At 37.9% G+C, this 134,757-nt stretch overlaps 4 protein-coding genes across 8 annotated transcripts; 1 reads left to right on the top strand and 3 right to left on the bottom strand.

The window, feature by feature from the left end:
* Positions 1 to 764: 764 nt before the first annotated feature.
* Positions 765 to 4,170, bottom strand: klf1 (Kruppel like factor 1 (erythroid)). 2 transcript variants are annotated; one of them, XM_079840200.1, is made up of 3 exons: positions 3,849 to 4,170; positions 2,647 to 3,523; positions 765 to 1,773 (listed from the first exon to the last, which is right to left on the bottom strand). In XM_079840200.1, the coding sequence occupies exons 1-3, from the start codon at positions 3,912 to 3,914 to the stop codon at positions 1,598 to 1,600; spliced, it is 1,119 nt and encodes a 372-aa protein (XP_079696326.1). In that variant the 5' UTR covers positions 3,915 to 4,170; the 3' UTR covers positions 765 to 1,597. The 2 variants fall into 2 exon arrangements, with proteins under 2 accessions (XP_079696326.1, XP_079696327.1); XM_079840201.1 differs by having other exon boundaries at positions 2,647 to 3,505; positions 3,849 to 4,161.
* A 4,243-nt stretch (positions 4,171 to 8,413) lies between these two features.
* On the top strand, positions 8,414 to 21,786 carry LOC307140593 (alpha-1B-glycoprotein). Of its 2 annotated transcripts, none has more exons than XM_079840202.1 (10): positions 8,414 to 8,767; positions 9,157 to 9,420; positions 11,425 to 11,766; positions 15,912 to 16,196; positions 16,272 to 16,301; positions 16,403 to 16,498; positions 16,701 to 16,731; positions 19,587 to 19,636; positions 20,973 to 21,007; positions 21,277 to 21,786. In XM_079840202.1, exons 1-10 carry the CDS (start codon positions 8,710 to 8,712, stop codon positions 21,367 to 21,369), a joined length of 1,284 nt encoding a protein of 427 aa, XP_079696328.1. In that variant the 5' UTR covers positions 8,414 to 8,709; the 3' UTR covers positions 21,370 to 21,786. The 2 variants fall into 2 exon arrangements, with proteins under 2 accessions (XP_079696328.1, XP_079696329.1); XM_079840203.1 differs by having other exon boundaries at positions 8,679 to 8,767; positions 11,428 to 11,766.
* An 851-nt stretch (positions 21,787 to 22,637) lies between these two features.
* Positions 22,638 to 32,453, bottom strand: misp3 (MISP family member 3). 2 transcript variants are annotated; one of them, XM_079841748.1, is made up of 4 exons: positions 32,200 to 32,453; positions 28,489 to 30,892; positions 26,582 to 26,658; positions 22,638 to 23,322 (listed from the first exon to the last, which is right to left on the bottom strand). In XM_079841748.1, the coding sequence occupies exons 2-4, from the start codon at positions 30,878 to 30,880 to the stop codon at positions 23,218 to 23,220; spliced, it is 2,574 nt and encodes an 857-aa protein (XP_079697874.1). In that variant the 5' UTR covers positions 30,881 to 30,892; positions 32,200 to 32,453; the 3' UTR covers positions 22,638 to 23,217. The 2 variants fall into 2 exon arrangements, with proteins under 2 accessions (XP_079697874.1, XP_079697875.1); XM_079841749.1 differs by having other exon boundaries at positions 32,289 to 32,438.
* A 154-nt stretch (positions 32,454 to 32,607) lies between these two features.
* Positions 32,608 to 93,162, bottom strand: palm3 (paralemmin 3). 2 transcript variants are annotated; one of them, XM_079841750.1, is made up of 8 exons: positions 92,585 to 93,162; positions 52,208 to 52,262; positions 50,540 to 50,620; positions 46,774 to 46,892; positions 39,605 to 39,710; positions 37,407 to 37,437; positions 36,669 to 36,728; positions 32,608 to 35,307 (listed from the first exon to the last, which is right to left on the bottom strand). In XM_079841750.1, the coding sequence occupies exons 2-8, from the start codon at positions 52,253 to 52,255 to the stop codon at positions 34,391 to 34,393; spliced, it is 1,362 nt and encodes a 453-aa protein (XP_079697876.1). In that variant the 5' UTR covers positions 52,256 to 52,262; positions 92,585 to 93,162; the 3' UTR covers positions 32,608 to 34,390. The 2 variants fall into 2 exon arrangements, with proteins under 2 accessions (XP_079697876.1, XP_079697877.1); XM_079841751.1 differs by having other exon boundaries at positions 36,669 to 36,725; positions 92,585 to 92,961.
* Between the last annotated feature and the right edge of the window lie 41,595 nt (positions 93,163 to 134,757).

Consider the following 134,757-nt stretch of genomic DNA (forward strand, 5'->3'; position numbering starts at 1 on the left):
ATCATTTGACACAATGCACTTATTGTGTACAGAAATGTTTTTACATTGTACTTACATTTAAAAAAATACCTGCATGTAATTACATCTCTAATTAATTTCTGTAGTTACATTTGTAATTACACAGTTGACACTTCCCTTACACCTAACCCTACCCTTAAACTTACCCATACCACCACACCTGTCCCTAACCCTACCCGTATCCCACCTCAATATCAGCAAAAGTATTTTGCAATACAATTTGAACACAGTAAGTACATTCATTGTACTTATTTTTTGATGTAAGTACATAGTACTTAAGGCCACCTAATTTAAAGTGGGGCCAAAAACCTTAATGTGTCCAAACTTTTGACTGGTATGTGATGTGTTCTAATTAGCTCAGCTAAATTGATATTTGGTTTCTCTTTGCCTCTCAAACAGGTTTACAATTCAGCCCCACAATGCATTGTGTCCTCAGATGCTCCCTTAGTGATCACATAAGTGCATGTGTGACGTGTGTCTGACGCTCAAAACATAACCCAGGCTAATTCCAGGCTACTTAATCTCAGTTGTATCCCCCCAGACAGGTTTAACAGTGTAAACCAACTATGGCCTTACTATGGCCAACAGATCTTTTAAACCTTGCTTGCCTGTGTTTATGGTGTGCATGGTTTGTGGTAACTGTGGGTTTACTTATATACGTTATGATTCACATTTATCCAGTGCATTGGAGCAGTATCTGCATGGGCGCCATGCCATCTGTTGGTTGGAAAGAGACTTACCGAAAGGACAGAATTGTAGTTGCTTTATTATTGAATAAGATCACAAATAGATCATATATTCAGTAAAACACTAAATGCTTCACAAAACACTAACATTATTATAAAAAGCAAAATATATTTGTTTTTGTCTTGATAGTATTTTGTTATATAAATAGCGATATTACCATTACACATGAAGACTTTTCTGACTTTTGATAACAGAACTTCCGCACAGTAAGGACTATAGACAATAAATAGGAAAGTAGATGAAAATATTAAATCAAAATTATAAAGAATACTCATGGCTCATGGCTGAACAGCAACACATATATATATTTTTTTATATAATTTTATGTAAAAATCACACTTTAAGCTACATACATTTCTGCATATTTATGTACATGAACTCATTCCAATTTATATTTGTCAGGAATTTCCTTTATGGAACATTACAGCAATGTCCTGCCAGTTAACTATTTTACTTTCAATAATATAATTTTTCCACTTTTCTCAGTAAACTATTTTTGATAGGTGGATTTCAATTAATTCTTTACCGTTTCCGAATTCATACAGTTTAGCTAAAGGGTCCAGATTGGAAATAAGTCTGATGTTTTTAAATCTGTTTATGATTACGATTTAATTTGAAAAAAAAAAAAAAAAAAAATCACCAACTCATCTCCTTTATCACATAATGTACAGTATGTACATGTCAGTTGTATGGTCATGTCATAGTGCTAGTATACTTTTATGTATAAACAATGGCCAGTTGAACACAGGTCCTCTCATATTCTCTGAAATGCCCTCATGGACTAACCTCTGTGTGTATGCATTTAGTATTTTTCTGTTTTGTTTGTTTGCCCTCACACATGTCTCTTCATGTGTAATGCCAGGTGGTCGGAGCGGCTGAAGGCTCTGTGGCAGAGCATACACTCATATGGCTTCTGTCCCGTGTGTTTTCGAAAGTGTCTTGTCAGCTCGTCCGAACGGGCGAACTTCCACCCGCAACCATCCCATGTGCAGTGGTACGGTTTTTCACCTGAGGACATAAAAAAGGTAAAGAAATGGGCTAAATTTCTCATGTCTCATGTATATTTTGCTTTGTTTTGTTTGTCTATGAAATTCTGATCCCAATGTCTTTACACATTTTTCTGTGCAATCATTTGCAGAGACCTTATTTAATAAAATGTTTTAGTGGTATTGTCTACTTCAGAAAACTCCGCCCCTGAAAGGCTGTAATTGGATGCTTTACAGGTCAGTCATATGTTCTTTTTCTCTCTAAAGGTGCAGTCAAACTATAGGCTTTAAACACATCAAATAAATTCGGACACCACAATGAATACCAGCAACAGGATATGATGTCACACTAGGGTTTGCACATGTTTGAATGGAAGCAAATGAAGAGCCAAATCTCTTGCAGTGTTGTTATTGTTGAAATAAAACTTAAACATTGTTTGCGATAATTGAAATATAGTGGAAATAAAAAATATATATTCTTTTAAAATTAGAAATCAAAAATGAAAACTGCTGCCTTGGCAACTAACTACGGTACAAAATGACAAAAACTGAAATAAATTAAAGCTACATAGAACTAACCTATAACCTACACATACATACCATATTAACATATAAATAATACTAAAATAATATTGATCTCATGTGGCCTGGGTGGTTCTTGGCCAGAACTAGCAGCAGTGAAGCCGTAGTCAAAAGTCTGAAAATGCAATTTTCTACTGAAATGAATTTGTTTTTGCAGATTTGTAGTTAAAAACATGCCATGTGCTTTTGTTGTTGACAGTGCAGTCTAAAAATGCTGGGTTGTTTCAACGTTACATTTTTTACCCAACGGTTGGATTTGTTCATATTTGACCCGAATTTGGGTTGAAACAAACAGGTGTTAAAATCACATTACCTGTGTGTGTACGGAGGTGTGCTTTGAGATGAGAGCTCTTGGTGTAAGTCTTATGGCAGCCTGGGTATTCACAACTGTGTACCGTGGCTTTCCTCTTCACCATCCCTCTCCGAATGCGCTTCCCCTCCAAACCTGCAGGTGGCACTGTGGAGTCAGGCACCATGGTCTGTGTGGACAGATAGTGGTTGGTTGGCTGTCTGTGGACGTAGTTCACTTGTTGTTGGTAGAGTCTGGGGTGCGAGTAGTTTTGGATGAAGTTATAGTGTTGGTGTGGAGGAAAGACCAGTGTGTCCATGGCGATCCCAGACGCTTGGACATATTTGGATTCGGGGAAGGGTATCAGAGGTGCAGGCTGAGGGTAGTGTCCAAAATCCCACGACTTCATCTTCCCCATGCTGCTTCTCTCATTTTCTCTGTCCATGTCATTAGCAACAGGGAAACTACTAAAATGATGGGGGGTTTCTGGTTGTGAGAAGGATTTCCCGGTTTGCTGATGCTGTTCCAAGTATCCTCCGTTAAAGAGGTCAGGCAGTGAGGAACTTAAGGTCTCTTCATGAGGAAGCAGCTCAGCCAGTGAACTTGTAACAGACACTTGGTGTCTTGTCTGGTCCCTCAGTCCATTCAACTCCTGACCCTGGTAAAGATCAGGCCTGTGAACCTGGTCCTGAGGCGCTGGCCTTTGGGGAGTGTAGTTTTGAGAGATGGACCGTTCAGGTGATGCACTGGCCCAGTCAGACAGCAGGAACTCCATATCCCAGCATCCCTCACTATCATCATGGTCTTCATCTGTCAGAAACTGTGACGGTTTGTAGTTGTCGTTGCTTTGGTGTAGATCCTTGCAGTCCAGATCCAAACCGCCCTTTTCAAAATTCCAAGCCTTTAGAGTCATCAAATATATTTAAAAATGTATATCTACATTGATTGATTAACCAGTTTTTAATTGTGCAATCATCTAAAGAAACTACAGTACACAAACATCTCTTTTAGGTCATGTATTGGAGAAGTGAGTGGGTTTTTAGTAGCATTTTTTTTCCATTGCTCTTTGTATTATACACTCAAAACTAGTCATCTGTCATATTAAAATGTTATTTCATAAGATCAATGTCACTGTATCAAAATGAACTATTACAGTTGTGATTACCTTAATAAAAGCAGTATTTTATCCAAATTTGTTCAAGATAAAATAACTGAAACAAACATACCTTCATGTTTTCGGAGGCGTTGCAGAAGTTTGAAAACGAAGGCAATACGGCTTGAGTCACAGCCATCCGTTTGGTGCCCTTTCAGCATTTATTAGATACAGAAATAATTTTCTAATGTCGCCCAAAGAGGCAAAAATATACGTTGCCTTTTATGTTTGTCTAAAAATACTTGTGCAATAGACAAAGGGCAGGAACCCAGAAATTAGTGTTAAATTCAAAAGATATTTACAAAAATAAAGTTCACAGTGGCATTAATGCTGGTGACTCTTTCCCCTCTTTCTTTCCCCCTCTCTTTCCCCCTCTCTTTTCTCTCTCTATCAGTGATAAACTTACGTTTAAGACCCCTGACAGTTGTGATTGTGGGTGGAGTTTAAATTTGAACCTAGAATTTTGAAAGTGCATTGCAATTCAGTAAGTTAAACTTGACCAAATTAACAGAATGAAGCTGTGTGGCAAAATACATGTTCATCCACAAATATCCCTGCTATGGTTGTTCACTGTTTCTGAGGGACTTTTAATCTTAAATGAAAGAAGTTTTAATATAATATTAATGTATTAACATAAAATGTATATAATATATGAATATCAATATATTATTAATGTAATTTATTATACATACACTCTAAAAAAAAAAAGGTTCTATATTGCACCAAAAATGGTTCTTGGCTCGTAATCATAGGGGAACCTTTTTTAGTGCTATATAGCACCAATTTTGGTGCTTCAGTGGTTCTTCAGCGGTTCTTCAGTGGTTCTTCAGCGGTTCTTCAGAGGTTCTTCAGCGGTTCTTTGACTAAGGTGCTATATAGCACCTCTGAAGAACCACTGAAGCACCAAAATTGGTGCTATATAGCACTAAAAAAGGTTCCCCTATGATTACGAGCCTTTTTTTTTAGAGTGTACAGTAGTTTAATTGCTATTAATGGTCAACATAAACAAAAAAAATACATTTAAAAAATGTCCAAAATAATATTTAAAATAAAATAAAAGGAATTAAATGATGTTGAAATTAAATACAAGGAATTTAAAGTAATGATAATAAGGAAAAAATTTAATGTTATTGAAATATAATAACTATATTATTTAAATATTAGAATAGAATAACAAAAGTAATATAAATGACTATATATGCTGACATCGAAAGTTAAGATGAGTGGAACATTGTTTGCAGAAGTGAAATACAATGTCTACATTTACGCTCAGAACTCTAATTTCATGCGCTACATCTCTCCTGAAACACATGGCGCACATAAACTCAGTTCTGTGTCTGTGCCAGTGTGCGATTCTCAGAAGGCCGGTGTTCAGTAGGTGATTATGTTCTGGAGAGCAGTTATCAGTGTGCTTAGGCTGATGAGAGGCCTCCTGTCCTGTGTGAGATAATAGGGCTCTGGGTCCCTCTGATGCCTCTTTCGCCACAGATAACAGCACATACACACATTTACAACGTCAAACCTTGCTGCTGAGATGCCTTTGTTGAAAGCAACTGCATTGACTCATTTGAATGGGAACACATCATTTACCTATGCATGGGCTTGTGAGGACAAAATACACAATCAAACAGGGTAAGGCCGCTCAAATGAGTGGCTAAATAAACACCAGCAGATCAGTATGTCAGTAAGAACTTGAAATCCAACTCTATTGATTATTCCTGCTTCTTGAGTCTGCAAGGTGAACTGGAGCACAGCCTGTGTGAAAGAAGCAGACAGATTATAACAAAAATGTCCTTAAAGGAGGAGTTCACCCAAAAATTTAAATTACCCCATGATTTACTCACCCTCAAGCCATCCTAGGTGGATATGACATTCTTCTTTCAGACGAATACAATCAGAGTTATATTCAAATATGTCCTGGCTCTACCAAGCTTTATAAAGGCAGTGAATGGCAGCCCAGAATTTGAAGACCAAAAAGTGCTTTCATCCATTATAAAAGTAATCCACATGGCTCCAGGGGGTTAAAGGGTTAGTTCACCCAAAAATGAAAATTCTGTCATTAATTACTCACCCTCATTCGTTCGACACCCGTAAGACCTCCGTTCATATTCGGAACACAAATGAAGATATTTTTGTTGAAAGCTGATGGCTGAGAAAGGCTTCAGATAGGCCTCCATTGGCATTCAGTACATTTACACTCCCAAGACCCATAAAAGGCACTTAAAACATCGTTACAAAGTCCATCTCACCACAGTGGCTCTACAATAATTTTACGATGCGACGACAATAGTTTTTGTGCGCAAAAAAAAAATCTAAATAACACCTTTATCCAACTTGTTCTTATCTTCCGTGTGTGCCTCCACGACGCATGCGCGAGAATATGACGTAGCGCCAGCGTTCGGGAATCCATGAAATGCACACTTTAGCCCGATTTTGAGAACTACGCCGAGACCTAAAGCACGATCAATGTAGAATTCAACAGCTTAGATACGCGCGTCTTCCTCTGCTTGTAAACAAATCGCTTCTGGGTCATGTGTCCGAACGCCGGATTTGCGTCATATTCTCGCGCATGCGTCGTGGAGGCACACACGGAAGACAAGAACAAGTTGGATAAAGGTGTTATTTAGATTTTTTTTTGCGCACAAAAACTATTGTCGTCGCATCGTAAAATTATTGTAGAGTCACTGTGGTGAGATGGACTTTGTAACGACGTTTTAAGTGCCTTGTATGGGTCTTGGGAGTGTAAATGTACTGAATGCCAATGGAGGCCTATCTGAAGCCTTTCTCAGCCATCAGCTTTCAACAAAAATATCTTCATTTGTGTTCCGAATATGAACGGAGGTCTTACGGGTGTCGAACAACATGAGGGTGAGTAATTAATGACAGAGTTTTCATTTTTGGGTGAACTAACCCTTTAATAAAGGCCTTCTGAAGCGAATCGAGTTATAAACACGTTATAAAGTAAAACATCTAGCTTCCGGCGGACCGCCTTACGTATTCAACTTACGGAAAAAAAAACGTAACTGCCGTGACGATGGCGTTGGACGTAGCGGTAGCATTTTTTGAGAAGCGTTAAAATTTCTCCGCAAGTTGAATACGGAAGGTGGTCTGCCAGAAGCTAGATATTTTACTTTATAACGTGTTAAATAGGGATATTTTTCTTACAAAAACCCATCGATCCGCTTCAGAAGGCCTTTATTAACCCCCTGGAGCCGTGTGGATTACTTTTATATTGGATGGATGCACTTTTTTGGTCTTCAAATTTTGGGCTGCCATTATAATACTTGGATTAGCCAGAACTTTTCTTAATATAACTCTGATTGTATTAGTCTGAGAGAAGAATGTCATATACACCTAAGATGGCAAGAGGGTGAGTAAATTATGGGATAATTTTCCTTTTTGGGTGAACTATCCCTTATTATTCATATGGATTCGTTTTATGATCTCTTCATGAACTCTTTGAAGTGTCAAAGTGGTAGTTGTGTAGCTGTCAATTGAGGGACAGAAAGCTCTCAGATGAATGAAAGTCTTACGGGTTTGGAATGACATTAGGGTGAGTAAGGATGACAGAATTTTCATTTTTGAAAATCCTAAAAAGACATCTTCACAGGTGGAATCTCATAAAGTTGGTTGAGAGAATTCTTAAGAGTTTGCACAGCTGTGATCTATGCAATAGTTTTTTCATTAACATATTTTCATCACTATGAAAATCCCCATAGTTCCATTTCTGTTATTTCATGGTTTGTCATGCCTTTACTGTTATTCTAAAATGAGGAATATAAAAACAACAAAAAATACACAGTGTTCGAACCTTTCTCTGGAGCTTTATATATAGCTGGGTAATATTTTAGAAATGTTTTCAGCGGCATTCTGATAAACGTAATTTTTCCTAAAAGTACTTTCAGGATATTGCATATAATATCATTTTACATTTTTAGTAGCTTTATGATCACCACATCAGCATTCTGTTTTTTTGTTTGTGCATTTAACCACAAGACTAAAAGACTGATTATTTTTAGATTATCACTACACTTTGGGTGGATCAGATCATTGCCTTACTATTGTGGGAAACAAGTTTACATTTCAGAAATAGCCTATGAATGTAATGCAGAAGGCTATTATGAAAGATAAAAGTGTTTGTTGATTGTGAAAGATTCATATGAATGCTAGGTGTGACAAAAAGACGTCATTTTACTGTGGGTTACATGGGCTCAAATTACTTCAAAGGGGGTCAAAGGTCATTTATGAGATGGTTTAAGTATGGATCCAATAATTTGAAAGTGCTCAATGATTAAGAATTTCGGACAAAGGGGGACAAATGCCCAAGACAAGAGAATTGGCAATAGTTGTTTTTCCTGTCCGTGTGACTCTGACAAAACCATCAAATGACCACAGTTCCTTCCAGCTGTTGTAAACATGATGTTAGATAACCACATGTTCAGGGCTGAGAGGAACGAATAAAACCATACTGGTCGACTCAACTTGGATATTGGGAAGAATGCATCCTCCTCAATGTCTGTGTGGCTTACGGTCCTGCTTACTTCAGAGCTACACGCATGCACACTTTAATGGACAAATTTAAGTTTGTTTAGAAGGAGAGGACACATACATAGATGAGTGAATTCTGCACATGAATTTCCTGTCATTGTCATATGCAGTATTAGCTTACAAGGGCCACTCATGGGAGTGTCTTTCTGCCTTTCTTCTTTGATGTGATGGAAGGATGTGGTTTTCTTAAACATATGAAACATGTTCGTTGGTGTTTTTAAAGCGTGCATGAGGAAGTTTGCGTAAGTGAGTGGGAAGGGAGGTTCAGCTAGTGGTAATTGTATGACTATCAAGGCATAAAGAAAATTGGTCATAAAACGCACAGATCTCTAGGATTCTGAATAGCTGTGAAGAACCTGGAATATTTGGAGTTCAGCATTGGAAGAATGTCACTTTGTGGTTATTTCCTCACAACTTTGATCATCCTCAAGCAGTGTTCTAGTGGTAAGGGTGTTCACATTTCATATTTATATTTCAATACTGTAATCTAAATCACATAGCAAATCACAGTGTTCTTTGGCTTTTTACTGTGTACAAAACATTGAGTGTAAACATATCTAAATATGTCATTAGAGTTACATTTCAATATGGAATACTAAAATCATGTTTTTTTTTGCATTTTCATATACTTTTTTTCAGACATGTTTGGATATGCTGGCTTTTCATGTTTTATTGTTGTTATATTTAACTTGAAAAGATCTAGACCAGTAGTAATTTCCATGCTGGTCCAGTTCACCTAATCTAGCTGGTTGACTAATTGACCAGACATGACTATGAATACTTGAGTTGTGATAATTATGTAACTAATACATAGTCTTTCATTGATCTTTCAGCTGCTGAACTCTCTGCCCCACCGGCTCCTACCCTGAGCCAGACAGCCGTCAGAGGCTCATATGTGGAGTTGATTTGTCAGGCTCCACAGGGTTATGGTGGACTTGTATTTAAACTTTATAAAATTCGTGAACTGATAGACACCGTAGAGTATTCGACCAAACGACAAAGTTCTCGCTTTGTGCTTAGGGGAAAAGATACAGAGAAAGAGAATCTCTATTGCTGTCAGTATGGAAACAGCATGTACAGTTTCTACATGCAGCCAGGTGAGTATTTATATTATATTATACTATAGCCTGGTTTCACAGACAGGGCTTAGATTAAGCCATGATTAGGCCTTAGTTCAATTAGGACATTTAAGTAGATTTTATAAACCTTAAAGCAGTGTTACTCATTGCGCGGCTCGCGAGCCTCATGCGGCTCGCATGGCAGTACATAATACGGTTAAATGATCATGCAGTCAATACATATATTTCATAAAAACAAGCAGGGCTATAACATAACCCATTAAAAACTCAAAGTGTCTGCTCTGTTACAAACAATTTATATAAAAAAAACCCAGCTACATTACAAGATGGAAATATAGACTTCCAGCATTTAACGCCGAATGTGCTGTTATTTATCAACACGTTCTCATGAAATGCTTATATATAACACAAATAGTATTTATCGTGCGATTTTATACGCCAAAATAACTTTTTACGTGCATATGATACGCATTGTCAACTCGGTTGAGTGGTGTGGGTTACGCGCCAGCACCATGAGCACAGACAGCGCCGCCAGAATCGAGTTCTCTTTCGCTCTTGAACAAACTATAACACACAGAATTATGCCTAAATGTCCGTTTTGTCGAGTATCCTCATAAGCACAGTTTTAAATTAGTTAAATAACATCTAATAAACTTAGAGTTGTGAGGAAATGACAGCGTGTCAGATCCGCATCATGTTCGGTAGCGGCAGATCTTAAAGGAACAGCAGCGACTAATGATATCTGTTATTAATAGGACTGCAACTAACTATTATTTTGATAATCGATTAGTTGGCCGGTTATTTTTCCGATTAATCGGGTAAAAGGCCCTTTTTTTTTTTTCTTGGCAAAACAGCATTTTCTCCTCACACAGCCCCTGAAAATAGCTAACTTCCATCAACATAACCAACGTGACAACCTGCTTACAGGGAGGGTGCTGGGGACTATTTTCAGGCGCTGCCTAATATCATTGCGTCTGCTGCACCCTTGGTACGGCAGCAAACTTCCTTGATCATTACGCAGGAATGAGAGTATAGTTCCTAGCCATATCGGCCTAGAAAACTGCAACTTTTCATTTTCCGTCGGTCTTAGTACGCGATGTAACTACGGAAGAGTCAAGTTTTAAATAGGAAAAATATCGAAACTCTTTGGTCATTTTTGAGCGAGATGCTAATGGTCTAACCAGATTCAATGATCTATGCTAAAAGTGTTACCGACAGACCCGGAGATCGGCTGAATGGATTCGAAAACGGTGAAACTCAACTGTTTAACTCTAGGGGAGTTTTCAAAAAAAGCGACTTGTTCCTTTTAAAAAAAGCATTACCGGTCTTGAGACAAAACAGTCGCACTGACATATTTTGTCTGGGACTAGGCTTAAGCCGGGGGGTATATTACCTTACATTACACTTTATTTCGATAGTCCACTTTAGACCTTCTTCTAACTATAAGTAACTTTACAACTACATGTCAACTAACTCTCATTAGAGTATTAGTAGACTGTTAGGTTAGGGTTAGTAGAATAAGTTGACATACTTGCAAAGTTACTTATAGTCAGTAGAATGTCTGTTGGAGGAGCATATAAAAAATAAAGCATATTAAGCAGACAGTCTACCAATACTCTAATGACTGCTAGTTGACATGTAGTTGCAAAGTTACTTATATTTACTTATAGTTAGTACTAGCATGTCTAAAGTTGGCAATCGAAATAGTGTTACCTATTAGATCCTGCATGAATCTCTGTTGTCACATCAGCTGAGGCACAGGTTTAGTATTGGTAGTTCACAGCTGTGTTGTAGCGGGAAGTGTTTTGAGGTCAAAGAGGTGTGACGGTTAAATAAACTGCTCATTCCTAGCTGAGTTGAAACATTCTGTTATAACCACCAAACCAAGCTACTCCACCCAGCAGTGCTTTAAATCTTTACGTATTTCAATCAGTATGTCAGTATTATCTGACATCTTATCTTTAGTTTTGCACAAATGTATTCTAAAATGCTCCGTGCTCTTGACTTTCTTTGTTCTTCTAGAAGTAGTTTCTCTCAGTCCCCTGCCGTCCCCTCACTTGATGGTCGAGCCTTCTAGTGGGCATGTAACGCCTGGTGAGACACTGTCATTCCATTGTCAGGCTCCTCCTGACCATTGGAAACATCCCCCAGAGGCTTTCCTCCTGCTCCGGAGTGCCAAAGGAACCTCAGGCTCCATTGTCGCCCCAGCCAAGCTGGTGTCTCAGTCCCAGGAAGCTCACTTCAGTGTGAAGACAATGGGACGGGAGGACAGTGGGGAGTACGTCTGCCTCTACCAACTCAAATTGCCAAAGACGGGACAAGTGAACTCCACAGCCAGTCAGCCGGTACACATTACTGTCATTGGTGAGGAGAAAACTGTCAGATTGGTGCTATTCTGATTACATTTCATGTCCATATTGTATTGTTTTTAAAAATATCTTGAATTTGATTGACAACTAAGGCAAGCGTCACTATTGATCTATGTATTGCATTTTCCAAACCCTAGTGAGCTGCCTATTGGGGCAGAATTTCAAGGCATCATAGGTGTATAACTTAATTATATCCTGTACGGCAGAAAGCAATGTCAAAATGCACTACAGCAAGCTCAGTCACGGCCAATTTCCCTACATCATGTTTGAACCATAGATTCAATGGCTGTTGACATCTCGCACTGATAACGTCATTTGGAGTCTGTGGAGTAGCGATCGTGAGGTGGAGCTGCAGTATCAAGGTCCTGCCTATACTTTCGCTCCCACAGACTCAATCGCAAGAACAACTGTCAATCATGTTACACCCCTTTTTATAGCATCAAATAACTAACTAAAACCAAACTTATTGGAAAAACAAACCCTTAAAACATTTGTCAGTGTGATGAGAACTACCTAATATGACCATAAAATGTATACAAATGAAATTATTTGAAGTGTAATTGGACTTTTTAGTTTGGTTTGCATCCCATTCGATGGCAGGCCGTGGACGTATCATGTCCGCATTGTATTCATTTTTACACACATGCATACTTATAAAACGTACGTTCAAAAAGTTCCATATTGAATGCAGTACATACTTAGCCTAGAAATCTTGACGCACCCTAGCGGCAGCAAATGTAATTTGCAGCCAGGGGTCGTCTAGCAACTCTCCGTTGGCTTGCGAGCTGGAAAAACCAAACTCTGGTCAGGCCAATCACATCGTGTATCGAGTCGGTGGGCGGGCTTAACATAATGAAGGCAGAGTTGTGGCGGTTCAGCGTGCTATACTTGTAAATAAAGAAGCTGGCGAACAGCGGTCTTTCGAAACGGCTTTGGCCGCGACTCTGGAAGACTTGGAGTCAGGCCCGGTTCCAGAATCAAATCACTGAGGGTGCTTCTGAAATTACTGAGGGTGCTCTAGTTAAGTGCAGGCTAAGCAGCGGCTCCACCACAGCAGTGTACAGTGAGAAATTCATGATTATTAATTTAAGTCATTTACCAATAATTGGAACTTCAAAAATATTTTGCTGCAAATTGTCTATTAATCTATTGGTCTGCCTTTACATTGCTTTAATGCATTACTAGCCTTTATGTCATCTTCCTGAGAACCAAAAAGATCATTGGTCATTTTTTTTTTTATTCCTATTGTATATGCTATATCCTCAGCTCTGTAGAGGACACCAGAACACATTTATTGAGAAAATTAAAAGACATGAATAGACAAACAATGGGATTTTTTTTTCATTCACCAATCAATTTTTATGCTTCAAGTTTTTTTAAAAATCTAAACTTTGTATAAAGATGATTCTCAATGTTATGAAAGATACTGAATAATTTGATATACCATTCCCATTCTAGGCAATGCATCTATACATTGTATCTAATTTGCATATTAATGTGTTTTGGGACAATGTCATGTTTTCATAAGTATGTCTTGTATTTCATAAGAATATCCAGACTTAAAACTGCGTATGTTGTCAGAGAAATTCGCTAAATAATGTCCTCTACAGAGGTAAAGCCTCTATTCTGGGTCTCACTCTCAGGAGGTTATTTCTGTCTCGTGCAGGGTGGCATTTATATTTAGATGGTCACTTACGGAACTTTGCTGCATGCTATTAATAATAATAATAATCTTTATTTTATATAGCGCCTTTAAAAAGAGAATCTCAAAGCGCTTTACAAGCATAGACAGATAAAAAGCACGAGATACATGTAACACAGACAAAAAATAACAATACAAATTTATACATAAAAATGTATACATAAAAGCCATTCTGAAAAATTTTGTTTTAAGAGCAGTTTTAAAAACATTAAGAGAATTTGCCTGTCTGATCATCATTCCAAAGTTTAGGTGCACAAGTGGAGAAGGCCCGGTCACCCATAGAGCGTAGACAGGTAGAAGGAACAACTAAAAGACCCGAATCAGAGGAGCGGAGATCTGGTCTAGGCGTGTAAACAGTTCAAAGTTCGGATAGGTAATGAGGCGCCAAGCCATGAAGGGCCTTGTAAGTAAGTATGAGATTTTTAAAAGCAATCCGAAACCTGACAGGAAGCCAGTGCAGTGACTTCTAGCAGCCGAATTCTGTAAAACTACCTTAAATAAATTAGAGACCCCAGCCAGAAGAGCCTTGCAATAATCAATGCGGGAAAATACAAAAGTATTAATCAACTTTTCCGCAACAGAAACAGATAACATGGGGCGTAGTTTTGCAATGTTTCTGAGGTGAAAAAAATAATTTTTGACTGTCTTTTGGACATGTGGGTCAAATGATAAATTTTTGTCAAATATCACCCCCAAATTTTTTTATTTAGCTTGAAATGTTTAGAGCAACATGACTGGATTTTTTGATTTGGTGGGGTGAACCAATAAGCATTACCTCTGTTTTATCACTATTGAGACACAGATTTTTACCTCAGATATGCTGGTTTCAGATTTGGCCGTCGGTTTTATTCAATGAATGACTGTAGTCTCGAAAGGGAGCCAAGATCGCTACAATCACTAAAATACTGTTGCTTTGTCAGTTCATCGCAATCTCACAAAGTTTCGTTATAAAAATTTTGTTCAAGTTGTCGACAAAAAAATCTTACTTACTTACTTTGTTTGGTAATGAGAGGTTTCGCGAGCCTGCATTAACTCAGCACTGAATAGCGTTTTGAGCGGTGATATTCTGATCACGTTCGAGAGATCAATAACTATATCTGTGATTGGCTACATTACTCGCCGCTGCAAAAACACACTGTAAATAGATGCATTTGACGCTCTCCAGAGCTCGGACACAAACACATGCAAATCTGCCAAATCTGTTTCGCCAGTATTATTACAGTATCAACTGAGGGTGCTTTTGCTTGCGTTTGAGGGTGCTTAGTCTTAGTAGAACCGGGCCTGCTTGGAGTTAAGCTTTTCTTTGAGAAAAGAACAAAGCACGGCACTGAAGTCATTCTTAAGGAAGAAAGATATGTGCAGAGTTTTGCCGACCGGATACAGCGAAAGTTTAATCTATCAACTAGCTCCGCTTCACCTTCTTCGTTGCTCTGGTTGGTTGTAGTGCTATCCTATTGCGTGCAGAGAGAATTTGAAAGACAACCGTTTATCCCGCCCCTCTGATTGAGCCCTGCCAATGGTGTGTTTCCAGACCCAACATCTTGATGTGGGTCTGGCTTGTCAGGCTAGTACATACTCTGACAGTATGGGAATTCAGATGCAGATAGGGAACAAATTCAAGATTTGAATGATAAATATACATATTTTATTCAACATTGAGAAGTATTGATAAAAATAGTTTTTAATATTAAGAAATGTATTATTTTACCCAATATTTGCGCATTATATGCTTAGAGTAATGTGCCATTATCTTGGCAACATGCTAATGTAATGGAGGCCAGTTAGTAAGAGCTGTGTGAGTAAACCTCACTCCTCTGGCCTTAAGAGGCGCACTAACAAGTGATGTTAGAGACTGCGGTCTTTAGCATCCTGGTTAGAGTGCCGGCCTCCCATACCAGAAACGGCGGTTTGAATCCCGCTCGGAGAGGTGCGAGGTGAACCAGAGGGGTCACACTTTAACAGCATGGTTCCTGCCTGTGTTGAGTGCTCCAAAATGGTTGTCACATTTACCATTGTTTAGTGAATTTTCATGAGTGAAACAAGTCATTTCATAAACATACCACATGATTGGGAATTTTGCATGAGGTTGAAAGATTTCTCCATACAAATTTCATACTGGGTTTGCCGAGTTGACCAAAAGAAAGCTGCTTGGTTTGAAAGTGACTTCAATGTGAGCTGTGCTTCATACATTACTACCCTTTTGACAATAGCCTTTCTGGCACATGAAATTTCATCAAAATGTCTCTAATGATTCACTTTATGAAGTTCTATGATTGTCAAGATGCTGCCTATGTTGGCAGTAAGCAGAAAGGTATCTCACTAGCTTTTGGAACAGAGCTTACTAAGTGTTAAACTTTGGCATGTAACCCGTCTAGCACATTTGTGCTATTAAACAAAGGTTCTCATGTATCTGTGTCTGTGCGTGTTTCCTCTCACAGAGCTCCCAGTCCCCACACTGTCTTTGTCTCGGCATGAGGGCGAAGTTCTGGAGTGTGTGGGGTCACCCTCATACCTACAAGACAGCCTCTTCTCTTTATTCCGTGTGGGTGTCCTGTCACCTGAGGCTACCCATCAGGCTTCCCCGACCCAACACAGTGCTAGATTTCCCATACCCACTCATTATGAACATGGTGCAGAGTATCAGTGTCAGTACAGCGTGTCACTGGACAACTACCGGGCGTATTCTAAAATGAGCATGCCAGTAACTCTCCCATGCATTGCAGGTGTGTACCGAATGTGATATATCTCATTATGTTATATAAATAAGACTCTAAAATCTTTATTGCATAATTTTTCAGGGCACCACTCATGCACACAGACCTCTACAGGTAATAATCAAGTCTTAATGTGGATTTGTTTGCCACCATAGTAATGCAGCAAATCTAATATGCCATGTTCTCCTTTTGTTTCCATACACATCTGTGGAAAGGCAGCACAGACCTGGCTCTTATTGTTGGCTCTGTGTCTGCGGGTGTTCTGTTCCTCATGGCGGTGTTACTCCTGGGCTTTGCCGTGCACAGACATAGTGAGTCTTATTTTAGTTGCTCATAAGTTTACTTTGATTTAGTCTGGTCTCTCATGAACTTTAATATTCAGTGATTATCTTCTCAATCCATTTAATTAAACACTGGAACAAAACAAAGTGAAAACACCTTGTTTGTTTTTCATTCATGCATGTAATCCTCATTAATATATATTGCATTGTAATCATTATAATTTTTTTGCAGTCAAAAACACGTCAGAAAGAAGGAGAAAAAGGTGAGTCAATACTGGAGCGTACATGATATTTTATTAAAATTACTTTTACATTTATTAATTTGGCAAGTATTTTTATCTCAAGTGACTTGAAGTTCATATACATTTGATCTGTCTAGCAATTATAAGTTATTATTACCATTCAAAAATTTGGGGTCTGTAAGAATTTTTTTAAAGAAGTTAACACTTTTAAACATTTTTTTTAGAACTTTCTTTTCATCAAAGAATCGTGAAAAATGGATCATGGTTTCCACAAAAATATTAAAGGGATAGTTCACCCAAAAATAAAAATTCTGTCATCATTTACTCACCCTCATGTTGTTCCAAACCTGTATGAATTTCTTTGTTCTGCTGAACACAAAAGAAGATATTTTGAAGAATGTTTGTAACAAAGCAGGTAGAGCAACCATTGACTACCATAGTAGGGAAAAAACTACTATGGTAGTGAATGGTTGCTCTCTCTGCTTGGTTACAAAATATCTTCTTTTGTGTTCAGCAGTACAAAGAAACTCTTACAGGTTTGGAACAACATGAGGGTGAGTAAATGATGACAGAATTTTCATTTTTGGGTGAACTATCCCTTTAAGAAGCACAACCGTTTATGACATTATTAGTACAAAATGTTTCTTGAGCAGCAAATCCGCATATTAGAATAATTTTTGAAGGATCATGTGACACTGAAGACTCGATTAATGATGCTGAAAATTTAGCTATTTTAAATTATATTAAATAGAAAAAAATCTATTTTAAATTGCAATAATTTACAATGTTGCTGTTTGTTTTTGCTGTTAAATAAATACAACCTTGGTGAGCATAAGAGAAAAAAACATTGAAAAAAATCTTACACACCCCAAACTTTTAAAGGGGGGTGAAACACTCAAGTTTTAGTCAATCTCATGTCAATCTTGAGGTCCTATAAAGTAGTATTGCATCCTTCATATCTCCGAAAAGTCTTTAGTTTTATTATATTTATAAAAGAAAGATAGGCTGTACCGAGTCTTTCCGAAAAAAAAACAGAGCGGCTAGAGGCGTATCGTGTGGGCGGAGCTAAATGACGAGCGCACGCAGCTATAGAGCAGAGTGACACACGTCATAATCTGAAGACCACGCCCACCGGGGGGGGAAACAATCAACCCGTCTCCATTGACTTTGTATTGCGTGAGGCTGCCTCCTTGTCATTTCGGACTTATAACAAAAAACAGAACAATGTCTAAAAGCTGTTATGTGACAAAGTGTACAGCAAACAAGATAAACAAAACCCAGAACCAAAAACCCAGAAGTTTTTAACTTTTAACTTTAAGCTGTTGACCCAAAAACGAGCTTATAAGGACACAAAAGAGGATAGAGGCAATTTATTTGACTTAACAGTGACAAAATGTTTACTGCACACATATTGCCTGTATCCACTTTTATCTCCTTAAACGCTCTGGGTTTTTTTTTTGGGTCGACAGCTTATAAAACTTATTTCTGTGTCACCTTGTCACATATCAGCTTTTAGGCATTGTTCTTTTTTTTGTTATAAGTCCGAAATGACAAGGAGGCAGCCTCATGCAATGCAAAGTCAATGGAGAGCGTTCGATTGTCCCCCCCGGTGTGGGCGTGGCCTAAATACGCTCTGTCTCTATTGCGTTGAGAGCGTCTGAAAGCTCTGACATCCTTAAACGTGGAGGAAAAAACGTTATCCTAAATAAACCATTGAGATCAATCAGATTTAGCCATACATATATGATCCAGAATCAGATCTAGTGGCTGAAATTGAACAGGAGAAGCAGCAACCACGACTACAGCAGGACTCCATGTGGTATGTACTGTAACTTTAACTGTATATATTTGCTTAGCGGCTTGTCATGCTCGCGAGTTTTACAACATTTGTGTGTGTTTACTCATGATTTATGAGGACATAATTTGGTTTATAGACTGTATGCGATTTAATGTTAGCAGTAGCAGAGGGAACGGTTTTGCACGTCAGACTAGTGCATGTTTACATAGAAAAACAATGGAATAGTAGCGCATTTGAATGAACGAGTCGATAGCTAACAACACAAAGACATTTGAAGCAGTTTTACTCACCGCCTGCTTCCAACACACGACCGTGAACCTTAATCGCTGGGACTGCTCCATCTTTCAGCATTAGACGAGCTACAGTTGAACTGGGGCTTGTTTATAAACCATTGTCGCCGAAATTCAGGGAACAACAAAAACACTTGCACAACTCCGTTGCTGCTCCGGAAAAACAAACACCATCCACTGTCCCATTAACGCTGGGTTCTCTGAAAAGCTGTGCAGGGTTGTCTTGCCCTGACAACCAAAAATAAACATCTTTGGTGACATTGTTGATTTCGTGAAGTCCTGTGACTGCAGCGCAGCCGGCTTCCCTAGCATTAGCTCTCTCGCTCTAGCCGCGCGCGCGCCCTTCCGGGAGAAGTGTCCGTACATTCCGTACAAGGATATTCCGCCCTATCTGACGTCAGATATACCCATACTCGAAAAAAACTTTCCGAAACTTATGAGAAACCGGAAGGAGTATTTTTGGCACAGAAATACTCCATCCAACGTCCAACTTTTTTTATTTTTTAAACTTTGTCCATGTTTAGGATGGGAATCCAAGTCTTTAACAGTGTAAAAAAGCTCAGTATGCATGAAACAGCATTTCACCCCCCCCCCCCCCCCTTTAAAGAGTAGCGTATATATCTATAATAATTTAAATAAATATCTGTATAAATATTAAAAACACTTACTGTATGTTGATAATTATACTATTATTTTTTTATATAATTATTTAAATGATTGTATTTTTCTAAAAATGAGTAATATGAATGTTATAAAAACAATAACATGTATAATAAAACTTTCCATAGAGAACAAGAAAAATTATGGCTACATGTTCACTCCAGAGATCATATTCCTGGTAAGTCATTGTGACAATCTCTTCAAAGCAAGTATCATCCATTTGCTACTGCGCATATACACTGATCAGGAATAACATTATGACCACTGACAGGTAACGTGAATAACACTGATTATCTCTTCATCACGGCACCTGTTAGTGGGTGGGGTATATTAGGCAGCAAGTGAACATTTTGTCCTCAAAGTTGATGTGTTAGAAGCAGGAAAAAGGGGCAAGCGTAAGAATTTGAACGAGTTTGACAAGGGCCAAAATGTGATGGCTAGACAAGCATCTAGTCAGAGCATCGCCAAAACTGCAGCTCTTGTGGGGTGTTCCCGGTCTGCAGTGGTCAGTATCTATCAAAAGTGGTCCAAGGAAGGAACAGTGGTGAACCGGCGACAGAGTCATGAGCGGCCAAGGGTCATTGATGCACATGGATAGCGAAGGCTGGCCCGTGTGGTCCGATCAAACAGACGAGCTACTGTGGCTTAAATTGCTCAAGAAGTTAATGCTGGTTCTGATAGAAAGGTGTCAGAATACACAGTGCATCGCAGTTTGTTGCATATGGGGATGTATAGTCGCAGACCACCCAGGGTGCCCATGTTGACCCCTGTCCACCACCGAAAGTGCCATGGAGCAATGGAAGAAGGTGGTCTGATGAATCCCATTTTCTTTTACATCATGTGGATGGTCAGGTGCGTGTGTGTCACTTACCTGGGGAACACATGACACCAGGATGCACTATGGGAAGAAGGCAAGCCGGCAGAGGCAGTGTGATGCTTTGGGCAATGTTCTGCTGGGAAACCTTGGGTCCTGCCATCCATGTGGATGTTACTTTGACACGTACCACCTACCTAAGCATTATTACATGTACATCCTTTCATGGAAACGGTATTCCCTGGTGGTGGTGGCCTCTGTCAGCAGGATAATGCGCCCTGCCACAAAGCAAAAATGGTTCAGGAATGGTTTGAGGAGCACAACAATGAGTTTGAGGTGTTGACTTGGCCTCCAAATTCCCCGGATCTCAATCCAATCGAGCATCTGTGGGATGTGCTGAACAAACAAGTCCGATCAATGGAGGCCCCACCTCGCAACTTACAGGACTTAAAGGATCTGCTGCTAACATCTTGGTGCCAGATACCACAGCATACCTTCAGGGGTCTAGTGGAGTCCATACCTTGACGGGTCAGGGCTGTTTTGGCAGCAAAAGGGGGACCAACACAATATTAGGAAGATGGTCATAATGTTATGCCTGATCTGTGTATATGTGCATATCCCCCATTATTACATCACATGTATCTTATTTTGCCTTCAAGTTGATTGACTTTCTCTAACCATGGACTTATTTTCTCATCAGAGCTCACTTTGGAGCGTGTTGACATTGGATCACTGGTATGCACCATTTCAAACCTTCTCTTGTGATTCCCTTTTCAAAAGGCCCACTACAATAGTATCTCGTATCTCGCTCCAGTACTAAGGTTACCAGTATGCTGATTTGTTTTAGAGAGGAAGGAGACCGAAAGAATAAGATCACAGAATAAGATCGCTTTGCATAATGCAGTGTTTTACAACATCCTGTTGCATTATGTCCGCTGTTAGAAACACTATGTGACTTCTCACATCTCTTACATGTTTTTAATATGCATGTTTCCAAACTACAGGGCGTTGGAGGGACGCTTAGAGGAAGACCCTCAGATTCAGAGGCTATCTATGACTGTCCCATGACAACCTTTAAGAACCCTTCATTTTGCTGATTATCTATCTGTCTGTCGCCACATTTTGTTTGTCATATCCTGTATACTGTGTTTATTTAAATGCGTATTTTTGAATAATGTATGAGTAAACAATCGTCTATTGTAGTTCTGTAGTATTTTTCACCGAGATATGAATTATTCTGTCAGCAGGGGGCTCTGAACATCCAGATATACTGTGAGATTGATTGTTAGTTTAGAGCGCTGGTCATCAAATCTTTGCAAATCATTTGATAGATTGAATCACCTGAAACTAAAAAGTGAATGCTTTTGTTTGTTTCTTTTCACAGCTTACTTATTTAGTTCAAAGTAGTGCTTAAGAGCTGTTCCTCTTGTCTTATCACGAAACCTGAAAAGGGAACCATTTATTTGGAACTACATTCCTGTTATGAAATTAAACATCTATTATATGATAGGCTCCCTATGTCTTCACATGGTCTGTCCTTACTGAAACTCTGATTATCAAACCATAAACCATTTACAGCTCTTTTACAGTCATCTACAGATGATCTGGTTGAATGAAGTTTCTCTGCTTTGTTCTCTGAAGCACCTTTGTACAAAACAATGCCAGTTACCAGACTTCTGTAATCAAATACTGATTATATGTTGTGGCAGAAACTAGCCTTACGTCACTAATCATATTCTGGTTAACTAAGAGTAGTTTGTCACATATTATTTGTCTTAAAGGTCAGTTAGACTAGGCTCATTGAAGACTGAAAGCAATGGGCTCCTGGCATATTTGAAATGAACATTCCCATACAGCCTTCGCTAAATTGTGCTGAGAAAGAGTGAATGAATAATTCACGGGCAACTAGAGGGTCAGTAAAGTGTGTGTGTGTGTGTGTGTGTATGTGAGTTGTGATCTCACTCATGACTAATCTCGCCCTGGCTCGGACGTTTTCTTTGTACCTCTCCTACAGTACCATTATCACCATGGCGACACATTTGAATGCCCACTGGCGTGTGGAGTCACGACAACCGTGTATTCATACCTCACAGCACGGGCTGAGCGGGTTAGAATGGACTGTGATGTCATTAAACAAGCAAAGGGTTTCGACATGAGAGCTAGAACATCGCCCTCTTTAAGCGTTATATTTAAAATCAAAGCCATAGATACGGCGTGAGCATTACATCCTGGTCATTGTGCCTATTGTGAAGTCAGTGATCTACTTTCGGACTCCAAGTTGATTCTATAACGATGAGTCACATTCAAACCATTTGAGTTTCGGAGAATTATTCGACACATTCATAAATAACCACAAAAAAAACTTGATCAACACATTTTTTATTCACTTTTGTTTTATTAATGTATTTATATGCATCAATAAAGCCATTTCCCAGTTAGTTTAATTTAACTTTTTTCTAATGAGTAATGAAATATCTATGCAATCATTTTTATTAAAATATATTTCTTATATAATCCAGTCTGTCGCACTGTTTTGATACTATGAGATGAGCAGCTATGTTTATTCATTATAAATAACTGTATAACCCTAAAGCAGAGATTTACTTTGAAAATGGCATGATTATTACACTGAAATCAACCCATGTGACACCAATCAATACTGCCCAACAATCATATCTACTACCATTAACACCATCACATATTTACATGATGTGTGTTGTAGAATGTTATTTTGGATATCCAACTTGCAGCATCTTTTTGAGGCAAGCGATTCTCTTCATCCGTCCATAATGGCACGTGGTAGCCTACTGCTTTCCTTCCAAAGATCCGAGAATTTTCTGGGGGAACTGATCATTTGTTCATATGCTTTATTTTTAATGCAGGCGCACTTGGTTGGCTGCCCGTTCATATAGTTTATCTCAGGATGCTGTAGTTGTCGTTCAGTCTCAGTTGTTGTTGTTGTTGTTGTTGTCTTCCACTTGACCGTTCACCATCCCTGACTCCCAGCGTTCAAGCAATGGATTTCGCTGCCTTGGGATCTTTTGCGTTTTCTGTTTTTATCAGAACATTAATAGAACATTAGTGAGTGCATTTGAAATGTTGCTTCTGGAACAACATTCCAATCAACCAATCGGATTTGAGGGACAAGTTTAGGTCAAGATTCAGCTTACAACCACTGTACATCACTATCATTTCCTTCGGATTTTAGGGATGGCTTTAGGTAGGTTAGGTTTAGGGACATGGTTAGGATTAGATTTTTGGGTAAGACTTTAGAATGCTGATCCGTCATTAATGAATAACTACACAGGAACAAGTGAGTAATGAAGTATTAACACTCTAGTAACTACTATTAACTAACAAGAAACTCTGATTAATAAATGAGTTAGTAGGCTAATAGTGCTTAGCCGAATACGGTAGATCACTATTAGCTAATCAATAACTACTATTTTTCATACCTCCCAGAGGACTACTAAGAACTACTATATACAGGTTCATAATTAATGTGAATAATGCTTAATGTATAGTTCTAAAATAAAGATCACGGCAACCCACTAGTAATGACTCAAGTGCTACTAAATTCTTCAGAAGGAGCTACTAATTATTTGGATCAGTACTCTAAAGTGAAAAGCATGATAACTCTAATAATGACTGAAGCTTTTGAGGTTTTTGTAAGGTTTTGGATAGTAATGACTCAAGTGTTACTACATACTTCTATAGGATTTACTACTTATTTAGATTGTATTCTAAAGTGAAGATCATGGCAACCCACTAGTAATTACTTAAGTGTTACTATCCAAAACCTTACAAAAACCTCAAAAGCTTACAATGACTTGAGTAATTACTTGAGTTATCATTTTTTTCGCTTTAGAATACTGATCCAAATAATTCGTAGTTCCTTTAGAAGGATGTAGTAACACTTGAGTCCTTACTAGTGGGTTACTATGACTTTCACTTTAGTATTAATTATACACTATGCATTATTCATGTTAATTATGAACCTGTATATAGTAGTTCTTATAGTAGTCCTCTGGGAGTTATGAAAAACTAGTATTGATTAGCTAATAGTGAAATACCACATTCAACTGAGCAATATTACTTACTAATTCGTTAATCAGATTTTTTTGAGTTAATAGTAGTTGGATTCACCGATGGATCAGTGAAAGTGTTACCCATTTTTGGACAGGAATGTTGTTCTAGGATCAACAAAATATGTTGACCCATGTTGTTTTAAACCCATCTGGCATTTTGCCTCCATGAAGGAGATATTTGGAAGAATGTCTAGACTGCTCTTTTACACGCAATGAAACTAACTGGCTACCAGAGACTGTCAAGCTCCGAAAATAACAAAAAGCATCATTCAAGTAGTCCAGTCTTCTGAAGGCATACTGAGTTATTCACCAAAAAAAAACCCCTCAAATTTCAATCATATTTGCGTATATTCAAATACGGCACTTCAAAATGTGTCACACTAGGTTTGATGTCAAAGGTGCCTGGTAACTGGTTCTCACGCCAAATGTGAATATGCACATATTCAAATATAAGAAATTATTTTGTCTTTTCTGGAGCTTGACAGCCTCTGGTCACCATTCACTTTTTCAATGGAAGAGAGCATCAGAATTTTCAGTTTTTTAAATTGTTAAAAAGAAGAATAAACACAGGAGCAGCACATGCTCATTTATCAAGGTAGGCACTCTTTCTCCAAGCAAATGAGAGTTGAGATGAAGTGAACTAATAAAAGGCATCTGTTTTCAGATAAAGGCAAAGTTCACTTGGCAGCATCTGTCGGTTTTGATTGTGTTTCTGTTACATTATACTTTCCTGGCTGAGGAGAATGATTCAGTGGCAATAATGACGGTCAAGACTTGATCTTGATTCTTAAAGTCCTTGAAAATCAAGCTTTTAATGTTGTTTATGTGCCTATGTGGTGTTTTTGATATGCTTTAAAGGGTTAGTTCACCCAAAAATGAAATTTATCCCATGATTTACTCACCCTCAAGCCATCCTAGGTGTAAATGACATTCTTCTTTCAAACAAATACAATCAAGAGTTATATTAAAAAGTGTCCTGGCTCTTCCAAGCTTTAAAATGGCAGTGAATGGCTGTTTCGGTTTCAATGTGCATGCATCTATCATAAAAGTGGTCCACATGGCTCCGGGGGGTTAATAAAGGCCTTCTGAAGCACGTTGTACACGCGTTCACGAGAGACTGGCGTTCCGGCATATGACTTGGGACGCTTTCGTCACCGGAACTTAGGCTACACCTGCGTCCTACATCATACACTGTAACGCCAGTCTCTCGTGAACACGCATATGACAGTCAGCGGAAGTTGGAGATTACAGTTTGTTAAGTTTTAAATATGGATATTTTTCTTACACAAGCGAAACGCTTCAGAAGGCCTTTATTAACCCCTCTGAGCCGTGTGGAGCAGTTATGATGGATATAGATCCACTTTTATGGACTTCAAAACAGAAACAGCCATTCACTGCCATTATAAAGCTTGGAAGAGCCAGGACATTTTTTTTTAAATAACTCTGATTGTATTCGTCTGAAAGAAGAATGTCATTTACATCCAGGATGGCTTGAGGGTGAGTAAATCATGGGATCATTTTCATTTTTGGGTGAACTATCCCTTTAAGACAAACCATGTGCAAATTCATGTCAACACCATTGCTGAGTATTTTGTCCTCAGAACCGCAGTGAACCAAAGACAAACTCAAAAACACGGTTTGAAATTGCTGGTGTTTCTGACATCACAAACTGCCTGGTAACCAATCACGTCAATGAGTGGATCTGGTGTGAGTGAGTGGAGGCGGGGCATAATTATAGAACCGTGTATACTAAATAAGGCAAGGGTGTAGAGTTACATTAAATCTATTTTAAGGCATGAAGATTTTTTTAAATATGTAATTTTGGTGATCAAAGATTAGTTTTAAGTGATACAATTATTGACTACACGGGGACGTTAAGAATTCAGCTTGAACTCTGCTCTCTCTGGCATTGCTATCTAAAGGACGATAATCTTATTCAGCAGTGTCACATTTAAGTGTCTGTGGTTGTGTTTGCACAGGGAGGGTTACTGAAACTTTTATACTCTCTGATTACCTATTGAAAGGTTGAAGAGCATTGGTATTTTTTGTATTGTTCAGTTAACTCGCCAATTCATTGTCTGTCAAATTCTCAGACTTTTGGGTTGCAGCCCAAATCTTTAGCCACAACGTTACCAACGCCAGTGATATACACATTTATTCCCATAAAAGATAAGAGTGAAGAACACAAATGATTAAAAGATTCAAACAAAAAGTCTTCTACCTCTGGCAGTGGTCTTTGTTCTTCATCAACTTGGGGCGGTGGCCATGTTAGGTCCAGTTTTCCGCTGGATTGTCGTGCTATAGAAAAAGCAAGAGACAAATGTTTATTTCAGCGAATGTACAAGCCATTACTGAACTGAATGTTCATGATAATATCCACGCATATGATCATTGGATGAGAAGACCATCAAGTACAGTAGAAATGAAAAGTTTGTACACACCTACTCATTCCAAATTTAGAATATTAGTAACAAACTGAAGAATGGGAATGCAGTGTCCATAAAATGTAAATGTTAAACAAATCATGCACCTGGGATGCTTTTTAAAACAGTACGGAAGGAGTTCTAATAAGAAAATTCATGCATAGGCACTCATTTTTCTATTTTTTTTATTAGCTAATTATTTCATATTTCTCTACAAAACTTATTTCAAGCATTTAAATTTAGATCAAGATTTAGATGAAAAACATGAATTGAGTGTGTACAGAATATTTAATGTTACACTATGAAGGGCAAAAGTTTAAAAGATTAGTAGAAGCGGTAGAGGTAGCTGTATCTGTAGACAACAACAAATCATGACAATATGCAACAGTTCATACTATTCACTTCTATTTCATCACGTATAAAGTTATGACATTAGCAATATTGGTCTATAACTGTTAGCTGCCCTTACACGAATGCACCACATTTACCACAGTTTCTTCAAAATAACCATTACCATACTAAAGTTATTGTGATTACAGAAGAGATGTGGTCAATTGACATTAGCCACCATCAGCAGAGAAAGAATTTGAAATGACAGAATGAGATTAAAAGGATATCCCATATTAATTACGATTTTACAGTAGAAAAATATCTGTAGTAACTATATGGCATTTTAGTTAAATAGAAAGTAGAAATGAAAAGAATTACTGGAAAAGTGATTTCACTTCCCCTCTTTTTTAGTACTATGTGTCATTTATTGTCAGCATAAATGCATGGATTATTTTCCATATGAAGACATTTCAGCAGACTTGCACAGTAGTAAATGATAAACTCAAATCACAATCATAGTTTATGTATTGGACATGCAAACACAATACTACATCTCACCTACACCTCAGGTATCATCTTTCCAGATCACAGTACTCTTATCGATACTTTGCTCATTTCAGCACATTTGACTAACACAGAAATTTCAATATCCGGTTTATGTTAGTACTAGTGATGTAACCCCACATTAGCATTTTGCCTGTTTGTTTGTTTGTTGGCTGCCATGGTGAAGCACAAACTACCAGCTTCAAGTCAAATGATAAAATGTTTATGTAACTGAAGTTTCTACACCACAGGAAAGTGCCGATATTTGGCAATTTAGCTGATATTAAGATTTTCCTGTATAGCTCGAACTGACGCAAGCAATGCCAAAGTCATGGGTTCATTTCCAAAGCAATGCACAAACTGAATGCAATGTAAATCGCTCTGATAGATTTGCTTGCCAAATGTATGGCCTTCAAATGAAGATTTGTGTCCTTATACATTCTCTCTATATCGTCTCAGCATAGTGCCCTATCAATGCAAAGATCAGGGATTCGATTCACATCAAATGCATGAACTGATCAAATATATATTTTGAATGCTACATTATATGCTTTGAATGACAAATGCATAAGTTAATGTGAGTGCATGGCCTACAAATGAATTGTATAGGATTTGGTACATAGGTCATGTGTTCTTTGCATAGATTATCTGTATGCGCTCCAGTCGTAGTGTTAGCCATGCGGACTTCATAGGTTCAATTCCTAGGAATACATGAATGTATATTGAATGCTACGTTTCTTTGAATGTTAAATGATTAGGTGTAAATGCAGCAAAGGTTCCTTTCAACTGCTCTGTGAACCAAATTTTCACATGCCGCTTTAAAAAGACTCACCTGATGTAGTGGCGGTGAACATCTCTGATTGCCGGCCTGTTGGAGTCAAATTTGTCAGTGGAGGTGGGGAGCAAAGAATCTCTTTGTTAGAGGATCCCGTTCCCTCTTTCACTCCACTTTCTGTCCTCAGATCCATTCTCGCTCCCCCTCCTTCTTCCAGATCCATGGATGCTCCTCCATAAAGACTGTTTCTCTGTCTCTGTAGTTCTCTTTCCCTTTCCTTTGCCTCCTTAATGTCTAGCTCTACCTGAGGCAGCAGAGTCGTAGAGGAGCGGAGCTTGAAGAAAGGGTTCTCCTTTACTACACTCGAGTCTTCATCTTCAGTCACTTCAAAATTAGTTTTTTGTCTTGTATTAACAGGCTCTGCAGAAGAAGCCCTCACACCCACTGGATTCATCACTTTAGCGGGTGCTGCATCTGTCCACGAGGCTGTCTTGTAACCCCCGTTTGGTCCTCCCACAGTTGTAGGAAAAGAGTCGGCCTCTATTATGATTATCTGGCCCGTGATTCCCTCAGTTAGACCAGGTCCTCGAGCAGCAGACGGGTTGCTGTTGGTGCCTCCATACTGCGCCATGGCTGGTTGGGTGGGAGAATTTTGTGAGAATTGCATGAGGCGTTGTCTGACGGCAGAATCGACTTCCTGTATTCCAGCAGCAGACTCTATGTAAGTGGAGTTTGAGGCGGATCTTCTGCTTAAGGCTGCCACTGATTCCTTCTGCTCTTGGAATGACTCAAAGAGCAGCTTTTTTTCTTGAAGCTGTACCTCTGTTCCCTTGTCATAGAAGCCAGGTAGTCTGCCCAGTTCAACCAGAACCTTCTCTCTCTCGGTCTCTGTGCTGATTTCCTTCTGCATCTTCTTTCCTGCAAACTGCCGGTCCTTGTCGAGGCTTGGGTTGGGTCTTATCTGGAGGTCCTGAGAAAGAATAGGTCTCCTCATTGGAATATCCACAAATTCATTAGTCCTGTCAGTTATGTCGCACAGTCCTCGAGAACGCCGTAGACTTTGCTCTCTCTTCATGGTTAAACGGATCTCCCTCTCAATGGGAGTTTCGTTAGGTGGAGGTTCAAAGGGCTGAGGATCATCAGCGCTAACAAGGCCCTCTGAGACATCTGTTGTGCTGTTGGGGGAGAAATCTGCAGATACGCCGCTATCGCTCTGGCTGTCATCAAAATGATCCACCTGCATTTTGTTGACTTTCCCTTCTCCCAGACGAGGCTTTGTGTTTGACTGGGACTCTGCTCTCTGTCCGTTGTTTTCCCGTTCCTGTCTTTGATCTTTAACCTCCCCCAGCTGCTTTCCTCCGGTCCCACCTGTTTCTGTGAAACGCACTGTTTGCTTTCTCTCTTCACCTGTTTCACTAGCCTCTCTCTCCTCCTCCCTCCTCCTGTGTGGCATTATCAATGGCTCTTTTACTTCCGTAGAGATACAGGCAGAGTTACCTTGCTCTGGATTGGCTGGCTCGGCTTCAACTGTTTCTAGGGGTGGAGCAGCACCACACACCTGTTGTACCGACTCATTCTCACTCACACTGCTCGGGTTGTTTAGCTCAAGCTCCCCCTGCTGGACGTTCTCTGCATTAACCCCAGGTTTAGTTATGGGTACACTTTGGATGCTTGATGAAGGTTCGGTCTCAGAAAGACTTTTTGAAGGGATTTTGGAATACGCAAGGTTTGGCGGTTCATCACAACGACTGTCCCGCCTCACCCACTGCTCTCTGGTGGTGGGGAAGTCCAAAGATTTGCAGTCTATATTTAGCTCTTCACTGTTTTCTGATAGGAACACAATTGAGTCGGAGTCACCATGTGACTCAAGCTCATGTCCCTCTTCTTCTTTGATCACCTTTGGCATTTGTGGTGAGTCAGGGACTTTTTCTGGCTGTGTCATGCTAACAGGTTCTTCATCCTCAGGGTCTTGCCCACATGTCTGAACATCTTCACTCGTTTCAGTGTTTTCCTTCACCTCATCCGGAATCTCAGTGGCTTGACTCTCATTCCTCTCTGGTTGGATATCTTCTTCCAGTCCTGGCACTGGTGGCCACTCTTGACCCTGGTCACCATCCAGGGCATTTTCAACTGTACTGCTCAAATCTTCCCTGGTTGGCTCAATGGCTCCATCTGCTGGCGAGGAGGTGGGAAGATCGTGAGGCTGAGGATGGAAACTGCTTTCAGGGGTTTCAGTTTTTTCTAACCCACTTATAGCTTCTGTGTCCTCCTTGTTCATGTCTTGGAGATCTGTGGCTTGATTTTTCGTCGTATGATCTTCTATTATTGCTGTTTCCATATCTTCAGTTAAGTGGGCTATTTCTGCCATTTCTGCTATTTCTATTTCTTCACTACTGCATTCATCCTGGGATTCAGATTTCTGAAGGCAAGTCACAGAGGCCGTTTCCATTTTGCACTAGATCTGTATGAAATAAATGGCAAAATGTGTTTATACAAAACAGAATGACAAGCCAGAAATGGCTTCCCTTACTGCTTTTCTCACCCTGTTTTGAGACCCCTGAAGGCCTTTCCTTTATACAGGCAACACTTCTAGTTTTTTGCTGATTTCGGAAACTATAATCCTCTTATGTTTCAATCCCAGTAACTCAGGAGAGCTCATAATAAATGGAGTTCTAGTGCGACTGCATGGGAACCTTTTCCACTTGTTTTTGTTCACTTGCTTCACAAATATTTGACCTCTATGTCAGTCTTAATCATATTCATTAGGTCATTTATTCTTTAACGCCCATGCCTCAAAGTCAGATTAGTGTCCTTTCCTATTAAGTTCACCTTGATATAGGTCACCTGAAACAATTACTTGTAATATTTATTTGAAGTTTTCTTTTTTCTTCTTCTTTGTACCAGTCTGTAGACTAAGCATCTCTTTTTGTAACCATAATCTTCGATTTGCTATAGTTTCATTGTCCTGCACATACAGATATTTCCATATTAGCACATGCGATTGAGAATGATTTACAAAATTATTAAAATTGGAAGAACATTAAACAGCGTGCATTGCCGAGGGTGGACCTTTTCACCTTCACAGTCGATGAAATTCCTCTCTAATCTTTAGAAAGTCAAAATTTAACCAGGTCTTCTGTGAATCATATTTCCTTAAATGCAAAATCAGATCTCCATGCAAGTCGGGTAATATATTTTTTGTTGACAATGAGTGGCTCATTCACAATATAATATTTGGACTCTGTATTGCATTGTCTACTGGAAACAAACACAAGGATTTAAAAGATGTGTCATAGCATAATGCTAATTACATAAGGAGCAGATTAATGCAGTTTAATCAGATTATACTGTGGACACAAGTAACAAAACAACATGGACATTCTGATTTACGAATAATACAATAATGTTGAGGTGTCCTTATGAATTAAAACACACACAATACTTAATAAAGGTCATTTTTTTTGGTGAAAATGTAAATATGTATAAACAAAACCTGGTAGCGCACATATATTTTAGCTATACTGAAAACTACTGTCAACCTCCACAAATCTCAAAACAACTATGAATAGTGGTCATTAAATAAAATCTGTGTCAGTAATTGTAGGTTAAACAAGTAATGTGGATGTTAATTTAATCCCAAATTGAAACCCAAGTTGAAATTCCTGACATGTAACGCATATAAAGTTTACTACCCGGTTAAATGGCTACATGGATTATACAACATATTCATACACATAAAAACATGATGAACAAGGAAAACAGGCCTACCATATGATGAGGTGAAATAAAAGATGAAAGAAGACAGAGCTGAAGGACAAAAAAACTGAAATGAGTCTTGTGAAATCTGCCCCTCTCACCTTGTTCCCTTTCTTTCCCTGGTTTCCTTCTCTCTCTCTGAACCTCCACCCCCTGCTTAGTAATCAAGGTTAAAATCTGTGCAGTTCTTTTCTCTCCAACTTCCACAGTGCACTAAAGCTGCCGAGTAAACCACCGGCCTTGCATCACTAATCCAAACAGCTCTCAAAGCTCTCACGAGTTTGAACAGTGAAAGCAAGGGATCTCTTTCTGTTTACTTTCAGATTCACCCACAATACTGCAAGATCCAAATGCAGCTGTAATACTTTACAATAAGGTTCAGATTGTTTGCATGAGGAAGTGACAAAAAGCTATACTTTCACATCATTTATTAATGTTAATTTTTACATACAGGTACGAGTTAATACATTTTAATTTCAATCTGCATAAATTAACATTTGTTAATGTATTATGCAAGGACATTAGGTAGCATATTTAAGCATAAACTAATTTAATTAACTAATGGTTTAATTATAAATGTCATTTATGATACTGAACACTTTAACACGTGTTGATGAATTGAAAACTTATTGTAAAGTGTTACCAATGTAGCAACATGAGTTAAAGAGTTAAATATAAATATGCAAAAGGTGCAGGACTGCGACACAGAATATACCGCCATTCTTTTTCATGTTTTATGATGAAAGGATTATTGTCATTGTTTTTTAAGGCATTACTATTTGATTCTCTTTCATACATAACTTACAAAAGAATACTGTTTTATCTTTATGTTGGCTGAAGCTATCCTCACTATACATGCCTCCTCAACTATTTATGGTTTTGTATGAAGAAAAAAAAAACAGCCTTTGATTAAATTTCATCATTTTATTTATTCTTCCAATGTAAACTTTCTATACAAAATCCTCTCCGCTTCTTTGTATATACACATACAGGCACTCAGCTAAGGCACTGAGAATTTGCATCAAACTTTCTATGCTGAAAAAAAAAAAATGATGTTCCTGAATCCGACTGAAAGCTTTGAATAATATTGATTACATATTATGGTATGAAACTTGAATCGAACAATTTAAACAACCGTTAAAAAAAGACAACAGAAACAGTCCTTACAGAAATGTTAGTTGGAGAATTAACCTTAAAAAGATTGCTAAAGCGATTTATGCCATATATACTATATATTGTTCACAGGGTCACATTAAAGAGATCGTTCACTCAACAACAACAAAAGTTAATTCTGTCATCGTTTATTCACCCTCATGTTGTTCTAAACCTGCATGCAAGACAAAAATATCTTCTTTTCTGTCATAGAAAGTTGTTTTGGAACCCATTGCCTAGACAAAAACCCTCTTCAAAATAACTTGCGTCTTGCAAAGGAAAAAACTCGAGGAGTTTTGGAACAACATAAAATTATTTTCATTTTTGGATGAACTATCCCTTTAAGGTCTAAAAACACTTCTGTCAGCCAGTTGAAGACAATGTAACAATAAAAGCAGTCAAATTAAAACAATTCACATCAGCCATACAAATCTCTGAGGATGTTACATGTATAAAATCACAGGTAACCATTCTGTCTCTTTGTTTTGATTCATAATCAAGGCACACAAATGGTTTATAATGGAGTATGCAACTATTGAAAGTAGAGAAGTATTAATTACCGCTGTGGGTTGATTCCCACGGCACTGATGAAAACAAAAACATTTATGTGGTAGTGTTAAAACCGTCAAGGCCTCTGTGGGTCGGCAGCCAACGCTCTAGAGTCGCCAGACATAAAAACAGGATCATAATCACTAATCAGACACCAGAGGCTGGGAATGCAACCAATGGTGACGCATTAACAACAACAACAACAACAACATGCACACTTAAGCCTATTCCAGTCCTTTCCTGCAAGGCAATGCACTTTACAAAGCTTCTTTTTACACGGATAGGAATTATGGGCATCCAATATGGAGAGGGCAATGCCAGTCTTTACATTTTCGGCTCTGTTTTGAAGGTTTTCTTCAGTATATAATAAACACTTTGTGCTTTGACGCCGCAAGTCAACAGCTGAAGATCAAAATACGAACGTCTTGAAATACAATTCAAAGTAACAGGCAGATTAAAAAGAAAGAAAAAACTATTTCACAGTCAAAAGTCAACAGACAGTTCACATGACCGAACAACACTGGCAGTTTTTTTGCTTCGGTGCTCCTGCGTCCTCTGCTCGATTTGGGGCGCTGGTATCCAGCTGGGCCGCTGCTTTGGAGATCAGTAGAGGTTCTTGTTCGGCACGCTGCTTCACTGTTTCGGCCATGGTGTTGGACTCATCCAGTGGAACCTCCTGAAATTGGCTGAGCGAGATGCGTGAGGCGGGCACGACCTCCTCGTCTTTTGGGGTTTGCGATTCTGTTGCGTTTGCTTCGACTTTTGGTCTGATTGTTGGAGAAGGTTCTGTTGTGGAATACATTGGACCGTGGGAAGCCTCTATAGGGCTATCTACAGTCACATCCTGGGGTTGCGTATCAGTGGCGTCTGGGAGATGTTGCTCCATTTGCTCTTCGCCTTCCACTGCCACATCCGTATCTATTTCCTCAGCAGGAGTATCTTCAATCACTTCCACCTCCTCAAGATCAACAGAAGCTTCCGGATCATACGGTGTCTCTTCTTCAGCACCTGTTGCTTCTGTGCTTCCAGATGTGTCTTCATTTTTAGCATCCGTAGTAGGTTCTTGAGCCATGTCGTCATCTTCCTCTGGGATTTCCTCCCCTTCGTCTGCAATGATGACTCTTTCTGCTCGGATTATCGCTCCACCATCATCGTCCTCATCAACTCCGTGTCCGGGCTCCACCTCCTTGAAGCCAAGGAAGGTCATAGTTATTCCACCAGCACCTGTTCCTTCAGCAGGGTGGCTGGTGAAGCCGTTAGTAGAAGCAGGTTCGTCCTGTCCTAGAGTATTGTGTGATGTTTCTCCTTCCCCATTTCCATTAACAACAGCTGAAGTTGTTATGGTGTCAGTTTCTGTCTTAGCATCAGTGAGAGGTTCTGCTTCCTCCATGTCGTGATTCTCAGCATGCACAGAATTATCTACAACAAAAAAACAACAGTATATATCAGTGCGGCAATGCTTTCATTCTATGATTGACCGTTCGCAAAGACTCGTCCCCTTTAGTTACTGTTGCTATGTCCGACAAACCATCGCAAAGCAAAGAGGACACCGACAACGCGCTGACACACAGGACAGGTTGCTTTTAATATGAAATAAAGTCTCAACTCTCAAATTGTGTCATCTTTAAAGAAATTTTAAGAATAAATACGTGGCTAAATTTTGTGGCTCTTTAATGTGTGATGACAGATCGATGTAGCGCCTCAGTTGAAGATGCTCGTGAACTGATCATCTCCTCTAGTTCATTTATAGTATCAAATTAATATGAACGAACTAAATAAGGAATGTTGTTTAAACCGCAGAAGTTCAAGTCCACCAACATTAATCTACAAACTCTCCTGACTGCTTTGTCAGACAAAATGACGGATGGCGGATTATGATTGGTTAGATCACCTGTCAATCAAACTCCCGCGAAGGGTGAATCGATAGCATATTAAAGACTTTTTCATGAATATGAAACTAAAAAGAGACAGAGGCCCTGTTTACACCTGGTATTAAGATGCTTTTTGTTCGATTGGACAAGTGGACGACGCTAAATACAGGGGTACTAACGGGGTCTAAAATATTTTGAGCTTGACAACATCTTTCGTACCTTTTATGGGTCTTGAGAGTGTAAAGTGCATTGTGCCAATGGAGGCCTTTCTGAGCCATCGGATTTCAACTTAAATATCTTAATTTGTGTTCCGAAGATGAACGGAGGTCTTACGGGTGTCAGAATTTTCATTTTTGGGTGAACTAACCCTTTAAGCCATCCTAGGTGTATATGACTTTCAGACGAACACAATCAGAGTTATATTAAAAAATGTCTTGGCTCTTCCAAAAAATGTGGATTACTTTTCAAATGGATGGATGCGCTTTTGACCTTCAAAATCTCATGTACCATTCGCTGCCATTATAATGCTTGGAAGAGCATGGGAATTTTTTAATAAAACTCCAATTGTATGATCTTTCATTTTTGGGTGAACTATCCCCCTTTAATACCAGGTGTAAATATGGCCATAGAGGTTTTCAGGGCATTGCTAGATGGTTGCTTGGGTGTTTTAATAGTCATGCTATATCAGGTCTCTCCTTCAATGTAAGTCTAAGGATTTATTTGCCTATTTTATCATCTGACAGGAAAAAAGGGTACTTTTGATCACTTAGCAATTTAAGCATACAGCCCTCCTCAACAAGCCACATGATGATCTCAGCACATATGACTGGAAAGATACCAAAGTCTTAACTAGTATAAGAAGACAGAGTAGTATATAATATACGAGAAGAAAGAACTGATATTTTATACCTTTCTTTTCCTCTTTTCCGTTCTCCACAATAGGTCCATTAGGGGCCGTCTCAGCAACTGCTGTTTGATTAGAAACATTTATGATTGATATTAGCTCCATATCATGCTTTGCAACTTTATATGAGTTCTTTTGTTAATATTTTAAGTGTTTACTTTTTTTTATTTTTTTTTATTAAATCTAAATGAATTTATTCCTGTCACTACTCCAGTCTTCAATGTCACATTGTCCTTCAGAAATCATTCTGATATGCTGGTTTTGTGCTCATGTAACTGTTATTATCAACATTATTTGTGAAACAAACAATGTAAAAGTCTATACTGTCACTTATAATACATTTATTTGTATTATTAAATATTATATTATAAGTTGTGCATTGTTAAATCATGGTTCCTCTACTAATGTTAACTTATAAAAAATAAAGTAATATTTGCCAGAATTAGCATTACTGTAGATTTATAAACGCTGTGAAAGTGTTATTCATCATTAGTTGATGATCCCTAAAGCATTGGCTAATGTTATCACATTGATCACTAGCCTTATTGTAAACCCTTACCAATATAATTAACTAGGAACTAATTTAACATATCACCACTGCTGTTTTGTCGAGGATTATACTCTTTTGCGTAAGCAATATTCAGGTCTGGAAAGCAGACATGTTATAGCTAGATGCTCTGTAACTGCAACAGATAACACAGATGGTCAGCAACGCAGAGAACAGACAGATGGCACACACTCACCTGTTCCCACTGCCTCCACCACAGTCTCTCCCTATTGGATGAACAAGAGAGAACAGGTCAACAGTCATCCTTAGAGAGGACACATCACATCACATTCTGCTGGTTAATATTTTATTCAAGGCCATGGAACATTTATGGGAGGAACAGCTCGAGACTAGAAAAGTTTCCTATCGAAGTTCATTAACATGCACACCAATAACCCAACCTTCTCCCAAACACTGCGGCACTCTGGTTACAATGCGATTTGTAGAAACACCATAAACCATTTTATTAATGGGACACTCAGTATTTTTTCCTCATTAAAAAGTTTTATTAAAAAGTTATGCTTATACAAGCAATTATATTATACATGCCCTTTTATGTTCAAATCACATGACCAGATGAACACAACTTTATCTCGGTGTAACCCCCTTGTTAGATGACACTTTTTCTCATGGAATAAATTAATTATGGCTGATGACAAATACAATACATTCAAGTAATATTAATACCATATTTATGGTATAACATTCAAAACATGAATCAATTGTAATATGAAATCGCTTTGACCTGAACTGAAAATGACCCAAGACTAGTTACCAAGTTTCAGGTTTGTGTCAGATTTATGTTAATATCATATTATACCTCGCCCTTCCTCTATTGTTGTAAATATCAGCAGTCATCTAATTCATGTGATGCTTTTCTCATTCACTGACTAATAACCGCTAATACGGTACTTTCTTTCACTCACCCGGATTAGATAATTAGGGGAGATCTTTCATCTTTCATCAAGATTAGAAAAAATATGGTTGTGTTGCCAGATATATTTATTAACAGACAGGCACATCAGCTTCAGTTGCCACAAGGTGGAGTCACGCCAACACGATATTGTTCATTTTCAGTATGCAATGCAGGCTGTATTTAATCAATGCAAAATTGTCATCTAAAAACTTATTTGGAGTCTCTGAGATTTAAAACGTAATTATTTTTATTTTTTTACTGTAGAAGTTCACGTTTACACTTTCTTTCAAAGGTCCACTTTAAACCTTCTACTAACTATAAGTAACTTTGGACTTACATGTCAACTTACTCTCAGAGTATTGTTAGGTTAGGGTTAGTAGAATAAGTTGATGTACTGTAGTTGCAAAGTTACATAGTCAGCAGAATCTCTGTTGGAGGAGCATCAGAATAAAGTGACTGGACTCTAAACATAAAGTCAGTATCAATCTCATCAGAACATGAGGGTTAACATCTTCGTGTTTGATTTCATTACCTTTTAACTTAATTTGTCTTGGAGGAAACACTGTAAGACCAAGACTCCACGTGAGGCTTAATTCTAATTCAGTTCTATGACAAAAGCTATAATCTAAAAGCAGCCCATAACAGCAACACAGATTCAACAGCCTTGCAGTGTGTGTTTTTAAAGTCAAATTAATGTGTTTACTTACGGTTCAGCTGACCTCCGTACAAGGCTGTTTGTTGTGATGTAACAAGTGTAAAATAAAAAAAACAGCAATGACTTGCTGCTACTTATAAGCAGCCCATAATGATTTTAGAGAGCTGTGTATCATACAATAAACTGTGAACATAAAGCGTATTGACTTAAATGTTTAAGCATTAAGGATTTGAAGAACTGTATTATGTTGTTAACTTGCAAACCTTATTATCTTACGCCGCCATTTAAAAGTTTGGGGTCAATAAGATTTTTTTTTTATGTTTTTGAAAAGTCTCTTATGCTCACCAATGCTGTATTTATTTGATCAGAAATATAGTAAAAAAACAAACAAACAAACAAAAAAACAGTAATATGATTACAGTAATGATGCTGAAAATTCAGCTTCATTTGATAGTCTTCAGAGTCACATGATCCTTCAGAAATCATTCTAATAGACTGATTCTGAGCTCAAGAAACATTTCTTATTATTATTTAAAAAATTGTGGAAACTGAAATAGTTAAAAAGAACAGCATTTATTTCAAAATAAAAATCTGTACTGTCTCTTTTGATCAATTTAATACATCCTTGCTGAATAAAAGGGTACATCATTTAAAGGTTACATCATTTCTTTCCAAAAAAAAATATTTCTGACCCCACACATTTGAACAGTAGTGTAAATAGTTCCAAAAATGATTTAAGAGGTGAAATCACAGCAGAGCAGAGCAAATGTGACAGTAACAGACTGTGTTCAGCGTGATCATGCTGTCAGACATGGTGTCTCACCTCATGGTGTGTCTGAGCATCTGTGCCAGTTTGAGTGGAACCGTCTTCAATGAGTTTCTTTAGTTTGAATTCTTCCTCTGCCAACCGCTCAGATGTCACCTGTAATCTAATGCACATACACGCGTGTCATGTTTTATATGGTGGGCTGGGAACCTACTCTGGCTTCTGTTGTTCTTTAAGTAAGACGATGATTACAACTAACTGATACTTCCTTACAGACACCTTTAGAATTTTAATTGTGAAATAAGACATTTCCTATTAGAAGATGTTTTCTGGGAAGAACAAGGTAATGTTTGTGAATTACTAACTAAAAGTAGTAACACTACTAACTTAACTGCATTTTCCATTATCATTCCAGCAGTGTAGCTTGACACGGATTCATTTAAATACTGCACAGCATTTTAAAAAGACAAAATAGTAAAAATAGTATAAAATAAAGTCAAATGTTGCGGTTCTAAAATGTTTAGTTATAAATAATACGGTGATTTCTTGGTGGCATTTATAGGCGGAGGGTGAACCAACTCCAGGGTAAAGCTTGGAACATACTCTGCAAGAACAAAGAAATTTGTTCGTTTTCTCGAGGTGGCAAGAACAAGAACAAAGTTCGTTCTGGCCAGTACATTCCATACTTCACGAGAAAAGCAGGTGCCGAACATCTCTGTTTCTCAGCATTAACCCCGCCCACTTTAAAATTCTGACCAATCGCACAATAGTTCTCGGACACCCACAAGAAAAAAGTTCTGCTCAGACGATGTGTCGAGAACGAGCTGCGAGAACTCCCAAACCAGGGCTCCGAGAACAAAATTACATAATTTTGTTCTCGTAGCCCTGGGAGCGAGAACTTTTTTCTCTGTTCTTGTGGAGTATGTTGCAGCCTTAAGACTAAGGAGATATGCTTTCGCTTTGCTACATTGCTCAATGCTGCAAAACCCCATTGTAAACAGAAACCTTTGAAGTTCTCACAGCACTGAATCTGAATCTCTTAGCAGGCCTTCTCAGGGTTCCCACTCTTTCATGAACTCCAGATTAAAGGACTTTTTAAAGCACCTTTTATTTTAAATCAAGCATAATAAATACGTTAAAGCTGGGTGTGTTACTGCCAATCTGCACAGTATATCAAATACCTACTGTACTTATGTCTATCATTACTGAAGTAACGCTAAGGCATATACTGACAACCAAAATACAATTTTAGGGGCATGTGACTTTTTTTTAAATCTAATGAGGAAAGAGGCAGGTAGAGCGTACAAGAGAAGGAGCAAGTTTTAACGAGAGATGCAGTTTGCAGGTCTCTTATTCCAGCTTTTAACATTTATTTCAAACTGGTTTTAGTTTTCTTTTTTATATATCATTACTTCATTAAAACATCAAAATATAGAGATAATATTGTATACATGAATTTTCCAATTAAATGAAAAGATATGGAAAAAAGTTAATTGTTAGAAATTAAAAATATGCACAATTATTTATTAATCACCTGTACATGGCATCTTTTAAAAAATCGATTTTAAGGCTTTTAAGACCTGCACAGGGTGAGATCAGTGTTTATGGAAACATCCTAAACCATAAAATGACTGTAAAAACGACTTACTTTATATTAATACTAATACAACTATATTTATATTAATACAACTTAATATTCTAGATGTGTTATAAAAGCACATTAGCTTCTCATTGATCCACCAGTTAACATTTACAACTCTAAGCTGTGTAAAAATATGGGTTAATATGCATTAGTCTGAACAAACTAACTGATGCGCTGAAAATGCAATTTCACTCTTTGACAGTAGATGGCGCTTATGGAACAGCAGAAATATATTGGTTTCCCCGGTAACCTCTGTAATTGTGTGTGTGCTGCGCTGCGCTGCGCTGATAAACACTACTTTATTAAGCGTTATACATTGGAACTTTTATAAACCAATTTTTATGGTCAGTCAAAAAAGCATCGCTGAATTTACACTTAGCACTAAGCTAGTTAAAAAGCTCCATGTTGTGCGCTCATTATGCAGAGCTGACTGCACGTGATCATGATTCATCCGCTCACGCAGCATTTCATCAGGTTTTCCCACTTCCTCCCCAATCAGCAGCGCCATTTTTTCTGGCTTTGGCATTTCATAAAGGCCAATTTTTGTAATAGCACCATGCTACTCTAACAAAATGTAGTTCACGCTTAATTCAAGCACTTTCAAGGACCTATGTTTGTTTTCAAGTACTTTCCAGGCCTTGAATCCATGCGTCTGAAATTCAAGAACATTCAAGAACTTTCAAGTACTTTCAAGAAGCATGGGAACCCTGCCTTCTGGCATGCACTATCAAGCCTTTGCAACTGATCTAGAATGCAACAGCGAGGGTGGTCTTCAATGAGCCGAAGAAAGTCCATGTCACACCTCTCTTCATTAGTTTGCACTGGCTGCCAGTAGCCGCTCGCATCAAATTCAAGGCACTGATGTTTGCCTATAAGACTGGCTTATGCGCCCTCCTGAAGCTTGTGTTCTGCAAGTGAACGATGCCTTATGGTGCCATCTCAAAGAGGCACGAAATCAAATTCACAGGCCTTTTCCTGGGCTGATCCCAGCAGGTGGAATGACCTGCCTTTTCAAAAAAAGTCTAAAGACACATCTTTTTCATCAGCACCTGACCAATTAATACAAGCACTTAGCTATTATATTCTATTTGTTTTTTCTGATTAAAAAATACCTTGCTGTGTGTACTGTGCTAGACTAACTCATTAAAGCACTTGTATACTGCCGTCTTGTTGGCCTGATTGTTTCTATTGTTTTCCTCATTTGTAAGTCGCTTTGGATAAAAGCGTCTGCTAAATGATTAAATGCAAATGAATCGTTTGCCAAATATGTTTTGCCAATATGCTATTACTACAGAGAAAACTGATCCTACGCCAGCAGTTTTGGGCAACTGTTCCCTCTAAAAGCAATCAGAAGCAGCAGCAGGCAGTGGTTTGTGTTAAAAAAAAGTCACGCTAGACTCAAGTCGTGGCCAGGAGAAGGCTAAACATGTCGGACATTGTTTTTATTGATTTTTTGTGTGTTACCATGGTGAAGTTGGCTAAATGGTTGTTTTGTCCAATTTAATTTAGTTTATTGCTAAGTCCTACTTTGTTGTGCTGTAGCCTACAGACAAAGTTAATACAGTTAAAAGTCCAGTTATGAATGACAAGGATAAAAGATTTGCGTGTTTTAGTCTTTGAAAATACATCCTCAATCATCTTGAATCTATATTTCACATACAGTGCCTGTGTGAAGGAGGAGAACACTGGCATTTGGATGCGGCTTGAACGCGGTGACCATCAAAAATAGACTAGGCGCCTATCTTTAGCGAAGCAGTGCGGTTTATACCAGCGCGGCTGGTATAAACCAAGCAGCAACCTCCCCCAGTTTCTCTTGAAGCCAATACGGAAGTGACTTAAACTGCAATTCATCGACTGGCCACTAGAGACAGGCTCCAAAAGGGAGCAGAATCTCATTGAGCTCCCTTTAAACTTTACAGCAGGAAAAAAAAAACATGTTTACAGCCTGGTACATATTGTGGTTTCGGTCTATAAAAATCCAATTTTGCCCTTCATGACATCTGTGAGGGGGGTGAATTTTTTTATAACTCATTCGTTTACATTATATAAAATTTTAAAGTTCTGTATAATTAAGGGCGTGGCCACTTTGAGTGACAGGTGGATTGCCGTTTGTCTGCTGTCTGTTAGTCATCACGTCCCGCTTCTTTGCCCAGTTTCTGCTATCCGGGAGTGATGCGCTGCCAAGATGGCAACAGCCAGCTCGACCCTAGCCTGACGTTGTGGGCTGTGATTATGGGGCGTGTTTCAACTGAACCAGGAAAGACCTCAATTGGATAGACCTACAACCAATCAGAACAACAGAGCGACGCATAATGTTAGTTGTCAAACGTCAACAGAACTCAACTGCACACAGTGTTGCCAAGTCTGCGGTTTTGCCGCGGGATGTTTTTCCATGTCCGCGGGTTGAAGCGACCCCAATTATGTGATATTTAGACCCAGGAACCCAGGTAACCCTGCCAAAAAAACACATATTTTACCCCCCAAACGCCATTTTTTCCCCTCTATTGGGCTTGTTTTGGGCTAGCTTTGAGTAGCAATTGGGCGGGTTTTGTTGTGAAAACTTGGCAACCCTGTGCACACACGCTGGAAGAAGTGAGTGTAAACAATGTTTGCCGGTGTTTTAAAAAAGAATTTAAGGATACACAGAGTACTTACCAACACCATCATCATTTCTGAGAGAAATAGTAAAGGTGAATGCACATACGAACAAGTTCTCCGTTTAGGATTAGAACAAATTCAACCCAAGCGCTCTTTGGTGACGTGGATGATTACGTTACTTTTTATCATCTGTCCATCATCGTCTAAAGCCCGCCCTGACAATTTAATTGGTTCAAGTCTAGACCGAACTTCCCGAACTGACAATTTGATTGGCTCAAGTCTAGACCGAACTTCCCGAACTAAAATGTTGTGGCCGGGGCTAAGTTCGGCTGGCATCCAGGCTAGCTCGACCCTACTTTACGCTTCAAAACAGTTCCTTAGAATCCTATGGGTGGCGTCACGGACACTACTTCCATATTTTCTTACAGTCTACGGTATAAACACAAGCATTGACTAGAGTGGCCGTGATCAGCTCTAGTGGCCGTGTCGGTGCCGTAATGCGGCGCAGACGTGTGCAGTGTAAAAAAGAGGTAACGGCCCCGATATACTTCAAGCGAAATCGGAGAACGAACTGATGTGGTGTCATTTCAAACAAAATCAGGCCAAAACGAAGTTCGTTTGGAGTTCGAAATGGTTGGTAAACTCCTTTGTACTATCATTGGTCCGTGGTGATCACATAATAGGTAGGTGTGCGCGGAGGCTCCGCCTTCTTTCACGTGGAAAACTTTTCCGGTTCATTTATCCTGTGTTGAGTCCATCGAGATCAGACGTCTGCGATTAAAAACATGTACAGACTGCTTTATAGTAAAAAATACAGTTGTACTTCTGATGCAATGAGACACTGACACTTTTTTTATGTTTAATACTGTAAAGCTGCGTGCTTTTAAGCAATAAATTGTATAAAATGCCATATAAATAAACGTGACTTTACTAGAGTGCTGAATTGCAGAGCTCTTGCAAACATATCCACGTTGCTATGATCAGATGCTTTTCTTATGCTTATTAAAAAATTGTTGCTGTTTTCTCAATTTTGTTGTGTGTTTATTTTGTCATTGAGAGGAAAGTGCGCAGCACATATTTACATATTCATCTAACGGTCGCTCTCAGCAATGTGGGCGGTGTGGGGATGTTCGCTATAACAGTATATCACTGCTCACGTATTTAGAACTTAATTTTACCCCAAAGCGTAGAACAAAAAAGAACTTTGCCGTGAATATATTGGGGCCTTAAGGATTCATCAGCGCACATAATTCTAAAGCAATGATTCATTCAAGATGTAATAACTTGTTCTTACTCTGAAATGACTTCCCAAATATCTATGTAGGCATGTTTAAGAAAAGTCATTCAGTCTGGCTGCATTCTGGCCTACTTTTCAAGATCCAATCGATTCCCGCGCTACTATCCCGTTTCACTCAGAAATATATTATGGAAGTAAAATGAGCAATTAACATTGCTTTGAAAATGCCCTCCTAAATGGCTTCAATGTACTTTTAGTGTAACTAAGAACTTTTCCTAAAGTGTAGCTTGACTGTAGTCATGATTGGCTTGATAACCTACAATTTCACTGGAGCTTTCCCAAAATATACCGTGGGTTTTTCAGGATCTACTATCAGACAAACAAGTGAACCTGCACTCACATGGACTCATTTACTCACTCGCAGTTCTCTCTGGAAATCACAGCATGCTTTATAGCTATATAAAACTGCATTGTAACAAATACACACATTAAACGAATCACTCCTCATTGGATGAGAAGCCTCAGACGGCTGTTTACACACCATGAAAGTGGGTTCCCTATAGACCTGTGAGCAGCTTATTACTGCCAAACTTTGCTCTGACTAATTAAAGCCCTTATTCAACACAGAAGAACATCTCAGCGGCCAGCTTATTACAGTAATCACCATCTCCTTCAGTCAAGCAAATAAATGCTGATGTGCAAAGGAGGAACATCAAAAACTCCTTCTCACACACACACAGAAATAGAAAGATATTTTGGGGGCTAAAAACCCATCTCCTGCTTGGTGCTCCAGTACGTTGGCAGGAATAATTAGTGGTGTTTGCAAAGGGAAGCATCCTTACCACTGTACGTGTGATAAGAGATTTGAACAAGCCACTAAGTATTAAACTTCAGTGTGTAACTCATCTCATACATTATTCAAGAGAGTTTATATGACAGTTTCAAAGATCGATTAAACCATCAAAATATGAGGAAAATATTTGATATTTTTTAAATATGGTTAAGGTATTTATCTGACAAAATTATTTGGCAAAATAGGGCAAACTACAGCTGCAGGTTTTATTTTACAATGCAAAAAAAAAAGCTCACAGGAAAAAGCGTATATTGACAACATTTTGCATGTGTTCAGAATTTATTTGCAAGATAATCTGGCCAAAAATGATGTCAGCACTATTTGGCATGTTTCACTGCGTTTTAAAATGTGAAATAATATTTTAAGTGTGAATATGTCAATTTTCCTAGGCCGGACATCCTAGGAAACTACTCCATTATTTGTATATTTTAAATTATATATATTCTAAATGTATTTATATATTGTGCACAATAGTACATTTTGTAACATATTTTAGGAAATAAAAGGTTTAAATGAAATATTTAAAAATATATATTTTCTAAAGCTCTGCTGTTTACAACATATTTAGCATATATCTGCAATATATTTTAGATAGAGATTTGGGATCTTGCAGCTAAGGTATCATTTATGATACGAACATGAATAATACCTCAAATAATGATGTTTGTTGAGGAGAGGTGTGCCATTATTTTTCCAAGCAATCATATTTATAAGTTGGACAGTAAAATGGAGAGATTCGAGCCATATATTGAGAATATAATAGAGACTTCTAGCAACCACTTAGCAATGCATCAAAACACACTTGCAACTGTGTAGCAACATGCTAAAATACTTAAAACAACCTATAAACTACATAGCTATGTGCTAAAATTAAATATCCCAATTAAAAATCGTACTTGTTAATGTGTGTCTCAATCTCCTGAGCCTTTTGGCCCCAGAGAGGCGATCGGGGTCCCGTACTGTCAGGAGATGTGGGAGGTCCTTCCATCAGCCATTGGTCTCTGAGGGACTTCCTCTGTGAGAGAAACAGGGAAAAGGAGGTCGAATGAGAGGTAATAACATTTCAATTGATTTATCATCAGCAGTTCATACTACCAGCCAAACAAAGCCTTTGTTACAAAGGCATTGCAGCACAATGGTTTCTGGAGCTTAAAGGTCTATTCACAAAAATGGATAAATATGATCAGGATACAAAGGTTAAGCTTAAAGGGATAATTCACCAAAACATGCAAATTCTGTCATCATTTACTCACCCTCAAGTTGTTCCAAAACTGTATGAATTTCAAACAACAGTTGATGGGCCACATTGACTTCCATAGTATGTTTTTCCATAGGCTTATGGAAGCCAGTGGGGCTCATCAACTGTTTGGTTACTCATATTCTTCAAAAATATGTTCATTTGTGTTCAGCAGAAGAAAGAAACTCATACAGGTTTGGAACAACTTGAGGGTGAGTAAATGATGACAGAATTTTCATTTTTGGGTGAACGATCCCTTTAAGATTACAAAACTGGTAAATGTCAATACGGTCTCTAAAATGTACTGTAAGTTACTAAATATTAACTTTAAGTTGACAAAATAAACATTTAGCAGAGATGCATGCAATACAAATTTACATTCTCTCCAGAGAAAATTTGTGTATACAAATTTTGTCTAATAATATCTCTAGAATGATAATAGCTATTTTCTATCTGCCCATTTTTATGCAAATTTTGGGATATTGCATAAAAAATGCTGGATGGAAATGCCAAGATGTGCATAAATTCTATTCAAATTTTTATTACCGCTATTTTGCTTCAAATTCCCAGGAAATGAGGATTTCGTTCTCTTGAACACATGGGATGGAAACAGTGCAAATGTTTTATGCAATATTCCAATTTTGCTCACAAGTAAAATTCACAGCTTTGGATGGAAATGTAGCTAATGTCTTCGATTGCACTAATATTCATACTCTGAAATTGCTTTTGTCCATGGTACAACCTGTCAAGAGTGGAAAAAAGACAAGTTGTTTGATATGTTTCACCTCAACTTCCTGTTTGAGCAGGAGACAATGTAACAAAGAAAAGATAAAGTGTTCGTCTAACCATTTCGTTGGGTATTTAAAGCTCTAAAATATGTAGAAAGCTGAAGTGCACTTGGAATGAATAAATGTGCTGCAAAACATCCTTTATACAATTTGGAAAATACCAAAAGGTTAACGTCTGAAATTAAATTTCCTGCTGAGCATAATGTACTTTCACTCTGCTGCAAAAACAAGCAACAACCCGTTTCTGAAAGTTATCAGAACCATCAAGACATCTAGTGTGTATTTTTATGTCTTTTAGTAATAAAACACATCTCTATGTAGATCAACGGGGAATTCCGCAACATGCACAGAACAGTGCAGTCACCAGATGCCACACAGGAAGTGATGCACCCCATGGAAACTGAAAATGTAAGAGGACTAATATAAACTAACAACAGTGGCTGATCATTAAACTTTATCTATGCATGATTTCATTATGATTATGAACCCCAAATACAAACCCTACAACACGTTTTCTGCTTCTTAACATAAGGGTGTTTTTGCCCATTTGTCACATTTACACATCAGGCATAACATTATGACATTGTGTTGGTCCCCCTTTTGCTGCCAATAACAGCCCTGCTCCGTCGAGGCATGGACTCCACTAGACCCCTGAAGGTGTACTGTGGTATCTGGCACGAAGATGTTAGCAGCAGATCCTTTAAGTCCTGTAAGTTGCGAGGTGGGGCCTTGTTTGTTCAGCACATCCCACAGATGCTCGACTGGATTGAGATCTGGGGAATTTGGAGGCCAAGTCAACACCTCAAACTCTTTGTTGTGCTCCTCAAACCATTCCTGAACCATTTTTGCTTTGTGGCAGGGTGCATTATCCTGCTGAAAGAGGCCACAGCCAACAGGGAATACACCAGGGTATTTCCATGAAAGGGTGTACATGGTCTGCAACAATGTTTAGGTAGGTGGTACGTGTCAAAGAAACATCCACATGGATGGCAGGACCCAAGGTTTCCCAGCAGAACATTGGCCAAAGCATCGCACTGCCTTCTGCTTCCCATAGTGCATCCTGGTGCCATGTGTTCCCCAGGTAAGACACACACACACACACACACACACACACACACACACACCACACACACACACACCACACACACACACACACACACGGCCATCCATGTGATGTAAAAGAAAATGTGATTCATCAGACCAGGTCACCTTCTTCCATTGCTCCGTGGTCCAGTTCTGATGCTCACGTGCCCATTGTTGCCGCTTTCGGGCGGAGGACATGGGCACCCTGACTGGTCTGTGGCTATGCAGCCCCATACACAACAAACTGCGATGCACTGTGTATTCTGACACCTTTCTATCAGAACCAGCATTAACTTCTTAAGCTATTTGAGCTACAGTAGCTCGTCTGTTTGATGGGACCACACAGGCCAGCCTTTGCGCCTTTGTTTTTAACTAATACCAAGACCATTTCAACTTTTTCATTGCTATATAACGGTTTTCATTTTAACTATCTGGGAAACTTGTCACCATTCCTTAATTCAGTTTAGCTGCTTTTCAAATGCCTTTTATGTATAGATTTTATAGTGGTCCCTGACCCAGACCTTTCAATCTTTAATGGTTTTAAAAGCTATATAATAAACAGTGAAACAATCATAAACCATTTTGATATTTATTACGTGAAACAAAATTAAGAAAATTAAGAAAGTCCATTATGAAAGTCAATGACAATTTTTTGGGGGAACTTATGACAATTTTTTTTTTTTTTTAATCTTTGTTTTGACTCATAAGTCCTACTTAGTATCTCATAATTTCAACTTATCTAATTATCTAGTAACTGAGGTTGATTTTTTTCTTATGTGGTGGAAATAGGCTTCGTAAGTGTCAGGGAAGGGCATGAAATAAACGTGCGAAAATAAGCAGAAGTTGAGGTCAAGCTGTCATTTTGTCAAATTATGACAAAATAGTATTTATATATTATGTATACATACTATGTTGATTCATTTTATTACAAAAATGCTTATAAATAATTCGATTTGAAATGTGGTGGAAATGATTAACGTGACAAAAAAAAAAGGAATGTAATTTGCTGTGATGCATTCTATACACTGTTGTATATTACTAACGGAAGTTGAATAACTAGCAGTAGCAGAGTGTACTTTGGGAGACATTCTTTCTACAAGGAAATAAGGGCCTGTAGTTGAAGAAACACCCATGAATGTACACACACAACGTAGAAAAAATTTGTCTTGGAACCAACTATGAACACAAAGGAATAGGAAAAGGGAACGCCAATCTGGAAATATTATTGAAACAATGGGGTGAGAGAGAGAATGTACGCACACACACACATCAGAGGAGGAGGCATGAAACCTCCAGGGTAACATTTCAATTTTCAAGAAGGGTGTTTTTGAATACACTGAATGTTGAGCCTGTATCTGTATCTTGTGTTGTACATGTGGCTCTGGTGACTGTGCATTTTTAGGTTTTGTGTGTGTGCATATAGGCCTACGTTTGTGAAATTCCACCCTATGACGCAGCCTGCTTAACACAAACGTGACCTGACGTGTCTGACTGCAAAACAAGGTTACAGGTCGTGCAGGCAAGGCAAGTGTGTGTTTGTGTGCTAGGTCACACCTTTAGCTGCTGAAGTCTCAGTCGCTCGTCCTCCATCTCTCTCCTAGCTCGCTCCTGTTCTTCCTGTATCCGCCGTTTCTCCTGAAAGCAGAATTGATAACAGACTTGATGTACGCTTAAAACACCCTTTTCAGGATGTTAATACACGCTAACATGTTCCTTCCTATACTTTAATGTGGCTTCCCGCTAGCTGGATACAGTTACATTTTGGCAGGGGATGTCGCATCTACCAACGGTTTTTGATGAAATCTTGAATTCAATTTTTTCTGTACTTTTTGGTCTGTCACTTTGACCGATAAACAATGGAATGGGGGTGACAGGACATTGGAATTAACTTTTAGTTTTTTTAGCAAAGGCACATTAAATTGACCAAAAGTGACAGTAAAGACATAAGTATAATGTTACAAAACATTTCAGTATTTCGCTGTTATGTATAATGCATTATAACAGCATTCATAATGTGCGTTATAATGCATTATATCGTTTCATAACCAAAATTAAAATGCATACTAATATTTCAGATTACTTGTTACATCTGAAATTGGTTGCTTGTCATGTGTTGTGATTCCTTATACTTTCTACAGGTATAACAATGAATAGTTAAGTATAATAGGTATTTTAACTTTGATGAAAATGATTCATTGATGAAATGTTTTTTGAGCATATTATAATGATTTCTGAAGGATCATGTGACACTGAAGACTGGAGTAATGGTGTAAACCTTTCCCATCACAGAAATACATTACATTTTATAATATATTAAAATAAAAAAAGTTATTTTACTGTATTTTTTTATCAAATAAATCATACTTTCAAAACATTTTTTTAAAATCTTGCGACCCCAATTTTATTAATTGTAGTAAATCAACAAAATTCATTATATAATAACCAATACATTTAGGCTATGTTTTGTTACACAGCTATGAAACAGAAACAAGGTGTGTTATACCTCTTATTTTAGTGATAAACTCAAACAGTGTACAGTATATGTAAATGTAATATGCAAACAAAAAAAAACATGTGAATACAAACACTTCAGGATACAAGTGAGTGTGTTTGCACAAGAGTAGAGTATCATCTCTCCACCTGGATTCTATTTCCAATCCCACTGTTGTCCTCTGTAAGCTTTCCATATTGGCGTTTCTTACATATTTAAATGTTGAATTTTGGACATAATCAACCACTGAGCCCGGGTGTCATCATGACTTGAAATGAATACTAGAATGCATTCAGAGGACATGAATATTTTGTATGTCAGCGAGCAGGTGAAGAGGTTCCTGGGTACGGCGTCATTGCTGTTGTCTGGTGTAGTTTTACCTGGTCTGGACGGACTCCATCACACTTAATAATTCAGGAGCAGAGCTAACCCCAGTTTCCATGCCAGTGTGTGTGTATTTCGAGAGACATGCTGGTTAACAGTCTATTTGTTATCATGCATGTTTCTATAAAAAGTACAATTCATAACGGCTACCTGCTGAAAGACCACAGGTACTGCAATAACAAGTGTTGTCAAACAGCACCAGACGCTAATATGATGGATGTGTCTATATGTTTCCACGCGACACTATTTGCGGGGCTTAAGTGGTGCTGTCATTTAAATGGTGAATTAATCCACTCACGCTGTTAGTAGGTTCGGCTTGTCATATAATGATATATGAAATGACGTACCGCTATAGCCTGCAGTCGCTGCTGGTATTTCTCCGCTTCATGTTCCATCCTGGACCTGGAATATAAGAGACATTGGCTACATTATATCTAGTTTTTTTTTCTAAAAAGTAAAACAAGTTTAATTTTAAAATCCAGTTACTATACATATAAATAAACTTCACTTGGGCTATTTAAAAACAGACATCAATTATGCACTCTTCTGATTATAATGGGAAATAAAAGATTTGAGTAATCACTATTAAATAAAAAAAAAGAATTTAGCACTTTTGTTCAATAATAATGCAGTTTTAGAGAAATTGCTGTAGACACATTTATAATGTTACAAATGACTTTTTTACTGTTCAAAGAATCCATGTGCCGCAATAGTTTTTGCATTCTTATATAGATATCCAGGTGAAATTTCATCTTGTACTTTATTCGCTTGTAGCACTTCACATAAACTGCGGCCACAACTCATTTACTGCAAAAACTTAGATTCATCTACCCATAATACTTATAATCATTTACCAACAAGCCTTTCTTTTTAATCAGCGTTAGAGGTCTTGTTTTGAATCTCTGATTTAAAGGTGCTGTATGTAAGAATCAGAGCTAGTGGTTGAAATGGGTACTGCAGTCCAAATTCAAAATATTGTTAGCCCCGCCCCCTCCTCCTCAGGCTCGACGCTCGTGTGGGTTGCCTGTTTGAGGACACGCAACAGGAACAATGGAATGCGAGGAGACTTGAGGCCTGTACACACCGGGACGAATATCACGAGCACTTATCGCCAGGGTTTTTCGGTGTTCGCCAAGCGATTTTCACTGGCGATGCACCAAGTGAACGTGCAAATTCAGTAGATAGCGCTCCCGGTACACAAGGTGGTGCTACGGCACTTTACGCTTCTGACACTCGCTTGTCACACAAAGGAAGAAGAGAGACAGTATTTATGTCTATGGCCAAAACAATTCACACACTTTTTGCTAACTGGCAAACAGAATTAGCAGCTCATCTTCTTCTTTGTCTACTTACTACTTCTTCATCGTATCAATGTGAGCTCGGCAAGACCATTTTGTGCTTGAGCAGCCCCAGGCACGTGAACAAAAGCGGCGATCTCATTGGTCGGACGTCCAAAGCGCCGCGTCAAAATAAAAAACGAACCCGAGGCGTTTTTTAAAATAAAATTACGCTTTTACGCCTGGCGTTTTGTGCGTCGGTGTGCACACTCACATTGGCGCCCATTGTTAAGTCACGAGGCGTTAAATGTCGGCGATAAACGCGCGCGAAAATCGCCCCGGTGTGAACAGGCCTTTAGACACTAAGTTGATGAGTTGATTTATCCTTATGAAGTTGATGAGTATATTTATTTTAAATGTGCTTCCGTTCATAGAGATTTTTAGATGGATGCTGAGACTTCTTAGGTTGGGTAGAATCTGCAATCTCTGACCCAGTTTGTTTGCTGGCTTCCATGGCAGCAATACGCTGCGTTTTCCACCAACTGGTAACCTGTGGTGGCGAAATACCATTGGGTAAACTGGCCACGAGCATTATCGCACAGACCAAAACAAAAACAAACATTCTGACACGGAACGCACATTTCAAAGTAAAATAAATGACTGTAGCACTTTTTTTCAGAGAAATTAGTATATGCACTCAGCATGTTTCCTAAATATCTGCAAACATATGGTATTTGTATGCTTTAGTACAGTCAAAAACTTACGTTCACATTTTCTTATGTAATCAATGAGCTCATTGTTTCTTTAATACATTGTTAACTAACTGCGTGATTTGTACATGTACATTACTTGGCTACGGTCGGCTCTGATAACAGATCACTCTAAATTGTAGACGCATGCATTTTCCGCAAAGCTGCTTTGAAACGATATGTATTGTGAAAAAAAGATACATATAAATGTGAACTGAATTGAACTGAAGCTGGAGTTTAGTCTGTATGCCTCAGTGAAGCTTCTAGTGCAGCTGTTTCTACAATACTCTGGACAGCCCAGGCAACAAGAAAAGGATTGATCACTTTATTCCCACTATTCTGTTTAGAGCCTATTTGCCTTCTTCTTTTAAGACAGTAATCCAACGGCCTTAGTGAGCAAAAGAGAGAGAGAGAGAGAGAGAGAGAGAGAGAGAGAGAGAGAGAGAGAGAGAGAGAGAGAGAGAGAGAGAGAGAGAGAGAGAGAGAGAGAGAGAGAGAGAGAGAGAGAGAGAGAGAGAGAGAGAGAGAGAGAGAGAGAGAGAGAGAGAGAGAGAGAGAGAGAGAGAGAGAGAGAGAGAATTAAAAAATTAGCACATTAGAATAGTTATTTAAACCATTTTAGTATTTGTATACTCCAAGATTGGAGTAATGGCTGCCGAAAACAGAGCTTTGCCATCACAGCAAAAATTTTATTTTAAAATAAATGTAAAAAGAAAACTTATTTCAAACATGTAATAAACAAGATTTAGTTCTATGGAATTTCATTGTGATTTATTTCGGTCCTTTGCCTCTTTATTGATAGGAATGCTATCTGTTGGCATTGCCATTCATCTTAATGGCAGTTGGGGTTAAATGAGTTATGCTAACCAACTAAACCATGATCCTTTGCAGTGCTGGGTAGATTACTTTTGTAGTCCATTACTGATTACAAAACCAGTCATAAGGGTCAATAATTTTTTTTTATATATAAATTGAGAGTTATACATCACATGAATAAATAAGATTTCCATTGATGTATATGGTTTGTTAGGATAGGACAATATTTGGCCGAGATGCAACTATTTGAAAATCTGGAATCTGAGGGTGCAGGACAGGAGAGGACAGGACATGATGGGGGGAACAGGATCAGAAAATGACACAAGCCAGTGGTAACCCATATGCATTAACCCATCCAAGTTAGTAACCCATCCAAGCTACACATTAGGAGCAGTGGGTAGTGAAGACACACACTGTAAATCGTGAACAGGACACACGGCAGCCAACCGGGGAGCAATTGGTGGTTAGGTGCCTCAGTCGTGGGTATTGAGGGTGGAAGAGAGCCCTCACCTACATTTTCCTGCAGGTATTGAGAATCTAACCCACTACCTTCGGGTTACAAGCCTGACTCTCTAACCATTAGGCCACAACTGCCCCTAATTTGACTCGTAACTATGAGCACCATTGCTCAATGTGTTATACATCATTCAAGGAACTTTTTTTCTGAAACATTTTAGTTGTTTATCTAACATTTAATATAACATATATACCTTTTTTTTAATGTTACTAGTTTCGGGATGTTCAGAGAACATTCAAAAGTTTCATTCTCATAATGCTTGCAAAATGAAATGGATTTCTTGAATGTTCAGAGAGCATTCAGAGATAACGTTTTCATAACTTAAGGTAATTAGTCAAACGTTCTTAGAACATTTTTTTTGCTTGCTGGGAAGCCACGGCTCGAACTCTTTGAAACTTATAGGGCATTTACACCAGTTTATGCATTTCCTATTGGAATCAAACACATATGTGACCGTGGACAACAAACCAGTCATAAGTCACACAGGTATATTTGTGGCAATAGCCAACAATACATTGTATAGGTCAAAATTATCAATTTTTTTAATGCCAAAAATCATTAGGATATTAAGTAAAGATCATGTTCCATGAAGATATTTTGTACATTTCCGACAAAATATTATTAATATATATCGGAAATGTATTATTAGTAGTAATATGCCTTGCTAAGGACTTCATTTGGACAACTTTAAAGGCAATTTTCTCAATATTTAGAATGTTTTGCACCCTCAGATTCCAGATTTTCAAATAGTTGTATCTCGGCCAAATATTGTCCTAAAATGTCCTAAATGGAAAGCTTATTTATTCAGCTTTCATGTGATGTATACATTATGACTGGTTTTGTGACATATATTGACTGGGCAAATATGAACTGTTTTCAGGTAGACATTTGATTATTCTCATATCATACAGGCCTGAAGGGCTAACAGAGCTGAGAACAGAAGCTGTTCCCTGCAGATCACGTTCGAGTCTGCAGACACGAACACACACATCGAGTCATTTGATCTTTGTTGATGTTCGTACCTGGAACACCCTGCAGGAGAGAGAGTCTGTTTCTCTGGGAGGGAAAAAATATGGGTGTGTATAATAAATATATGGAAGTGCAAAGGCTAAACAGAATAAACCCACCTTTGTTTGAGTTTATGCCAATGAATACAACCAGGCCAGTAAATACAGGAAGATTAAACAAAACGCTTCTCTTTTCTTTCTGACTACAGCTTGTTGCCGAGCTTGTTTTCACACAGGTTCTGGAGACCTCCGGGTGTCTATGGCAGAGAATCACAGGACTTATAAACTATGTCAAATGAGGCCCTGACTGTGACAAAGAACCTTCCGGTGTCTCGCATGTGCAGTGCGAGCGAGGAGAGATATGATTTTACCAAGAATGAAAGTGTTTACTCATCTTCTTCCCCAAGGCTAATGGGTAACTTCCAAACGGCCGCGAGGGGAACAGGCTGTCTCATCAGAGTTCTAGAGACAAACTTTGCCGAGAATAGCACCGAGGAATAAACAAAAAACGAGCCTTTGATGATTCACTCTCTTCAGGTCTCAACAGAAAGTTCGATGCTAATTAAAATGTGGAGCTTTGCGTATCCGTCAGGCACAAATAAAGAGAAGAGGAGAAGAGAGAATTAAAGCAGAAAAGAGAATAAAAAATACAACAGAAAAGGCGAGAGAAACAATGCGCTCCTCTGCGCTCTCGTTCGCACCCTTTATTATCAGGTGTGTCCACCCAAGCTGTTGCTATGGAAACATGCTGCCATCTACAAAGCTACAATGACACCAACCCCCGCTTAATTACTATTGTGACCTGGAAACTCATCCGGAGAGCTACATTATATTATGATTACACAATATGATCAAGATTTATTATCTAATAATGCTGCTGCTCACATACGTGCCTCAAAAAACAACTCATGCATTTATGTTGTGTTTTCCAGACGAATAATCGAAATGTCCATGAATTGAAAGCAAATTTGCTTAATTAGATTTCATTTTAGAAAATATCTCTAAAACTGATCTTATTTTAAAGAGCACCTATCATGGCATTTAAAATGTTCCAAATATTGTTTTAGAAGTCCCCAACAACAGTTTTGCATGCATGCAATGACAAAAAAGACTTTAGTTTTCTTATAATATGCATTTATTTTTACCTGTTTTGACAGCGATTCTCAAATGATTCCTTTAGTGATTCACTTTTCAAAACCCCGCCTTTACGTGACGCTAATCTGCGGTGATTGGTCCGATGACCCAGTCAGTTGTGATTGGTATAGTCTGTGCAGATATTTTCGGAAACAGAACGCCCATCAAAGTCTTATAGTGACAGTAATTTGTTAATATGAGTCAGGAGTTATGAATTTGAAAACCGCGTCTGTACGTTTGATTGTAATATGAGCCTCAGCTGATCTCATTCATTAAAAAAAACTCCTCTATTCTCCTCACGAAGACTCGCGACAAATCAACATCCCTCAGGGCTTTTAGTTCAAAAGTGTGCAGATGAGGAGACATATTGATAGATTCTCATATGTCTGTGTCAAATTTCTAAACAGAGGAGTATTTTTTATTCAATACTTCCTCAAAATGCGCAGATATAGCCTAATCATGAGCGATTGAGTCTCTTATGTGTTGTTTTCAATTCATACTGGCAGCCGGAGGGCGCTCTGTGCACATGTAGTCCATATATGGTACAGACAGACGAAGATGAACCATGTGCCATAATAGAAGTCCATAATAAAAGCTTCCTGAGATCGCGAAACATACATTTGACGACTAATAAACACTCAATCGCGACGATGTATGGTTTGTCTTCAAGCCACTTCAAGCCACTGTCTTCAAATGCTCATCCTTGGGCAGATGAAAAAAGTTTGCTTTTGAGTCGCACTTCAGAACACAGCGTCTCGTCGTCATGATGTTTTCTAGTTTTCACTGGCGTCTTGGAGCGCAATAAGTGGGCGTATCGTATTCAAATAACTTGACAAGTTGACGTCATCTAGTCAGAGAAAAAGCTTCGGTCTTCTAACGATTCTTAAAAATGACTCAGAGTCGACTCTTACTTTTGAAAGAAAATAACTATATATACGGTACACTGTCATATTTCAAACTATGCAGGATGTTTTTGTTCACTTAGATCTATGTTACACACTACATGAAAGGTACATTTCAAAATTCCATGATAGGTGCTCTTTAAGAATAGTAAAAAGTAAAAAAATCTGAACACCATTCTTAATATCTTAAAACCAAAGCACATTTTTTTAGTTTTCTAGAAAATATAGATTATTTTGCTTGGATGTTTATTGAAAAACAAGGGAAAAAATTATTGTTTGCACAGCTGAAGGCTGAAACCTTTTTTCTGCATGTATATAACAATTTTGATCATTTAATGATCATTTAAATTAAATATTTTGATAATTTAATAATGATAAATGTTTATGAATGTGCACTTTTCTTCCAATAACCTAATAAATAAATAAATAAAAATAATATTTTTACAATTAAAAAAACTAGATACATTTATTTGACAAGTGTCACATTTGGTGAACTTACAATAATGCAAATACAGTAATTAAATGACGCAATATTGATGTGTGCATGCCCAGTGCCCGTAGCTGTATCCCTTCTAGTCTTTACAGTGCGGGACGAGGTGTGATGACATCACCGTTTCACAACATATACGGACTGGCTGAACACACGAAAAATGCAAGGGTGTCGGTTTCAGATTTATGCACTTTGGGACCCGTTTTAAAAAAGAATATCGGTTTCATGCTACCAAAATGCTGGATCTGTGTGGACGAAACGCTGATACGATACAAAATTTGTACGTATACAGCTAAACGCATCTCCGTGTGGACGGACACACCTGGACACAAACAGAGAACTAATCATCAAGAAAACTACTATGTGGCATAGAAAACAGGAACAGAACTGGGAAGAATGCAACCTAAATGTCTAAATGAAAAAAAAACCACAAGGTACACAAAAACCGGTAATAGATAACAAGAAGACTGGTTTTCAGAGAGCATATTTTGCCTTTCCTTGGCAGATTTATTCACTTTGTAAACCAGTTAAAACGTGTGAAAAAAAAATTGTCAGCGCAGAAAAAGAAAACTAATATTCAAGATACAGTCTAAACAATTCTTAACATTGTATGGAGTGTTTCTCCACAAGAAAATATCTTGTTTGAAATATTTTTAGATTTTATGTAAAAAAACAAACAAAAAAACTTGCCAACTAGCAGCAAGTAATGACTTCCGTCTTCAAATTTAGTCATGCTTCAGAGCACTTGAAAGTACAGCAATGAGTAGAGATGACATGGTTTTAGGTCAAATATGTGTGGTGGGGCGGTCGGACAGAGTGTATATTTACCCTGCTGGAGACCAGGCCTGACTGACATACCCCACTGGAAACCGTGAGAGATGAATGGAGCCTCAGGGGGAAGGGGATCATGGGAACTGAGATGAAACACTCTCTCACCTTCAGATGCACACACACATACTGACACGCCCCCTGCCACTAATATTCACAATGTTCAACCGTTTACATGACGGAAGGTTGTAAAATGTAGCAGAAAATATGATTTAGGCTCTCTCGTCATATAGCTTTACTGTTGTAATCTACACTACTCATCCTCTGAATTATGCACATTCATGAGAAACCGCAGCAAACCCTGAGGAAACCAAGCGAGTCAGCACCGGCTGTGTGTATTTTCTCGTTCTCCATGTCAGCTTTTTAACGTTTTAGAAAGAGGGAACTGACAAACTGACTAACAAAAACTTTTATAAACTGCCTGGCCACCAATCACCCACAGTCTAAATGTTTGCCAGGGCAGTGCTATACAGTTGCTAAGATGACGAGAGAGTCAATGCTGGTTACTTGCTTGTCAAAATAGCCTACCCACAATTCTCACACACAATTCTTTCCCCCTGAAAATCTTTAAGGAATCTAGGTTCTGTACATGTAAAGCTCAATCAACAGTATTTGTGACAATGTTGATTATTATAATTTTTATAAATTTATTTATAATTTTATGAATAATTGCATTTAATAACTCCCTCCTTTTCCTGAAAAAAATCTATATACTTAGACTACAATTGAAGTGAATAGGACCAGTCCATAAACGTTAAAACACTCACTGTATCAAAAGTATAAAGATGTCATGTGATTTTAATGTAAAGTTATATCCAATTTTACAACTACATAACGTAATGCCATGAACCCTAAAATTACATATTTAAACAGCTTTAAACCTGAAACAATAGACATTTTCTAAGAATTGTAATAAAATGTTATAAAAACCTTCATATTTCTGCTTTTTAAATGACCCCCCACTCATATTTATTGTGTCACATAACCTTGATTTTTTATTTTATTTTGGTAACTATTTATAATCAACTTCAGACATTTTACTATAAGTAACTTTGCAACTACATGTCAACTAACAGTCATTAGAGTATTAGTAGACTGTCTGCTTAATATCTGCTGACACTTGAATTTGATGCTCCCCAAAAGACATTCTGACTATAATATAATGCAAACGTATTCTACCAACCCAATCCCTAACTGTCAACTACAGTATATCTATACTCTAATGAGAGTTAGTTAACATGTAGTTGCAAAATTACTTAGTAGAATGTTTAAAGTTGACTATCAAAAATAAAGTGTAGCCTTTTTTTAATAATATGAAGGATGAGTAAAAATATTGTGGATATCAATCACTTTTCTAAAACAAGTTGCATGATTTCAGGTACCATTCATGTGTGACCAGTCATGCATCATAGTTTAATATTTAGGTTCAGGACAAGAGTTTTGTAAAATTTATCCTAAGTATTTTGTATTGAGCAACAGAAATAGTGATGCTTTGCATACCTTAGGAAACAAAACTAAAAACACAAAATTATATACTCAATCCCCTTAAGCTAACTGAGGGTCATTTGTGTATTTTCTGCCTGGTAAAATTCTTTATTCATGATGCATTACTTAATTGTACAGAAATCATAAACAAAATAATAACTTGCCATCACCGAGCAGCAAATGACACAAATGTGACAATCCAAACATCGAGTAGAAAGCAGCCATGCGGAAGCCACCGCTGCTAAGCTTCTGCCCCTGGCACAGTGTGACACACTTCCCCACACGACTTGCATGCTTTCTGCTTTCATACTCTCCATTTTAACAAAGGTTTCCCCCATTTTAGCCCCATATGACTGAGCAGACGTTCGCCACAGCTGTGCTACAGCCCTATGCTTGGCTAAGTGAGTTGTCAGCCATGACTGTGCACTCTGTGGCAATGAATGCTGATGCATTATGAATGCTTATCGATAACATTTACATTTATGCATTTGGCAGACGCTTTTATCCAAAGCGACTTACAATGCACTTCCCCCTGGACAATCCCCTGGAGCAACATGGAGGAAAGTGCCTTGCTCAAGAACACACTGGTGGTGGCGACCGCTGGGATCGAACCAGCAACTTTCTGCCTATCAGTTCAGTGGTTTAACCCCCACCATCTCCATTAGGGAATAATGCTGGGAATGATTGTAAAAATACTATTGTTTACTACTGAGCTGCACTTCAAGAAGTTGACCAAAGTATTTCATGAGAAATCTCATTTCCCAAAATATGCTGATTGAAAAAACCTGCCTCATACACTACATACACTACTGCAAAACTCCAAAAATGTACTAATACATAAAATTCATTGTAGTTTTCAGCTGAAATAAACCGAGGTAGCAAAAATAAAAGCAGTCAGGCGGTTTCTTACACAATACATGACCTCAAAACACATTTACCAAGGATACCGCATGATTTGTAAACATTTTATGTTTGCATTACACAACAAGCTCCACATGTATGGCTTTTCAGAAAAATCATGCAACGTTTTTTGCAGAAATGACGCCACAGGCATGTTTTTCAAACGATTCTACAGTGCTAGTGCCAACTAGCAGGTTGAAAAGATCCCTAGCAGGAATTCTGACAGCCGTACTAAAGCTCACAAACCTATGAGAAATCTGTCAACAGGGCACCTGGAGCAGGGCACGCAGCCCTCTGCAGGGAGAGGAAACGCATCTGTGCTCAACTAGCCTTGAATGTCGACGGCTGAAACGGCAACAGGAAGCTGCATTGATGCGATTGGCTGGGTGTTTGTAGTCTTGACCTGACTGAGTGTTCATTTCCCACATTTGTGCATGCAGAGAATTTCAAACAGAGCATTAGCCACTGGCGGCTTAATACCAGCGTTCTACTGTAATAAACACTTCCAAACAATAACAACATTTTCAGATATCTCTATAGCAACTGCTCGTTTTTTTCTCAACCTAGAGGTTTAAATCCTGCTATTATTGATTGTGCTTCTAAACTGATGTCTAGTTTTTACTACGTCTCTCTTCCAAAACCAGAGGTGGACAAAGTACACAACTCCAGTACTGGAGTGAAAGTAAAAGTACTACTAGTCACATATTACTCTGTTACAAGGGAAAGTTGTTAAAAACTATTTTTACTTAAGTAAAAGTACAAAGTACTTGCTTTTAAAAGTACTTAAGTATCAAAAGTAAATTTCCTTTTTTATGTCAATGCATTATTTTATTATTGTTGCATTGTTGTATAAATACACGCTATGCCATGGTGGTTTAAGCCAGTCAGTGATGCTCCATCCGACATGCTAGCATACGACTACCTTGAACTAATTTAAATACTTAAAAGTTACAAAGCTTTTTACAAAGCTGCTGTCACTTTAAGGCAGAATGCACAAATCCTACACATCTGATATTCCCCCAACTGTTTACGTTCACTTAAGACATAATCAACTTTGTTTATGTGAATACTTCCCAAAATGAAAATTTTGGGAAGTTTAAGTGCGAGAAAAAAAACGCAAAAGAAAGCTCTATTCAGTACTCGTGCTCTGGCATCTCAGAGGCACAAAAAAACAGACTGAACTGAGCTCCTTGCCTCCTTCATCATGCTTTTTCAGATTCATCCATATGTCTATGCTTCTCTTTCTCCCAAACATTTACATTTTGCAAAAAAAAAAAAAAAAAAAAATTTTAAAGAAGAAAAAAAAATCATCCACTGACTTGCAAAGCTGCTACACAAACGACTTTTGACTTCGAGGACCTTGATAGAAATGTAGTGGAGTAAAAAGTACGATATTTGTCTTTCAAATGTAGTGAAGTTAAAGTAAAAGTTTCCCCAAAAAATAATACTTCAGTAAAGTACAGATACTCAAAAAGTGTACTTAAGTACAGTACTCAAGTAAATGTACTTTGTTACTGTCCACCTCTGTCCAAAACCAATGCTTTGATGTCAACTACACAGGTAGTTTCTAAAGACTTCAACATATCTCAGCTTCAAATTTAGTCTATTGGCTGTAATGTAACGTTTCACCGTTTTTTCAGTGTGTACTTTATATACACTTTTCACCGCATACGAAATGTCATACTTTCTGCGTACACTGTAAACCCTAACGCTCAAAATAATTCACTGGTTTGAGTAGAGCCAACCCAAATTAAACAAATTAGTTCAAATTAGTATTTAGTACTTCTTTTTTTTTTTGAGTTTGCAAAACTGACACATTTTAAGTAATCTGAATTGTTTTATTGTTTCAGTTTTATGAACTTGTTTCTTTTCATTTAGACCAACTTCAATTTAACTGATTCTGGGCAGGGATTTATATTTCCCAGCATGCTTTGCCATGAGACTCAAAAGGTACAGTAGATGGCAAAATTAAGTGTTATATTATGTTTTTTGTGTGTGCAGGATTTACGTTAAGTTGGAGATTTAGTAGTGTTTAATGTTTTGTTATGCTAGCTTAGAAGAGTTTCTGTTATGTTGTTTTTTTTGTAGGGTTACCATCATGGTGGCGAGTGGAGCATGAGCTTAGTTTGAGAACAGATATGTTAAATGTATTATATTGCTGTTCTCATTCAGCAAGTGGTATGCTACGCTAATGCTACCAAAGCATTGTGTGACCAATTAGCAAGGTGGCATTTATTGAATTAGCTAGTTAAAGGCCCCCTGAAATCAAAAATGAAAAAGCTGGTGTGTTCCAAAACAATGACGAAATTTAAATTCTGCACAGAATGCTGTATTTCAAACCGATATGGAGGATATTATGATGATAAACAGTTAGAGATTAGGATGAAACTCTGGCTTTACCAAACAGAAAGGCTCTATTCAAACTGTGGTATTAACGAAACGCTATTGGTTGTTTCAAAAAAGGGGAGGAGCTGCTAACAGCTGGAGCACTTCAGTGGGCCTTTAAAGCTAGTCAAGACATTACATGATATTTTTAAGTTAAATGTATGAATTAGCTTACTCAAATATATCAAGTGGATATCAGAGGAATTAAAATGTATGATTACAAACCAATTGCTTAATTTTAGTTTTAGTTTTGCCAACTTATTCGGGTGTATGTATTTAAATTTGATGATGAACTTACTTTGCAACCGCTAAAAGTGCATTCTATTAAATATGGCAGTAACAATGACTAATAATTTGAGTGCACTTCAGAGAACACAGACTTGTTCGCAATCTGTGTTTCATTGTGACATGCTAATGCTACGTCATGGCTTGTCTACAACAGACACCTAGTTTATCACCTCCTCACAAAGTGTACATGCTCTACGTTAGCTTGACATCAGTATGTAGCTGTTGTTGAAACTCTTTTGCCTGCACGTCAAACCATCACCCCACATTTAGACACAGGCTGAGTGATCTGACCTGATGTTCGATAACACAGGCATATTTATCAGATTTGTCTTGGAGTGAAGAACACGTCAAGTCTTTTCCGTTAAACTGAGAGACACAGTACAATAAAAACAGTTTCTTATTCTATTGCATAATCCGTATCGTCTAGTTTGAATACCCATGGTTGTTTTGTGCACTAGCAAAAGAAAAGCTCTTTGTGGAGGTTACTTCTTTCAATACAATGCCTTGTGACCTAAATGAGGCAGAGATTATACAGTATATACAATAGTGGCAATGTGGTTTCCGTGTACAAATGTCCTGCGATTATGTAAATGCAAAGCATGTTATAATAAAGACATAACTGCGGTTGATTTTGTGAATGCATTTTCAGTGCTGTGGTTTTCTGAATTTGTACTGCTAGTCTGGGAATGCATTTCATTAAAAATGAAAAAAAAAAAAAACGAAACAAAGAAGCATGAAGTTTTGTGTGTTGTAGGGGTGGGCGATATGACTACAATCTTATTTCATGATAATAATGTCAAAATATAAATGTTTTTATTTATCTTATAAAAAATAAGACAAAAATGCAAACAAGAAATAATAGGACAAAGACAATATAGGAAAGAAAAATGAAATAAACAGTGCTTTAAGTACAGTAGGTCTAGTAGTGTTCTATTAGTTAGTATGTCTTACTACCAAATACCTGGATTAAACAGCTTGATTTATAGGGATTGCTTTTTTGATACTCTTTATGAATGTTTAGAAGAATCAGAATTTTGGGTGAACAGACATTCAATGGAGGGACAGAAATCTCTCAGATTTCATTGAAAATATCTTTATTTGTGTTTCGAAGATGAATGATGACAGAAATGTAATTTTTGGGCAAGCTAACCCTTTAAGGCAGGGATGGGCAAACTCGGTCCTGGAGGGCCACTGCCCTGCAGAGTTTAGCTCCAACCCTGATAAAACTCACCAGCCTGTAGCTTTCTAGTAATCCTGAAGCCATTGATTAGCTGGTTCATGTGTGTTTGATTAGGGTTGGAACTAACCGGCACTGCCGGACTCTGACCTGAAGGTTTGAATGGTAAAAAATATGTAAAAATGCACGTCCTGGCGAGTATTCGGGTAAACGCAGTCAGATATGTCTTTATATATGCTCTTAAAGGGCCGGACCTAATATTCTGTGTGAAGCAGGGCAGGGCAGGAACGTGCCAGCCAAGTGAGTTTTTAGGGTTTTTTAACCCTAAAACAATGATAAAACAATGAATAGTAAGTTCTGTGAAAAGTATTGAGGCATTTTAGTCCGGTATCGTATCAAAGTCTTAATTTTGGTATCGTGACAACACTATTCTATATAAAAAGTATTTGCTGATATTCTCTTTTTTTGTTATGTTGGTTTACAAATGTGTACCTTTTTAAATTTTTACTCTTTTAGTTTTACATTTTGCCAAAGGCTTGTTTACATTTATACTTTTTTTTATTAGTACACTACTGAAGGCCAACGTTGCAAGTTAAATTAAATTTTAAGTAAAATTGTTGAATTTTTTTTGTGATTAGTCGATAGATTAATCGATAAATTAGTCAATAGATTAATCAATATAAAAATAGTCGTTAGTAGCAGCCCCAGGCAGGTGTAGGCGTTAATAAAAACACAATCTGGTACGTAGCACATTTATTTATTGTTATTTTATCGTGAGATTTTGCCTCACTTCCGTTGCTCTACCCTTTCTAGCCACAACTCTTCTTCTCCGTTTTAAGTGTATTTCTGTGGCAGAATTACAGCGCCACATACTGGTCTGGCATGTATACCATATAGTTTTCAGTCGGCTTCAGTGGTTTCATGTGTAAGCAGATATTTCTTGAGACGAGGGGAAAAAAAGATTGGATAGGGAAAGCTCTGGCTTCGTGTAGATGTGGCCTAAACTCTGCAGGGCTGTGGCCGCCCCAGGACAGAGTTTCCCCATCCCTGCTTTAAGGCCTAATACAGTGTGGTCTTTTTTGAATAAACATTTAAAAAGAACATATTACATTATTAACCATTCATAATACTGAAACATATTAAAGGGGTGGTTGATGTAAAAATAAGTCTCTGATGTCCCCAGAGTGTGTATGTGAAGCTTTAGCTCAAAATACCCCACAGATCATTTTGATAGTATGTTCAAATTGTCACTTTTTGAGGGCGAGTGCTGTTTTTGTGCTCCCTTTAAATGCAAATGAGCTGCTGCTCATGGGGCGGAGCTTCAGTAACTCCTGTTAGCAGCTCTGATTACCTCATGCAGACAGGCAATGAAACTGTTCAGCCTTTTATGTTCAAACTGGAGTTGGACAATGATGGAGAGACTCAAGAAGAAGTGACAACATGTAGAATGCAACATGACGTTTCTGAATGGTTAGTTGATGAATTTATGTAGCTGATCTTCAAGTCATTGATTAGCATATTATGTCATGATAATCTCACCCCCTTTGTTGTGTGTTCCCGGGGGTTGGGTTTATGTAAATGTTAGGGTTAGTGATGTCACCAACCCGGGAGGAAGCTTGTGTAGTCCCTACCAGCAGTTTGTTATAGTCCTTAAAAAGTGATTTCTTTAAAAGAAAAGATCTGCCTTTGCTTTGAACTTTGAGCGTCGTAACTTTGCAGATGTTGTTTATGCTCAAACAGCAAAACTACACTCTAACTAAAGTTTAAAAAGTGAAATCATAATCAACCACCCCTTTAAATTACACTAGCTCTCCAATTTGTGCTTGCAGTGGTTTGTCACCCTCAAGCCTGAGGAACTTTTAACATTTCCTACATCAGCATAGCCCTGGTTCATATTTCTGACTTTATTACTTCTCTGGAGGCAGCTCTACAACGAGCATCGATTCACTGCGGCTGTTTTCTGCAGTCCGGCCCCGTTTCGATTCTCCTTAAAATAGTATTTGTGGAATTTGACCGTAGCACTGCAGAACATTGCCTGCATATGTCTGAGTGTGTGTGTGTGTGTACACTGGAGGGGGTATGAGAGGTATTCGAAACGTTTAGTGTGGCTGTTGTAACAATGCTGCCAGGTCTCTGTGAGTGACACTGTAAATGGGCAGTGTATGAAAACACAGGATTCCAATAAAGTTTGTGTCTGAATTCAAACAGAATATGCATGTGTAAACATGTGTGAAACTGTCTGCGTGTATGTCACAAATAGCCCAACAAGTGTTAGACACCCCTGCGGGCAGATTCCAATAGGTGATATCATATGGTATGATGACATGTACACCTAGAAACAACAGAAAACGGAAACAATGTGCTATTTTCTCACAGGTGCCTTATGTTCTGTGGACTAGGGATGTGTGAGACTTGTCGACTAAAGTGCTGCTGCTAGTCGACATTGGAAATACTAGTCATTTACATTGAATCTTTTTTGTACATTTACAGTGGCAAGAAGAAGTATGTGAACCACTTGCAGAATCAGTGAAAATGTGAATAATTTTAACTAAATAAAAGAGATCATACAAAATGCATGTTATTTTTTATTTAGTTCCTGAATAAGATATTTTACATAAATCCACAAGACAAAAAAAAGCTGAGTTTATTAAAATAACCCCAATCAAAAGTTTATGAACCATTAATTCTCAATACTGTGTGTCTTTCCCTGGATGACCCACGGCTGTTTTTGTGTTTTGTGATGGTTGTTCATGAGTCTCTTGTTTGTCTTGAGCAGTTAAACTGCTAAATGTTCTTCAGAAAAATCCTCCAGGTCCTGCTCATTCTTCAGTTTTCCAGCATCTTTTGCATATTTGAACCCTCTCCAGCAGGGACTGTATGATTTTGAGATCCATCTTTTCACACTGAGGACAATTGAGGGACTCAAACACAACTACTAAAAAAAGGTTCAAACATTCACTGATGCTCCAGAAGGAACACACAACGCATTAAGAGCTGTAAAATATCTTATTCAGGACAGTATTAAATAAAAAATAACATGCATTTTGTATGATCTCTTTTATTTAGTTAAAATTATTCACATTTTCACAGATTCTGCAAGTGGTTCACATACTTTTTTTGCCACTGTATATTTTGCTTTATATTTTTTTTTACAAAGGCTGTGTTCAAATTGTTGTCATGTTAATGTTAGATTTTAAAAAGATGCATCGTTTCATTGTATATCTGGAGTGGAAGACAAAATAAAATTTTACCTCAGACTTTGCATGTGTTTATTTTGACTTTTTGACTGCAAATTGAACAGTATTGTGTAGTATATACATATCAAACTGGCACATAACAATTAGGCTTGCTTATAGGCTTGTTATACTACAGTTTAAAATAGGGGAACATTTGCTGCTGATATGACATTTTATATTGGTTTAAAGGGGAACCATTAGGAATTAATCTTACTTCATAATAACAGATCCTATATCAGTATTCACCGGCCTGGAGTCAGTGATTCCACTTATACAGGACTCAAATACATTGATCTGATGTTTTTTTTAAATACATTTGTCAGGTTTTTGTCCTTAAAATGCAAATTTATTACGCATCTCATCCCAAGCCTCCATTGCTAATTTCAAGACGTCCTTTTACAGCTAGTAATGGAGGCTTGAGCCATTGATAGCAGACTAATGCAGTTATGCAGAGATTGATAGATTGCTTGAAATCACCCGAGTCTGCGTGTCTCAAAAGTGTTTGGGAGCAATGTCACTGCTTCAAAAACAGAGTTACTATGTCAATATTAAATCATGTTACTCAATGTCATGTGGTTTTGCAGATGTGAAACTATTTTATTGATAAAGTTGTGGGGCAACGCTGACAACAGAGTTTCTGTGTGCATGATGTGCATGTTTGTACTGTGTGTGCGTGCGTTTGTATGGGAGAGAGAGCTGGAGGATGAGAGCGGGCTTTCCATAGATAATGAAACGCAATTTTGTGGGGAAAACATGGAAAGAGTTTGCCATTTTTATCTTATTGTTTGTTATATTTATTTGCTTGCTCAGTATCTTTGTAAGTTTTGGTTCATTTGCTGGTGTAGGCTGTACGACCTTTGAAATAACTGAAATGATTTGGCGAAGTGATATGGAATGGGGTGAAGACCTGCCTGGAACTACTTTATTTGTGCGTTTACTGGAAAATAATTACCCAATCCTGAACCTTCCTGCAAAGTTCAATGCTCCAGGACAGGTTTGAGGACTCCTGGACTAGTCGTGGTGCACATCTCTACTTAGGACGGTCCTCTGGTGCAACATACAATTGCAATTTCAGCCTGCGCTCATCAATTAAAACTACATGCTATAGTAATTTCCATCATAAGCAGACTTCTTTTCGTTTTCCCTCCGGCCTGCAACTTCAGTCCAACCACTGGTGTAATAACATTTCTTAAACCTCTCTAGGGAGGACCAGGGGTTGCTGGCCGACAGACCACTGACTGTGTCGGCCTCCCTGGGCGTCTCTCTTTCTTGCTTGGGATGTTATTGAGCTGCGCAGGACTGCGGGAAATGGATCAATGGCCTCTCTGTCAGGTGCTCCTCTAAACGTCAGTCGCCTGGTACAATAGAGTCTCTGTTAAGACAGGAATAAGCATCTAAAGCTCTCCATCTGTAATATCCTCTGCACAGTTCCAGACCCAGGTGAGACTCAATGGAACTCATAACGGTGGTATGGCACCTTCATAGAAACTCAGTTTGTGAACACTGTTGAGTTCAGCCGCCTCTGCTAACCCTAAAATGGAATGCATAGAGGAGGAAGGAGGGTGTGTGTCTATAATGCCTGCAGGACAAGCCTCATGACCGTGATCTAATGAGCTGCATTGATAACCTGACACAGTATCAGAAACAGCAGCTGGCCTGAGAGTTTTGTTTGGTGTTAGTCTGATGGGACACCCTCGGACCTCCCACTGACCACTTGCTGACCGTCTGGTGCATATTGCACACAAAAATACCAAAAGCTTTCTCAAACTCTGAGGCTCTGTTTTGCTGGTTTTACATAAATTCCAGGAGTCATGGTGTAGAGGTTTTTATCAGTCCACCAGAGAACAAAGTTTGGTTTAAGAAGGTTGCCAAGTTGGAATCTTTTTATATGTCAGTCACAGAGCAAAAAATAATTTATTAGGACATTTTGAAATAAACAATATTAAATGTATAAATGCATTAATAAGAGTATTAATATTGCAGTTAACTAATGTTAATAAATGACACCTTAAATGTGAAAGGTTACAATTTTTTTCTTACTGTACTGGCATTTTTTTACTTGTATTTTAAAATGTTTTTTTTTTATTTATTTTTTTAATACATTTTCTCACCCTCTTAATCGTTCCAAACCTGTATGTCTTTTCTTCTTCTGCTGAACACAAAAGAAGATTTTTGTTCTAAATGAAAAATCCCTCATGTCGTTCCAAACTTTTTTTTTTCTTCTGTAGAAAATTAAAGATATATATACATTTGTATTGTTTTTGTCCATTCAGTGGAAGCCAATGGGGCCAAAACAACACTTGGCCTATTTTACTTCTCTTGTAATATGGTATGGCACCTTCATATATAGGTTTTATTTTCTACAGAAGAAAAAAAAAAAGTTTGGAATGGCATGAGGGTGAGAAATAATTATGTCAGATTTTTCATTTAGAACAAAAATACAAAGAATATAATTTTCTGCAGTGGTGTTTGTCTTCCTGTAAAATTGAGTTATCCTTCTTCAGCATGTAAACGTCCTAAAATGTCATTGAAAACAACAACAACAGCGATTGGTTTTTGCCTGTTGGTAAAGTTCCAATGCAGACAACCAAAAGTCGGAATTTGCAAGACTACTTGGGTGTTGTGAAAGCTACCTAAAGATTTTTGGGGCGAAGGCTGGTCGTAGATCAGAAACTGGGTTTTTGCACAAGCACTGAAACAAGATGAGTCAATAAAGTCATACAGTGAGCTAATAATCAAGCTGAGATTCTCAACAGTCTGTAGTCTGTAGATTGCTGCAAGTACTGCTATCCATCAACTTAACAGGAGATCCGGTGAGATTTTCACTTGAGATTTAACACTGCATGAGCTTATTTCATGGTGGATTCCAGGTGTCAGCTGGAATATTCCAAATATTATGTGGCTTGCACTAGGATGTCTGAGCAAGCTTCGCCTAATCAATTTAGGATGTTTGTCGAAGTGTGCAGGAAATGCTCAAATGCAGAAAAAAGAAAAGGAAATCAAAGCACATTAGGAAAGGTCAGTCCTCATCAAAATGCATAAGATGACAGTTCAGCTAATTATAAACTGGAAAAGCCATCAAATCCTCGGATTCATAAGAGGATTTCATATTTAAACAGTGCAACCAAATGCGCTTTAAATGTTGCTGTAAGTTATCAAATCTCTGGCAGGTTCAACAAAATGTCACCCTCTGGGCTGTCTATAATCTTCTGAAGCCATTTAGGATAACGTCCCTCAAATCCACTATATCAATTATCATCGAAGATCATTTTTAGAGACTTTTCCTTTATCAAGCAAAGCACTAAGCCCTGTTTGAACAGCTTGCGAGAAACGCAGCCATGTGCAAGCAAAGGCCACGGATCGAGATGCAACTTCTGAGTCATGACTAGATAACCACAACACCACTGCAGGCACAGCGTGCAACGTGCATGTGCGTGTTAGAGCCATGCTGTTACCATGACAGAACAGATGTCAGGTGCCTTAAATTAATGATAAAGGGCTTCATTAGGTTTCCCTGTTGCTCATGTTTACTGAATGGGGGTTATGCGCAACAAACCTCCATATTATGTAAAACGGGTTGCATCGCTACCAGTCCAGGTCTTTTGTATGTGCTGCATTAAAAAATAAAGCTTTACTCAAGATGCCTTCAAAGGAGCACGCAAAGATGAGCATAAGTGACATAAAAAGCCTATTGTCAAGTTTTTGAATTCATGCTGCAAAGGCATGACTCATGTTTGTGATGGTACTTGCACGCTTGCGGCTTCGAAGGGCGGGAAACATAGTGTTTTGTGCTTTTTATTTCTCTTTTTCTAGGACTCACACACACATTACAGAGGAAGGGAAGAGCCCTTATCAAGGACAGGAATGTGAGTGTTCTGTGTTCCTCTTTTCCTCACACTCTATGTACTGGTGGAATGCCCAGATTTTGTTTGCTTTTTGTTCTGTTTTTAATTCAATCTTCGGTCTCCAAAAAAAAAAAAAACACCTCCAAGCTATGTTTCTACCAAGGGTATTTTCAGCCAAATGTGTTATTTTTTTAATGATGCAATGAAGCTTGGCATTTAAACAGTCTGAGGAGATTTCACTGTAAACCCTAATAAGTTAGCACAACTCAAAATTGAGGTAATTTTTTTTTTAAACAAACGCAAAGATTAGCAGAACTTTACATATTGAGTTTGTACTACAAAAAATGTTAATTGCAATTTAACTGAAAAAATGTACTGAGCTACCCGTTACGTCCCTAGCTGTTTGTGCTTGTGTGGGTGTTCTCTTTCTTTCTCCCGCCTCCTGTCAATTTCTTAGGCATGCCTACACGGGACGGCTATTGGTCCAGGAAGCTGTCCATCTTCCTTAACGGGCGTGACGCCATGACTTCCGCTCCTAATCCTGTCTAGCGCCGGAGTTTAAAAGAGCGACAGGACTTTGTGTTCCTGTTTCTTTGTGTTCATTGTGTAATCTGCCCTTTTGGATCTTTTGTTATGTTTGTTGATTTATTTACTTTGTTTAGTTTCGAGTTGTCTTTTTGTTTTCTCATGTGTTATTTTGAGCAGATTGACTATCTCCTTGGTTCATGGGAAAACTGGACAGGAAGCATGTCACGTGACATACACCTTGCAACACCTAGTGATTGTAATGTATAGACACACCAGCTTAGAAGTGAGCGCCACTTTTGTACGTTTTGATTTGTTAGAGAGGATAGGTAAGTTAGGGCGTGAGGAACGCAGAAGACTTGCTTTTCTTATTTTCTTTTCATCAGTTAGGTTAGAGGTTGAACTCAAGTGAGATTGGTTTTTGTTTTGTTCTGTTCTTTTCTTTGGTGCCACTTTTGTCCTTTTCCTCAGTTTACTATTTTTGTATCTTTCTATTATATATTGTATACACTCTAAAAAAAAAAATTTCTATATGGTACCAAAAATGGTTCTTGGCTCGTAATCATAGGGTAACCTTTTTAAGTGCTATATAGCAACAATTTGGGTGTTTCAGTGGTTCTTCAGCAGTTTTTCAGAGGTTCTTTGACTAAGGTGCTATATAGCACCTCTGAAGAAACGCTGAAGAACCACCAAAATTGGTGCTATATAGCACTTAAAGGGTTAGTTCACCCAAAAATGAAAATTCTGTCATTAATTACTCACCCTTATGTCGTTCGACACCCGTAAGACCTCCGTTCATATTCGGAACACAAATGAAGATATTTTGTTAAAAGCTGATGGCTGAGAAAGGGTTCAGATTGGCCTCCATTGGCATTCAGTACACTTATACTCCCAAGACCGATAAAAGGCACTTAAAACGTCGTTACAAAGTCCATCTCACCACAGTGACTCTACAATAATCTTACGATGCGACGACAATAGTTTTTGTGCGCAAAAAAAAAAAATCAAAACAACACCTTTATCCAGCTTGTTATTGCCTTCCGCGTGTGCCTCCACGACGCATGCGCGAGAATATGACGTAGCGCCGGGGTTCGGACATATGACCCAGAAGCGGTAGAAATCTATCGTCTCAATCGCGGTTATGATAATGTGACGTTGCTGTGCGGCGCAGTCATGAAAGCTTATTGTCTGTAAGCAATTTTAAGTATTTTGGTTTAAAAACAGGTGATTTTAAAACGTTGAAGCATGTGCGCTGTCTGAGAGACGTGTGACATGAAGCCTCTGCTCATAGAGCGTGTGAACGCTTTTTGCTGCCTAATTGGGGTTAAACGGTAAAATACACCATCAAAGTGACCATGTATTTGCAAGTAAATAGTAATGTATGTCTTAAGTGAATGTTAACAGTTGAGAGAGAAAAGAAAACATACAAGTATATTGGATATGTGCAGTCGGTCTTAAAGTGACAGCATTCAAATTTACCTGCTGTCATTATTAATGCTAATCAAACAACAAAAAAAGAGGAAAATCCTCTCACTGCTCTTGACTGAATCACTTTAGTAACATTAATAAGAATAAATGTATATTTAATTTACACAGTAAAGACATCTGATTACTTTATACATTTTATGTAGTTTTTCTAGTGCTTTTTTTCAGGTAGGTCTATTTCATTTGTGTCTGTTCTATTGTAGTTTGTTTTCTTTGCTCTTTATTTATCACAGTTTACTAGTCTACAGTAAGCTGGAGAGTATTAGTTTTTTTTAAAAGATATTGAAAATGGTGATTAGAATTATATTTCAATGGTATCAAAACATTTGATATCAAAAACCTTATTTAAAGCAAAAATAACTATTTTGTGATATATATCGTTATTATCATGAAAAAAACTTACTCATATCGTGATATAAGATTTTGGTCATATTGCCCACCCCTAGACAGTTAAGCAACATGCAGCATGTGGATCTCCTTTTATTCATCTTGTGCAAAATAACACTTCATTTCAACACTAATAGCATGATGCAAAGCATGCTGGCAGCTAGAAATCTGCTGTTTAAGTTGAGCTTAATATAAACAGTGTTGAGTCCATGTAACTTTTTTATACAAGTACAAAATGACTGAGTAATATTTGAGTGAAATGAACATGTTCGTTTTTATAGTGAACAATGCATAGGAAGTGTTTTTTCACAGCAAACATTGTTCCTATTATTCACAAACTACCTGCAATCAAGTTTAACCCGACATTATATAAATTTGGTGCAGTCTTTGCTATTCCAGTGCTAATAAAGTCAAAGTCATTATTTTCATGCAAACATGTCTACTTTCATGTAAATTAGGCTTATTATAGCTTGCACCTTACACCAAAAGGAATACATCAGAAAAGGTTTGGAACACATTCGGCATGTTAAGAGCCGGTTCAGGCTCATACAAGCAGTGGTGAAGTGAAGTTCTTAGTTCAGAAGACTTCTCAAGTATGTTGAAGTGCACACTTCAAGTATAAACATGTTTCAGATGTTTCCTCAAATTCCTCACAAGAAACAAAAATAGGCACAAGAGTCAATTGTTGACACAGAAATGCTCTCTTGTAAAAAATGCATTACTGCAGGCATGCACACAATGCAAAGATTGTTACAAACACTTGACATCATAATTATGCAGCATCACACATATCTTCACGAAGAAGGCAATCCCAGAATTAGGGGTGTAACGGTACACGTATTTCGCAATTTCGCACCGAACCGTTTCAGTACAGGACTTCCGGTACGGTACGGTGCACGTGCACTGAACGGTACCGAATGCAATCTTTAACAGTTAACAGTAGGCTTGTTTTACGCACGGAACATACTTCAATCCAAGTTCCCACATGAACATATTAAGTATTACGTCCATTTTATTACAAAATTCAAACAATAAATGCCGTTTTGACACTCTTTAATGTGACATGACAGATCAAGCGGAACAAGGCGCGCGAGTGAACGCAATTACCTCTTCCTAGTCAAAAAATAAACATATAAAAAGGTATGTTGAGGATACATTACAACTTACTGAAACGTAGTGTAATCGCTCAATCAGTGTTTCAAAGATGGAAAGACGTCAATAAAACAGCTTGTAAATAATGTCACGTGGCATTACATTTACCTCAGGCAAGTCATTCAGTGTCCACAGCTGTAAGAAATGAACTCTTTCACTAAATATATGCACTATATTAGCCTATATATTCATTATATTCTACTTAACCTGTTAGTCATGTCTCTGAGTCTGGTTTCTCCCAAGGTTTATTTTTCTCCATTAGGTCACCTGATGGGGTTTTGGTTTCCTTGCCACTGTTGCCTCTGGCTTGGCGTGCTCAGTTGGGGACACTACATTTTTCAAAATTTTTCAACTAAATATCCAAATAAATCTAATTATTAAACTAAATTAACCATATAAACTAAATTACTGATCTTATTACTGATCTATTACCACCTCCATCACCCTGAGTGTTGGAGCTCCACAGGGCTGTGTGCTGAGTCCCCTGCTCTACTCTCTCTACACCCATGACTGTTTGTCCACACACAGCTCCACCTCTATCATCAAGTTTGCTGATGATACTGTTGTCCTGGGTCTCATCTCCAACAACAATGAGACAGCATACTTGGACGAAGTGGAGCAACTGACATCATGGTGCCAGGACAACTGTCTCTCTCTGAATGTTAACAAGACCAAAGAACTGATTGTGGACTTCAGGAAGAGACAGCATCGGTCATACTCCCCTCTCATGATCAGCGGGACACCGGTAGAGAGAGTGAGCAGCTTCAAATACCTGGGTGTGAACATCTCAGAGGATCTGACCTGGACTACACACATCCAGACACAGGTGAAAAAAGCCAGGCAAAGACTGTACCACCTGCGCCAGCTGAGGAAATTCAGGGTTTCACCAGCCATCCTGAAAACTTTCTATCGAGGGGCGATAGAAAGTGTCCTGACTCAGTGCATCACAGCGTGGTACGGGAACAGCACCAGTCACGACTGCAAAGCCCTGCAAAGAGTGGTGCGCTTATCCGAGCGCATCTCAGGCTCAGCTCTCCCGTCTCTGCAGGACATCTACACCAAACGCTGCAGAGGTAGAGCTACTAAAATCATCAGAGACATTAATCACCCTGCAAACTCTCACTTCACCCTGCTGCCATCTGGTAAGCGCTTCCGTAGCCTGATGGCAAAGACTGAAAGACTCAGGAGGAGTTTCTTCCCCCAGGCCATCAGACTCCTGAACTCAGTCACGTGACTTCACTTCACCCCCGCACACACATAAACATCCAGTTTATACATTAACATCCACATACTGCCATTGCACTGCACTTTACTTTCCTATTGTTACTGCGTAACAACCTGTAATAAACCTTGCACATTATACTTCTTTATATATACATATATATATATATTTATGTTAACCACTTATTTCTAAGTCTACAGTTTATCTCACTTATCATATCCACTTATTTTTTTTATATTTTTTATATTTTAATTTTTATATTTTTATTTTTATCTTATTTCCTATTTTTATCTTTTACTTGATTTATTTATAATTCTACTTATGTTAATACTTTTTATTCTAATTTTATTCTATTTCTATTTTAATTTCTTGTAACTGTTATTTGCACTGTCCATGGAGCGGACCTGTTTACATTTCACTGCCAGTTGTATATTGTGTATATAACTGTGTATGTGACAAATAAAACTCTTGAATCTTGAATCTTGAATCTAAAGCCCACACTGTCACTGTATGATAATTGAAATTAACTGATGACATCACCGTTTTCTCCAGAATGGCTAGACGGCTGAATAAAATGATGTAGCATTATTTTCCTGTTTAACACTGTAGAGCTGCTTTGAAACAATCTGCATTGTTAAAAGCGCTATATAAATAAGGTTGACTTGACAGATTAATTTAAACATACATTAAATAATCATGAAAATGACAGTCACTGTGTATAAATGATTTCAACAACAAATTGGAGTAAAAACATTATTTTATAATTAGATTTAGAAGTAATGCAAGAACTGCCTTATGTGAAGTTTACATGTTTGCATACAGTGTGTTATTTGAGTGTTGATTATATATTATATCTAAAATAAATAGCAACTGAATAAATAGAAATAGTTTGGGCTCTGTTGTTAACATTATTATAGAAATGTGCAAGTAAGGGCTCCCTATATAGTTTACAGCATTATCTTTAAGAAACATTTAGTTATAATTGAATTCATTTAGGACAGACACATTAAATAAAAATACATTTTATATTTAGTTCTCTCCCCTGCTGTACCAAACCCGTACTGAACCGTGACTTCAAAACCAAGGTGCGTACCGAACCATCAGTTTTGTGTACCGTAGCTCAGTGAAAAAATGGTGGACGAGGCAAGAAAAATTTTGCATTCTAAATTTGTAAATCAACTTGCTTTGTGCCTGACAGATTAATCGTTAGTTTAGCAACAAACTAACTAATGGAATCAATTGTGAGTCAAAATGGATATTAATTCTAAGTGTTCCAACTGCAATTGTGTCAGTTCAGGCAGGATTTGACTTCTATTTTACATTATATATTAAAAATATATCAATAATTATATATTTAAGGTTTTTGAAAGTCTCTTCTGCTCCTCAAGGCTGTATTTATTTGATCAAAAATACAGTAAAAACTATAATATTTTGAAATATGATTTCCATTTAATAGAACTGTTTTATATTTTAATTTATTTCTAAATGTAATATATTCCTGTGATGGCAAAGCTTAATTTTCACCAGCCATTACTAGTCTTCGTTCTCATCATATCATTCTAATATTCTGATTTGCTCCTCAAGAAACATGTCATTATTGTATATTATATATATACACATTATATATTATCCATGTTTGTGGAATTAGTTTGTGGAAACCAATCAAATGTTTGGGGTTAGTATGGTTTAAACAAAACGAGGGGAAAAAATAACTTTCGTGAATAGAAGAAGAATATGTGAATAAAAGCCTAAATTCAATCCGTTCGTCATATAAATGCTCAATTCATATGGATTAGTTTTACGGTCACTTTATGAACTTTTTGAAGCGTCAAAGCGTCAGTTTGCATAGCTGTCAATGGAGGGACAGAAAGCTCTCAGATTTCATTAAAAAGATCTTCACTTGTGTTCCAAAGATGAAGGAAAGTCTTACGGGTTGGGAACGACATGAGGGTGAGTAAATAAATCACAACATTTTCATTTGTGGGTGAACTTTCCCATTAAGCACTAACATGTCACTCATGTAAAATGTATGGTGACGTGTACTGTATGTGAAAAGAACATGTAAAATCTTGAACTTTACTAACGAAATTCAAAGGTGTAACAAAGCAGGTACAAAAGACACCCAGATGGTGAGCACCTGTTCTGACGGGCCCTGACAGCGCCTTGGGGCTTTAGGCATAAAAAAGCACGTCACCTCTAGATGAAAACACCTGACATTCCACTTCTGCTGCACATCACCCTACATTCACAGGAACAAACAGCTCTGATACAGAGGCCTGAGAGTGTATAAAAATGAAGCTTTTATTTATTTATCACCTTTAATATTGCAGCATATTCAGCATCACTGGTGTGCCTGTGCTCAATCAGTTTATTGCTGATACATGGGCTTAGATAACACCAGCCGTTTAACATCAACGTGTTAAAGTGAACTTCTGTTTCACCAAAACTCTCCTGGGCATTTTCCTCTACCAACTCACCCAGTAATATTGCAAAATTATAGTCTTGGCCTCAGACAGTGTGTCCACATACTGAAAGTTCCAATCTGATTGGCTGGCTGCTATACAATTTCAGTCGAGGTGCACAAGATTTTATCTAGAGATGTATTTAAATTCTGATATCTATTTTCATGTTCTGAACGATAACCAATGAATGTCCAATATCAAAATTTGATATTTAGTAATAATTTGAAATTATACAAGACTGCAGGAATAACAATTCTATAATGTACATTATAAAAATGTATATGACAGAAATATTAAATATTATAAACATTCTATTATAGAAATGCACTGAAAATACTCACAACGCAACCAAATACAGAAACGTGCTGCAACTGAAGAAAACACAATGAATATCTACATGAAGATAGGTATCTAATACTTCTGACATTCATCCGAGCTTCTTTTAAGCTCCAATGTCAATTATTCATTTTGACTTTAATGAACACAGACGCAGTAAGCCACAGTCAATGATTAAACATCTCTTTCCCCAACGGAAACTCAAAGCACACTTTCCCACCTCAACTTTCATAATGAATCATTTCAAGATTTTTCACCAGATATTCTTGAGATGAGCAGGCAAAGTGACATGTAACGGCATGTTGCTGTTGTTGTCTGGGATTAGTGATTTTCTTAAAGAGGTTTAGGGAAGAATGTGAAACTAGCCTAATCCTGCCTAAACCAGACACACCGATTGCCATCAGCACGCTTTAGCACCAGGACCTGCAGAACACACAGTACTTCAGCCATGTCATTATACGCTGTCAAACATTATTATTGACCTTCCACGCATACTTGTGTCCTCCACTTATAGATGGCCTTGTTTCGTATAAGCTGCTGAAATTGTCTCTGAGCTGTGCCCTGCTTTCCTGCAGTTAAAAATACTGCGAGAATAGAATGTGCACCTACTATGAGCAATTTGAGCAAATCCAACAATACACATGACAAACTGCACTAATAGTCCATTGGTCATAATCATGCAGTCGATTAGATGAATATGTGGGGTATTTCTGGGGTAATTAACCAACATTCATTGAGCCCATATGCTGAATCAAATGCACATATCAGTCTTCTCTGTCAGTCCAATCAAATGCAGTAATGAGTTGGTAATTGTGGGAAATTACAACCGAAGATGGAAATGCCCTTCTCCCAATTATGAGTGTTTAAAATCAACATGAAATCAAAATTGATTATATTTACTCTCTAATACTTAATTCATCAGTGTATGATTCCAAAGAAAGAAAATGTTTGTGTTTGTCACCAGGCTTCACAGGCTGTTGGTTAATGTTAACCAATAGCAAAATAGCTATTTTTGTTGACTAAAGCAGCCTTTCTAAACAGGTTATGGCACTAATCAGGTCTTGCTCAGATATGGTATGAACAGTGACCATGATTTCACCAAGTACAGCATGTTCCTGGATCAACATCTTTGTTGATCCTGGAACAACATTACAACCAACCAATCAGATTTGAGGGACAAATTTACAGTTTATGTCAACAAGTTTAGGCTAACAACCAGGGTTAGGTAGGGCCCTATGTTTTTATTTTCAGTTAAAAAAGATTTTGACTACATTTCAATGGTTAAATAAAATGTGTAGTAATCAAAAAGCACACAATTGAAACACAATTTAACAACCATTTATTAAAAGTTTTAACAAAAAATTACATGTTTAGGGCCCTATGAAATATGTTTTTATTCTCCATTTCTGTTTTATTTTGACCAAATTCTGTTTTCTGTTTTAAGTTTTCTGGATTCCATTTTAATTATATTTTTTAAAAATTATAACATTATAACATTTCTGTCAAGTTAAACCAAACTTTTATTTTGACGGGTTGCAGAGAAGACCTTTATGTTTCTGTATGTTTATGATATGATGTAGACTTGGTAAACCCAGCCTGATCTGCCGGCGATTTGATTTCGTCCTGCAACTCAGTCTGGAAACCTGTATTGCTTTTCATTTCTACTGCTTCGGTTACACCTTTGCGGGAACCAATGACAGAGTGGCTTATCCACCTGGCGCTCTATTGGCGGGTTTAACACGATGAAAGATCACACGTTGATCACGCCTCTTGTGGTCTGATTGGAGTCATTTGAATTATGCTCGTTGATCACACCTCTTGTGGTCTGATTGGTTGAAGGACTATCCAATTGTGTACAGAGTCTTTTGAATTATCCTCGTTTATCACGCCTCTTGTGCAGTAGAAAATACATTGCAGACTTCCCAGACCGATGTTTAATCTTAAATTGAGCTTGGTCTGGTGATAGCCAGACAAGATATGATGACAGTTTCTCAAAAATTTAACAGTAAAATGTTTATGAAGTGACTCAGGGGCCTGTACTATGATGGTAGTTTAACAAACTCAAGGTTACAGGATTAGTTTCGAGATGACAAAACCAAACCAATCTATTCAGGCTTTTTTGGTCCCATGATGCTGATCATCAGCTTTCTCTGTCAACTCAGGCTTTGATCCTGAGTTTAGGAGTTTAGCTGTGACATCAGTAGTGAACAGCCAATCACACGCTGTGGATCAGTGAAACTGAGATTCACTTCTCGTGAGAGAAGCAGCGAGGTTCATTTCTCTCTTCTGCAGAATATTGCATGATTGAAAAATATTAAGAATTTAAGTTTAAGTTTACACAGTAAGAAGAAAAGAGCTGTCTATGAAAGAGGACAACTTAAAGAAAAATCTTACTACTTCAATGCAAGTAAAAGTTATGAAGTTAGTTTAGTTGATATGTAGAGAGAATGGAACATTTAAGCTCACATGTAGTTATTATAGCTTAATTTATTGATTTTAAAGCTTATGTATGACCTTTTTATAGGCTATTTATATTAATTTTAACTAAGTGCCTATTAATGATTGATTTACTAAAATGATACATGTGCAATTGATTAAGGGTATAATAATTAGATAAATGATATCCAAATCATTCAAATTATGATTATTATAAATAAGCATTGTTAAAAGCCAGACGCTTTAGTCTTTAAAAAACATTTGCTATGTAGTGACCTTTAATTTGGAGTAGAAACAGGTGACTTTATTGCATCAGACATGTCATTTTGCTCACAGCTGATTGGTCCAATTTCAGTTTGAGATCTCTTATCCAGAACATACCCTGCCCTGGAGCAGGTTAGCCGTGGAGCGCAAGTTACTATGGAGATGAACACTGCTAAAAGCCAAACCACTTTAATGGGACCTAAAACCCAGGATTAGCACAAACTAAGCTTAAACATATCTGGTTAGCCAGCTAAACCGGCTTCATGGTATAGGGATGTTCATGCATTCATGTCCTCGTATAGTGAAGCGGCAGATGCTGAAAACACTGAGCGTCATGTGTGCTTCAAGTGTGTGTGTAGAAGACGAAACTGTGTCTGGGTCATTCACACAGAGACACACAGGACATTCAGTATTCGTACTTAAGTCTTCTTGCGGTTTAATATTCACAGACACTAGTTTATATCATGATTTGATTTAGTTGTACTGACCTGCTTTTTGTTTATTCATCAAAAATTGAAAAATTGCAGGAAATTCTGTTTTTATGACTGTATTCCGTGATTCTGTGTTCCGTGTTTTCTGCATCGTGGAAATCATACGGCCCTAACTGGGAGCTTCTACATCAGGGATAAGTTATGGGTAGGGTTAGGACAAAATTTTAACAAAAACGTGTTGACCCAGGAAGATGTCTTCCTTGGCAAAAATCACAGTGACCAGTATGAAAACCCAATTTTTACAATCTAATCAAATCCTGATGGATCAAATTAAAAAAATGTCCCCCTCGCAGAATGTCTATTGTTTCACTCTGAAAAATATCACATTAACAGAAAGGGTTGTGAATGCAGTTTCGAGCTGACTTTGTGCATGTGTTCAGAGTGCATGTGTTGCTCTAATATATTTTTACCTTAAATAGATTAACTTTTTCAGAAAAAAAACATATCTGCCCTTTAGCATCCAGAAGCACTGAGTCATTGTTTTGTCTCAGTGGATTAAGTGTCTAATGTTTAACACGTGCTTCTCTACTGCCCTTGAGTTAGCAACGACAAATAAAAAAAAACGTCAACACAAAGTGACGATCAAACGGTTTTACGCATAAAGAAATGAATACTTGCAATAAATGAATAGCCCATTTGATGACATCATCAGTAACTGAAAAATGCTTTTGCATGATGCTGCATTTTAGTCCAAAATTATCTCCCAGCACGACATTTAACAAAATGTAACCTCAAATAATATCATTAAACCATCAAAATCATTGTCATTTTATTGCATTGCAGCAATGAGAATGAGGTGTTTTTGCATTTCTCTGAAGTTTTCTTTTATCATGCACTGTCAAACTTCAAAAGTTAGCTTTAGTTATCTTTGACTGACAGCACTGGCTTATTAAGCCTAATAGCTCAACCCACATTACAGGGTAACTGACATCAAGCTACACAGCGTGTAAAGCCTTTTAACAACACACTACTGCTCTCATGAACTTGGCTGTGTGAAATGTGAGACAGCATCTCATAGGGATATCCTGCAAACCTTTGTAACATGTCAACAAGATAATCGGGATAAAGAGGTGGTAGAAAGGTCAGAAAACATTGACGGGATTCCACATTCAAGTCAACAAAGCAGCTGAAGTAAACAACGAAGCAGATAATTGGTGGGAAATGAGTAGACTCGAGAGAAAAGAGTTTCCTGGCATGACAATCACAATGATTTGGTATATTGACCAAACCAGCAGACAATATCAATATCCGTAGTCAAAAAGCCTGCAAATGAGGTACACCAAAGGTTCATTTAAAGCATTTCACAGCATCCAATTCAAGCGTTTTAAGCATGTCTTTAGCAGCAGCTCAATATAAATCATAACACACTGCTGTTCATAAATAATTACAAGCATCCCTATCTGCCCTTCATGCAAGCAGAGGAAATTAATCAGGTAGCGTTCTAACAGCAAGCCTGCGTTCAAAATATTCATAGTTTTCATTACTAATTCCCAGCTCCATACGGCACAGATGACAGAAGAGCTGTGACCTCATATCCTTCACGCTCTGCAGGGTATCTGAGCATCTGCTGGATTTAAAGCCTCTTCATGAGGCTAATTCATTGAATATTTTTGCATCAAATTGTAGAGTTGAAGTGTCTTTTGATCTGTCTCTGATAGATCAATTTGGAGAGGTCACTTTATAATTATTGAGTATTTTAGATGGTATAAATCAAACCCCGTCTAAAGGCCACCGACAAACGATGACCAATGCGGACAACCACCAAATAGCAGTATGAAGCTTTTCAGGCATTCCACAACCCGACATAACAAGCGATGACCAAAGCAAACACACACTGGGGTAATAAACACACTAATCCGACAAAAGTTGACAGTATCTGTTGCTGTTAGTCGTCGTTTGTTGGTGCAGTGTGAATTGCCCTTAAAGGTGGCTGGGTCCTCTTAACTAGTAAACTGTCATAGGTTTTCAATGGCTGATGCTCACACCAATATCCAGGGCCATAACCACCAAAGACATTAGGGTGACATCATGTCAATTTCACTATAGAACAGCTGTCAGTCAATATGTTGTTTCAGTGGCCAATTCTTAAACGTTTACATTTGGTTGCATCATTGACAACAACTAGAAATCAAAGTGGCCAATGGCCGATATAATTCTGATAATGCAAAAAAAAAATTGAAAAAAAATGAGTATTGACATTTGAAATGAGTGACATTTACAGAAAAACCCCCCCTAAGAAATATTTAATGCGCACATAAAAGTTTCTTGTGCACATTAATAGGTTTTCTTCAAATGTCACTTCAGGGGCTCCATACATTACACAATATTTAATCAAAACAAATTAACCACTGAGAAAGTTATAATGAAGGTGAGGTGACACTCTTTGTCTACTTCGCCTTATTTCACAGACGGGGCTTGGATTAAGCCAGGATTAGGCCTTAGTACAGTTAGGACATTTAAGTAGCTATTATAAACGCATCTTATAAGAAACATTACTGGTGTACATCTTGAGACAAAACAATGGCACTGACATATTTCAAGATATGACAGTGCAAGTTGTTTTCAGTTAAAAAAAACTCAAACATCAAGCGTAGCGTCAGTTCTGGCCGGTCACGTTAGTCAAGCTCGCACCTATAGGAATACGACGTCGATCACATGCATATATAAGTTCCTTCAGTCCTATCAGTAGCTATCGCGTTCTCCAGAGCTCATTTACCTTCCTCCATCCAATCAGGATTTGGTATTCTGATTCCCCTTGAATCAGACTAAATTCCCAAATTATTTTATACATTAATGATCTCTGCAATACATTATGTTGGTTCTGTTCTGTTTACCCTAATGGGGGTTATTACTGCTCTCCCTGCTCTTATCCATGCTAGACTGCATGGATGCGCAGGGAGTTCTTGCCCAGAACAGAACCACACCGCCAATCCAAACTGTATGCTAATAGTCAATCAATCATCTTTGACGATAGTGGCCCTGATAGAAACACATTTTAATCTGGGACTAGGTCTGTGAAACCAGGGGTTAGTATCTAGAAAAAAAACATAACATTCTATTATTAAACTATATAAGTTAGGGCCAATTCGCCATGATTTACTCACTTATAAAGCTAACATGGCACAGAATCTCTCTGAGGGCCATTGAGCCCACCATTAAAAATAGACAGAGGCGCTTGTTAAACTTCAGATTTATTACTTGCCGGCTGTTGAGAAGGGTGTGTTAGCTTCCTAAGGCCTGGCAGCTTCTCTTATATGAAATAATAATAAACTCTGAGTGACAGTGAGTCCAGTGGAGATGTCATATTGCATATTTTCAACCTGAAATTAAGATGGAATACAGGCAGTTTGATTTCTAAAAGCTTTACTTCACCCTTCACCTACACCGTGAAACTGTTATGAAGAAGGAACACTATAAACACACTGAAATAAACAGTTTCCATGTCAAACATGACATACATGCCATGACAATAAGAGACTTTTCCCCACGAAACAGATGTTTTTTGATCATCCATGTTTGTATTAATAATGATATTAACATTAAAAGAAATAGTTCACCCAAAAAGTCACAAAAGTACAATAAAAGTATCATAAATGTGGGTAATACGACTGTATATTTTTTTCTTTTGTGTTCCAGGAAAGAAAGCAATACAAGTGTGGAACAATTTGAGGGCGAGTAAAAGATGACAAAGCTTTCATTTTTGGGATAACTATTTCTTTATCAACTTTTGCATGTGTGCAAGCAAAAAATCAGCGATGTGATGTTGAGCATTGTCCTCCTGTGGTTTTCCACAGTGGTTCCCCATCAAAAGCAAACACGTCTCCAGCAGCTAGCCAATTCTTTAACCAGCAGGACGCTGTGAAACGGTCCAAGCGCACACTGCGAGATGAGTACTGAGACAGCAGCTAGGGATGATGGGAGAATACTCTGTGTAAAATTACACACAGAGCAAAAGTGTCTTTGGCCTCAGGCTGTTGTACAAAGAGGCTCTCTGGAAGGCTGCATGTATAAACAACAATTTAGCATTGAAGAAATTGAAATGCATCTAAAAGCACAACAACACAAATCTCAAAGTAGATCTGTTTGCACCATCCCATGTGGAAAAAAGAAATAAAAGCTTTTAAACTCCTAGACAGGTTGCCTGACAGACTCTGTATTATTTTTCCCTGATTATGCTGACGGTGTACCTTTGGGGGTGAATTCTCAGATTGATTGTAACCCTCTCTCATCCCTCTTAAATGAACTTGGTAAACATACAGGTCCAACACCTACAGAACAGGCCTGAGAGGAACCTAAAAAACTGAAACATCTCATCAGCAGCACCATCCTGCAGCATTTCACCTGAATTTGTATATCATAGATTTCAAACCAATCAACATCAACCCTTCAATCTTGTTTTGTTAGGATTTGGACGTGCTACTATATTACTGAATGACTAATATCACTTCAGTTCTTCATCAAACATGTAGAACGAAGGACTTTTATACTGTAGCTTCTAACAAACATCTTTAAAGGGTTAGTTCACCCCAAAAATTATTTTATTAATTACTCACTCATGTCGTTTCAAACCCGTAACACCGTGTCCTGACTCCTAACTAGACGTGATGCGATAAGACTCCAGCCTCAAGAAATTTGTCTGTCCACACCAGACGCAATGCGGCGTGACTACGAGATGCGACAGAATCAATCAAAAACCACAGCCAATCAGAACAGCGCGTGGGCCGGCTCTCGCAACAAGTGTAGGCTATGGCACCAGAGATTAATCTTGACGGCACTCGAAAGGAAATGGATAAGTACAAAATCAAATTCACAAATTACACCATTTAAACAATACTAAATATATGTCATAGAATATACTTGTTTGTTCACAGTTGGAATGTTCTTTTTCGATATCTGCGGTGAATTATCCATTGTTGCTTTTAGTATGACTACGTTACAAAGCTGGGAGCGCTAAGTGATATTCAAAGTCACATTACACACTTTAAATAAAGCACACACATTAAATAAAGCACAAACATTACCTGAGAAGATTATCATTGCCATGTTTTGTGTTGGTGTTCCAGCCGCGACGTCGCAGAAATAGAAATCGCTTCTAAAATAGAATCATTGCCTTGCGTGTATTTAGGACACGGTGTAAGACTGTCGTTCATTTTCGATACAAAAAAATTAAAGGGATAGTTCAACCAAAAATGAAAATTAGCCCATAATTTACTCACCCTCAAGTCATACTAGGTGTATATAACATTCTTCAAGACAAATACAATCGGAGTTATATTACAAAAGTCCAGGCTAATCCAAGCATAAGAATTTGATTAATAGTTGCTGTGTTCTTGAAGTCCATAAAAAGTGCATCTGCTGATCAAATAACGTGCTCCACGCGGCTCTGGGGTGTAAATAAAGGCCTTCTGAAGCGAAGCAATCGAAAAAGCGATGAAAAAATATCTATATTTAAAACTTTATAAAGTAAACTTACGGCCGACCGCCTTCCCTGTTCAATTTATGGAAAAATTGTTGAAAGTTCCCCAGCCGATCAAAAGATGTACGCATCTTGAGTTTCACTTTCAACATTCAACAGTTTTCCAAAGGCGGTCTGCCGAAAGTTTACTTGATAAAGTTTTAAATATGGATATTTTTCTTACACAAACGCGTCAATTCGCTTCAGAAGGCCTTTATTAACACCCCGGAGCTGTGTGGAGCAGTTATTTGACGGACAGATGCACTTTTTATGGACTTCAAAAACAGAGCAACTATTAATCCAATTCTAATGCTTGGATTAACCTGGACTTTTGTAATTTAACTCAGAATGAAGAATAACTCAAGAAGAATGTCATATACACCTAGGATGACTTGAGGGTGAGTAAATTATGGCCTTATTTTCATTTATGGGTTTAGTATCTCTTTAAGATGGTTTGTCCCTCCATAGACAGCTAACTAAGCAACTATGTTCTATTCACATATAAACATTCATCAACTCACACATCAGTTGTGGTGAACGGAATCTCAAGCATGTGCGCTTGACGTGCGAGAACCAATGAGGTTCATTCTCGTGTTACGCAACAGTTTGAGCTTCAACAAGAGGATTGTTCTCGAGCGTTAAGCAGGTTCGGGTTGAGCTTCTGTTAATGTTTGCTGATCAATGTTTATGTGTGAATAAAAGCCTAAATGCAATCTTTTCATCATATAATTTAATATATTTATAAGTTTTACAATCACTTTGTGGGCATCGGAACCATTGTATGTGGGTGGGACAAGACCAAAGATATTGGACCCACTCACTTTTACTGTCTCTAATTCAGCGCATCTCTGTTCACCTACCCCTAACCGATAAACACGTCTTCATTTTTATTAAAAATAAATGCCTTTTTGATCTGATGTGTGATGGGAAAAGAGAGTAGAGAGAGTTCGACAAAAGGCTGATTTGAACCTCGGGTCGATTTGTGTCAAAACTTTGTTCCATGTGCCTTACCCCAACACTATTGCCACTGTAAATATTTCGGTGACTTTCATAAAATAAAAATCTGGCCCAACCAGACGTTTAGTAAACTAGGCGGGCTATTTGCACTGTGGCATCTACTCCAGTAAAAAAAAAAAATCTGGGGGAGGACCACCCACATTTTTTCTTCTGCTTCTGACGCCCATGGATCTCTTGATGAACTTTTTGAAGCGTCAAAGTGTCAGTTGCGTAGCTGTCAATAGAGGGACAGAAAGATCTTAATTTGTGTTCCAAAGATGAACGAAGGTCTTACGGGTTTGGAACGACATGAGGGTTAGTAATTCATGAGAGAGTTTTCACTTTTGGGTGAATTATCCCTTCAAAGAAAATTTAAAGTAATTCTAAATCCAACAATTAAATCTGAAGCAATTTCTGCGCCATTAGCAACATAACCGAATTGCTAAAACACTCCCCCCCAACTGTCATTGGTCCGGAAAAACAGCTAGTCCCGCCCCAAACTCGTGCTATTGGTTGAGTCATTGTTGCTATGTCAGGCTGCTCTGCAAGCTCAAACAAACAGTAAGATTTTCATAACGCCACAGAAACACAGTTGTCACTGCGGTGCATTTTAACGGGGATTTAAATGTTTTGACGTGGAAAAGCACTACACACTTCACAAGAGTGCAGCTGTTAATCACTGTCTGTCAAAGTGTGTGTCCTGCTTTAAATCCAGAGGCAAAGTAATACTTCAAGCTGCACGGGTCATTTTTCTTTGTGTAATTGAGTATTTGACAGCATGGTGACTCCATGGCAGTGAGGAATTTCCCTTCAGCAAACTGAACATCCATCATCTAGGGGTAAAGGGCGCTTCCGTGAATCTTCACCAGGACACGATGGCCAAGTGAGACCGTTCCTTCTCTATAGTACCACTCAATTGTTTCATGCTGACGGTCTGCACTTTTATTTTCATTTTCTAAATCTCTGTACTTTTCACTCCGGTGGACCTGAACTGCACTTTAAAGTTCTTCCCTTCATGGGTGGAAAAGCTCCAGATGGAATTTGTTTAAATCACTTGAACAGGTTGCAACTGCAATGACAAGGAGGGTTTCCAGCTACCAGTTTTTCAGGCCTTCTGTGTTTTTTCTTTTGTCAATTCCAATAAAACCTTTTTTTTTGTCAATGGTAAGCAGTTCTTGCACAGACAAGCAGGCAACTTAAGAAGTGAGAAAAGCTTCAGGTGGCTTCTCTTTTTCTCTCCAATCATTCAGTTCAGTGAATTTTAAGAGCTCCATTTTGCTGTTCATGCTGTGACACAAACTTACAATGTCCAAATTCTGTGAATGTATGCTTTTAAAAATGACTGCAGCGTGAAATTGGGTTGGCAACTAATCCTGCAAAGTATCAGACATATTCTTACCTAAAATATTGAATATGTAAACTTGGTACTTATTTAGAGGTTATAATACTTTTGTTCTGCTACGGATTACACAGACAGACCAAATCCAACAGCACCTTACATTTACATACTAATCCTTGCATCAACTGACAACGGAAAGTCTCTGAAAACTAAACTGATGTCTTTAGTTCTGTTACCATGTAGGCTGATGGGATTAACAGCCCAGGGTGTCGCAAACTCCCACTTTAAACATGCTTGGCACATCTAGTTACATCAAGTCATATGAGGTTTAACTTTAAACAAAGTACAATATTAGTGCATTGAACATTTAAACCCCTTAAAAAGAACAAAATAAAAATTTCAAAATGTTCAAAGACAGCAATGTCTAAAAAGTGACCGCTTTTGTATCTGTACTATAGCAAGAATAACGTGAATGTGGCATTGTGGCAAAACTGTGGTCAATTTTCTAAGGGTTACTTGATACTGTCAATCCAAGTATGCGCTGTAGGCGTCTAGGCGAATTTCATAATTTGTAGGCAATGTGAAATTACAACAACCTAACCTTTTCTGTGATTAATTCTGTTATCAACTGGTGCAATCTTAAAGTCATTTTGATATTTTTGTGGGGTTTAAGGTCAAAAATCTGTATGTGGTGTAACCAGCGTGAAAAAGGTATTATGTCACGTGACAAAACAAAACAAAACAGAGATGACCCCATTGGACCCCCATGTGCATCACAAGGTTAGAGCCACACAAATATAATTTCTATAAAATTATATAAATAGGCCTAATATATTTTTTTAAACATATGCTAAAACCAACATGAATTTCTTTCCAAATGTGTTTTAAACTACATTTAAAATAACTTTTTAACATCTCAGCCGTTCTTATTTGTAATTTTACAAATGAATGATAATTATTGCAGATAATTATTAGTATTGATCGTAAACCGCAAGCAATACACAGATGTGTTTAGCCTAACTGTACGTGCATGCGCGAAGAAAAGCCCCGTAAAACAAACAGCTAAAGACGCTAACGTTACCTAACGTGAATAAAGTAGCCTAACCAACACACATCAATAGCTTTAAAACATCCTTACCTGATGTAGGATACTGGCCCGCCCGTATGTCCTGCTGAGTAGGTAATGAAGTGTTTGTAAATCTACAAACAAAACTGAAAGCGGAACTAATATAGTTCAAATGAAGACGAGTTTGCCGCACGAACGAAGATCTAAGCCGAATGGACGTAATCCGCAAACTTTACCGCGTCTTCTGATAGAAGAACAAAACACCTGAGGAGCTTCGCCAAGAACAAAAGCAGGGTTTAATCGCTTCAATTCAACACTTAAAACCGGTTAGTTCAAAACTGCTGCCAAGCAACGTAAAAAGACATAAAATACAAGAAATGAGTCTCAAACATCCACTGAAAACTTTGTGCCTCTCCCACCTCGACGCACTTCATGCACGAATGAAGGGGAGTGAGTGAGAGGTTTCTGGTTACCTGACTCGAAAGTTCCTGTTTGTGAGGCCAACCCACTCCTAGCAAACAGTTTCCTTTTTTTCTTAAAGGTCCCATGGCATGAAATTTTCATTTTATGAGGTATTTCAACATTAATATGAGTTCCCCTAGCCTGAATATTGTCCCCAAGTGGATAGAAATGTTGATTGGTGTAAACCCGAGTTCTGGCTGTCTTTCTCTGCCTTTGAGAAAAAGACAGGCCAGACTAGCCAATCCTGAAGTCTCCTGGTTTGACGTCCAAGCAGGAACGGTTACCTCCCTTTCCTCCGCCCAGAGAATCTGGCACGCCCATGCAAACGCTCGAGAGATCAGTGAATGCTGGTAGTTTCTCAGTGTTTGGATGTACAAATGAAAACAGAAGTCTTTTTTCAGTTCCTTCTGATCTATGATCAGTGATTTCTTATGTGTAGCTAATTATTTATTATTCGTGCACACACTACGGCTTCTCTCTCTCCCGACAGAACGGTGTTTTCGATCTTGTGAGTCAGTGTTTTTGTACGTCCTCGTCGCATCTATCTGTTCTTAAATGTGCATACAGTCGGGAGTTTCTGCTCAACATAGGCAGAGCCACATCTCTTTAGAGATAAACCTCACGCACGCCGAAGCTCGGCCTTCAACATCCCCGACCCCCAGTACTGCACCTGGCCCACAGCGGAGGCACCAAACGCGGCGTGAGATTAAGCAGAAGGGTAAGCGTGAGCGTATCCGGCTAGGCTAGCCATCTTTCCCCACAATAAACTGGATTACATTCGATTACTACTGTTGTGTCTTTGTTTGCGCTGGGTAAGTTATTCAATGCGCGTCACTGACGCTTTTCATATGATTGGAACATAAAGCGCTTTAATCAAACTTACTAACTCGTTCATCTCGCTGTAATGGTTCATTGCATGTGTTACAAAGTTGGTAGAATAATGATGAAGACGGACTCGGCGTGACTGGGACTCGTGTTTATTCAGAACTCTCAGATACAAACACAATAAACTCGCGCTGACAGACAGCGCTCTCACAACTCAGTAGTTACTATTAATAACTTTGTTAGCAATCGCTCCGTCTCCGTGATGTCCGGTACGCGACCGAATCATTCTTTTGAATCGGTTCTTTTTAGTGAACCGAACGAGTTAACCAAATCAGACTGAATCGTTCTAAACGGTTCGCGTCTCGAGTCAGCGCTGATCCATAATTTACTAAAGTTACTAATTTTCTGACATGAGTGACAGCCCCTCCGACTAGAAATAAACTAATAACCTGAAGTATATTCTAGTAACTACAACAGTTCACCCTGAACTGAGACATGCTGAGAGAACTGATGTGAAGTGAACTCAGGTCCATCCGTCTCTCTGCCAGCAGCTCGTGCGTCGTAGACCTCGTTAAACCACGCCCCCTCAGCTCATTTCAAATGCAAAGATGTCAGCCAATCACAACAGTGGGCGTTTTTACTGAAGTCTCACAGCAGACACACCTCTTGAAACAGGGCAGTCAGCCACAGGGCAAACAGCAGTATAGAAAAAAAATGCCTTTTATTTCTAAATTATGACATTTTATGATGTAAAAATCATACTAACAATATAAGTACACCTCAGGAAACACTATAAAATAATAGAAAAATGCCATGCTATGGGACCTTTAATAAAAACGGCAAGACCTTCATATTTGTTTTCGGGAGTAGTTAAAAATTAACTGCTCATGTGGTGTGGAGTTAAGCAACTACTGACCCATTTTATCAGCTAAAGAGAGTGGAGAGGCTTCTAATGTCTACTGTAACAGGCTGTTTGAAATCAACCTGTTAGACAGAGACTTGTCATGATCAGACAAGAAGAAGCAGGCTACAGCCTTTCATGGGGTTCTTAAATCTGGAACCATGGTGCAAAAGCTGCCTTTTTCTCCATGAAAACATTTTATCATCATATTGGATATAAATATTTGGAGGGGAAATCATTATAATAACATTTGAGCTAAAAATTACCTTGAATTTATGATTTTCTATTTGGTTTACTTCCTCTATTGTTTTAATGATGGCATTCAAATTGCATGAATTTACCAAATTTCTTTCAAACTTGGGGCCAGTTGTTCAAAAGTAATCTGATTGGATTTCGGCTATTGGATTTGATCAAATCGTGAAAATGGGTTGTTCAAATTATCAGTTTGTGTAGTTAAAAACTTTTTTGTAAGATTGGGATGCATTTTATCCACACAAAAGAAAATCTGGATTATCCTGATGCCATCATGTAAAAGGGTGGATTTCAGGAACAAAAATTTTATAAACTTTAAAACTGGTCCAAAAAAATACAACCTTTGTATCATGTAATACACACACACACATTTTTAGTTTGCTCTTGATTAGTTTAACTCTTAAAGTAATAAATTAGAAGTAGACATTATTAGACCTATTAAGCCTTTCGGTAGCCTACAGTAAAGGAAATAAAATAATCCCCAAACAGCTGTAAATATCAAACAAACATATCATATTTAATTTACTGTGTTTTTATCACTGTTTGTAAACTACATTGGCACAATCATAAGAGATGAACTATTCAAAAGAATCAGGTGAATGCTACGCAATCTTTTCAATTTTCCCCATCTTGTATTTTTTCCATTACCATGTTCCTTTAGAAGCTCTGTAGAGCACTAGTAATCCAGATTTGGTAATCTGAAAAAGTGTGTATCTGGATCATGATGATCCAATCCCATTTTGCTTTGAAAAACTGTCACAAAAGCAAGATGGATTACTTGATCATGGATAGCAAAACATGGGATTTCCAAATCCAAATAATTCTGATCCAGATAAAACATTTTTTAACCACTGGCCCCTGATGTTCTGTGTTATCCAGCATGTTATGAGAATGTCCAAAGAGCAGGTTCAATGGAATGAATATTTCTTAAGTATCCTTTATTAAATTTACAAATTTAAGAATCCTATAATTTCACTGTGGTTTCAGAGTTTTGAACTGTATGTTTAATACTCTTGTCTTGCTTGTTCCAATATCTTTTTTTTATTCTTTTTTTGTTCATTTTTAAAAATGTATAAATAATCCATGCCTGTCAAAAATTCTGCTGCCATTTCCATAAAATTGACTTGGCCACTGTCCACATAGCATAAATCAGGGTGTGCAAGTTCAGGGCGACCTACTTTGAATCTCTGCAGCAATGCTCTGGAGGATCTCTATTGAGAGTGCTGCGAGATATGGTGAAACCTTGTGATGTATGTGTAAGAATTGTGCCAGTTCCACAGCAAGGCCAGATTTTCACCTTCCTGTCATCGATTCAGTTCCCCTTCGGTTTTCAGTGTTTATCATCTGATAAAGATTGAATGGAAGGAGGGAAATGCCAGGTCAAAACATTTAAAGTTGCATGAGAAATAAAAGCGGCTACTTTCAAAACTAACAGGCCTAAGAGGATAAAACGGTTAAAGCACTTTTACATAGATTACCTAGGTTTGCGTTTTTAAAGACATTGATGGATTCTAGCTCTTTAGCAAAAAAACTTGTGAACTAATTTGTGTCAACTCAATGCTTTTTCAAAACCAAGTTGCACAAACATGGGTACCTTTTGGTTTCCAGCTTTGTCTTCTGTTGTTTTTATTAGCATTTTTAATTTGTTTCTTTCGTCACACAGCCCAACTGTGTGTTGCCACCTAATTAACCCACCAATCAGTGCAGTAAATTCCAGGGACATGTGCAAAGGAACATTTCAGAAACGCAAATGTGCATGAATCTAGAAAATGTGGGCTGCATAAGCACAGTGCGAGTGATCTCTGTGCAGGGCCGTGCAGAGAGTTCTTCAGGGGCAGGGGCTCAAATGTAAAAAAGGAGCATATATATATATATATATATATATATATATATATATATATATATATATATATATATATATATATATATATATATATATATATATATATATATATATATATATATATATATATATATATATATATATATATATATATATATATATATATATATATATAAGGATATATATATAGCATAAGGATATATATATATATATATATATATATATATATATATATATATATATATATATATATATATATATATATATATATATATATATATATATATATATATATATATATATATATATATATATATATATATATATATATATATATATATATATATATATATATATATATATATATATATATATATATATATATATATCCTTATGCTCATCAAGCCTGCATTTATTTAATCAAAAATACAGAAAAAACAGTATCCTAATATTGTGAAATATTATTACATTATGTTCTTTTTAACTTTTTATTAATCAAAGAATCTTGAAAAGAGTATCACAGTTTCCATCATTGACATTAAATCCTCATATTAGAATGATTTCTGAATGATCATGTGACACTGAAGAGTGGAGTAATGATGCTGAAAATCCAGCTGTGATCACAGGAATAAATTATATTTTAAATTATTTTAAAATAGAAAACCATTATTTTAGTAATATTTCACAATATTGCTGTTTTTTATTAAATAAATGCAGGCTTGATGAACATAAGAGACTTATAATGCTGCATAATATTCAAAAATGGTAAATTAATATAATAAAGTCCTTTCACGTCACCATTTCTCCACTTGGGTGAAATTTGGGTTTTGTTAACTTTGATAGTTTCATGAAATAGTAAACGGTGTATCAATATACATAAATACAAGTGAATTTAACACTACTTACCATTAATGCGACTTTTGCTGCTGTGGTTTTGTGCAGGGATTTGTTTGTTGTCAGTTAAAATCCATTTAGTTTGTGATGGAATTTAAAATATGACACAAACCACAGGAAATCGTTCCACAAACGTTAGTTAGTCTGTCCATGTAATTTTCAACAGATTTATGAATAAGAACAGAAAATTACCGCTCCACTTTACATCGCCCAACGCCTCAACAGAAATTGTCCAACTTTTGAGCCGTTCGTTACTATTGTATACATTGTCATGTTATTATAATCACATTTATTTAGTTTTATTGACCACGATATTATCCTTGATATTTGTCTGAGAGGGGCACTTTTGATTCATTTTGAAAAAGGGCAGGGGCTCGAGCACCCAAAGCCCCCCCTCCCCTCTGCACGTGCCTGTCTCTGTGGATATCGAATTTTACATATATGAACCATGTGCAAAACAGAGCTGCAAACAAACAGCAGGAGCATACTTGGGCCTGAAGGCAACATATTAACAAAACCTCATAAGTGGCTGATTTGGAACGCTCTACATAGGCAGCAACTCAGCACAGCACATCACACAAATGTTTTTTTGCATGTATTTCGACCTTATTCGCCGGAAGTGATGGCGCAGGGACGGCTGATGCAGAGCCATAGAAAAAAATTAAATACATTTTTAAATATGAATATTTTTCTTACACAAACGCATCGATTCTCTTCAGAAGGCCTTTATTAACACCCCGGAGCCCCGTGGAGCACGTTATTTGACGGACAGATGCATTTTTTATGGACTTCAAAAACAGAGCAACTATTACTGCTATTATAATGCTTGGATTAGCCAGAACATTTTTAATATAACTCAGATTTTATTCGTCTGAAAGAAGAATGTCATATACACCTCGGATGACTTGAGGGTGAGTAAATCATGGGCTAATTTTCATTTTTGGGTGAACTATCCCTTTAATGGCCTTTAAAAATGTACATTCTATATAGTATGAATGTGTGTTGTGTGAATGATATCTGCACATCCTACATTCACGTGTTGCCCTTATCATGTGACCTACCAGTTTCAGTTGCGTTGCGTCACAGCCATTCACAAATACCCTCCTGTGGGCTCATGGGATAGTAAAGTGACCATATGCACACTTCAGAAAGGAAGAAGTAGGTCATCCGTGTACTTTTTGCCAGTACTGTTAATTCGGACATAGTTCTTTTGACGTGTGCTGTTTTTAGCCTACTAGTATGCGATTTCAGATGCAACCTTGCTGTTAGTGTAATGCTAAACTAATGTGATATAAGAAAAAAAACGTTAAAATAATAAGATAATCCAATTTTATTATTACTTAATAGTGTTGAATGAAATATGAAGTATACTGTATAATCAACATTTCTTTTGCTTCACATTCTTAGATATATTTGTTCACTGAGATTATTGTAATGCATAATGGGATTGCATTCTCTATTATGTGTTGTTGCCTTAGAAGTGGGCCAAAACAAGGAATTTTCAAGGGATAGTTCACCCAAAAGTGGGAATTCCGTCATCATTTACTTACCCTCATGTTGCTCCAAACCTGAATGACTTGCTTTCTTTTGTGGAACACAAGTCATTTTGAAAAATATTTTCCTTTCCCATAGCTACATATACAGTACATGCAACCAAATAATCTGTTAGGAATCAGATTGATGCCTCAATCAGACTGAAAATCCTTCATGTAAATGCCACAATCCCAAAAACTTGAGCTCAATCAAATCGATTGTGATGGACAAAAACAGTTGAATCATTCTTCAAAATATCTTTGGTTGTTTGGACAACATGAATGGTAAATAAATGATTATAAATAAATGGGTTGGGAAGCAGCTCACTAGGGTTTACTCCGAGCATATTGTAAAGTGTTGCACACTTTTATATTTTTACCAGCGCCAGTTCTTACGTAATTCTCTTTTACATTTTGTTGTAATAGTACACACTTTTTATCTAAAGTAATGTACAACACACTATTTGCTGTAAAGTTTCTTGTTCAAGCATGTCAGTGATGATAAGGTATCTTGCAGTAACCCTGAAGTTCACAGGTCATTCCTGTCTCTGCTTGTGTTCTGACCAAACCAAAGCCTTTGACCTATTATCAGCACACATGCATATCATGACGTGTGCTTCCAAAACAAGAGCAATCAGAGAAATCATGTGAACTAGTTCTGGTTAAAAAATAACAAATAGAGTCTATTTGACAAAAAACAAACATTTTTAAAGCTAAAGTGTGTTTTTATATAAATTAAAATTCCACCTTCTATCTTCGATAAATATATAGTAAGACTTATAAACAAGCCATTTGTTTCCCAACAGGCAGCTCAATACTATGGAAGTTTGTTTCTGCCAGGGAATAAAAAAAAAACCTTTTAAAAGGGGATTGTGACTTATCTCACAATTCTGACATTTTTATATCTCACAATTAGGACTTTATAACTTGCAATTCTGTTAGGAAAAAAGTCTGAGTTCCGTGAAATATAAAGTCCAAATTGTGATAAATAAACGTGTAATTCTGAGAAGAAAATTCAGCTTTTATATCTCGCAATTCTGACTTTATAACTTACAATTGCGAGTTTACTGTAGATCTCACAATTCTAAGAAAAAAGTCAGAATTGCGGGAAATATTTATATCCTGCAATTCAGACTTTTTTCATAATTGTGAGGATCGTCGCAATTCTTTTTTATAAATGTTTTAAATAAACTTCCATATCTAGGCAGAGAAATGCAGCCATCTTTAGAATTGTTTTCTAATGTCACCATTTTTGTGGTAGCTCTGTATATTTCTATGGCATCGCTGTCAAAGAGAGCATTTTAGTTATAGAAGAGTTAACGAAAGTTATCATGAGCAATGTAATGTTTGAAGAGGATGTCACAACAAATGTCAGTAGACTTGGAAGATTTTAAAACGAGCGGTTCATTCATAAATCTGTAAAATCTTACCTTCATGTTGTGGAAATACAAACCGGAGGACAGAACACAACAAGCGCAGCGCTGAAAAGGGGCGGGGCTACATAAGGTCTATAACAGTGGTTCTCAAAGTGTGGTACGAGTTAGAGGTCTACACGGGTCCAAAAATTCGTAATGTGCTACACGGAACCGACCCGGACCCGTCTATTATTTCAAAAGCTGGACCCGGACCCGTGCAGATCCGAGAAATGCCAAAAATGTAGTTCCCGGAACCGACCTGGACCTATCTATTATTTGATAGCTGGAACCGAAACCGGCGGGAAGACAGAGACCCGATTGTCTCATATTCCACAATAAACTGCTATTAACAAGTCAATAAACAAGTTGCGAAACTTTTTGTCTCAGCCCAACGTTACCCTAAAGCTGTCGTATCCCTTCCTTGTTCCTGATTGTGATGCAGAATCCTTGCCAAGAAAAAAGTTCTATCCATGTTATTCCTCTCTTGTTATTCTAAGCATGCTTAATTCTGTCATCATTTCAAATGTAAAAGTCAACTTTATGTCACGGTGACGGATGACAAATACGACTTTGCAGATTTGGATTTCGACTCGAGTTAACTTGCATAATAACTTTGACTGTTTCCCCTTTTTAACTAATAACTTTGCTCGTTCGGTGCCATGGCCGCTGACGTTAGCATTATTTCCTATAATCTCTGTGAGCTGAGTCTGACCACCAAAACTTTAAGATTAAACAAGACGGTTCATTCATAATATTTTTTTTAAAAGTCATTACGGGTGTGGAAAGGCTTGAGGCTGAGTAATACATTATTTTCATTTTTGGCTGAACTAACCCTTTAAAACATAATGGACTGTCTAGATTAATACCTCATCGAGATTAGCATTTTTACGGAACTTATTTAAAGTTTTAAAATGGGCGTGAACACTTTTCACAAAACAAACACGCAAGCAGAAAGCACAGGCCCTCTGTCAGTGTCAGTTGGGTGTGTCTGTCCACCATAAACCGTAAAAAATATGGACGCGTCATCTTCAATGCCTTCCATCCGAATATGGCGCTGACATCTTGTGCAGATTTGAGACAGAGTCTGCGCAGTAGATAGCAGGATGTTTAGCCGCGATATCAAAAGCCCGCCCTCACTCGCAGATGCAGAACAATTTATTATGTTGGTGTGAAATAAACAGTAATGGAAATGTAGAAATTAAAGCTAAAGCTCCAATCTCCTTCCAAAAATCCTGTGGCTCAGAGACAACTTCACTCAGAGAAGCATCTCAGCTGTCAATCATGACGTATCCCAATCATATGCATATTCCACATTTTATCATAAGTGTGCAGTGTGGGGACTTGAACTGGTCTTGGTCTTGACTCTGTCTCGTCCTGTCTTGGTCTTGGTCTTGACTTGGTCTCGACCCTTCAAAGTCTTGGTCTTGTCTTGGTCTCAGTTTAGGTGGTCTTGACTACAACACTAGTCATTACAGTCACTTCGGAAGCTCGGGTTGCCATAGAAACATGACACGCTTCACTCTAAAAAAAAAAAAGGTTCTATATGGCACCAAAAATGGTTCTTGGCTCGTAATCATAGGGGAATCTTTTGTTAGTGCTATAAAGCACCAATTTTGGTTCTTCTGCAGTTCTTCAGCGTTTCTTCAGAGGTGCTATATAGCACCTTAGTCAAAGAACCGGTGAAGAACCTCTGAAGAACCGGTGAAGAACCTCTGAAGAACCGCTGAAGAACCACTGAAGCACCAAAATTGGTGCTACATAGCACTAAAAAAGGTTCCCCTATGATTACGAGCCAAGAACCATTTTTGGTGCCATATAGAACCTTTTTTTTAGAGTGTTGAGACTGCACTTGCGCGTTAGCTGGAGCAACCTGAAATATGAGCTTTTTACACGATTTGAGTGTCATAGAAAACATTTATGCAACAGTTCACCTGAGATTGTGTTGCTGATTTGAAATATATTATTTAAATATGAGTACATTATTACCGTGCCCTTGCATTAAATCTGCCTGCTTTGCTACTAACAGCTGAGAGAGAGAGATCGTGTTTTTATTTTTCTTAAACCTTATTTCCCAGCTCACACTTCTCTTATCATAATTTTACAATCTGCAAGTTACACAAAACACACAAGCAGTTCTGACTGACTCTGATCACGGCTAGGTGTTCTCCGAGTCTGTTCGATTGTTAAACAGACCCGGGACCCAAAGTAATAGATTGGGACCCTACCCGGGCCCAGCTGACCATTTAAAATATAGACCCCGAACCCGTACGGGTCCCGGGTCGGAATCACTAGAGGACGCAGAGGAATCACTAAATAAAGTAATGTTAAAACGCAATACATTTTTTTTACATTTAAGTACAGTACAGTGTTAATGTACAGACTGTGTATTCAATGTTTAAGTAGCTGACAACAATAAATATTCTTATTAGGAATAAACTGCCTTGTTTTTGAACTGTGCAGAGCTGTAGCTGAATAGTTAGGCCTACCACTGTAAGGCCGCTGGAATCGCTCCAAGGATCGGTAGCGATAGCGACTCAAAGGCTGTTTGCACGTTCGTGTTTCAGCTGGGCAAAATGGATTTAATTATAATATTCTCTATCTGACTCCATTTATCATAGTTTTCGAATTTAGGATAGAATGCCAATGAGTTGTTTGGTCATTGTATAGTAAATCATACATTTAATCATTCCGTTTTAACCTTTGTTGCAGCTCCGTTCTGGAGATAGTTAATAATTACAGAGTAATTCAGAAAGGATCAAAATGTAACAATTTTATTAACAGTCAGGTAAATGCATAATGCCAATTACATAATCAATTCAAAGATAATTCATACATAACATCAAATATTCCGAAATAGCTTAAAGAGTGAAAGATTTCCTGACTTTTTGATTATTACGTAACACAGAGCGTTTTCTGTGTTACGGGCCAACCTTGTTAATAGTATTGAGCCCCGAACTCATTGCTGCATCGCTTTAAATAACCGACCAGACCAAAAACTGTTTCAATTGGAAATACATGAAAACAAAGGGAACTTAAATTGAGTCGAATTCCCATTTGGCTTGATTGAAAGGAAACCAAATGGCTCCAACAGCCACACCCACCATCATAAGTAAAATAGGTCTAAGCTCTAAAAACTCTTATTAACTTCTTGTATATTTCTGTGCTTATGAGATTTTTGTACCATTCGCACTGAGACATTTCAAACGATACCAAACACAAATAATATTGTTTAGTGAGAATTGACATTGAAATATACCCAAAATCTATTGGATTTTGTGATCTCCCAGGAGAGGGGATCAGGAGTCTGGGGGAAGCTTGGGACAAGGTGAATACATGCAAATGAAGCCATTCTCAGTTGATTCACTCAGTGGGACGTTGTCTCAGATGAGAGTGATGATTGTATGAGTGGATTCAGAGGTTAATCTCTTTCATTTCTTTCCAGACAGTCTTTATGAAAATTCCTCATCCAGAATATTTGGACATTCTTACACCACGCTACTGTATTTCAATGTTGGTCATTATGGTGGTACTTGGAGAGCAAAATATTTTCTGAGGTGGTACTTGGTATAAAAAGTTTGAGAACCACTGGAGCAGCACTGGCTCAATCATAGGTTTGAATGTGGGGCAGGACTATAAGTTTGTTCAACCAATGGGAGATGGGGGGAGTGTTTAGGAAACCTGTTTGAAAACAGTGATTTCTTATTCCCTTCAATGCCACAAGTGGCACAGAAATGACACACTTCAGTCAATGTATGTAATGTGACTGAACAAATGTTTTGTCTTTGTACAGTTTAGGTTAAGTCGGTAGGCAGTCTTGTATGGTTTCCATTTTACTTTGATAGTTCTGATAAAAATGAATTTGCTTAACACATTCTGTTCATGCGTTGTTGAAGTGTTGTTCAGCTTTGTTTAGCTTGGCTGCTGTTAATCCGAAACATTGCAATTTTCGCATAGATCGTCCAAGGGATCCGTCGATGTTAAAGAGTGTAAGGGAACGTCTCTCTTGTGAGGCATGGTGCCCGAGTTTCCATGGGAACTGCAAATCTACCTCCCGCCCTACATGTAGACCTTGTGATATTTTTTAACAATGTCATGCAGCAGTACTAGCTCACTAAAAGCAGTGGGTTGATCATAGTCCCCTCCCTCTCTCTGTCTTTTATTTCTCACATAAATTTATTCACAGATATTTAGTTTTATCTTCTTTTGTTTTATCCAGCTACTTAATACCCCCACAGCATATGCAAACACACTGAATATCACAAACGATGTGTATTTATGACAAAGATCCTATAGGTTCTTTAGACAGCAAGGCTCTAAATATCTGTAAACACTGTTTATCTGATGCTTTATAAGTCACAAAGCTTTGATTAGCATGTTAATGTTATTTTTAACGCCACAGTGACTAGCAACTCTGAAATATTGTACCTTAATGAGTTATTTTTGTTATTTGATTAAACGTCATTTTAGAGCACATTAATCATTTTTCTACCTTTACACAAAAAACAATTGCAAATTAGTTTTTTTATATATTACAGACAAAAATGTGTCCTCTCCACTTTTCCTCCTGTTCTTCACTCCTATTTCATCTAATTCTCTCTCCGACCCTCATTCAATTATAGACTATTAATGATTTAGTTTGATCTTTGCTCTTGAATGCTGGGACTTATTCACATTACATCTCTTAATGTGAAGAGGGGTGGCGCTGATGCCACTGGCAATGTGTGTGTCGAGAGAGAGAAACAGTGAGAGGAGGAGAGAAGAGAGAGAGAGAGAGAGAAGTGTGGCAGTATGCCTCTGGTGAAGAGACAGCCGTTTACACGCAGAGAGCTGAGTTAAGCAGGTGCTGCTGTTTCATTCACACACTTCCAAAACCACTTGTGTTCACGTCCAGCCGGAATGGCTGTAATATAGCACCTTTTCTTCCATCCCTGCTTTTGCCATTAGAGGTAAGCCATCTCTCTCTCTCTCTTTCTCACTCTCGCTGATGTGTTTATAATGGTGAATGTGGGCTGGCATTTGGGTGGCTCAATAAGCCGGCTGTAATGGATGCAATGCTTTTGAATGCAAAAGCAACAGAGGCGGTACTAGATCAAGGCTTTTGCAGGGAGAAGTGTTCGGGCTCTGACCCACATCAGGGAGTAGTAGCGCAGTGGCACTGTGTCGCACAGAGAGACTTTGTCTTTTCCTCAAAAAAAAGTGAAAGTGATTTAAATGTAAAAGTTTTGCACGCAAACTTACTGCACGATGAAGTGCATGATGTGCTTTTGTTTGAGGGTTTTAGTAGTGTGTGTGCCTACAAGATAAAGTACACAAGTAAATGTTTTTTTTTTACAGCTACATTTGTGTTTTAGGGCAGTTATTACTTTGCAGACTGTATACTTGCACTGTTTTGTCAGGACCTGCAGTATGCAATGATGAATACACTGCCCGTTAGTACTGCATCAGCTCAGTGTGTGTGTGTGTGTGTGTGTGTGTGTGTGTGTAAACCCAAAGCCCTAATGTAATCAGTATGTAATCAAAATGCTTCATCCCCCAAATTCTAGTGTCAGCCTCAGACGACATGCCCACGGTCCGCCCACAGTCTGTTCACTGACCGTCTGATCCAAATTGCACTCAAAACTGACAAACACTATCCAAAAATTCTGCTTAACTTATATTAAATATTAAAAACACATTTTACATGCACTTATTGTATTGTATTAATTGTTAGCATGCTTTTGTACACCATTAGTATGCCATAATTGGGTCAGAGGTAGAAGTAGGACGTTTTACATATGGCCCTGGTCCAACTCCTATGCTGAAATAAGTGAATTATCCTTTTTAAAAACATCAAGTCAAATTGCAACTCTGTGCCAATATGTATAACAGGAGCAGGATCTCATTTGGTTTCTATTAAATTCATAATTTCACTGACTTTATTAGCTTGACCTCAATGCAGAGATGGACTGCTGGCCCATCGTGCTGATAAAGTTTTACCTAAAAACCTGCTAAAGAGATGAATATTGTCATTTGTATTGTATGAACAGTTACACTTGTCAAAAGTTCAGGGTCAGTAAGATTTTTGTAATGTTTTTGAAAGAAGTCTCATGCTCAAGGCTGCCTTTATTTGATCAAAAATACAGTAAAAACAGTAATATTTTGAAATATTGTTACAATTAATGTAATGTATTCTTGTGAGCTAGTCTTCAGTGTCACATAATCCTTCAGAAATCATTCTAATATGCTGATTTGCTGCTGAATAAACATTTCTTAATGTTGTCATTGTGTAATGAAGATTTGTAACTTTTATCATGTGAAGATGATGATCTGCGATGTCATTTTCCATTTTGATAAACATTTCACAAAACTGAGAGGCACACTTTGGACTGATGCCAAATTCTAGATCCCAAAATTATGTTATATCAGGGGGGCAATTAACATTTTTAAATCAATGAAACTGATTGGACCCACCCCCACCCCTCCAAATCATCAGGATTTGTTCAATGTTGCCATTTTTTTTTATTTTGAAGCACTCATTATAAAGTAAAATAAATATCCAATAGAATTGTATGTTACACAAGTTCTGAGTTTGACTGTGAAATCTGTAATCTATACTTAAAGGTCCTGTTCTTCGTGATTCCATTTTTCAAACTTTAGTTAGTGTGTAATGTTGCTGTTAGAGCATTTATAATACCTGTAAAATGATAAAGCTCAAAGTTCAATGCCAAGCGAGATATTTTATTTAACAGAAGTTCCCTTTCAAAGCCTACTGCGAACGGCTGGTTAGGACTACATCCTGGTATTTCCTGCTTTAATTACGTCAGTAGAGCAGTATGTCAACTAACCTCCGCCCACAAGAACACGCGAAAAAGGGGGCGTGGTCTTGTTGCTCCCGCGTGGAGAATAGGAAGTGTTGCGTTCGGTTGCGTTCGTATAGTTTGTTTGTTGCCATGTCGTCGAGACGCTGTTATTTTCATCCCGGAGTCAAGTCACCTTTGTTTGGCTTTCCCAGGGACGCTGTACTTAGAGATCATTGAGCGCATGCATCCCCGTTATGGTGAGAGGCGTGACCTTTCCGGTAACGTGTGCTCTGCGTGCGCTAAGCTGCTGTCGAATCACAACACGGGAAGCGCTGGGACAATCAGAACTCGTTACGTGTTTCTGAAGGAGGGACTTCATAGAACAGGGAAATCTTTCAAGCCGTTTTGAGGACAGTGAAAACAGCAGTATACAGATAAGTAAATTGTGTGAAAAATACTGTTTTTTTTTACATGCGAAACATGAACACATGTTATATTGCACACTGTAAACACAATCAAAGCTTAAAAAAGACACGAAAAACGGGACCTTTAATTTTTGTTCAGACAAAAATGTCTGCACACATTCCTGCTAATGTCGGTTGTGTTCTCTGTAAAACTGCATATGGACCAAACATCTATGTGTAATATAAAGGGTTAGTTCACCCAAAAATTAAAATTCTGTCATGTCGTTCCAAACCTGTAAGACCTTCGTTCATCTTCGGACGTGAAGAAATTGTTGAATGAAGTCGTTATTTTTGTTAGTTTTTGCACACAAAAAGTATTCTCATCACTTCATACAATTAAGGTTCAACCATTGGAGTCACATGGACTATTTTAACAATGTCTTTCCTACCTTTCTGGGCTAACACTTTGAAAGTGATGATTACGTTGCTGACTATGGAGGGGTCAGAGAGCTCTCCAATTTCATCAAGAATTTCTTCATTTGTATTCCAAAGATGAACGAAGGTCTTACAGGGTTGGAACGACACGAGGGTGAGTAATTCATGACAGAATTTTCATTTTGGGGTGAACTAACCCTTTAAGTAATAATTATAATTCAATTATTTTAATTCAATTATTTTTAAACCCACCCCCACTCTAAAAAAAATGGGGCTTTATGGCACTAAAAGTGGTTCTTTGGCTTGTAATCATAGAGGAACCATTTTACGTGCTGTATAGCACCAAATCTTGGTGATTCAGAGGTTCTTCAGCGGTTCACTCTAAAAAAAAAGGCTCGTAATCATAGGGGAACCTTTTTTAGTGCTATATAGCACCAATTTTGGTGCTTCAGTGGTTCTTCATCGGTTCTTCAGAGGTGCTATATAGCACCTTAGTCAAAGAACCGGTGAAGAACCTCTGAAGAACCGCTGAAGAACCTCTGAAGCACCAAAATTGGTGCTATATAGCACTAAAAAAGGTTCCCCTATGATTACGAGCCAAGAACCATTTTTGGTGCAATATAGAACCTTTTTTTTTTTAGAGTGTTCTTTGGCTGAGGTGCTATATAGCACCACTACCATATACAGAACATGTTAAGAAGATATGGTGCTATATAGCACCAAAAGTGGTTCCCCTATGATTACGAGCCAAGAACCACTTTTAGTGCCATATAGCACCATTTTTTTGTGTGTATATGGTACATAAGAACACAACAAATTGTAGTAGGTCAACTTCCACACAGTCAAGTGGCCTTTTCCTGTCTATGTTCTTGGCTAGAATAAGCTACAATCAGTGTGGACCAGAATTAACGCCTCAAGTCAAAAGCCATACCTGAAATTCAGTCAAATTATAATTAAATCACAGTGTGTGGATGTATCTTGGCCACTTTGTAGAGGATAAAGCAGCCAGTCAGCAGCTGGTACTGAAGATTTCTGCACTGTGAGTGACACAGAGACCCACGCTCTATGTGTACACAGAGAGCATGAAACATCTGAGCACTGTCATAACATTCACTCTGTAACTTCAGATCATACTGGTTGAACAAGGGGCATCTCCGTCTTTGAGTCCTCTGCTGATGTTTGAAATGCAGCAGAGCTGAAAGATAGGAGCAAATCACTTGCCATGGATCTGATAAGCATTCAGATCCGTTGTGTAGAGACATTCACAGTTACAGCATTTGGTTAACAAATAGTGCACTGTACTGACGGTTTCAGACAGTAGGAAGAACAATATTAGGCCTTTTACACTTGAAATTCTAAGGGATCACACTTTTTTTTTATTCCTGTGTTAAAATAATCTTGTTCCATGTTTCATACTGTTCATACCTTACCCCAGGATAGTCATATATCAAGTTGGTTTTTAAATATTTCACAGTGTTCATGATGAAGTTAGTTGTCAAAAAAAAATCTTGTTCGTTAAGCTAGCTATGAAACATTGAAACAGAATTTCATGCAGAAGCATAGAAGGAAAAAACAGGAACTTCTGTTGCCACTTTTTGATATTTTTAATTATCTGTTTTCCTCAGATGCTAAACATCTAAATAGTGCGTAAACATTTTTGTGGCTGTACCAAGTGCATGCATATTTAAAGAGGTAAACACTGAGGCAATTTTTTAGTGGCAGAATGTTTCCTAAATGTGTTAAACGATTTCAATCAGTTTGCCAACTTCCACCTCTTGTTCTCTAACCAATACACTATACTCCAAAGACATGCAAGCCAACCTGATGTCAGAATACCAAAGGTTTTTGCGTGTTAGCATTGTCCAGTAATCTCCTTCTGATAGAGCACAAAACGACACCATTATGGGAGCAAATAGAGCTTTTCTTCTTTGGCAAACATGTACTGTATTCTCACAAGATCATTTCATAATATTATAGTAGAGTTTTTATCAGTGCTCTATTTTTGGAATGCTCCTAAAAGCGTGAAATGGACTTATATTTATCTGCTGCCTTTCACGTCAGAGCTCAAGACAGGGTTTGGGACCGCCTGCGTTTTTGTGGTTCCATCAACCAATTAGTGTTCTCAGAAAATTACATTTTCGTTTAGTGTGTAGTCTTGTGCTAAATGACATTCATAGCGTTAAAAATGGATAGTGTTTTAAAAGTATTGTTCAAAGTCAAGTTTTGTATGTAACCCAATTAGTGCTACAGAAGACTCTTGCCTTGTTGTCCTGTATATTGTTCCTCTTTGTGGTTCTTCCTGTCCCTTGTGTTCTCCTTGTTTCTAATGTACTCCTTTGCAGTGACCTGAATTTGTCTTTCCCTTTCTCTGTTGCTAAGAGTGAATGTTTTAAAGAGCTCAGAGGATAGATGTATCACGACTTGCCTTTGAAGATGGATTTCTTAAGAACGTACACCTATGCTCATTTTTCCTGCTGTGTGTTTGCTTTAAATGTAGCGGCCCACTTTTCAGTGTGGTGTGACAAATTATGATGCATGTCAGTGGTCTGTCAGTGTATTGTTAATTGCAAGAGCAGTGTACACTAACACTCATATAAGAGGTTCTGACAGTTCACTTTCAAGAGTTTCTACAGTATAAGTCATTACACCTACTCAACCAAATCAAGTTTTTAGGAATAAAGGATTATACAGATGCAGCTGGTCCTCAGGACATAAACTATTATGCGTTAGTGCCGCTGTCACTTCAGCAGCTAGTCAGCACAAGGCTTCAAACAGAATTTTAGACATGAAAACATGGCAGAAGGGTTTGAAATGATGATGATTGGTTTAGCCCAGTTATGATTAGCCCAGCAAAAACAGATTGTTCCCCTATTATTACACTGTAACAAATTATCATAATTTGAAAAAGACTGTTAAAATGCTACAGCAAAAACCTGTTAATTGGTTAATGGTATGTTCCCTTACTCTATTCTGTGAAAAACTGTAATAGGTTTAACAGGGCTTTTCATGTAATTCTACAGTCAAATATTTTTAAATGTACAGTTTATTTAAGTAAAAAAGGTAACACTTTACAATAAGGTTTGTTAGTTAACATGAACTAATAATGAACTGCACTTATAAATCATTTATTTATCTTTGTTAATGTTAATTTCAACATTTACTAACGCATTATTCAAATCTTGTTAACATTAGTTAATGCACTGTGAACTAACATGAACAAACCATGAACAGCTGTATTTTTATTAACCAACTTTAACAAAGATTAACTTTTTTGGGTATTACCTTGTGTGTAATATAGCTGTTTTGTGCATGCAAAAGGTCTGCAAAGTTTCAAAGATCAATAAATGAAGTTATTGTGTTGTTGATTCTGAACTGCCTGAAACGAGTCGTCAGTGATTCTAGCTTTACTTCCTAAACTAACCTACGTAGGTTTGTAACCAATTTGCATAATTCCAGCATATGGTCTTCATTTCAAACACTACTTTGACCTGCCCTCAAACACTAGTTGTACAGTAGCTGAGTCCTGGAAGAATTTGGTTTGTGTTGTTGACATGTCGAGAAGAAACTTTTCTGCTCTGCGAAAGCAAATCCACTTTGCATGCACTTCCAAAGGATGAGGACTCAGGCTCGAACTGATATGGTAAAACCGACGCCGTCGTACTGTTTGTATCAAGTGCTGAGGAAGCTTCGGAGCCTAAATTCAGATATAGTAAAGTGTAGGCTATCTTTTTAAATTGTTGAAAACTTTTCTGCACCAATAGAACCTTTTCACATTTCCTGATTTCTCTGAGCGGAAGTCGTCATAGTTGGGTTAACTATTATAGTTGTGAATGAGAGAATACATTAAATTATTATTATTTTATTTTTTTTGCCCATTTGCTCAAATAGCAAAAGAAAAATGCCACAATAGTGATTTCACAACTTTCAAACAGAGGGAAAAATAGAATGAGATTGATAACGGAATTCAAAAGAGAGAAATATGTAAATTTTTACTCCCATGGACGCTGTATTAGAAACACCCATACAGCAGCGGTAACTTGTTTTTTGTAATTTGTTGCAAAAGTAATAAAATACAAAGTATTAGTGTTATAAATGTTTAGCTAAAAATGAAATTTACGATATTGATGACCGTTAAAACGCGTCATAACATTCTGTGAAAAGGGTCTGTGAGAAGCACAAATATCTTGTTCCTTTTTTTATTTAATAGAATTACAGACCAAAGTTATCACATCTTAATAGGCGCATAAAATGACTTTTGTTCTTTTTCCACTTAAGCCTCTGCATGAATTTTAATGGCTGTGTGTTGACGGTGACAGCTACTAGATGTTTGTGGTGTTGTTTTGGCTGCTGGGCCTGAGGAACACAACGCTAAAGACAGAAGCTAAACCTCATGATTTATTCATCTGTCTTTATTCATCTCTCTCCCCCTCATTATGTAACAATAGTGGAGAAAACATAAAAGTGAGCTTGATCATTACAGAGTCTCAGAAGAGAGCTTATATTCATATTGTTGGTCTGTTTAATGCATTCTTTGCTTGGGGCAACATGCATGTGTGAGTGTTTGTTTGTGACCTATACTGTACATCAAACGAGAGAATGCTCTGCTCTCTCATGTGGTGGGCTAAGATTATAATCTCAATTTTCAGCTCCATGTCCTATAACTCATCTTCTGTTCAGCACAGTGGGAATTCAGTTCTCATTCGAGTCCCTGTCGCAAGTGAAACGAGCAGTTGCTGTGCTGATCATTTTCTTGAAGCTGCACTGCTAGACAGGATTTCAATTTGAAGATACAGAGTTGGTGATGGAAATATTGTCAATGCATAATAGCTTTATGGATAAACTCATGCTATTGTACCATTGCTCATGAATATTTGCAATAATATGTTGTGCAAAACATGCATCTGGATGCCCAGTAATCTTCAGTATTTAGATAATCTGGTTACTTTTTCCCTCAGAAAAAAAATTATTTTCTTTAATTATTTTATGCCCTAAGTTCACATATTTCTAAGATGATATATTATTTTTTTTATGTGTAATATGATATTTATGTTTGCAAACTGTTTGAAAACATTAAAGGGTTAGTTCACCCAAAAATTAAAATTCTGTCATTAATTACTCATCCTCATGTCGTTCCAAACCCGCAAGTCCTTCGTTCATCTTCAGAACACAAATGAAGATATTTTTGATGAAATCCGAGAGCTTTGACCCCTCCATAGACAGCAATTTGATTACCACTCTCAAGACCCAGAAAGGTAGTAAAGACATAATTAAAATAGTCCATGTGGCTCCAGTGGTTCAAAATTAATTTTATGAAACAACGAGAATACTTTTTGTGCGAAAAATACAAACAAAAATAATGACTTTATTCAACAATTTATTTTTCGTCTGGCTCAGACTCTTACACCATTACCTAACTAAGATTCCAGCGACAAGCAACTTGTCTGTCCACACCCGACGCGACGCGACTACAAGATGTGACAAATCAATCAAAAACCACAGCCAATCAGAACAGTGTGTAGGCGGGCTCTCGCGACAAGTGTATGGCACCAGAGATTAATCTTGACGGCACTCGCAAGGAAATGGATTACATAATCAAATTCACAAATATTACACCATTTAAACATTAATACAATACATACTGAGTTATTAAACAATCTTTGTCATAGAATATACTTGTCTGTTCACAGTTTGAACGTTCTTGTTTCCATTTGTATAATATTTCAAGATCTGAGGTGAATTATCCATTGTTGCTTTTAGAACGATTACGTTACAAAGCTGGGAGCACTAAATGATATTCAAAGTCACATTACACGCTTTTAACATTAAATAAAGCATATAAACATTACCTGAGATTATCATTGCCATGTTTTGTGTTGTTGTTCCAGCCACGACGCAGAAATAGAAACTTAAATAGAATCATCGCGTGTCGCCGTCGCAGCTGGTTAGGACAAAAACTCGAATTAACATGGAAAAGATACCTTTTATCGCGTGTAGTTAGGACACAGTGTTACGCTGTTGACATAGTGTAAACAGTGTAGCGCTTCCTAGTTCTACGTCTAACGCCGGCTTACCATTATTTTTGGGTGAACTAGCCCTTTAAGTGCAAAACTTTGTCATGCTAGGACCTACCTAGGGGGCTATAATCCATCTTTACACACACCAAAAGTTAAAGAAATATGACGTGGGAAAACTCATTTGTTCTCTTTAAGTTAACATTTTTTGTTTTCCTTGTCATGGGTATTCCTGTCACAGTCATTGCATTTCCAATATAAAAGTCAGCAATAAGAAGTCAACAATTGATGTATAGAGATAAAGAGAGAATGTATTTTTGGTTTCCTGGTGGCACAGCAAATAAGAGCAGCCTAATGGATATATTAAAGTAATGGAACTTGATATTTTTATTCATTAGCCGCTCTGACTTAAATTCATTAAAAGAACTGGTTCATATTTGTTCTTGAATTGGACTACAAAGGTTATGCTGCATGTTTTTCCCTCAGTACGAGAAACACTTAGGTCTGCGAAATGTCAGAAATGTTTATGCCCACTAACAAATGTGTCGATTCTCATTGGTCCGTTCAGGCTGATTTTTTTTCTTTCTTGTTTTGTGAAGTGACATTACAAGGTAATATAAATAAAAATAAATAAATAAATAATGAAAATAAATTTGTCAAAGAAAAACAGGCAAGGCTGAGACATGCAGCAAAACAAAGGAAGCGGGCCCTTGAAATTCTGGTGGCAAACGTCAGAAGAAATAGGGTTTAACTTACGAGACTACGAGTTGGTGTACAAAGTATCCCATATTGATGCATTTGTTGCCAGTGGGATCTTCAGTTTTCAGTTTTGAGTGTTACATTTTATCTGGTTGTTGTCTTCTTGTTTTTGTTTTGTTTATGTATTCAGCTCCCACATCTATTGAATCCTTTTTTGTGTGTTTTATAAAGGGTTGTTTTGCCCCACACAAAACACAAAAACTTTTTTACCTCTTACCTGTTGAATTAGTTTTCAGGCAGATGCAAAGATACTTAATAGTGTCTAGAAATGAGCATGAAAAGTAAATATATGTATATATATGTATGTATATATATATATATATATATATATATATATATATATATATGTATATGTATATATATATATATATATATATATATATATATATATATATATATATATATATATATATATATATATATATATATGTATATGTATATATATATATATATATATATATGTATATGTATATGTATATGTATATGTATATATATGTATATATAAACATGTATATGTATATATATGTATGTATATATATATATATATATATATATATATATATATATATATATATATATATATATATATATATATATATGTATGTATATATATGTATATGTATATGTATATGTATATATATGTATATGTATATATATATATATATATATGTATATATATATATATATATATATATATATATATATATATATATATATATATATATATATATATATATATATATATATATATATATATATATATATATATATATATATATATATATATATATATATATAATAAAATAAAATAAAACATAAAATAAAGGTTTTCTCTATCCACACAATGTTCTCACCTTTTTTTACCCCTTTTGCATCCCTGATTTAAAGGGATAGTTCACTCAAAAATGAAAATTCTGTCATCATTTACTCACCCTCAAGGAGTTAGGGAAAAAAAGAAGATATTTTGATGAATAGGGTAATCAAACAGTTGACGGACCATATTATGGAGGGAAAAAATACTATGGAAGTCGATGAGGCCCATGAACTATTTGGTTACCCATATTTTTCAACATATCTTCAAAAGAAAAGAAAGAAATTCATACAGGTCTGGAACATCTTGAGGGTGAGTAAATGATGACAGAATTTTCATTTTTGAGTGAACTAACCCTTTAAATACAGACTGAAAGCTGTCGGAAGCTTAATTGTGGCATTGAAGTCATGCGACCGTAGATCATTTAGCTTTTTACTTTTGCAGATTGTATTTATGAACTAATTTGTGAAAATTATCATGATGAACAAAACATCTAAGAATCATAAATTTTTGTTGGTCACAGAGCTTATTTTCTGCAGCAATCCAAGAGCCATACAGAAATCCTATTGGATCATTTTCCAGGGAACCAGGGTGATGCTAACTTCAGGATTGGTCTACAAAAATATGTCCTCACTGCAGCGCTCTATAGAGAAGCTAATATACATGAATTAAATCTAAATGTTGTCAGCATGCACTATCCAAGTGAATGAGATGATCTCACTGAAGTTGTCGTTTTCTACCTGTGTGTGTTCCAGGTGTCTGACTGATATACTGAAGACAGGAGAGATGGACGGAAGGAGGATTGTGGGTAGGGGAGGAGTTAAGAGGAGCAAATATATAGTGCCATGCTTCTTGTTGGTAGAGGTGAGTTGTAGGCTGGATTAGAGGTTCTCAGTTCACCCTTCCAAACGCTTCCATATTCACTGTGTGAATGTTGTGCTCTGCCCTCTAGTGGAACTAAAAGGAATTTAAAATTGTAAAGTCTTCATTAAGGTTGGTATACCCTCTTTCGTCAAGCATCTCATTTGAGATTTTATCTGGTCTTTGTAGCTTATGAAATACCATAGTAACTCTCCAAGTTCACCATGGGAATACTCATGCCTGTGATTTATTTAAGGAATATAGGCTTAGTTCACCCAAAAACGAAAACTCATAGTCGTTATTTTACTTTAAGACCTTTGTCCGATTATCCTTTTGTATCCCATGAAAACAGAACAGAAGTGAATTTTCACTTGTGTGCAAACTATTTCTTCTGTTTGTGATGCAGAGGGTGCCAACAGCTTTAAGTGGTAAAAGTGAATTCTGAAAAAAACTTGAAAAATTGTCAACATTCCTCTGTAAGAAAGAGTTTTTTTCAAACACTCCACCTGAGACGTGCACTGCCATTTTCAATAATCTGTGGAGTGGAAATACATTAAACTGTTCCTGAAACACTGCTCCCCTGACTGGCATCTCTAATAAATACTTCCAGAAGCAAACACATTACAGTCTCACCGTATACCTGACTGCGATGCATGAGTCACTTAACATTAGAATAAACAGTACAGTCATCCTTTGAACTCAGTCACAGTATACTGTCAGTCTGCCAGAACTCCATGACCCTCTTTTGATGTTCTCTTCCCACATCCCTTTATTCCAGAGTCCTCGCTGGCTCCTAGGTCTCAGAGGCATATACCCTCAAAAGTGCTCTTAATTAATCCTGCTAATGAGCAGCGTTAGCGTGCACAGCGCCTGATTGCTTCAATCGCCTTAGGCCCAGTGCGGAGGCAAAGTCTGCAGCCAAAAACGTTTGCATCAGTCTTACATAGAAATTTGACGGGACTAAGTTTGCGTGCCTGCACACAGATTTCACAGGCTTTCCAAATTAAGTTAAAACCTGTCAGCCAAATGTATATATTAATGTAGCCAAAATACACATTTGGACCAAAATATTATGTTCAGTGGTTTTAACAGTTTTTTCTTCAGGAACTCGATTTTACTTTGGATATCAAGCGATTACCCAACACAGCTCAAAAGTAGTTTGTTTTTAAAAAGGCCTTAAAATGAAACATTGAAATGTGTGTGACAGAATGTTATTATTTTCTTTCTTTTGTGGAACAGAATTAGATTTTTTTTTTTTTTTTTTTTTTTTTTTTGCTCAATGCAATAAAAGTTGTGGCATCCACTGTTGTTCTGGACATTCTTAAAAATATCAAGTTTGGAACATCATAAGCATATTCATGTTACTGGTCCTACTCGACCCGACCAGGATTTGAACCGTGGTCTCCGGTATGGAGGGCGGCCGCAGCCTCTAGCACGCCTCCTGAGGCAAGGGGAGTGAGGTTTACACGCACAGCTCTTGCTGGCCCACATTACACTCACCCCCCTAAACCTCAATCCAATTAGGGTCACGGCACCAAATGTAACCAGTCCTACTCGACCCGCTCCGAGCGGGATTGGAAGCAGGGTCCCCGGCGTCGGAGACAGGCAGCACCTCTTGAGGCCAGGGGAGTGAGGTTTACACGCACAGCTCTTGCTGGCCCACATTACACTCACCCCCCTAAACCTCAATCCAATTAGGGTCACGGCACCAAATGTAACTGGCCCTACTCGACCCGTTCTGAGCGGGATTCAAAGCAGGGTCTCCGGCGTCGGAGGCAGGCAGCACGTCTTGAGGCCAGGGGAGTGAGGTTTACACGCACAGCTCTTGCTGGCCTATGTTACACTCACCCACCTAAACTTCAATCCGATTAGGGTCACAACACCAAATGTAACCAGTCCTACTCGACCCGTTCTGAGCGGGATTCAAAGCAGGGTCTCTGGCGTGGGAGGCAGGCAGCACCTCTTGAGGCCAGGGGAGTGAGGTTTACATACACAGCTCTTGCTGGCCTATGTCCGTTACATTCAGAATTCGTATGTGTTTGTTTGCTCCATCCTTCGGATGAGACGTTAAACCGAGGTCCTGACTCTCTGTGGTCATTAAAAATCCCAGGATGTCCTTTGATAAAGAGTAGGGGTGTAACCCCGGCATCCTGGCCAAATTTGCCTGTTGGCCCCTGTCCATCATGGCCTCCTTATAATCTCCATATATATATATATATATATATATATATATATATATATATATATATATATATATATATATACGATTGGCTTCATCATCTGTCTCCTCTCCACCAATAAGCTGGTGTGTGGTGGGCGTTCTGGTGCAATATGGCTGCCGTCGCATCATCCAGGTGGATGTTGCACGTTGGTGGTGGTTGAGGAGATTCCCCCTTCCATGTAAAGCGATTTGAGTGCCTAGAAAAGCGCTATATAAATGTAACAAATTATTACTATTAATTAATTAGTATTATTAAAGGTGAACTATGTAGGATTTTTGCAGTAAAATATCCAGAAACCACTAGGCCAGTGTTATATATTTTGTTCAGTTGAGTACTTAGAATATTCTAAATGTTTCCAACTATTTGTAAATCGTGAGAAAATTGCTATTTTAACCAAGGAACCGGGACGTGTGAGCTATGCGTGTGAGGGAGTTGCCTGTCGATTGCGTCATATCTGCGTCACCCTCGGTTTCCGGTTTTATTCAGTGAAACACTTTACTCTCACTGCATTGTGAACAAGTGTCATAGCAGCCGCCGAGCGAACGTCATAACTTCCTTTTCAACACACTCAGATATATCTAATACGATAAACAGAGTTGCGTTACCTCAAACTCATGACTGGAAAAGAGGAAGTGGCGCCGGCAACCGTGTCATAATAAAAGTCCCGCCAGCGACTATGCCATAATAACAGTCCCGCTCTTCAATCGCTCCTGCGGCCTTGCTCAGCTCCACAACACTCGGTCCTGCTCTGCTTCAGACTACAGTAATGTTAATAATCGCATCCATGAACATGATTTCTGTCCTATCCTGACTGTTTTCCACCAGCTGTGAGGTGAAGACCACGTCCCGAGATTCTGCTCTCAAACGTGCCGTCATCAAACTACGCCTTTGTTTTGAACAGGCGACCTCTAGTGGACGGAAAAGTTACATAGTGTTGCTTTAATTAAAAACTTTTAATTTTGGGGTAAACTATCCCTTTAATATTATATACAACATCATGAACTGCATATGCCCAACAATATGCAAAATTATGAAAATGACGTATACTGAGTAACTTGACATTTTGTTTTCTTAAGATCTGTTGGATTTTAGTGATTTCAGAACAAATGATTATGCCTGCCTCAAGTGAACCTGAAATTAGTTTTGTTTTTTTAATCTTGCATACTTTGTTCATGGTTTTCAGGACACACCTGTGATCCATTTTTGGTCATAATCCACCATTTGAAAACCACTGCCCTGAAACTAAAGCCCTACTGCTTTAAAGAACATCTGAAAGAGGGCAATTAGCATAAACTTAACACCTGCCATTTTCGCAGATGCTGTTCATCCAACTTTTCAACTTGGTGCATTTACAGCATGGCTGGAATAACTCAGAGATAGAGTCTGAGGTTAAAGCTCTTGTAGTCCACAGACCACCCACAGCCTGTGCAGAGACCATCTGGAAAAATTGCACACTAAATTAAATTTGAAAAGTTCTAATCTGATTGGCTGGCTGCTCTACAATTTCCACTTAGAAACAAGATTTTGTTTACAGGTGACCAGACTTCAACAATGAGTATTAATAGCATACTAACTTTCTGCTCTTAGTATTTCTGCAGTGTGTAGTGTGCCATACTCTGCAGTTTTTAATTGCTTTTAAATTCTGAACAGTAACTTATTTAATATACTTCTATAATCTATATTTTGACTCCATTGATCAGAAGTTAAGACAAAAGTTACAACATTGTTACAGAATTTTTTATGCATTTAAGTTGATAAATAGATACTACTATTTTAGAATGTGATGAGGTCATTTGACAACAGTGTAGCAAACTACTGTTAATAAACAGTGGGGAGTATACAGTGTATACTGCACACTATTCAGTAAGTAGCAAAGGTGCATTCACGGCATGTTGTAATTACTGTAATTCTGAGATTTCAACTTGTAAAAAGCATTCACGTTCTCGTAGAGCTCATAATTACAGCTTGTAAGATGGGAATATTCTGAGAGCTCCTACTTGTACCACCTAACCTCTTCAGATTCATTTCGGCATTGATGATGCTACCAAAGAAATGCATAATTCCCAGTCTGAGGACGTGAACAGCTCCAAATAGAACGTCACGTGTTGTCATCTCGAGACTATGGCGATTAAGACACGGTGTGAACGCAGCAAAAGCTAGTATTCCAAACTGGGCCAAAGGTTGGTGGTAACCAGCCCTGAAGAGCCTCCTCAGTGTCTCCAGTACACTTTCATGTAGCAAAGTAGCGCTCTCTGCTGGAATCCAGTCTTCTCTTGTGGCCAATAATCCTTTGTTCTACATTTGCATCTCATTATCAGTTGCTTTTGGTAAAAATCTCTCTGGCATTTCTTTTTTCCCTTTCCTTGATGCAGTTCCAGTTCGGTATCATTCGTGCTTCATCTCAGCACTGTGGGACATGTGTTATCTGCACGTTAAAAGCTTGAGGATCTCTCAGCACTGACAAACTTCATCCATGAACGCTTGGTGTGACTTAAAGAACTTTTTTCCAGGAAGTCCAAGCTGGTCTAGCTCTGTTCTAGCTCTGTCTGCAAAGTAAGAACATTGAAACATGGTAGACACAGAACCTTGGTTTCTTCTAATTAAACTGGATTAAGAGTTAATACTTTCCATTTAGAAACTGACTTCACTGTTGATCCAGTCTCCATGGCAACACTGTTTTATGTCACTCCGCATGTATAAAATCCCCCTCATATAGACCTTAATCAAACTGCTGAATGCTAGGAACACAGGAAACTTAATCTACTAATTATTGTTTGGTTTCAGACTATTTTCGGTGGGGAAAAAAATAAATAATGAAGACTCCAAAATAAAATAAATTATATAATATAATAAAATACAATATTAAGTTAAAAAAAAATTAAGAAGCTCACTGTACAAAGATATGACTCTGTCAGTCAGAAATGAATATTTTTTATGTTGTTGCAATGTAAGCATCACTATGTACAAGCCATTAATATGATACTATATATGCACTTTAAATACAACAATGTTGAAAATGCTGGAAACCCCTGTTTAATTTTAGTATCATATAGTTAATGTTTTGAATTTTATTTTTTCTGGTTTTGTTTTGTTTTAGTTGAAGTTTTGGTTTGTGTTTTTGTCATTTTATTCGTTTTTTTTCTTTCTATAATACTATACACCCGATTAGGCATAACATTTATGATATTCCTAATTCCTAATATTGTGTTGGTCCCCTTTTGCTGCCAAAACAGCCCTGACCCATCGAGGCACTAGACCCCTGAAGGTGTGCTGTGGTATCTGGCACCAAAATGTTAGCAGCAGATCCTTCAAGTCCTGTAAGTTGCGAGTTGAGGCCTCCATGGATCGGACTTGTTTGTTTGGCACATCCCACAGATGCTCGATTGGATTGAGATCTGGGAAATTTTGAGGCCAAGTCAACACCTCAAACTCATTGTTGAGCCCGTCAAACCATTCCTGAACCATTTTTGCTTTGTGGCAGGGCGCATTATTCTGCTGAAAGAGGCCACAGCCACCAGGGAATACCGTTTCCATGAAAGGATGTACATGGTCTGTAATAATGCTTATGTAGGTGGTACGTGTCAAAGTAACATCCACATGGATGGCAGGACCCAAGGTTTCCCAGCAGAACATTGCCTCACACTCTCTCCGCCGGCTTGCCTTCTTCCATGTGTTCCCCAGGTAAGCGACGTACACACACTCGGCCATCCACGTGATGTAAAAGAAAATGTGATTCATCAGACCAGGCCACCTTCTTGCATTGCTCTGTGGTCCAGTTCTGATGCTCACGTGCCCACTGTTGGCGGTTTTGGCGGTGGACAGGGGTCAGCATGGGCACCCTGACTGGTCTGTGGCTATGCAGCCCCATGCGCAACAAACTGCGATGCATTTTGTATTCTGACACCTTTCTATCAGAACCAGCATTAACTTCTTGAGCCATTTGAGCTACAGTAGCTTGTCTGTTTGATCGGACCACACGGGACAGCCTTTGCACCCCACGTGCATCAATGAGCCTTGGCCGCCCATGACCCTGTCGCCGGTTCACCACTGTTCCTTCCTTGGACCGGTTTTGATAGATACTGACCACTGCAGACCGGGAACACCCTACAGATGCTCTGAGATGCTCTGACCCAGTCGTCTAGCCATGACAATTTGGCCCATGTCAAACTTACGCTTGCCCCTTTTTCCTGCTTCTAACTTTGAGGACAAAATGTTCACTTGCTGCCTAATATATCCCACCCACTAAATAAATGAAAATGTTTATTAATTGTTATATTTATAAACAATAATAAAGTGGTATTTTGGGTTACGGTTACGGAAACGTCTCCATTTACTGACGTAACCTTGGTTCCATGAAATGAGTGGACAAGACGTTGCGTCATGATGACGCTATAGAGAAATGCCTTTCTCCTAGAATACTGAAGCCTGATAACGATATAACATTGCCATTGCCACGGCATAACGACATTGCATTGCCAAGCACACAAATCAGGGGCAGGAATCGCGGCACATATAACAGTGTTAGGCGCCATATCCTCAGAATCTTTCTCCTTTATGCAAAACGGTGACATCTGTCATGTCGGCATAAATCCACTTTTCTGTGGTGATTCAAAGTCTAGGAGATGCGCTACCCTTGTGCGCTCTGGCGAACAAGCATGTCCTTAAAGCCTTGTTCCGTCTGCGTGGGACCTATCGAACTTCCAGATGGGGACAAGATGTGCGTCTTTTGCCTGAGCCACACCTACCCAGAAGCCGCCGTCAAGGGCTCTCCGGATTCGGATAGCCCTCACGCGTAATGAGCAGCTCTACTCCAAACCACCACAGCCCCCCTCAACCACTCTCTCTGAGCTGCCACTCAGGAAGAAGCAGTGCCATGTGGATCTACTGTTACCATGAAACTACAGTTACCATGGTAAATACCCATTTATGCAGAGTATATTAAAAAGCGCACTCTGCTAGCACATTATAACGTCTGACAGGACAGTAAAGTTAGTTTTTCTGAGGGGAGACTTTGTAACAAGTTACAAAAATGGTCTTGCGATCCACCGGTTGAGAAACACTGCCTTAAATCACAAATCTTCCCTTTGGGATTTGAACCTGCAACCTTTGGGGTATTAGCCCATTTCCTTAACTCATGAGCTGCCACCAGCATTCTTGTAAAGTAAAGTAAATTAAAGGGAAGGGACGTGACGTGACGGCCAAGTATGGCAACCCATACTCTGCATTTGTCCTCTGCATTTAACCCATCCAAGTTGGTGCACACACATTAGGAACAGTGAGTATTGAACACACACACACTGCAAACTAGTGTTGTCAAAAGCACTGACCGCAATACCAAGTCGGTACTGAAATTTAAAAAATGTGACGGTTTAAGGGCTGTTGAGCGGAATCGTAAACACCTCTGTTTGGCCATTGTTCTCACGCACTCATCGGATATGTCTGTGACTGGCTCAAAATGTGACTCAAAGCATTATATTTTTAAAATTTCAGTACCAACTTGGTAACACTACTGCAAACCGTGGACACACACACACCCGGAGCAATGGGAAGACATTCACTGGGGCGCCCAGGGAGCGATTGGGGGTTAAGTGCCTTGCTCAAGGGCACCTCAGTCATTTCCTGCCAGTATTGAGAATTGAACCCACAACCTTCGGGTTACAAGTCCGACTCTCTAACCATTAGGCCAAAACTAATGTCTGGTACAGATGCAACTTATTGCACCATTTTGCCACAGTACCTCTTGCGGTCTGGGCATTTGCCACACAGGATTCGAACCCACAACCTGAATGATTTAGCAAGTTCCGCCACTCATTTGACGCTTTAATCTGTTAAGGCTTGTTTTGTGAGGGATCAGTTTTTGAAGTCCCCACTTATGTCCCCAGGGGAGAAAACTCATTCCCATGTTGACGTTCAGCAAGTGTGCTGAGATTAGATAAGCCCAGAGATAAGAGGCTAATTCTGAACTTCCACAGAACAGCAGAGGTAGGCGGAACACATGGAAGTGTTTGCCAAGAGGAAAGATTACTTTGATCACAATTTGTCTTAGTTCTTGCAGCTCAATCACAAAAGCAAGTTGAAAGCAAATTAGAAAAAGAATGCAATGTGTTGCTTGGAAAATGTAATGGTTAATATGTAGTACCCGAAAGTACCCGTTGGAAAAATTCCCCCAGGTAGAGAAACAGAAGTAAGTGCCCCAAAGAAACAAATACACTCATACACTCAACGTTAATAGAAAAGGCAATCTGTGACATCAAGGAATATCATTGCATGAATAATAAATTTGGCTTGCTGAGGGGGAAAAAAAGATCTGGTAGAATTTGAGCAGTTTGAACAAAACATATTTTTCTGAAATATTTTGGGGGGGTTTTCTTCTCCTGCTCATCCTAAAGTAGGTCTATTTTTTGTAATAGTAAAACCTTCTCTAATGTATTCTCTTGCATACAGAAATACCTGGGCAATCGTGCAACTTTTTTTCACGGAATAATTGATACATTTAGCATTCATTTGGTAACTTGCTGAAACAAACAACAATAAAACCATACAAAAGAGTTCTGTTCAAAGTTATTTTCCTCTGAGATTTACAGACCCACTTTGTTTTTCATCTCAGATCAGTTATTTTAACAACGCGTGGGCATCATTGAACATCCTACTTGAGCTTCAGTGAGCCAATTTTATGATCTCACAGCTTCAGTACTTCTGCCATTTTATTATGTTTTCATACAGAAAAACGAGTTATAGTCAAGTTGCAAAATGTAAAACCCAAATGTCATGGGTTTTACATGGGTTTTACCTCGTTGGGTTTTTGGAGAAGGAAGAATAAGATTTATAGGAACGATCCACTTTTGGCCAAAGTTTTCTATTTGTCCTTCTATAAATAAAACACTTATTCCAGCACATAACTTTGTATGCTTGCCATCTGTTCACAACGGCAGTTTCGCTCATGGAGCTGATGCACTATTTTTAATATAGTCACTCTGCATAAAGGCATCTGGCAAATTCCTTGCAAATACAATAGACAGTGTGTGTGTGTGTGTGTGTGTGTGTGTGTGTGTGTGTGTGTGTGTGTGTGTGTGTGTGTGTGTGTGTGTGTGTGTGTGTGTGTGTGTGTGTGTGTGTGTGTGTGTGTGTGTGTGTGTGTGTGTGTGTGTGTGTGTGTGTGTGTGTGTGTGTGTGTGTGTGTGTGTGTGTGTGTGTGTGTGTGTGTGTGTGTGTGTGTGTGTGTGTGTGTGTGTGTGTGTGTGTGTGTGTGTGTGTGTGTGTGTGTGTGTGTGGACTGGTAATCATCACGTTATGGGGACAAAATGTCCCCACAAAGATAGCAATATCCGAAATCCTCATCCTTGTGGGGACATTTTTAGGTCCCCATGAGGAAAACATCTTATAAATCAGACTAAGTGATGTTTTTTGAAAATGTAAAATTGCAGAATGTCTCCTGTGAGGGTTAGGTTTAGGGGCAGGGGCAGTGTAGGGGGATAGAATATACGGTATGTACGGTATAAAAACCATTACGCCTATGGAAAGTCCCCATAAAAGATGAAAACACTACAGTGTGTGTGTGTGTGTGTGTGTGTGTGTGTGTGTGTGTGTGTGTGTGTGTGTGTGTGTGTGTGTGTGTGTGTGTGTGTGTGTGTGTGTGTGTGTGTGTGTGTGTGTGTGTGTGTGTGTGTGTGTGTGTGTGTGTGTGTGTGTGTGTGATTCAAAACATTTTAAACTAGCCCACAAGAAAACATCTTTTTTTTTTATCAGGTAACTGTTCCCTACATAAGACCTGGATAGTTAAAGAAACCCTCTTAGATGAAAAATAATCAAGATATCAGTGACAGATGAGTCTGAATTTTTATTTGCGAACTCCCTTTGAAATATAAGTATGTGAACAGCAGAGGGCACAATTATCCCACTGGTCTGGGTGGAAGCTCCCTGTAAATTGTCTTATTTAGGTGAGAATATTAAACTGTAATATTGCTGTAAAGTTTTTATTAATTGTTTTAAGATAAAAAAATGTTTTTACTGTCATTTGTCAAGGAGGCTTCTTTACTTTTAAATGACCAACAATTAGTGGGTTAGAAAATGGATTTGAAATCACCCTGAAAAAAAAAAGCTTAATGGTGCACTCTATGTTACAAGGCCAGTGTTCTTTATTTTGTTCAGTTGAGTACTTAAATATCCCGAATGTTTCCAACTATTTGTAAATCGTGAGAAAATTGCTATTTTAACCAAGGAACCAGGGCGTGTGAGGGAGTTGCCTGTCAATGGCGTCATGTCTGCGTTACCCTTGTTTTTTTTATTTTGCAGAAACGCTTTACTCTCATTGCAGTGTGCAACAAGTGTCATATCAGCCACCGAGCGAACGCACAGAGTAACGTCATAACATCATTTACAACACACTCAAATGTATCTAATATGATAAACAGAGCTGCATTACCTCATACTAGGGATGGCTCGATACCAGAATTTTGGCTTCGGTACGGTACCACAATCTAATACCGAAGTACCGATATTAAAATCGATACCATACAGGGTTTGAATTTTTGGCGCAGGTATTGCGCATAATTTTACTCACTCTCGCAAGTTTGGGGTTTTATGAAATTACTGCAAATGTTTATTATTAAATTAATCAACAAAGATTAATCACATCAAATCAGCCATTTGTTAACTATTTTGTAAGAAGTAATTTCAGCAATATTGCGCGTCTCCCTTCTCTAGCTCTCAAAATTAGCAAATTGCTTCTGGCTTCAAAAGACATTGTACACGACTAGAGCAATCTGCGCGCTCAGATTCAACACTTTCACTGTCGTTTCGGGAGAGCTGACAGAAATCACTTGCCCACGTCTTTTTAAACCTTGCCACATGCAAGCGATTTTATAGCATTTCGTAATGGTATGGGAGTTCTCTTTGCGCTCATACCAACAACAAACACACAAGCCTAAAGAGCTTGCGCATTCCATATTAAGTTGTTTTTCCTTAGTCAAATACACACACAATTATGTCAAAAATGTCCATCTTTAGTCAGTAGTCACATAAACACAGTTGGTTATGTCTTTCGCGTATGTAAATAGTGCAATAGTATACGTGTAAATATTATGAAATCTAAACATCACTGGTTGAAATGAACGCTGGAGATTTCATGACATTTAAATGATACGATCTTATGTATAGTATGTGCGTTGATGAGTGTTAAAAGAAAATAAATGTCTAATTAGATCGTTTGAATTATGCACTTGCAACCCCTCCTGTTCGAACCGCCTGCTCCAAACTCAAACCTGGGTCCGCCGGCGTGAGAATCGGACGCTCTAACAAGGAGGCTAAAGGCTGCAATCCCTGGTGTCAGTCACTAGAGCGTCTCTTGAGATCAGAGGAGTGAGGTTTACTCACACAGCAACTACTTGCTGGCCTCCGTTACACTCTCCCCCCTTAAGGCCTGTACACACCGGGACGAATATTGCGCGCGCTTCTCGCCAGCGTTTTTCGTGACGTTTTTCGGCGCATCTTGAGTGTTCACACCCAAGTGATTTTCACTGGCGATGCGCAGAGTGAACGTGCACATTCAGTAGATAGCGCTCCCTGTACACAAGGTGGTGCTGCGGCACTTTACGCTTCTGACACTCGCTTGTCACACAGAAGAAGAAGAGAGACAGTATTTACGTGCTTGCCAAAACCACAGATATATTATGTCTATGGCCAAAACCATTCACACACTTTTTGCTAACTGGCAGGCAGCATTATCAGCTCATTTTCTTCTCTGTCTACTTACTACTTCTTCGTCGTATCAATGTGTGCTCGGCAAGACCGTTTTGTGCTTGAGCGCCACCAAGTCGTGTTTTACTGTCACTTCAGCAGCTCCAGGCACGTGAACAAAAGCGCTGATCTCATTGGTCGCGTCACCGCGTCAAAATAAAACAACGAACCTGAGGCGTTTTTTTTAAAATGACGTTTTTATGCCTGCCGTTTTACGCGTCGGTGTGCACACTCACATAGGCGCCCTTTGTTTAGTCACGAGGCGTTAAACGTCGGCGATAAACGATAAACTTCGGAACAGCAGCATATACCGAAATGAGCAAAATCATGATATTGCACCGTTTGAAATAAAATATCTACCGGTATTTTCCCAGTACCGGTATACCGCCCATCCCTACCTCATACTCATGACCGGAAAAGCGGAAGTGGCGCCGGCGACTGTGGCATAATAAAAGTCCAGCTGCTCGTGAGGCGTGTGTTGAATTTCTTATTAACAATCGCTCCGGCGGCCTTGCTCAGCTCCACAACACTCGGTCCTGCTCTGCTTCATACTACAGTAACGTTAATAATCACATCCATGAACATGATTTCTGCCCGAGTCCTATCCCGAGTCTTTTCCACCGGCTGTGAGGTGAAGACCACTTGTCCCAAGATTCTGGGCTCAAACTTGGCGTCATCAAACTACGCCTTTGTTTTGAATAGGTGACCTCTAGCGGACGGAAAAGTTACATAGTGCACCTTTAATTTCAGATGGTTTGCTGGTCTTAAGTGGTTTGTGGTAGTTTATCTGCTCCCCCACAGGTGAAGCTAAAGCTGGTTTAGGTACAGTCAGTCAGCTGGTCCCATCTAATACCAATATAACCCTGCTTGACCAGGATGGGAGATTGATTAACCACCCTTGACTGGTTTAAGCTGGGTTTCCTGTGGGTAAGAGCTAACGGTAACAGCTAAAGTTAGCCAAAGACATTTTCTTTCTCTCCGTCACAGTCTTGTCAGTTTTCTCCATGTTTTTGACAGAGTGGCAGCGTTAGTATGACGGCTGAATTTGTATTTGCTGGCACAGCGGGTAAAAATTCAGAAGGAGTGAGAAACTGACTAAGCAATGGATTCTCTCTGAGAAATGAGGCCAGAAAAGTGGACCGTTCTTTAAAATTCCCATGTGTAATCAAACACATCTGTGACATTTCTCTCAACAAATAAACTGAGATTTGCTTTTATGGCATTCGCAGCACTCGCCCAAGATACTTCAAAACTATTGTCTTGTTTCTTTGTTGCTTTATTTCATATGAAAGTGTTTGGTTCATTTGACTTGGTGTCCATCTGTCCTAGCTGTTTGTGTGAATGTGACCTTTCTTCTTCAGCATTGCTAAACAAGGGCACCTTCTGCTCTCAATTAGCAGGTCTGTTGAAAATGAGATAATGAACTTAATTCAGTCACTCCTGTCAGGTCTTTGTGCAATGCACTTATTTTCCACACATCTTGACAAAGAACCTTAAGGATTAGCCCGAACTGATTACATTATATAACAAGCATTAACATAAACATGCAGACTCTTTAATATCAGGGATTGCTGTAAAATGAAATGCACAGTCGAGTCTGCTTTCATTGCCTTTCAGCCGTATGTGCACATGGGGCAATGGAATTGCATTTCTCCTAGTCCTGGTGATAATTTTACATAAAACTATTTTGAGCTTTAAGACAATTATAGTACACATGGGACATTATATATCACAATACAGTGTTTATTGAGTTTGAGGTTGTAATATATTTTTTTTTATTTTTATAAATCTGTTGTGCTTATGCATGGCTGCATTTATTTGATCACAAAAAAAGTAATACTGTAAAATATGATTACAATTTTAAATAACTGTTTTCTATTTTGATATATGTATTTTAAAATGTAATTGATTCCTGTGATGACAAAGCTGAATTTTCAGCTTCATTACTCCAGTCTTCAGTGTCACATGATCCTTCAGAAATCATTCTAATATGCTGATTGAAATATTAGATATCATTGTTGAAAAAAGTTGTGCTGCTTAATTTTTGTTTTGTTTTTTGTTTTAGTGGAAACCCTGATACATAATTTTTTTTAGGATTCTTTAATGAGTAGAAAGTTCAAAAGAGCAGCTTATAGAAATCTTTTGTAACAATTTAAATACCGATACTGTCACTTTTGATCAATTTAATGCATTAGTATGAACAGTATGTGTTGCATAAATTTTTTTGGGGGAAATACAGGATATGAATAATTGAACATATACAAATTCATGGGTTATAAAACATTAAAATGACAAAAAGAAACATTATTATTATACAGTTATTTAAAAAAAATATGAGAATAAAAAATATGAAGACACCTTATATAAAGTAACACTTAATATTTATTCCTAAAGGAACACGCTGACTTTTTGGGACTTTAGCTTATTCACCGTATCCCCAGAGTTTGATAAGTCCATACATACCATTCTCATATCCGTGCCATAACTCTGTCTGACACACCCACCGCTAGCCTAGCTTAGCACAAAGACTGGAGGTAAATGGCTCCATCTAGCCTACTGCTCAATAAGTGACAAAATAACGCCAACATTTTCCTATTTACATAGTTATATCGTGTACTAAGACCAACGGAAAATGAAAAGTTGCAATTTTCTTGGCCGATATGGCTAGGAACTATACTCTCATTCCTGCGTAGTAATCAAGGAAGTTTGAGCCATACCATGGGTGCACAAGCACAATGATATTACACACCGCCTGAAAATAGGCTAACTTCCGTCAACATAACCAACGTGACAACCTGCTTGCACAGAGAGTGTGCTGGGGACTATTTTCAGGCGCTGTGTAATATCATTGCACTGCTGCACCCATGGTATGGCTCAAAGTTCCCTTATTTCTATGCAGGAATGAGAGTATAGTTCCTAGCCATATCGGTCTAGAAAATGGCAACTTTTCATTTTCCGTCAGTCTTAGTACACGATGTAACTATACACATCACAACATGTAAATGGAAAATTGTTGGTGTTATTTTGTCACTTATTGAGCAGTAGGCTAGCTGGAGCCATTTACCTCCAGTCTTTGTGCTAAGCTCTCAAACAGAGTTATAGCACACGGAGATGAGAATGGCATGTATAGACTTATCTAACTCTAAATAACAACTTATATAATGATGACGATTTCAAAACACGGCATCTTGAAGCTTCGAAGCGTTATGAATCAGTGAGTCGAATCATGATTCGGATCGCGCGTCAAACTGCCAAACTGCTGAAATTTGGTGATCCAAACTGCTGATTCGACTCACTGATTCATAACGCTTCGAAGCTTCATGATGCCGTGTTTGGAAATCGTCATCACTATAAAAGTCGTTATTTAGGGTTTTTTTGCGCATAAAAACTATTCTCGCCGATTCATAAAGTTATTGTAAAACCACTGTAGTGAGATGGACTTTGTAACGACGTCTTTAGTACCTTTTAAGGGTCTTGAGAACCGTGCATTGTGCCAATGGAGGCCTTTCAGCGCCATCAGATTTCAACTAAAATATCTTCATTTGTGTTCCGAAGATGAAAGGAGGTCTTACGGGTGTCGAACGACATGAGGGTAAGTAAGTAATGACAGAATTTTCATTTTTGGGTGAACTAACCCTTTAATGAAGGTTTGATGGATAAACTCGCGGCTCAATTGGACTTAATTGGAAAAGTGATAAGACTTTTTAGTTTTTTTCTCCATCTTTAATACCACTATTAATATCACTGTCGCTACTGGTAAGAGAATATGAGCTTGACTCCCGTTGCTCATTCATACAGACCATATTCGAGACACTATTGTAAGAGTCTGTGTGAACGGGACATTTTGAGACCCACACCATTAGGTAATCAATCCCAAAGACTGACAGTGTGAATGTGACCTCAAAGTGAGTCTTACTCGCAAAAGGCCTAAAATAGGCCTATTGTTTTTTGTTTAAAAGTGAATCATTAATTGACGTTTTAATGAAATAAATAATACTGTTGAATGATATCCAGTATAAATCAGTTTCTGGTTTGATGTTTATGAAAGGCCACCTCATGGAGCTGTTGGGTTACCTATGACAAAAATGCTGTGAGGGCTTACAAAGCAGACAAAAGCCGGGTGCAGAACTCTGGTGATAGCTTTTAGATGAGTGAGAGCGGAAAACTTGTGTTCATGTTCGTGAGGGACAGGAGCTAGAAATAACATGAAAGCAGGCACAGCGGGGGGAGACAGAAGCAGTCAGCAGAAAAGATCATAGTAGAGTACAACAAGAGTGAAGCAATAACTAGGCAACGGTTTTGGAATTTCAGAATTGCTCATCATGAACTGAACCACTGATGGATGAATTTGGCAATTATTATCTCTGCCACTGACTCCAAAGGGACCAGAAGTTTATTTAGGCTTTGAAAAAAACACACTAACCGCTTGTAGTATGGCAAGCTGTTTTGACTTTTATTCATTCACAGGTTATGAACTCTTGATATCAACAATTGAATTGCTCCTAGTAAAAATGTTCATTTTTGATATCAACAATTCAATTGCCACTAGTGACAATGTTAATTTCTGAGATCATGAATGTGATTGTTACTAGTATGAAAGCCATTTTAGATATCTGGAATTATATTGATATCAAGAATTGAATTGTTGATATCAGGAATGCTAACTGTTGATATCAGGAATTCAGTTGTTGATATCAAGAATTCAATTCCTGATATCAACAATTGAATTTGAATGGCAGCCTGTGGAGACATTTCACTAGTAAAAATACAATTTCTGACATTAAGAATGATAGTTTATACTAGTTGAAATTTAATTGTTGATATGATGAATTAGCATTTTAACTAGTGAAAATTGTATTGTTGATATCAAGAATTAATATCCTGTGAATGAATAAAAGTCAAAACGACTTGCCATACTTGTAGACATGTAGAACATCTCAAGATCTGAAAGTCTCTGCCTTTAACACTCTTAAAAATAAAGGTTCTTTGGCAAGGTGTGTGGTGAAGAACCGTGAACCCTTCCATTGCACAAAAGGTTCTTTATAGCGAAGAAAGGTTCTTTAGACTATAAAATGGTTAGGAAAAAAAATGGTTATTTTAAAGGACCTTTCCCAAAACGGTTCTTCAGGGAACCAAAAATGGTTCTTCTATGGCATCGCAGGGAAAACCCCTTTTTGGTTCTTCCTGGCACCTTTATTTTTAAGAGCACGTCTTCTAGCCTTTCTTGTAAAATTTAACTGTAGTTTGTCCAGGGGTCATTATTGTTGAAAGTGCTATTCGTGATTGAGTATCATCGCAAAAGTTTGAACAAAAGCTGTAAATACCATAGAAAGACATTGAGGGACCACCATAAATGCATACATTACCCCCAATATTGTGATTAGTGGTCAACAACTGAGTTGTACTATTAGCAATTTGGAGTTACATGTTACAGGGGTTGATCAGTGCAATCTAATAATGGGTTTACCAAGCAAATATTTGCACCACACCACATTATTCGCAGTCAATATTCTTTCTTTGTGCCAAGAACAGAATATTTTGTCTGTAAAAATGGATCGCTGTGATGTTTGCCACAACATTGAACTATTGAACTTGAAAAGCTGATGTGTGTAAAGGAAATACTGATATAGACAGTAAGAGAAACGTACCGCTGTTCAAAAGTGCAGTCAAAAATTATGATTGAATATGATGGCAGAAACAATATTGTCACAACATAACGGTTGAACAGAAAGTATACCAATAAAGACAAATTTAGTGTTTTTTCAACATTTTAGAAAAACAATGAAAGCATGACAATCTAAGTTCTGTAAAAGCTATTTAATTTTTATTCATCACAGATATAATGTTGATGAATGGAGACATGCAGATTGGCTGATGAAAACTTTTTATTTTATTCAAAAAATGTTGCACCTAAACATGCATTCAAATACTTTCCTGTAATACAATTGTCTTTTTTTTTTTTTAAGCATTAGAGCCCCAAAACACCATGTTTTTTATTTTTATTTTAGAACTATTAGATTGGATTCAGCTGTCACCTAAGTTATTGTAAAAAAAAAAATACAAGTATATACATACACACACACATATATATATATGTGTGTGTA

Source organism: Gobio gobio (genome assembly GCF_949357685.1).
Source record: "Gobio gobio genome assembly, chromosome: 17".
In the NCBI taxonomy this organism is placed as follows: domain Eukaryota; kingdom Metazoa; phylum Chordata; class Actinopteri; order Cypriniformes; family Gobionidae; genus Gobio; species Gobio gobio.

What these genes read in the sequence shown, in the direction of transcription:
- klf1 (XM_079840200.1), bottom strand. Translation starts at nt 3,914, where the DNA reads ATGGCTGTGACTCAAGCCGTATTGCCTTCGTTTTCAAACTTCTGCAAC. An exon ending in ACGCCTCCGAAAACATGAAG is followed by an intron (nt 3,524 to 3,848) that starts GTATGTTTGTTT and finishes ATGACTCTAAAG; the next exon opens with GCTTGGAATTTTGAAAAGGG. An exon ending in ACACCTCCGTACACACACAG is followed by an intron (nt 1,774 to 2,646) that starts GTAATGTGATTT and finishes TTATGTCCTCAG; the next exon opens with GTGAAAAACCGTACCACTGC.
- misp3 (XM_079841748.1), bottom strand. Translation starts at nt 30,880, where the DNA reads ATGGAAACGGCCTCTGTGACTTGCCTTCAGAAATCTGAATCCCAGGAT. An exon ending in GTTCACCGCCACTACATCAG is followed by an intron (nt 26,659 to 28,488) that starts GTGAGTCTTTTT and finishes CTTTTTCTATAG; the next exon opens with CACGACAATCCAGCGGAAAA. An exon ending in AACAAAGACCACTGCCAGAG is followed by an intron (nt 23,323 to 26,581) that starts GTAGAAGACTTT and finishes TGATAAAAACAG; the next exon opens with AAAACGCAAAAGATCCCAAG.
- LOC307140593 (XM_079840202.1), top strand. Translation starts at nt 8,710, where the DNA reads ATGTCACTTTGTGGTTATTTCCTCACAACTTTGATCATCCTCAAGCAG. An exon ending in AACTCTCCCATGCATTGCAG is followed by an intron (nt 16,197 to 16,271) that starts GTGTGTACCGAA and finishes ATAATTTTTCAG; the next exon opens with GGCACCACTCATGCACACAG. An exon ending in TCAGAAAGAAGGAGAAAAAG is followed by an intron (nt 16,732 to 19,586) that starts GTGAGTCAATAC and finishes AACTTTCCATAG; the next exon opens with AGAACAAGAAAAATTATGGC.
- palm3 (XM_079841750.1), bottom strand. Translation starts at nt 52,255, where the DNA reads ATGGAACATGAAGCGGAGAAATACCAGCAGCGACTGCAGGCTATAGCG. An exon ending in GGTGGAGGCAGTGGGAACAG is followed by an intron (nt 36,729 to 37,406) that starts GTGAGTGTGTGC and finishes CTAATCAAACAG; the next exon opens with CAGTTGCTGAGACGGCCCCT. An exon ending in CGGAAAAGAGGAAAAGAAAG is followed by an intron (nt 35,308 to 36,668) that starts GTATAAAATATC and finishes TTTTTGTTGTAG; the next exon opens with ATAATTCTGTGCATGCTGAG.